The sequence below is a fragment of the Xiphophorus maculatus genome, chromosome 23, assembly GCF_002775205.1.
Source record: "Xiphophorus maculatus strain JP 163 A chromosome 23, X_maculatus-5.0-male, whole genome shotgun sequence".
Lineage (NCBI taxonomy): Eukaryota > Metazoa > Chordata > Actinopteri > Cyprinodontiformes > Poeciliidae > Xiphophorus > Xiphophorus maculatus.
The window spans coordinates 25,577,336-25,697,146 of NC_036465.1; the positions used below are offsets into that span (position 1 = coordinate 25,577,336).

Here is a 119,811-nt window from a genome sequence, read left to right on the forward strand (position 1 = left end):
TAATGGTATAATAATGCAAGAAGACGTTATCAAAGATCAATAAACGTTAAATTTTAATGGACATTTAACGCTGGAAGTGGAAGACATTTTAAATATCCAACGTAAATAAACAAAACAACAGAAACAACAAATAAAGTGAACAATGAAGTCTGTGTTAACACAATTGTCCTTAAAAAACATCTGGGTGAGACCAAAGCACCGGACTGAAGACTTTTGTCGTCCAGTTTTTGGTAGAAAGAGGGAGAAAAAAAAAGAAAAACAATAAATCATGCAAATGGAAATGATTCCGTTTGTTTTCATTTATCATGTGATTAATTGATTTATTTCTTGTTGCGGCAGGCCTAGAGACAAATGCATCTCACATTTTAGATTTTATGAAGAACAAAAACCTGAAACTGTGTAATTTCTCCTCCATTTCTGTTACATTCATGCGACTCCTCATTTGTAATGCAAATTTATTTATCTCTATTTTCACCCGTTTTCATGGTTATGCTGTACGTTTGATAGATATTTATGTGATGTAGTGCTTTCCAGTTGCACATATTGAGATTTTTTTTTTCTTTCTTTCTTTCTCCGCTTTTCATTTTGTCAGCTTTGTCCGACAATGAGCGGAGCCCGTGGCTCCACCCTCAGCTCCAGTCCTGGTTTTCAGCACCGGTGATCCTCCTTCTTGTCTAGACAGACAGCAGGGTGACCGAGGCCAGGCCGGGGAGAGTCCCACTCCGCACTCCAGCCCTGGTGTTCCCGCTCTCCGGCTCTTTGTCCCCGGAACTCGCTCTCACTCCTGGCTGTCCACCGGGGCTTTTTTTTTTTTTTTTTTTTTTTTACTCGCATCTGGATCCCAGTACGAGTCGCAAACAGCCCAGCGTCCTGTGCCGCAGAAACCACGGCGTCTTTAAATTTGGGAAAGGAAGCAAGAACAGAAGAAGAAGAAGAAGAAGAAAAAGGGAAGACAGAAGAAACCCAGCTCTCCTCCGGCAACTTTCTGCGGTCCGCTGTCCTCCCGTGGTTTATCCGTTCGTCGACGCCGTGAAGCAGTTTTTGTGTGAGGCTGTGATTGTTGCCTCAGGTTGGAGAGAAAGTTTTTTTGTTTTTTTTTTTCAGCTCGCTGTTTTCGCACACAAGTTTCCCCCCCCCTTGTCGAGTCTGGGACTTGATACTTAACTAATACCTGTTGCTTTTAGACTCCTTTTTTTTTTTTGTGGTGTTTTTCTCTTTTCTTTTCTGGCTCCCAGATTGTTTGCCGGAGAGCTGGCCTCGGAGCTGCTGTGAATGAAGTTTCTGTCGAGCTGAAGAAAATCTCCATGAGGAAACTCGGCCTGAGAGACGCACCAACTTCGCCTTAACTAAAAGACACCTGGGAGGCCGTCTACCTATTCTGACTTTTAATTTTAAAAAAATTTTTTTTACGGCTTTTATAATTTTTGAAAACATCTTTTTTTTTTTTTTTTTTTTTTTTTTAAACAAAACAACCTTAAAATGAAGTCGCTGTCGGTGCTGTGTGCGGTCTGCACGCTGGCCGTGTTGTCCGCCTCGGCGACCGCGGAGCCAAAGTTGAAGAACTGTAACGAGGTTCGGGAGGCGTTCACCTCCAAAGGCTTCAACATGAACGATGCCCCCAACAAAGTGGTCAACGGTGAGTTTTACCCTTCAGCTCTGCTTTTTAAGCCCCACAGGCTCCTCGAGCGAGGCGGGCAGGGGGAAGCTGCCCCGGGGGGGCTTCATTGTAAAGATTTCCCTTTGCTCTTGTTTTACGTTTTTAACTTGGTAAAGTTGGCTGTAATAACTCCGGTAAACTGGCTTGAAACATTCGGTCACCGTTTTAGCTGTTTCCTATTCTTAGCTAAAAAAAAAAAACAAAACAAAAAAAAACAACTTGTTAAATATGTCTCTCTCTTATTTTTTAATTTTTTAACGCGCTTTAAGTTCGTCCAGGTCTTGAAAACCGCAGCAGCTCAGCTGTTGTTGCATTAAAGCTGCTCGCGTGAAGTGAATCAGAATCACGTTAGTCACTTTTTACGACAACGTGTTTTGTTATGTGCCTGTAATTACAGAGTTGATCAATTGTTTTAATTCAGGCTTAAAAAAAAATGTATTTCCCAGAAACAAGCCTCAACAAGCATGTGCCTCTGGTGACGTCACAGAAGGCACAAGGCAATTAATCTTTTTTTTTTTTTTTTTATTGGCATTTTTGAAACTTTGCTTGTTAAACTTAGTAACAACATTTTACTTGGAAATAGTCGAACATTTGAGGACTGTTTTGTACAGAATTTTGAAAAACATGAAATTTGATTTCTATCCTTTAAAAAAAAAATTCAAAATTGATCAAGGGTGAGATAAAGGTTGAGTTTCCAAGTTTCTTTTTTTTTCACAGTCTACATTTATGTGTTTTCAGATGACCATTATCATATACTTAATAATTTAGATTTGTTTGAACGAACAGAAAAAGCACCCTTCAAAAGCTAAACTTGTCATTTGTGATCTCAATGCTATTTCTAGGATTTAATGAGTTATACATGTGGCGTTTACGTTGGATGCCTGGCTTTTAGCTGGAGGTAGCTTATAGGTCAAGCAGAGGATTGAAATTTCTACTTAATAGAATTCAGAATCACAAATGAAAGTTATCTGTGTTCAATCTTGGATAATCGAATCCCAGCATTATAGATTTGAACAGATCCAAGTTATCCTGAAAGTCACAAATGGATCTGTAAATAAAATATGTAAAGTAAAAACCCAACTAGGTGAACGTTTTGTACTCGAATATCCCACAAGAACTGGCAAAAAAAAAAACAGTAATTTTTCTACCATGCATTCATTTTCTTGTCGTATGCAGACATAAAACTCTTTCTAGTAGAAAGTAAATCAGATTTTCAGGTCCAGGACTGGTCAGACACAAAATGGACTGAATTTATCCATCAGCTATATATCTCTAAGATCTCCTGCTGTACTGTAGGTGTTGCAGTGGCGACACCTTACCTCTCCCATGGCTAAACATTGTTTTCCATGTAGGAAATACTTGCAGCTAATTCATAACAATATGAGGGGGTATAATCGACAGAAAAGCCCGACTCCCTGCTGAACGAGGCCAGGCCTGTGTTTATTTCCAGGCTTCCTCGGCGGAGGCTCCTGCAGCTGTGAGGTGCAGGCGGCCTGCGGTGATTTAGTAAACATTCCTCGTGAACAAGGCTTGTGGATTTCTCTCCTCTGACTCCGCTAGTCCTCGCTTTTTGCGGTCGAAGCTGGCGCTGTTTGAGCCGAACGTGGCCCAGACGAGAGCACATGACGGGACGAAGGGCACCGGCGAAGAGGGGCCTGACGTGTTGGGAATTAGACGGGGGCAGGAGGGCAAGTCAATGAAGCCAATCATGGGATGCAGCCAAGTAATGGAAACTTGGGTAGGGGGGCTGTTACAGTGAAGGCTTTGAGGGGAAAGCAGGGGTTAGGAGGGGAGGAGGATTGAAATTCCTCTGTGGCCTGCATACTTAAACCCTCCCCCACCTTTCTCCATCACCTTTTAATTTTAACAGTAGTTAAACAATTAGTGTGTTGTTGGCAGCTGTGAAGTGGCTCCAGCGTTATGCTCTGGTGTGATTTTATTTATTTATTTTTTTTACAAGCATGGCTGCTGATATTTTGGTTGTGGCTGCTCGTATCTCTTATCAAGTTTTGATGTGCACAATATCAAAACTTGGGTTAAATTTCTTTCTCTGTCGTACTCAAAGCTTTTTGTTGTTGTTGTTGTAATTTTAAGCATAAAACAGCCTATTTTGTCATCATATTGCAAATTTCTAGGTCCTTTTTGTTCCTCGGTGGGGTTTTTTTTTTCTGGTTGTTTCTCACAGAAAGCACTTCAGCAAATCTGCAAACGCCAAACACCACTAGTAGAAGAATCGTGTGTGTGATGGCATGGAGACAAAATGAGCTTTTCAGATGTACGCTGCCTTGTAAAAGTATTCATTCCCTTTACGTCAGAGGTGTCCCGATGCAACTTTTCCCATGCCGATACGATACCGATATAGCTGCTTTGAGTATTGGCCGATGCCGATGTTGACCTGATGCAATATCGATGCAAACTTTTATTACTTATTTGTAGCGTGGAAAGTTGGAAAACGCTTGATAAAGTTATAGTCAACAACAGTAAGTTAGAGAACAACTGACTGGGTCGTTTATCATTTATTATTAACCAGTGGGTCTGCATGTGGGATACATGCGCTGCTGGATAGAAATGCTGGAGTGGAATCCTGGGGCGAACTGCGTCTATCTGCGATTTTAGATGCAGTCTAAAAAGTCTTTCTGTTTTTTTTTTGGGGGGGGGGGGTTGATATTGGACCAATATCAAGATCGGATTGGGACACCTATACTTTACGTTTTTTAAAATATTACAACCACACCCCTCTCATGGAGGAATTAGTTTTACCTTTTGCACTCCAAAAATCCAATTTTTGTGAATTATTGGTCAAAGAAAAGGCGCCATGTTCAAAGAAAACAATGTAAGGACACATAGCAAAGATGTGGAAGAAGGTCCTCTGATTAACTATTTCAAGTCTGAGTGGTGGGAAAATAAATACTGTGCATCATGATGAATAAGGCGTGAACGATGTGGACGTAGTATTTTATAGCAATATTTTGTGGCACTATTGAGATGACGATAAAAAAAAAAAAAGGGTGGATAAAACTGCCATTTATTGCTTCATTTGTGGTAACTCTATGGCTTGGACGTCCTGGCACAACATTCACAGCTGCTTAAACACAAAAAACATTTCGTCTCCAGGTGTCATTTATATCGCCAAGCGGCTCACAGCGACTGCGTTTGATTGTGTTTTTGAATTTACTGACATTTACAGATGCTTTCGTGGAGCAAACAGTGAAGAATATAGTAAAAATAACATTTCCTTCAGTCTTTTGTGACACCAATAATTGAAATTTATCGAGACGACAATAAGTAAAAATTCTTGTAATAGCATTTTCTTTAATGATAAACAAGGTGTAGACCTTTACCATATCGTTTGTCATTTATCGTGATAAATTTCTCATCAAAATAAGAAATTGTTTCTATCATTGTCATGATAAATTCCAAATAATTGTGTTTAAACACCCTGAAGCTGTCTGTATTGTCGGGATTGGTAGTTTTACTATTTTCTCCACTGTTTGTTGCGTGAGAGCATCAATATTATTAAATGCAGCTACAGATTTCACTTCTTACTGTGACTGGTGGCCTATAGTTACCTAAAAATGACAAATCATTCTTAACGTTATCACAATACTACCGCAAAATATGGTGATAAAACTTTGTCGCTGTATAGTCGCCATCCTTACAGTGAAACATGGTGGTGGCTGCAGCATGAGGGGGATGGAGGCTTTTCTCACCAGTCTGACTGAGCTTTGGCTTTACATTTTGTGGGGCGGGAGAAGAAGAAGAAGAAGAATGTTTGGGACAGATAGATGGAGGAAGAGTTCAGGTTAGCTGCTGCTGCGTGAAAATGTTCATGAAGAAAAAGTTTCATGCAGGCAGGAAGGCAGATGTGTGTGAGGGGGAAGCTGAGCTCCAGGTAGTCAGAAAAACTCTGGAGTAACACAAGAATGATGATGATGATGGCAAGTGGAATTAATAATGAACATGTTCTGAGATATTTTAGTGATAATTGTAAAAAGTAAGGGAGAACAATTAAAACAGTTAAAAACGGCTATTGATACAATTTAAAAATATTTTTAAAATGAATAGACACATTTAATAAATCCTGTCAGGGAGAGTTGTTGCCAAAATGTGGAAATGTTCAACAGATGATTGTAAGAATGTTAGGATTGTGTAGTTAAAGTTTGACGTTAGTAATTACTTCAAATTAATTTATTGCACTGCAACCCTGTGAAGGTGTCCATGCTTTATGTTTTATTATTCTGTACATCTGTATGGTGAACTTATTGTCAGTAAATTGGTTTTCATAGAGTTAAGAATAAAACATACATTTTCTATAATTTGATTGTACTTGTGGGGTTTGTAACCGAAAGAAGAAATAAAAACTGTGGCTGGTGAAATGTCTGAGATCCCGGTAAAAAAAAACTTTCGGAGAAAGTTTTAATTTCCACCCCTGGACGTACCTAAAAAAATTTCAACTTCAGAGCTGTGTTCACAAAAAGTGTGGGAAACCATGGATTATTTTTCTTTCTCTTCACAACTTCTTGTGGTCTTTCTTGCTGAATCCCAATAAAATTCACTGAAGGTTGCGGTTCTAACAAAACAAAATGTGTTGAAGGGTTATGAATGCTTGAATAATGGAAGACACTGTTCATCCAGGCTTGGATGTTTCTCTTTGATAGACACTGTAGTAAATGATTCAATGGGGGGGGAAAGACTGTTAAGAGTCTCCAGATACACCCTCAAAATGTCTGGTTGAACTTCATAATTAAGCAATAATTTTAACTCGGTGAAGTTGTCAAAATGCTCATCCTGAATTAATTTCCCTTTCCATTCGGCTCGATAGACGTGCGTGACAACAACACATCGAGAAAGGATTCACTCGCCATTCTTGGTTTTAATGCACGTAGATTTGGACTTGCCCTCGCTTTGGCGCAAACATCATAAATCCAGCGTGTGGAACATGAGTTCTCGGGTGGAGACAGACATTCAGAGATCGCATTTTGAACCGCAAGCATCTCAAGTTGTTGTTGGCAGCCAACAGATAAGAATTAATGTGCGTTACCGTCGAAATTACCCACCGCTTTATCTGAAACCAGACACGAGTCGGTGAAATGTTTTTTAGGCGGTGAAACTGCAGTGGAAACCCAGACTGCTCGAGTTTAGACGGAATGAAGTGATACGGAGGAACAGCAGGCTTGCTTGGTAAATTCCTCCGTTATCCCATGGTATCAGCTGAACCGCTTCTCATGGAACCGGTTCAAGACTTGGCTTCCAAGTTTTCTTTTTGTCTGTCAGAGGATGACTTATTTGTGGCTTGTGGTGGAATATTTTGCATAAATTGGGAAGTAAATTTCCCCAACACAGTGAGTAAATAATGTTGGCAATCATGGAAAATGTAAATGGTGGTTTTTGCTGCCTGACTTTCAACTAATACTGTGTGCAACTGTTGTATTTGATTCTTTAAACTACAACAGGCTTTCACTGGCTGAGTGGTGAAGATCCTGAGAATTAATTTATTTGCTTGTAGATTAGAAGTAAGAGCCTCACCGTGTGAAAACCTTGACTAAAACGCAGCATCGTCATGGCATCACAGTGTAAACTTGGGCCAAATGATCAAATCGGTTTTAAATCATAACAGCAATGATTATCTCCTCATCTGCTATGAGTTTGATTACTACAGTTGGTTTTATCATCAGTGCCATTTGTTCTTTTTCACTTGTACTTTGACAAAAGTTTTCAGGCAGTGTTCCTGCACTTTGTTTTCTACATCAAACGAACTAAAACTTTTGAAAAACCACTTCGCCTGTGGTGACGCTGGACCAAGAACGACTGAGATAAATGACATGAAAACGTCTAAGGACGACGCTGAGCGCAACTTTCTTTTTCACAAAATGTAAATAAAAACGGAGTGGTGTGAGATTTTAGCCTTTGAGGATTTCTGTTTTGTGTTTGGTAAAAGTTTGAGCCATTTCTCCCGCTGGTGCTAGATTCACACGTTTGTTTTGGTTGTATTTACCCTTGATACGCTACGCTGTGGTTAGCTTCCTGCTTTTGGAGCGCTCTCCAGTTCGCTTGGCATTTAAACGGCACCAGAGTTTACTTCAACCAAACCCAGACCTATGTTTGTGCTCCACAGTTTGCTTTTCTGGTCCTGATCAGGGTTTAATTTCCCATTCACGCTTTTGCAAATGAACCAGACCTTCTAGACCAGGGATGCCCAAACTCGGTCCTGGAGGGCCGGCATCCTGCACGTTTTAGTTCTCTTCCTGGTTTACTGCACCTGGATCCAATGATGGCTTGTTAGAAGGCCTAGGAAGAAGACTGACATGCTGAAAAGGTTGTTGGTACCACCAGGAGGACCGTGCAGGATGCCGGCCCTCCAGGACCGAGTTTGGGTACCCCTGTTCTAGACAAACAAACTAGATTTTGATAAAAGCGGACTAAACAGGCCTGGTGTGAATGCACCTTTTGTTGGCTACAACTTATTTAAGTCACATAGAATTATATTTACCTCTCTCTACTTTATAGGACCATAGGCAGTGTATGCAGACAGTTTAACTGGCTATTAAATATGAAATATTTAGGTTGAGGCTGTGCCTTTATCCTTTCACTCTCCAACAGAGCCTTTTAGAGAAATGAAAACCTTCAGACTTTTTCTTCCCTTCGCCTCTCACTCAGTTTCATACCATATCTTTTTACATCCATATTTCCTCTTAATAGAGAGAGAAATCTGTACAATCACATCAACGTGGAAAGTCTTGTTGTTAGAATTGGTTCCAGTCAGTAATAGCTAAACAACAACATTAGCACACTAATAAATTTAAAAAATGCCCCATTGCTACTTTGATAGCTGACTCTTTCAACACGGTGAAAGAGTGTCTGGTTTGCCTTTGTTCTTCAAAATAAGAGTCTCAAACATGGATACAACAACGTGTCAAGTCAAAAATACTTTAACTCCAAAGTCATAACAATAGCTTGAAGTGACGTCACCACATGTAGCCACATGGTCCCAGCCACTGGACAGTTTCTTCCTGGAAAGACTTGACGAGCAACATCATGGAGTTTAAATACGATCTCGTTGTACCTTTACCTATTATTCTGACTCTTTCTCTTCCTTCTCATTTGAAGGATTTAAACCACAGGAACAGTATGATGGTGTCAGTTTTGAAACCATAACTTTTTGAGTTCTTGAGGGAACTAGCGAGTGCACTCACTGCTTAGCTGGATTCTTCAATGCACTGTTGTTGTTGTTTGGGTTTTTTTTCTTTATGAAGTAAAATCTCTTGATCATACCTGTGCCTAAACTTGAAGTGTTCATGACCACAGCTCGTCGGCCGGATCGAGAGGCTGTCGTCTTCAGTCCCGCATTGCGAGGAATCTTTCCCGCTAAGCTAACGGAGAGGAGGCAGCTTTCTCAGAAGTGTAACCGTTTGGAGAAATAACAGGCTGGCCATTGCTGGGACATTCAGCAGATTAGATAAAGGCGGTGGGGACGAGGGTGCAAGGTCTGCAGGCATTTTTTGTTTTAGTCCAAAGATCAGGATGAGTGGCTCTGCTCAAAACAGGTGCCTAGGTTTCTCACTCCTGTAATAATTAACAAATTACCCATTGGCCAAGTGTTCAACTTCCTCTGTTGAGGTCAAATCTAAGGCCTAAAGATGTTTTCTCATTCTTCATTAGAAAAATGTCAAGTCTTTTTGGATTCACCACAGCAGCAGTAGAAAGTTATGCTGTAGTCAAAAAGTCATTTTGCATTTTTATTGTGTTGTCTTGTATTGTCTTGAGCTTATTTACCGATAGCTCTCATTAAAAGGAAAGTGAGTTAGGTATTTTTCACACACTCTACAACAAAGCTGTTTAGATAAATGCATTATAGTTTTTTTTGTTGTTGTTTTGCTATGAAGTCCCATTCCAGTGGTCAATAATCCATCTGTGTTCTACAAAATTGTACATTTATTAATCTTGCCTCTAAAACAGCTGCTATGGCTTGAAACTGGCTTGGCTTTATCTCTGCTCCTCTTCTGGCCCTACAAACGTCTCCACAACCGGCAGGGGGCCTGGCTTCTCGGGTCGCTTGTGTATCTACAACGCTACGCTATCGGTGTGTGGAGTTGGGGACATTTTTGGACCCCCACCAACACCACACATCACGCACTGTAATATTAGCAAGTTAGTGACCGTTCTTTCCTTAATTTTGAGTCATTAAATTGTCTAAAAAAAGTATTTAATTCATTTCCTGCTCCAACACACTTGCAAAGGCCTGGTCATTAACTATTCATTTGATTCAAGTGTGTTGGAGCAGGCGTACTTATAATTAAACATGCACAAACTTTTGATTGGGGGCCTGTCCGGTGTTCACTCAACCCACTCGTCCGTTGACCTGCTGGAGATCAGGACCAGCTTTACCACAACCAGGCAAGAATTAAACAGAAAAATTGACAAGGTGATAATTGTGCACATAAATATATCTTGGCTGCTTTTTATTTTTATTTTCTCCAAACAGCGGCTTTTGTTTTGAAGGCAAGTGCCGATAGCCTCTGCTGAGGGGAATTCACCAGAGCTAAAGGTTTTCTAGCGAATCTACAGTTTTTAGCAGCACACAGAGATCCAAGGAATGGCTGCACAATGCATCACTGCAATATCAATGGACACATTTCAAAGGACAATTTGAAACACAATATTTGTTGTTTTCATTTACAGTCACCATGAATAACCACAATGGATCCTAATAAGATATCAATCCTGCTGTATGGAGTCTGACTGTAGTAAATGTCTCCACCCAGCAAGCTTTGATGGCTCTAAAGATGCCAAAGGTCATAGTGTTGGAAATTATAGCATTCCAGTTCAATTTCCTAGTATCTAACAGCCTTACTTCAAGTGTTTATTTACTGAAGTGAAGGTAGGTTGGCTCTGGTTCAGGAGAGCCGACTGCTGGTAAACACTCTGAATTTTCCAATTTTCAAACTTTTCTCTGTTGCGTTTCTAAAAGGTCCTCATTTGTATTGAAATAAGTTGTATGTGTAACTTTGTTTTTAGTTGCAATTACTACTGTTGGCAACATTTTCATATTCAAAGACATTTTGCAAATAGTTTTTAGAGAAGCAAATTTAAGATGCGACAATAAGCGCTGGATTTGAAACTTGAATGTTTCAAGTTTATTACCTTATGTATGTTTAACGTCATTATTTTAAAGAAAGGAGTGTAGTACTTGAATTTACCTTTCACAATAAAGGTACTGTAAGTGATGAAGGCTGCTGGCTGACAAAGCTCCACATTGCATCACTTTGGATCCTGTAAGTGATGCTACTGGTTGAATCAAATTCACATTAAACAGATTCTTTAAAAAAAATGGTAATAAAACCTTTATTCCATTTGTGAAAACACAAAGAAACATTTGTCAGTGTTTCTTGGCATTGGAATCACCTTGGATTAGGACAGTCACAAAAACCACATTAAACCAAGACATGATTATTTTTGCTTGATTCTTGAAACTTTTGCTTTGTTTGTAGAAATAGAAATTAGGATTCTAAGTTTTCCAAAACGATGCCTAAAAGCTTGTGGGATGCACATATCGTTCAGCAAGCCAACTTCTTGCTTCAGCATGACCTTAGTTTTACCATTTGAAGCTCCATCCTTCAAGAAATCATAACTGGAACACAGAAGCTGTCTAACCTTTGCTAAGTTTGTAAGAAGTTGTTTTACATTTAGTCGAAGGACTTCAGAATCACTATTTCACACCTACAAATCTGACTCGCTGAAGTCAGGAAATTACTCACTGCATGTTAAATGTGGCTTATGTGTGCATCAAGTCTTTAAGCCTCTGACAGCAGGGCTATGGTTCAGTCTTTGTTCATGCATGTGTTATAAAAAGTTCTCACTATCAAAACAGAGCCTTTTCCACGGTGGAATAAGCTGCACAAACATTAATATCAATGATTTGTTTACAGAAAAAATGTTTTGCAGGGCTGGATAATAAAACAGCAGCAAAAGCCAAAGCATGAGCAATGAGCTCTGATAACATTCCTGAGTGATGAGCTGAGTCCTTGCAACGCTGTGCCAGGAACCAATTCAGCTCTTCTGCACATTTTCTGAGGCGGCTTTAGATTATGTTATTGAGTTTGTGTTTGTTAGCATAGCTTAAGTTTAAACAGATCACATCTGCTTTCAGTTCACACTTATGCTTTTGCGCATTTGGTTTAATGAGAATGAAACAAAACATTTTTACCGCACTTCATCTTCTAGTCGGCTAAAAGCATTGATAGTTTGATTGTTCCTGGTGTTGACATCTCACCTGTCAAGAGTTTAATGATCTATAATTGAGTTTAAGCTTCATTATGTTGGGGCCCCTGAAGATGGGGGAGCCTAGCCAACTACCTTCACCTGCTGGGGCTGGGTCACGTTCTCAGACCCAGCAGGTGAATGTGACCCAAATTGAGATGTTAAAAATTTAAAATGTACTCGTATGTAGCCAACATCTGACTTTTTCACAGCAGTTTGAATGTCCCAATTCCAATCGTTTCAACCCCTCCAAAAATCTGATTTGAAACGCGTCCAGAAGAAGCCAGATCTGTCATAAACATTTCTGCTTCAGTGCTTTTCTGTTCCAGTGAAGTGCATCACACCACAATCCCACAACTCTTAGCTCCTCCCACAAATTCAAACAGACTTTTCTACATACGTTGATGTCAGTGCACCGCAAAATGCAGTTTCTATTAGTTGTACTTTCTTTTCACTAGTTTCATACATGTTATGATTTTGTGACAATCCCGTTGGCTCTCATTGCTAAATAAACTTTAAAACTGATCCAAAGATGGGAGCATCCATTATTACTTCTGTAAACGGTGCGTTGCTGTGTCAACGTTCTTCTTCTGCGTAGGCCTGTCACGATAAACGATAAATCAATTAATCGTACGATAAATTAAAACTATCGACGTCATTTCAATCATCGGCATTATCGTCTCTTCCGGCCTTTTTCTCTTTCTGTTGATGACACCGAATGAAAAAAGGCTCAACTCCGGTGCTCTCCACTGACCCTTCCTTCCTCATTTTACTTAGTGATTGTCGGCCCATTTTCAAAACCTGACAGACCACACATTACCCGACAGAAATCCTAGGTATAACGGTTCGATCGGGTTCGTTCCTGCCGTGTGGTGTCCAACAATGGGCACAAAATAATGGCTACAAGTCCAGTGAGCTAATTTTAAAACCAGGCATTAATCAATGCGTTACTACAATCTACCTGCAATGCATGTGGCTAGTGTCAGCGTAAAGTCCTGACTGAATGAAAATCATTAGAACCTACAGTATTTACGTCACGTTAACGAAGAACAGCTGAAAAGTTACCAGGTTTATCAACTGTGGTAGCAATTTCGCTTCAACTCCTCCTCTTGTCATTTCTATTCTTTGCATGTTGAATAAACATTAATGTTGTTTCCACATATCATCTCCAATGTCCGCTGGACTTCGGGTTGCGCCGTGTCAGCTGTTTGGGATTCCCCCTCAGAAAACACGAGGAGAATCCTCGCTTTCTGATTGGCTACCTGTCACATTCAACAGGCTGCGTTAAGATCCCAGTCGGGGGAAAAAAACCCTGATTTAGATCGGAGCGGCAACGACGATCTACCGTAACACACCACACAATCTTAGAAAGACCAACGTTTTAAGATTGTCGTAAGGGGAAAAATAGGAGCAAAAATCATGTAGTGTGAATTATTGCATCAGGTAGTCGATGTGCCCATCTTCTCTATTTAAATCTAATTATTACTGAAGGGCAACATAATATACAGACTTCATAATCTGCACTCTTTTGGTTGAATGCAGTATTTATTTCCACTTTGGCTTTATGTTTAGTTTTTTTCAAGTGAGACTGAGAATCCATTTTATTTTTGTTTTTGGTTGTTTTGTTTATTTTGTTTATCAGCTCAAGTGTTTAGTGTTCTTTTGAAAATAAAGCGTATCTATCTTTGGCAGGAAATCGCATGCATTATTACGTCATTTACATTAAATCAGTGTAAAAAAGTCTTCAAACAATATTATCGTTTATCGCAATAATTTTTGAGACAATTAATCGTTGAGCAAAATTTGCTATTGTGACAGGCCTACTTCTGCGCATGCTGGTTGCTGCCTTGGGGCAGTGAACCGTTCACACAAAAGTCCAATTACAGTCGCATCATTCATCAGTATGAAGAAGCACGCAAATAAAATCAGATTTCATTAAAATCTGCAGCGTAAACATAGCCACTGTGTGTGTGTGTGTGGGCTCTTGTTCTAGAACAGGTTTTGGTTCATTTGCCTCTGAATGTTGGTGTTTTGTTGAGCGCCAACGCTTGTTTCCGTTGGTTTTTGGAAACCAAGCAACGGGTTTTTGGGACGGGTTTTTGGAATCCCATCAACGTGTCATTGATGGAATGCGTTACACAACATGGAAGAAAACCCTTCACCCGTTGTCCAACATGTTTGTTGCTCCTTTGAAATGGCAAATGGCCTGTACGCTACACTCAGTCCTTGGGTTACAGCCACATCTGCATCCATGTAGCAGCGCCACCAGCCCCTCTGACCACCATCAGGCAATGTGGATGAAGTGCCTTGCCCAAAGACACAACAACAGAGGTGGACAGTTGTTGTGGGAATCGAACCAGCAACCCACAGACAAACTCTTACTCGAACTCCTACTCATATGATGAGGCCACGGGCAGTGTCGTGGTTCGTGCGGATGAACCTGGTATTCCACAGTGCCCGACTGGATTTGGCGTTAGGAAATCTCATTCTTCCGGCAGAAACACACAACTGTGGTTCACATTCACAGATCTGTCTCCGGAAAAGCCCTGTGCGTGTCCAGATGGGGTCAGAGAAGGGAAACGGGGTGGAAACATGTGGCAGTTCTTATCTGAGTTGTGCTATCACAGCATGGCCACCTTGAGATCTCCGGGGCTGCTGTGGCATCCTCTGCTACATGGCTGGCAACAGCTGCTTTATCACCGTCCCAAAACAAACCAGCATATCCCAGCCTTCCCAACACAAGACCGAGCACGGCCAAAGCTACAGGAATGTTGGCGAAATTAGCTGTGTGGAAATAGTTTTGACATCCAAGAACTTGTTTAGTCTTTAGCAAGAGTCCTCAGTAACGGGTGAATGTTAAGTTCCTCTGGTACGCTCATTTAGTATGCTCTGAGTGTAGCATCAGCTCAATAGCTGTGTGTGTGTGTGTGTTGGCTGAGTGTCCGTTATTCCATCACTTCACATCCTTTGCTTCGGTCCGTGCCTTCAGTCCCCTCAATGAAAAAGGACAAGTGAGCGACAGATCAGTAGGGGGTGGATGCTCTGTGTGGGAACAATTGAGCACCCCCCCCCCCCTCTCTCTCTCTTTTTTTTTTTTTTAAGGCTCGCCTTCCCTCCCCTCCTCTCAACACATTCCACACCGGACCACCAAGACCTGCACACAGGAGTCCTGGAACTGGGAACACAGGGCAACAAAGAGAGCGCTGGAAGAGCCGAGAGAGGATTTGACTGACAGGAAGGCTTTTTTTTCCTCTGGGTCAAAGTGATTTTTCCAGGGAAAAAGTTGGTCCACAAGGAATATTTAAATCTGACTGGATACATACATGCATTTTTACAAACACATGGCTGCCTCACCTTGATTCAATAAAGGTTTCCTCCCCCGAAAGGACCCAGGTCAGAGTATTTTTAGCATTCGTGACCGCAGTTAAACTCGACTCCATCCTTTTGGTGGCCACAGCAAACTGCGAGAAATCCTGATCTGGCTTTGTGGTTTTCCGTATTTTGAGCTGAGCGATCCCCTCCCCCCTGCCACATCCACCAATGAAGTTCCCCGTTAACACATCCTGTTTGCAGGCTGTTAAAAGTTGGCCATTTCTCTTCCTCTCCATCTGTCCTGACTAACATGTCAGTTCATGTTCTTGTCCCGCTGTTCCCTCTCTAGCTGCTTCTGCGGGAGGTTTTGTTCTCTTCCCTTCTTTTCCTGTCTTCATCCCTGAGTGATGATTTTTTATTTTCTTTTTGCTCTTTTCTGTTGTTCCTTACAGGTTCTTCCTTTCTTGGCTTCTTCTAACACACCTCTCTGTAATCTCCACTGCTTTTGCTGGGCTTTCTTTTGGCTTTCCTGGTTCAGAATATGTGCTGATGTGAATATGTAGAGGATGTTCTTCCAAGATAAACATCGCCTGAGGCACCAAACTCCCTATAATTATGATTTGTACCAAGTGTATATTTTTCCCCACTATTTTATTATGAAACTTTAAAAAATACTTGACTTACAATTGGCATGGGTCAGAATAAGATTCCTGAATGGAAATACAACATTTTCAAAATTTCCAATCCATTATCTAGTTGCTTTGATTGAACAGAAATTCACACTGCTTCTAAAGCTAATATATTCTTGCAGTTAGAATATACATTTGCAGCTTAAATAAATAGACTTGAATAACCTTTGTTCAAGGTTTTTTTTTCTTTCCAATGTTCCATTTCTGACAATCTGATTATTGAAATGACCATTAAGATGATCTTGAGTTGTTCGTGTTGTGTGTGGTGTGTTAAGAGTGATGTGGTCTGTCATGAAGGACGTCAGGATCACTCTGCCGATTATCCCTGATTTTAGATCGACGTTGGATCGTCTCGACCCAATGTTGCAATGTGTGCGGTGGCGCTCGCGGACAAAGGAGAACGCAGCCTGTTGAACGTGACGTGTAGCCAATCAGAAAGGGAGGTGACGGAAACACTGACGAACAAGCAACTTCTATGGCGCATCAGAAACTTCGGTGGACACTGTAGACGTCTCTTTCTATTGTTTTTCTCTGTTGGACAAAGTCCACAAACTATCACTGTCGCTTCTTCTCGGTCGGCCATGTTTGTTTCCTCTGAACTCACGTTTGGTCTCAAGAGGTTTTTTGAGATTTCCCGACTGAAATCTGGCCTACAAGTTGAAAATCTTGCCAGTCAGTTGCTAGGCAATGTGAAGCAACACGTGTGAGAGTGGCAGCACTGATCATACTTTGTTTCTAAAACTGAGAATAGCCTTATCCTTCAACTTCTGTGGGATTCAGAACTACAAACTTACTGGAAAACATGCTGCTGCACTTTGTTGGTTTGAGTAGCTGGAGGGGAAGAAAGTGCATTATTTTTAAGTCAGCAGATCGGACCTCAAGGAAAAACTGACACCCGTATCAGTCAGGAAAAACTTCATCCAGAATAACCTCGGATCAGTTCACCCCTGCGGCTGCTTGTGGACAACTCCTCTGAGGCTCTATGTCGCGCTACGTGATCTCCTCTTAAACAATCGACTCTGCTGATGCTCTCTCAAGTCCGTTGTCATCTCTTCTTTTTTTTTCTACCATCCTCTCTGATATTTGAGCAGTGGTTTGTTTCTTTTGTGATGCTCGTCTCGCTCGTGGTGTCACTCAGCCAGCTGTGAGGAGTGTGGCAAACAGCCACCGGCTCTGATCTCAGCCTGCCAGAGTGGAGTGTGAAGTCATGTCACCACATAGTTCCCCGGTGGCGCGTGTGGGCGTGTAGGTGTAACCCTACCGAGGTTAATGGAGGTTTTTAATTTCTTGGGAGCAGCCACGGCCCGCTGCGTGTCGGCGTTGATAGTCGTGGTCATGGTTTGGGTTTGTGGGGCTTGTCCGAGGCCTGCGCAGTTCGGAGGGGAGCAAAGCCAGGGACTCTCTCGGGGCGTTTGGGCCGAAGCCTCGCTGCTGGGCACAGGCCAGAGGAGCCGTAACTCCCGCTAATCACACCCAAGGCCTGCATCAAGACTCCCACTGACGACGAGCCTCTCGCTCGGCTCGCATATCCAAAACTCAGTTAGCCTAATAGGTTTCCTAATATTTATGCAGTCCCGCTCTGCAGTGCTCGCTCTTGGACTCATTTTCTCATAAATTACAGGGCTGGAGATCAAAACCTCAGCCTTTTTTTTTTTTTTTTGTCCAAGAGAAAAGAACGAGCCGCGTCTTCAGCCGCTTCGCATAGCTGACTGCGTTTGATGCCATGTGTTAAAGCAGCTCGTCAGAACTCTGATTTTCAAACGGCAGACAGCCTTCTGGCCTAGCGCCGACCGGAGAACGGGGCTGTAAAAAGAGGAAAAAAACCCACACATGAAAGGATCAAATATTTTCTACAATGATGGGTCCAAATCTGCAAATCATTAGATGAGTTTTTTTTTTTTCTTCTTTTTTTATATGCAATTAAACAAATAGTGTGGGAATGCAGGAATCTGCGCAGGGTTTTGGAATAATGGGAGTCTTCTGGGCAGCAAGTAGCTTTGATTTATTGACACATTGAGAGCATGTCATCGGGAACAGACTGAGCCATCCATGACTGAGGCCCCATTAAACCTTTGTAGCTTAAGGTTTAGGCTTTCGAGGTCCCTTTGACAGGCAGCGATGAGTGGTTCTCTTCCCACCGCCCCCGCCGGTGTCCAGTATCCTAAAGCCCAACAGGTATATCAGAATCTTTGTTGCTCTTTTGTGGCTTTGAGCTTCCAGAAATCGGATCCTGTACCTGACCTCATTCTGCCTGGGGGGGCTTCGCCAGGCCTCTGTCCTGCCTCAACATCTGGTCAGATGCAGGCAATCATTTCAAAACTCTTTACCTGTCGCAATCAGCAGCTCTTCAATTAATCTCTTGGTGAATTTAAAATGACTCCAGTAATTTCGATTCTAATATATAATTTTTTTTTTTTAAAAACAGATTTTGCTTAGGCATCATTACCCATTTTATTTATGGTTCTGATTGTGTGTGGTTTTTACTTATTGTATTTGGTTGCTGTGTTTTCAGTTCCAGGATCTAATGTTCATTTAAAATTGATCAGTCTTTGAGCTGGCAAACTTCCATTATTAGTAAAATATCAATATATTACTTTAAAATGATTAAAATAATTGTCGTTTATTGGAATAATTTCTGGGGCAATTTATTGTCCAGTAAAATTTGCTATCATGACAGACCTACTCTCTATTTGTCTGTTGTTTGGGTATTTTGGAGAGATTAATCAGTTCAGAATTGACAAATTTAAGAAGTTTTTGACCATTCAGATTTCCTACCTTTTCTTTCTTTCCTACTGTTGGTTAAGTATTTGTATTGGCAGTTGTGATTTTATGACGGCAGTGGATGTAAAAGCAAATTTTAGGATTTCAAAATAAAGCAAAGTGATTGAAAGGCGACATTTTAAATTGGTGTTCACATTTTATAGCTGTGATTACTCAGGTAAGCTGGGCTGAGAGAGGTTTTCCAGTTCCTACAGGAAGTTGGGGTATTGCAACTATTTATGCAAATTCAGTCGTCATATGCAAATCTTGAGCAGACTTGTAATTTTCACCAGTCACCACAACATATTTTGCAATTCTGACCAAATCACTGCAACTCCGCTGAATTTTCACCAATCCCCTTAGCCTTCTTCTAATTTAACTTCCTGTTTCACGACGTCTCTTGAAGCCGAAACTACGCGATGAAAGCACGAGACACTAAATGACATTTGCCTTTGTTTTTTTTTTTTTCTTTTTCTTTTTACAAAAACCATTGAGATATTCTGATTCTATGTAAACAGTTCATGTTAACTTGAATGACTAGTTTGGAATTCATCTTTTGTACTTTGACAACTTTTCAAGACACGACTTTATTCATATAAAATCCAATTTGAAGAAGGTCCTTGAAAATACCAACTGTTAAAATCATGTCTTTTTTTCACTTTGTTTTTCGGAAGATCATTTGCGACAATTCCAACTTTTTGTCAGACCACATTATGGCAAAAATAAAGCTTAAAAGAATTTGACTACAGTCATTTCAAGTTGTAACAAAAACATTGCAACATCCTGGAGGGACTCCTAGTCATTACTAGAATAAGAGGCTTTGTGTGGATTTCCTAGAAAATGTTTGTCATTCCCTCAACTGAGTTTCCCAAAAGTCTGTCAACATTTTCATCTTGCTCCTTGACAAATGCAGGTCAAACACCTAATAAGATGAAACAACTTTGCTTTACTCTTAGCCCTCCTGTTTTCACCTGAAAGTCTTGCTCTCTCTCCCTTTCTCACAGCCCCATAGAGCTGCTGACATGTTTTCACACATAACAAAATAGTGTTTTGTACTTTCTCTATCTTAAACACTGATACGATTGCTAACTTTGAGTTTTCTTTTGTTGGCAATGTCATTTGCTCCACAGTGCTTTCGTCGATGCTAACTGGTAGCACTTGACATTTGAAACTGTTAGCATCTTAGGACAGCAGTTGCAGATACCGTTGCTGACTGTAAACATCAGTCTCTGTGTCTACATCATAGAAAATGAATTCACTTTACCTTAAGTCATTGTTCCTATAGGTGTGTGTAGGCCTGTCACGATAAACAATAAATCAATTAATCGCACTAAATTAAAACTATCGACGTCATTTCAATTATTGGCTTTATCGTCTCTTCTGGCTTTTTTCTCTTTCTATTGATGACACTGAATGAAAAAAAGGTCAACTCCGGTGCTCTCCACTGACTCCTCCCTTCCTAATTTCCTTAGTTTAAAGCCCAGAGCACAGTACAGGATCTTAGAGCTGGCGGCCGATTGTCGGCCCATTTTCAAAACCTGACAGACCCACACATTATCCGACAGAAATCCTAGGTATAACGGTTCGATCGGTTCGTTCCTGCCTTGTGGTGTCCAACAATGGGCACAAAATAATGGCTACAAGTCCAGTGAACTAATTTTAAAACCAGGCATTAATCAATGCTTTACTACAATCTACCTGCAATGCATGTGGCTCTAGTGTCAGCGTAAAGTCCTAATTGCGTTTTTTTTTGTTTGTTGTTTTTTGCCAGAATTCCCATAAAACTCTAAATTTTAACAAATTAATTTATTTTGAGTGGGGATTGTATCTTTGTGGTACAACGGGCCATCCAGCAGTTCCAGCCCCCCTCAGATGTCCTCGTCCATTTGGTCTCACGCAGCGCGCAAAGCACGTTTTAAAGAGAGCCTATTTGTAAGCTCAACAGTAGGCCGTTTCTCTGACAGCAAAGCCGTGTTTGTGCAGGGTCCCTTGGTAAAGCACTTGGCCTTAAGTAAAGAGTGTTTTTCATCTTCTCCTTTAAAGTCTGTTTTCATTAGTGTGCCATGAGTCAGTGGAAAGATGGAGGCCCGATGTAGAGGAACAAGCCAGGAAGGTCTTTTGTGCCCCGTTTTTCTTTTTTTTCCCCCTCCTCTCCCTCTGCTTCCGTCGTCTCTGGTGATAATCACGCTGTGCTGCAACTTGTTCTTCCACTTTGTAAAATCGCCGCCGTCCTTTGCGAATCTTAAAAATAACAGTCCACGTCTCTCGCTCTTCAGTGCAGAAACAAAGGTGCGCGGGTGGAGTGAAGTATCAAAGTCGAACTCGACGTTTAAACAAGCTGCAGGACAAACACTGCAGATATGAAGCTCAGACACCAAGAAAGGAAGAGAGAGAGACACAGGGAAAGGTTCTAGATCACCTTTTATAGAAGATAACTAGAGGTGATTGGAAAAAAATCATTAGAAGTGATGTGCATTTTGTAGTGTTTATCCCTTTAAAGTAAACCAGGTCTTATGTTTGATACTTGTTCCCTGTGCGACCCAAGCTTCTCCTCAGTTTTCTTTTTAACTAGGAAAAAGTGAAACAAGTTACTAATGCTTTGTGTGTCGTTTACGACGTCCAACCATCATCCGCTGTACGGCTGGACAGAAAACTCTGTTCAATATATTGCTGCTTTGTCGTGTTAAATGTTTGTTTTTTAGTTCATCTAAACCAGGTGGGTATCTAGTTATGGGTTGGACTTAAGTGATTTAAAGTTGTTTTAATTAAAATAAAAGTAAGGATCATTCCCACTCCTGCTCCAACTGATTATTGCACTTCAATTCATATTTATGCAGTTTTATTTTGATGACTGAGATGGTGATTTAGATTAATCACGATTGTAGCAGTATTCTTTCAGGCAGCTTACTGGCAGTGTACAGCAACAGGTGGGGAAGGGGCTCTGCTGCATTAGTCTGAGCGCTATGATCACTTTGTTGCTTTTTTTGGCATCGCTTTTGCAGCAGGAAAGTTACACAGTCACGAGAGGTCTGGGATTTTCAGTGGTAGAAAATATTTTTTAAAAGTTGCTTTTATTTCATTCGTTCCTTCTGAGAGTTCTATGAAGAACGTATTAGGGCCGTCTGGTAAAAGTTGCTATTTTACCAGAAAAATGTCTTAAAATGACAAGAAAAATGTTGTAATGAGGAAAAAAAAACCTTGGAACTATTTGTTCTCTGTGTTGGAATCCTCACAAAAATCCTACTTTATTCTTGTATTATTTCGACTTTGTTCTCATGAAATACCCAAAAATATAGCCTGACCCTTATATTTTGTCGTTGAGTTGAAATGAATTCAAACTAGTCCAATCAAATAGAAACCATAGCACACGGCAGACAAGATGGCGGCCCTGGATGCGCTGACATCACCTTGCGCTGCGGAAACCCAAGGACTGCATTAGTGGGAAAGAAAATCAAAATTTTTCTTCCCAAAAATTTAAACTTCATAAACCAAAATTCAAATAAATCACCCAACCCTAGCAGAATATCATTCATGATTGAGAAAAAATCTAGAATTTTGGGAATTTTGTTGAAAACCCATTTTAAGAACAATAAGAAAAATACAATTTGAAACCCTAATTGTTTTTTAAAAACTCCCTGCAACACCTTGAAACTGGTCAATACCAAGTGTGTGTGTTCAACGATTAGCTCCAGAGCAGAGTTTTGGATTGAGGTTTGTGACTTGTTGGACTACTTGGAAACGAGCTGAAGCTGCGACAAAGCGGTGACCTGGGAAGTGGTGTAGGCAGGGAGCTTTTGTGTGTGGAGACAAAGCCAGAGATGCTGGGCCAGGACGGAGAGAGAGAGGGAGAGAGGGGGCAGGGGGGCAACAGACAGACAGACAGAGCGAGAGGCCAGGGCAATGTTGTGGAATCTCCCCAGGGGCTTCTGGGTAAATGTTCATGGATGACGGCGTTGTGGAATTTCACAAATGGAGAGTTTTAATTGGCCTGAGGCCCCAACTGGTTTAGCAATCAGAAATGGACTCCGGTGGCAGCAGGCTCAGATTTATGGATCCCAGCGTGGGCATTGTTTGCTAAATTGACTGGCTTTTAGAAAGGAATTCATACAGAGGAGGAAAAGGGGGGAAGATTTGGCAGAGATTAACATTTAATGCGATAATTCTTCACTCTGAAGTGCTCAGTTGAAAATGTTTTTTTAAAAGCTGTATATAATGCTGCGGAGTTAATGAGTCCTGCTTTGTGACTTATGGGTGACCTTCTTTCTTTTCCTTCTCGTGCCGTGTAACTTAGAGATTTAATATTTTAACATCTGTATTTTGGAGCGGTTTTGATTTATTTAAGGAAACAGATATTACCCAGAATATAGTGTTGGGCTAGTAAGCTGAAAACATTCACTGCTCTAAAGCAGAGCTTCCTGACTCATAAAGGGATTGTGGGCATTGTTCTGAGTGGCATAAATCTCTCATGTCATAAGCAGAACTCGTGCTTTCAGAGCTCTCAGTACTACTGAGGGGTTTCCTCCCTGGCTTAGATCTTTTTATTTATGGGACTTGCTGATGCTCTGTGCAGTTGTTCGTTGGCGTTAACCTCTGGTGAATCATGACTCGTATCGGCACCAGGGCTCTGACTCATCGTGTAAGCGATGTTCAGCTGACTGCGTGCAGAATATTATGGCAAAACTAAGAGGCATAGTTCAAGTTTAAGGGGATTTTCAAGATTCATAGTAGCGTCAGCCCCTCCTGCATGTCGGGTCAAACCACTTTGGTAGAGCTTTAAGACGGAGTCGGGTCCGTTTCTGGTGCACAGGGCACTGCAGCTCTTCTAGTTGTGTGGTTTGCTGTCTTTTTAGATGATTTAATCAGCTCAAACCTTTGTGTCATCATGTACAAGCACGTCTCCTCGTCTTTTGGCGAGAGCAGGAAGCAGTCACTCTGCACAGAGTGCTGTAAGCAGCTGTTTAAGAGCTTTAGCTGTTCGTTACAGCCACATACCACAAACAACTGGTTTAGAAAGGGTCATCTTTTAAAGTAGGGAAATCTCTGATTGTTTCATACCAAACCCAAGGTTTCTCATTGTTTTTGTCTTCCATTCTTCAAATGACAGAAAACTTTTTAAAAGCGTATTTTTATTTCAGTCATACCTTCTGGGAGTTTACACAAATTCAACCTCCAGCTAAATGCATGCTGTAAAACAAAATGGCTACTCTCTGGGCATGTTGACATCACTCTGACCTATGGAAGCCCAAGATGTGCGTTGGTAAAACAAAAATCCACATTTCCCACAAATCAAAAAAATTAATTCCCACAAATTAATAAACGGTTAATGGATAAAAAACAATTGTCCCAGACCTGAGGGCAGAGGCGCCAATAAGAGTTTTGTGGCCAAAATCCACTTTAAGTAAAGCTGATGGCAAATTTAGCAGATTCTGACCTCTCTTTGAAGATATAACATAGGAAGACGAATATAAAAACTGCATTTAAAATGTTTTCCTAAGGATCCTTATACAATCCATACCCATGTATCTCAAGCAGAAACAACGTTATCCCACATGTGAAAGGTAGTCGCTGTACAGCAGAAATTTTGTGTTAAGATGATATTTTAAGATTTTGTTTGGAGCTTAACTTTGCGATTTGCCTGCTTTTGTACGCCCATTACAGCAGACCCTGATAATAGTTAAAACACCAAATGTACCTTAGAGTGCATGAATGCCTACAGTGGAAACTGTATTAGCATAACCACAAACTCCTTGATTGGCTGCTTTACAAACAGCAGCAGCTTTACAATAGCAGGTCAAATAGCATTGGTTTTTCAGCTTCCCAAGCTTCCTTTTCTTTTAAATATTTTTGATATGCTATATGAAGAAATTTGTAAATGAGCAAAAATTTTGCAGATAATTTTAAGTTTCATACCACAAAGACTATACTGAACTGTGGACCCACTGTACTAACTGGTAAACATCTGTGTGGTCTCTAATTGCAACTTAAAGACCTGAGTGGTGCTTAAAATGGCTACGTTTGAGTCCTTTCTCTCTGTACTTGTGTCCAGAGTGTGTTTTTGTCAGTGTGACTTGACGGCTGCCAGCTGCTGTTAGGTATTTTATGGTACTTTCTGTTTCCAAACAGCTGGTGACAAAATGGCGATAAAGCTAAAACTCATCCGATTTCTGTTACTTTAACTTACCTTGTTTCATGGAGGTCCTAATCAAAGAATTTGTGATTCCAGTTTCTTGAACTGTTTTGGGATCTGGTTTTGACCTACTGTCCAGCAGTAACCTAGGGTGTGTGTTTGTAAGCAGGGCACTGGTGCTGTAGCTGCATACATAATCAAGGTGTGAAACCGCAACAATGAGTCTGCTCAGGACGGTCAGTCTATTTTCAGCCTGCTAGCTTGTTTTCAACAGCTGTAGGTCAGTGAGGAATGGGTTCTGATTGGGAGCTGCTGCTGTTCTGCCAATCTTATCTATACCAGGGATGTCCGTCGTTTGAAAGTTGTGTGAGAGGTACGGCAGCTCACCTGAAATCTCTCCACAACCAGATCTATAGAAGCTACTTGTCCATCAGTGATTTTGGTTTCTCCCCAAATAAATTCCTAAAATTCTGATTGATTTCAGGTAGAAACAAGTTAACCAATTTAGTGGGTAAAGAATTTTTTTGTGCTATAAGAGGGATGGGCAACATGGCTGAAGAACATGTCCCGATACAAGCATTTCATATCAGTCTATCAATGATTATTGATTCGTTTTTTGTTTCAACTATCTGAAATACTGCCAAACTAGTGATGGACCTTTCCTCTATTATCCACAATTTTCTCTTGAGCTGTTCTCATTTTTAAGTCCACCCTGAACGATTGAGATTTTCTAGTCAAGCCTACCAATTGCCTTCATTTCTTATGACAAATTCAATAATTGCCCACAATCCGAATGGATGCTAGCAAGTTTGATGATTTCAGTTCTTGCGACTTCAGTGTGAACACTTGTTGAGCAGTTTCCTGTGCGAGTCAGTGCGTCAATGAGTGCGCGGCCATAAACACGTACCTTTGTGCAAACGTCCGCTGAGAAGAGTGAAGTACACCCAAGTCTGTTGGATCAGCATTACACTGCTATGCAACATACTCAACAGGTTGTTACTAGCTAACCGGATGGAGCGTGAGTAAGTTTTTTGATGCCACCAACCTTGCTTAGCTGACCATGAGAGGTTGACTGGCTAAAGCCGTACCTTTGACCGCCAAAGTACGGTTAGGTTCTTGATCCTAGTTCAGTGAAGCTACCAAACCTCTACCGGACGTAGACGTGTCTTGAGAGCACTTTTGTTCACAACTCTTGATTTTGCTGGTGCCTTGCTCCAAACACCGTTCCCTCCACTCTGTGCATAAACACACTAGGTTTTCCAGAAGCTAAACATTACTCATGACCTAAACGGGCTAAGGAGAAACCTTCGTCAGCCTGGCTTGTCTGTGCAGGTTCTCATCGCTTGACTCTTCCTTATGTCACCAGTAAATAAACCCACGCAAAACTCCAAACAATCACTTAAAGAGCAAAGTGAGTCATTTAGTCAGGGTTTTGGAGAACTAAGTGGGAGCAAAGTGAACCTCTTAAAAGGACAAATGCGAAAACGGCAGTGGGCGTTTTATTTTCCTTTTTATACATACCACTTTATTGAAGCACATCATTCAGATTGAGGAGTTTCCCTCCCAGCATATCTTGTGTCTTTTGGACTTTTTTTATGCACTGAAGCCTAAAAAACTTTTGTTCTGGCTGGAACAGCCAGACACTTACCATATATAAAGCGCACAAAGAGTAGGTGGATGTGATGTCCTGCCCTGATTGCTACCATACGAACATCGGGTTTAATAATTGTCTGTTTCCATCCTTGCATGATTCCAAAGAGGACAGGAACATAGGAGATTTAAACATCTGTGTTTTTTTTTTGTTCTTCTGTGTATTTCCAGCAGTGAAGCTGATGTCCTGGTGCTCGGTGGAGATGAGCATCAACGGTATTTAGAAGGGTGCACTTAGTGAGACTGAAACTGCTGCTGGTGGCTTTAGGCGGGAGTCTGCGGTCGCACCGAGCTGCAGAGCGTGAATGTTTGAACTCCCCCGTGTGCGCTTTCGTCCTCTAAATAAAAACCGAGCTCTTACCCAACTACAGGAATTCTTTTAATGGGGTTAGGGTGCAATGGAATTGGATTTTTCTCAACTTTCTGCTAAAAAAAAAAAATATAGCACTACGGAGTGGGTAGCTGTCACTTAATTATTTTTTTTTTTTGGACCAATTTCTGTCTGAATTTGAAGGCCATTTCTCTAGTTTTCTAATTAAATGGAACGAGGCTGCAAGCTTGTTGGATTTAATTGCCAACGCCGACAACATAATTGGTTTTCCAAGAAATTAACAGTTGATAAAAGCCAAATTAGTTTAATTTTGGTTTCTGTCAAAAAGACGAACCTAAATTTCTTTTAAAGGCCTTTTTCTTCAGCAGAACGGTTTGTAGCAGCTATTTACCGAGAAACCTCATCAGAGACTTTTTCCAGAAATGCTTTTAACAGAGCAGCGTGTGGAAAAAAACATCTTTTTTTAAATATCAGATGAAAGAAACTGGGTTTCTTTTTGTTTTTAACACCTTGGGTTTGTAACCGAAAAATGACAGGAAGGAGTCATTTTTCATAACAACATTATCATCATTTATCTCATCATGGTTACACCTTCCAGCCCCTGCTTTCGGCCCACAGACAAAAAGCTGATCATTGTTCTCACAAAGGATGTCATGCAGATCAAAACTTCACACCTCAGAGTTTGGCAGCGGCAGCAGCAGCATTCGCTTCTCTATTCAGCGCTTCTGAGTCTATGCGACAGGATGTGGGGCAGAGGAGAAAGTCGGGGCCGTCTGTTAGCCCGTCTGATGATTGCGCCCCCTTTAGACGGAGGAGAGCAACAGGAGCTGCAGACTTACAACTCTGCAGACCGGCAGCAGTCCTCCTGCACATGCTGCAGCAGGGAGCTTCATTATAATTGCCAATTATGTAATTACGTCCACCTCTTCATTCCTGAGCTGTTTTGGATACTGTAAGCTGCTGAACACGTTTTCTGCTTTCACAGATGACTCAGAGAAACGAGAATTATTATTGTTATTTTTAATCAAATTGAACCATCTTCTTCTATGTTAGATGGCATCTAGAGTTGATGTGTTAGCAATGAATTTCCTAATATTTATAGAAACTGAGAAGGAAGGCTTCAGTGATGGCCCGTCTCCAAACAGCAGCTGCATTTCCATTACAAACGTGTGCAAATCTTTGTCAATATTCTGCTAATGTCAGGGGGGGGAAAAAACATTCTCCAACACAGCCGCATTAGATATATTTGTAATTTGGCCATCTATCAGACATCAGAGGAGACATTCAGGCATTGGAGCGACGAACCCCGCCTACGTGGGAGCGACTACTTGCGCAGTGTTTTGGGAATATTGTATTTTCCAGTTTTACAGAAGACCTACAGTATGTTTTCAACACGTTTTAATGACACACTGTGCCATGCTGTGAGAGCTCTGGTGGAACCAGTGGCAAACTTCATCCTGCTACCACTTCCTGTCGTCTTCTTTGTCACTTTCACCTGTAGTAACGTCCGGCTGTTGATCAGGTGACTTGTGTGATGTGAAAAAAGTATTTCCATTGCAGTTCTGCTGAATGAATCTGTTTAGATACAGCTGAAGAACCACCTCTCTGCTGAATAAAAGTGACGCCATCGCTATGTTTCACAGAGACGACGATGCGTTTAGGGTGCTGTCGAGTGTTTCCAACCGCCCGTGATGTTTTGCATGTCTGCCCGTAACTTCATTTCCTCATCAGACCGAGGCACCGTCTTTCACATGTCAGCCGTACAGGCAAACAGAACTTCTTATGGCTTCCATTTTGCAATAAAAGCTAGATTTGTGTAAATTCTGCCACCTGAGCAGTTCACCTCTGCAGCCCTTCTAGCTGCTTTTGTCAGTTCAGATAAAGTTCATGTTTTTTTAGGTGTGTGTTACTGATTATCAAACTTCTGATGACTGCAGGTTGTATCTGATTTTATTTGGTGGTATAAGAGCAGTGGGGGGGATGAGTACAAGAGCAGGTCCCATTTTTAGGAATTTGTTTTGTTAGGGAATAATGTTGAAAACAAAAGTGTCAATTAATCTTTAGAAACTCCTTAATTTCATGTATATAAAATCGAGGCCTTAAAATGTCTTAAAGTTATGAACAAAAATGTAAGTTGACCTAATATAGGTCGGCTATTTAATCTCATATTCAGAGTTTCAGATTCACTTTATTTTGGTACGTTAACATTATTATAAAAAAATACTACTTTACAAACCAATAATTTACTAAAAGCAGGATAAGAAGCCAAGGTTTATGCTTGGTCACCATTTATATCCTTTATGTATTTTTTTTTTCTCTCTCAGGACTTTTTTGTCAGGCAAAAGTTCGAGCCACACTCTGTGTGCGTGTTGGCGGGGTTATTGTTATGATTGAAGCACAATTTACCTTGCGCAGTGGATATTCTGGCTGGCCGAGTAGAGGGGGAAGGGGTCAGAGGACACAACCTCTCTCGGAGGAGTTGCCATTGACCCCTGACCTCTCTGGTTGAGCCTGCAGGGCGGTGGGCGCTACGAGGTCCGTCCGGTTCGGGGGACACAGGATGGCAGCTGAGGGACGCGAGGTGGTGAGGTGTCTAATCTGTTTTTTGTCCGCGAGGCGTTTTCACCTCTACTGCCCCCCCCTTCATCCTCTTCCTCCTCCTCCGCTCTTCCTCTGAGAACGGAGTGTGAGCGACAGGACAATGTCAAAGGGAAGTGACTTATTTTATGAGCCGTTTAAACCCCCAACAAAACAAAGGAGATGCGGCGGAGCAAATGAACGCCACGATACGCAGTTACAGGTTTGTTTACAGCATGCCGCCGTCTTGTTCGCCGCGCCATAAACGGCACTTTTCTCTCTCCTAAGTGACACCGGAACAATGGCGCGGCACTTTGTCTCGTTAGTTCCTAAATTACTTGGGAAACCAGAGAGAGAGAGAGAGAGACAGAGACCCTCAGCCCCCGAAGGGATTCCTGTAGTAAACCAGAGAGCCGGTTCAGACATTAGACAGGACTATTCATGTCAGAGGCGGTTCAGAACAACTGATGCATTAACCCAAAAAAAAAGAAGAAAAAGGCTTTGAAGCTGAAATGTCGGCATGATTTTTTTTTCTTTCTCAGAAGACCTGTTATTATTTCATTCTGAGGGGGAAAAACCAGTTCGTCTTCCAGTCTTACCTCGTCAAGAAGCGAATCCTTTGAGGTAACAGTGTCACATGTGTGCAGACATTCCTGTGAAATACTGACCATCTCAACTTTTATTTGTGTACTTTGGTAACTAGGGCTATTTTCCACATGGATATAGCCTTCGGATTGTGCGCCTTTGCTGTGGGCAAGCAGGGGGCCCCACTAGAGGAGAGACTGGCTGGCTGTTTCACCTAAAACTTTTAAGTGTGTGTGTGTGTGTGTGTCCCTGCACCTCCAATCAGGAGCGCACAAAGAGCCGTGTGTCGAGTAGTGATGTGATGTGTGAATGTGTTTTGGTAGGCGCTGCCAACTGTGCCGGGGTATGTATGTAGGGGTGTGTGTGTGTGCGTGTGTGTGTGTGTGTGTGTGTGTGTTGGAAGCAGAGGGGTGGGTCTGAGGAGAGGTTTGAGAGGGATGGAGTGCCTGGAGGGTTTTTTGGATTTGGTCCCAGACTGAGGGGTCCAGTTTATGGCGCCATGGTGCATCCCTCCCTCGGCTGTTTGGATACTTGTATTGCTGGAAGTTGTTTAAAATCCTACAAAGTTACAAAGAAAGAGGAAAGCAGAGAAATTATATATATATGTGTATAAACCTTCTCTGTCCAGGTAGAGACAACATTAGTTTAATCTGCAGGATCTTGCAAGAATATCCACACCCCGTTGACCTATTCACGTTTTGTTGAGCTTCCAACGACAGACTTCAATGTGGATTATTGGGATTGTGTGACATAGAAACACAGCATGTATTAATAGTGAAATGTAAGAAAGGGAATCTGAAAAGTGTCTTGGATTTGTTTTTAAGCCTGTATCTATGCTGACACAGCTAAATGAAATCTAGTGCAACCAGTTGCCTTCAGATAAGGGCTGCAAGTAATTTTAGTCGATTATCTTTTTTTTCCTATTGACTATTCTGACGAGTAATTGTTTAATCATATTCAAAAATGTGCACATCTTGCAGATATATATCCATTCCCTTTTATGTTTCATTGTTTTTGATCTTAAAACTAGAAGTAAAACGCTGTTCCTACAAAAATGACAAGAAATGTCCTAAAGTAGATATTTCTTTTTTCCCCCAAAAAGTCTTGTGACATTCGCAGTCTTAAACCCGTTTTATTTGTCTGTCCTGAGAGCAAAATGTCTGTTTTGGTTGTAGAGGCTACAGACCTCTCCTCTAAAACATAATTATTTCTACTTTACAAAAAAAAAGATGAACTACGGTACTTTGTTTTGCTCCGTCATAAAATCCCAGTAAAATCCTGTGACGTTTTTGCACGTAATGCGACAAATGGCGAAACGGTTTAAGACGTAGAGGATTGTATAAGCTTCAGACAGCGTGTAGCTAATTGGGGAAGCTGACCTAGAGCCCGATCAAATGAGGACAGCGTTGCTTTAATGAGGCCGAAACGCGGCACAGCATCAAGCTATAGAAACGTGTTCTTGCAGACGGCGAGCGAGAACAAGCCGGCGGGGGAAACCAAACAGACGGCTGGTGCTGAGATGCAGTGAAAGGATCCCTGTGTTCTCTAAAATTCCAACAGCTACGTTTAAAACCAAACATTATTCCAGCTGCGGCGCTGCGTTCGTCCTCCCGTGAACCTCTGGTCGACGTCCAACTCGACAAAGCGGACTGCCTGCTCCTGGTCAAACGCATTATTTACGTCGGGACGTAGCAAAGTCGTTGCGCAAAACGTTCTCTGGCTCCAGTTTGCTCCCGTGTCGATACAGATGTTGACCATTGATCAGTGGGGGGAAAAAATATTTCTGCATCTCTGTCTGCCAGCAGAGAGAGTTTAGTTTTTTTTTTGTTTTTGTTTACAGAAACAGATTAGAAAAGCTAACAGTCCATGACCCGGGTGCTGTTAGGAAATCGGACACGTTGGCCTGTGGAGGATATTTTTAAGATCTTTATTTAATGGATGGCAGTCGAAAGCCAGAGATGGGGGGGAAAACTAAGCATTTAAGGTAATAAGCATCTCAATATGCCTGAGACTGAAATTGGACATCTAACCTGCAAAGTGGGTGAGGAGTTAATCCAGAGAGATCTCTTTAAACCTGTTTCAGAAGGACCCAACACTCAGAAAAGAGCTCCAGCACTAAACTATCAATCAGACTGAGGAGGGCCAGGATAAGAGGCGCGCTCTGTGAAGTGGGCCAGCTTAAGGCTGCTGTGCTGAGTGTTACAATTAGGAGCGGTGAAGGGGGCTAAACAGCCAAGGTGTGTTTGATTTGGTGAAGGGTGAAGCCCCTCACCTAGCTCCTTAAAGTCTAGATCCCAAAAAGGAAGCATGCTCAACTATTGGTTCCCAATTGTGTTGTCTGTCTTTTTGTCTTTCTTTCTGTCTTACTGTCTTTGTCTCCTGTCTTTTTGTCTTCCTGTCTGTCTTTAATCAGTCGTTTTGGATTGTGCTCGGATATAATCCCTGGATTGCATTTTTTTAGGCCTGATCTAAACTCTCTTGTAATGTGACAAAAAGTTAACAGGTCCAAGACGTACAAAGGTTTTTGTTCTAGACGATGATTGGTTGAACAGAGTGTGTGTTGGTGGCTGAGTCTCACTGTAGCGTCTGGTGTGTTGCAGGAGCGCCGCTGAAGGTGTGTCCGCAGGGTTTCACCTGCTGCACGGCCGAGATGGAGGACAAGCTGAGCCAGCAGAGCCACACGGAGATCAAAGCTCCCGTGTCCCGGCTTAGCACCAGTCTACAATCCACCTTCAAACAGAGACACGACCACTTTGACAGTAAGCAAACACTCTTACACAAACACACACACACACACACACACACCGCGTTTACACCAGCAGCTCGTCGGCCCACGGCGCGCCACCGTCCCTGTGTTGCGGTAGCTGTGCTAAGCGAATTTTGAAGGACGCCTCCACCTGCCAGCCCACTTCTCAATGACAGTAGGGTCTGTGTCCGCCAGTCCGTCCACCTGTCTACCAGCGTCTTACCTCCCAACCCCCCGGCCCCAAACGTTGTGCTGAATTCCCTTCTCTCCAGAGAGACTCCAGACGGACCACACACATCTTCAGATTTTGTCTTGCCTGTACTTCCTGTTCCTCCGCCTGTAAATATCGGGATCGGGTTTCGCCTGCCGAGGGCCGGAGCGCATGGGAACACGCCGCAGCGCTGACTCACAGAGGAAGCGGCTCGGCTCCGAACCCCCCTTCGCCCTCCTCCCCTGGCCTTTACCCCCCGCTGCATCGCCACGGAGTCACTCCACAACGACGACGACGCCGAGGGTCCCAGTAGGACTGACCGGAGAACAGGGGAACACATTTGATCTCCAGCGCTGGAATTTGGCTTGTTAAGGGGAACGTAGTTTGGCAGAGTGTTGTGTGCACATATGTTCCTGCGCGTTTGCAGGTCAGGGACCTCGGGATCTTATGTGTCTGTGAAAGGCAGCGAGGGATGGTCGGTAACAGGGAGCTTGTGTATTGCAGCCAGATGTTAGGAGGAATGTGACGTGTAGGAATGCGGCGGCTCGGCCTGTCCCAACCCTCCTCTCCTCCTCTCCTGCTGCCCTTTGGGCCCATCTCATGCCTCTCTCCTAAACACCCACCCCCCCCTCTTCATTTTTTTTTTTTTTTACCCTTTCCATCCAACTTGTTCAAATTAAACTTTACACTTCGTGTGTTAATGTATGCTCTCCTGTCTGCCTCCTCCACCCATCTCCCTTTGTCTTCTGGCAGTTTGAAGGAATATTTTAGGCCTGACTTCACTGGCTGATCCATCCATCATTTACTGTCTTAATAATTTGTCCAATGAGAAAATAGCCTGATTTATTGGGAAACCCCCTACGATAGGATTCAAAAGCAGATGTCACCAGATTTCCTTTCGACTTTCCCTTGAAGCTGCAGTGTGTAACTTCTGTAAGGAATGGGGCTTTCACATATTTGTTCTTCTCAGTGCTTCTATTGCTGTCTGAAAAAATGCACCACTTCTGGTCAAAAACAACCAATTAGAGCCAGCAGGAGGGTCTCAGCGCTGTCAATCATCCTTGTGTATGCGGTGATAAATGTGCTATTGGCAGATAAACTGTCTGCCATCACTGGTGACCATGCTAAGTAGCGTTAGCATTCATAGAAAGCTTTGTTGTGGTGGACTCGCCATAGAGTAGCAGAGAGAAAGCGCTGGTGTGTGAGTGGTGATTGGCAGCACTAAGGCCCGCCTCCTGGCTTTGATTGGTTTTTTTCTAGTTACCACTGGGACAAAGCAGTGGAGCTTGTTTTTAGTTTTGTTTTTTTCCCCACAGATCATCTCTTATATCGTACTGTCACGACATGGTGACTGTTTTTTTTAATAAAAGTTACTTACTAATGTATTGTAACATTTTTTTTATGTCATTTAACTTTTATTTAACCAGGTAAGTTGATTGAAAACGCCGACCTGTTGAGAAAACATTAAGACGTCATACAACAGAACATCATACTGCAGAAAATCTAAACATATCGTAAAACTGAGAAAAAAATAAAAGTACAATGTTCAGACCCATTAAACATACTATGATGCACATACAGTAAGTCAACAGTTTTTAAAAGCAGGTACATTGACCACGTACTCTTGTGAGTTGATAGAGCTCCATATTGAAGTGAGCGTACTGAGCTTTTGTAGGGGTTTTTCCTGCAAGTTGTTGAATTCATTGAGAGCATCAAAATGAGACAACCTGGCTTCCCGGTGACTGGTTTTCATGAAGTGAAAACATGATCACAATAGATCGTTTCCGTTAAAAAAAAATAAAACTGTGGTGTGCTGTGGTGGCGCAGGGGGTTAGCACGCCCCATATTTGGAGGCCTTAGACCCGCGGACGTCGCAGGTTCGACTCCGGGTCCCGACGACCTTTGCCACATGTCCTCCTTCAAAAATGGCGCTGGCTGCCTGCAGACGCAGCTCCCGTCGTGTGTGTGTTAATCTGTGTATTAAAAAAATAATTCTTGCTGTAACTGCGAAATAATTTCCCTGCTGGGATGAATAAAGTAATTCTTCTTCTTCTTCTTAAGTAACCAAAGGAGCGTCTGCTTTTTTCTTTCTTTTTTTTTTTTTTAAAGCGGGCCACATTGCCACACTTTTCTGAATGCGTCCACTCAGCTGTGAACTCGGCAAACTTAAGCAAATGATCACATCAGTTCTGTTGATTTGTGAGCTCTCTTCACATAAATCCTGCAGTGACTTGTATAAACTAAAACTGACATTTGATCCAGAATCAGAGGCAACTTTCGGCACTAAAACCCAAATGGACATCCAGTCTCAACTTATTGTCCAACAACTAAGCAGAGAGTAAAGCTCGACTGCACAGAAAAGAGACTATTAAAAGAATAAAGCAATGTTCTCATGACACTGTCGTCTGTATTATTATTAGTAGTATTAGTAAATTGTGTGTTCAAGTGTTTAGTTGACTTTGTTTAGATTTAATACAGTCACTTAAGCATCTGTGTTTCATTTACAGCCAAGTAGGCGTGGGACCATAGAGACTCTCATGGGGTGATAACCTCGTGAAAACATGGCCGAGTTTCAGAGTGGGGGTACTTACAAAAATATTAACCATAGTTTAAAAAACAAACCAGAAAAACAAAAGTTGTTCCCACTAAAATAACATTTTATTGTAGTAAATTGGAAGTGTCTGTAACCAGCTGATTTTTAAGAGTAGGAAAATGGTTACTAATGCTTGTTGGGAAAAACGACGCCGTTTTGGCTCTTCTGCTCTTTATTGAGTCGATATTTATCAGAAGTTGCCCGATTGACGTAGAGAAGCCTTTTGTAGTTTTCAACCAGTTTTAACTAGTAGAAAGTAACAGCCATGATTGACCAGAAATGTTTCCAAACAGCTGAGTTTGTCTGTGATGAGTCAGGGGGGGGATGTTGCGGCGCTCCTTTAGCCAGATGCCCAGCGGTCTGCAGCCAGACGTTGCTGCGCATGCAGGAATGGAGTGATAAAGTTGTTCAAACGTGGCACAGCTTGGAAAGCTTACCAGTCTGGGGATGGGCGATCTGGACTTAGAATTTGATCTGAATATTTTGTAATGCTACTGTGATAAAGATTATAAGGGAAAAGAAATTATTTGGTAGTTATTATATTATAGTTTCACTGCATGGCACTTCATTCATAATGCCACACATACAAACGTCCTTAAAAGAAATTCTCATACGGACTCTTCTCCAGGACGCCACTTACTTAAAAGAGTGTGATTTATACCACTAAACTGCACACAGTAACTCCTTTGAATAATTTTTTTTTCTTTTTTTTTTATTACCCCTCCAGGGGTTCTTTTGTGGGCTCTAGTGTCCTTTATATGACAGTAGACTGACAGGAAACGGGGAAGGAGAGAGGGGAAGACATGCGGCAAATGTCGCCGGGTCCGGGAGTCGAACCCGCGACGGCCTCGTCGAGGACTCAAGGCCTCCAAATACGGGTCGCGCTAACCGCTACGCCACCACGGCATGCCCTGGATCATATTTTTTAATTCACTGATATTTATTGATACTTTTGAGGAAGCTACAGCTTAGCAACTTATCAAATTTAGTGACTTTTCTGACAGAAAAATCTGTTTTGGCCAAAATTGGAACTGGCTGGTCGGGCTTTTTAAACATCTGTGATCGGACAGAAAATTACAGTCGTGTCACCTTTTGCAGAGTCGATGATAAAATGCACCAATCCATAGGATAAAGACTGGAAATTCAAATACTGGAAATTGATCTATATAATGGATCAAAACCAAAAACTAACAGAATTATAGTGCTGTAAACACAGTATGTTTTTTAACCACTTTAAATAAGTTTTAGAAAAATTTGAGGAAGGTTTGAGACATAATTTGAGTACCGGAGAACCTACAGCTTAGTCTGCCACAATAAATCAATTAATCGCATGATAAAATAAAACAAGCTCAATAATTTCCGTTTGCCCGATTGTTTATTTTTCTCGTCTCTAGACTGGATGACTAAAGTCTTCAATCTGGTCTGAATTAGCCCCTTTTTTGAAGGGGAATTTCATTTACAGAGACTTCAGTATCCATTTTATTTGTTGTTTCAAGTAAATAGTTTTTGTTTATTTACATTTGACATATTCTGGTGTTAAGTTTGCTAGAAATTAAAATCTATTGCTCTTTCAGAGGGTGTCCTTACATTATTATGCCTTTATTGTTATACAACTCCAAAATGGTCTCAAAACAACAACGTCATTTATCGCAATAACTTTGGAAGCGTTTGTCGTCCAGCAACATTTATCGTGACAGGCGAAACAACAGGATTTTTTCCCTTCCTTTTTCTGTTTCACTCCTTCAGTAAAACATCTGACCTCGGATAAGCTGGAACGCCTGATAGTGTGTTGTAGCCAAGGATCTGACAGTTGATAGCAAATACATGTGAGGCCTGATATTCCACAGTGACCCTTCACTGATGGACAAGTCTAACTAAATAAAACCTCAGAGTTTGACAGCGCTGGATTAGGCGCTAAATAAGCCGGAGGGTTCGTGCCTTCCAGATGTTTCACCCAGACAAATGTCAGCTTTTGGTGTACAAGGGCCAAAACACTGAAGCTAAATAGTTTCGTTGAGTCCCTGCGGATCGTTTCGCTCCTTCGGCTGCCGTCTCTTCTACCCGATCCGTTGGACTTGACTCCTAACGTCTCCCGTCGGGACGGGGAAAGTCTTCACCTCCAGAGTAACCCCGGTGGCGACGATGCCGGCCAGAGCAGGAAGGGGAAGCGTGTTCACATGAACATGGCTACGTGAAGGCGGACAAACTCAGGAAACGGTGATTAGGTCAGCTCTCGTCGTGCGCCCCGAAGCGAAGAGTCACAGCCAATTACTACCCGAAGCCAGAAATAGTTCTGCCCCGCTCCACGGTGTTTGTCCTGGCCTTGGACCCTCTGTCCCTGCTGCATTGACCCCCGTCCGGCAGAGCGAGTCCATGTCTGGGAATTAAAACACTTGGATTAAGACACACACACACACAGAGTGGGGTGATCCAACAGCAGGAGGGACGGAATCCCATACCGTCCGAAAAAGATGGGGGGAAGGAGCTCAACGACTAATTGGCACAAATAGGATGCAATTACTGCCTGGACTGGGACTGGGAGGAGCAGGGTTTATAAGGCCACCAGTGGGTGGTGTGGTGGTGGGGGCCAGGCAGACGGGGGGGGGGATCTCCACGCTGGAGGAAGTGGGAGGAGATGGGTCAGCTTCTCTATTCCTGTGACGGATCGTTGCTCATCTCCGCTACATGCTGAAACGCTGACGGTTGAGGTTATATGAAAGAGGGGGGAAGTGGAGGGGGTTGATACTCAGACGACATCTCTCCCCCCCACCATGTCCCCTCTCCCTCTCTGCTGTTTGACCCTTCACCCATATTCTCTCACACTGCTGGCTGAGCCACAAGCAGTGTTTTAATGGAAAAGCTCCTGAGCGCCGCGGCCTGTTGGCAGACAGCTCCGTGTCGTAAACTGAGTTTTAATGGCAGCACAAGAAACCTGGTTAGTGCTGCTCATAGCTCTGACTAGAAGACCTTAGAGCTGACACACCCACACACCCACACACACACAGTCATGTGCCTCTATCTTTGTAGGGACTTTCCATTGACTTCCATTCATTTCTACAGCCCAACACCTAACCAAAACTCAATTCACACCTTACTCCTAAACCTAACCCAAAAACAGCGTTTCCCCTCATGGGGACCCACATTGGTCCCCACAACCTTACAAGGTAGATGGGAAAAGGTCCCCACTAGGATATGGAAACATGGTGCACTCTGCTGGAGTTCATTCATTTTTGTCTTTGTGCTCCACCAGGTCCGTTTACCAGTTTCAGGACCCGACCAGAACCCCTGAGTGTAAATTACCTTGAGAAATAATGCGATTTGATTATATAAAAACAGGCTTTAATCCTGAAAAATTATCAAATGTTACAAGCCATACATGTCATAAAAATAGAACAGATACATATTCACCGTCCAGCGCTGGGCCACACTTTGCAAACCTTCTGGATGGAACCAAGTGAGGCAAAGATTGTAGCGTGAGTTTAGCTTTTATTCTTCTCTGCAATCTGTACCCTCCCTAAACGGTAGTCTAATCAGTTTCAGTCTGTTTATGTATGACTGCCGGCAGTCACACATAGACATGGTTATGTAAGTTGCAGCATGTGCGTGTAAGCAGTTAAGAGGCTAAAAGAGATAGAGGAAAAGATAGACTCTACAACAACTCACACACTAGTTTGTATTTCTACCCCATTAGGACTTTGCATCGACTTTCATTCATTTCAGTAAAGCCTAACCCAGACATTTTCCCCAACCATTACTAACAAATACCTAACCCTAAAAGCAGAGCGCAGATCTACTAAGTCTAATTCTATGTTTTGTACTCTGAGTGACGTCAGGCTTTATTTTTTTATGTTTAATTACTAATTTCACTTCCTGGGCCATTTGAAAGAACGTTTTTCAGTTTATTTTTACATGTTTGGCTACGTCAGTCAGCCTATTGTGTTTGTCAGTTTCAGTTTCTTTATTATTCATTATACAGTGAACACATGAAAGTTGTGTTTACATAGCTGACCAAGCTTGTGAAGCCAACGGTGTATTTAAGTATGCTGTCCTGGTACAGAGGTATCAAGTACATTTGAAATTCAGTACATTTGTCTGTATTAAAAAAGTCAAAGGCTTGTAGTCAATCCAGCACAGTTTTTCAGCCAATGCGAAACCTCAGATATCTGTATCACAAGTGGAAAAAGTGAATTTTGGTCCCCATAAGGCCCATTGGTTGGTTAATAAGGTCGGTTAATTTGACCGAAATGGTCCTAAGAAGAATAACTAAACAAGTATACACTCACACACAGAGATTCACCAGTAATGCAGTCAGAGACTCAAATATCAGTTCCCTCTTGATCGGTCAGTGACCAACAACTCAAACACTAAATTTGCTTCCTCGTGTATTTATTAAATGCTTTAAAACTGATCAGTCTTTCTGGGTTTAGTGACTATCAGATGCTGTGATGTATAAATTGAGATGATCTAATCCCATTTCCTGCAGTAAATGGGATTAGATGTTTTGGTCCTTGGGGGGTGAAATGCTGTTTTTTCTAGTCTTTTTTCATTCAATGCCATTTCTTGTGTCCTGAAATCTTTCCTTTTTTTTCTTGTCGTTTGTTGCATTTTTCCTTGTCCATCTTCAGCTGTCCATCTTTCTTTCCAAGCTTCTGTCGCTCTGTAGTTTTTCACCTCATTTCCAGTGTTTTTTGTCATTTCTTTGTTTGTCTTCTGTTCTTTCATCTTTTCCAATATCTTTCCTCTTTCACTTTACTAAAAATCGTTTCTTCCTACTCGTTCCTTCTTGGTAATTCCAGTTCATTCTTTCATTCATTCCTCCCTTGCTATTTCTTTCTTCCTTGGTCACTTTTCCTTTCTTCCTTCCTTCCTTCCTTCCTCATTGTCCCTCTCTCCCTTCCTTCCTTCTTTCACTTCCTTCCTTCAGACCTTTTTGTGGGCTTCTTGCATTCTCAAACGAGTTCTGACTCGTGCAAATGAGTAAACTCCCCAATAAACTTATTGGAGAGTTTTAGTGTTTATGCATTTCAAAATGGATGAAATGAGCTTTGTGGAAACGCCTGGGACCCTGGACATAAAACGCCGCACTGCATCATCTTCCAGCTCAGTGTTTTCCACTGACATTCAACTTGTGCCTACTGTGACATTCCAGTGATGGGGGTGGACCGTTTACTTTTAATCTTTGTCAGTGGAGCGTGGAACTTGGTGCCCTCTCCCCTGGCTCTCCGTGTGTGTGTGTGTGTGTAGGGGGGTGTGGGTGTGTGTGTGTGTGCGGGCGTGCGCATGCGTGTGTGTGTTGAAGGAGGGCAGGGGAGGCGGTGGTGGTGTGGAGGTAAATGGAGGGGCTGCAGTGTTTCCGGTAACCTTGGCGACACAGTGGGGATTTGGAGTTAAAAAAAGCCCTCAACTTAACCCGCTCCAAGATGCCCTCACTCCCTCGTCTATCTAATTTTTTTCTTCTTAATGTGTCAGTCTGAAGTGGAAGTGACAGTACTACTTGGAGTGTGTGTGTGTGTTTTGTGTCTCCCCCTGTGAGAGCATGGGAACTTTACATTTCAAAGCCACGCTGTGGGCACCCAGAGATACTGCAACGGGACACGAGTTTTATCCACAAGGGTCAGCAAGTGGGTGGGAGGGGGAGGAGAGTGGATTTTAGAAAAAAACTGTCAAAGTGTATGTGTGTGGAAGGGTGAGGGGGCAGTGTTTGGTTGCATGCGTGTGAAACATAAGGTGAAACATTTTCAGGGACTCTGAGGAATTCTCATTTTGTTCAGATTAAGAAAGTTAAGGGGTGAGGAGGAGGGGTGACCATGGGAGAAGAGGCTTGGATTATGGGTGGCGGTGGTGTGGGGGGTGATGGACATTCCTCAAGATGAAGTAGGTCATTGTTCGCTGTCTCTAGTGAAGAGAGCTCTCTGAAGGAACTGATGAAGTGAAAGCAGCAAAGGGAGGGAGGGAGATGCAGGACTGGATGGAGGTGGACGGGGTGTGGAGGCTACAGGTCCATCTATGCAAAGGCGAACTGGGAGGAGGGGGTCGCATTATTCAGTAATCCTATTGAAAAGGCTTCTGAAGGACAGTCCAAGAGAGGTTGGCAGAAAGGGAAAGCGAATGGAATGTGACAACAGAGAAATGCCATTGATGGTGGTCAGTTTAACGCACGTTGATGCGGAGAGATAACTCTGCTGAATGGAGAGGCGGCGCAGTGGCCAACATGATGCAGCTCCACCATTTACCGTCCCGTCCCCCTCCTTCGGCCCAGAGGCCTTTTAACTATCAGGTTGTGTTGCCGTTTCGCTGTCGGGCACAGTCAGCAATGGTGAAGTGCATAAAACGTCAGTCAGGCTTCAAACGGTATGAACTCCAGCCAGGTTGTAACGGATTCGGTGACGGAGTTCTGTTTACTTCACAATGATGCCGTTCTTTTTGTTGATTTGTCATATAAAACCCCTATAAAATCCTTTGAAGTTTGTAGTGAGAGACATTTGAAAGGTATGGGTATCTTTTTCAACATCTTTGAAGAGTGTTGTAAAGAATGCTTTCTGTAGACAATGTTCAAGAAGGAATCTGTAATTTTAAACCATTGATTTCCTCATGGGGATTATAAGGGTGCATTCACACCTGCTCTTTTTAGTCCGCTTTAATCTAAGCCTAATCTCATTTGCCTAGAAAGTCTGGTTGGTTTGAAGAAGTGTGAACTCTGATGCACGCCAAAAACGTGAACTCTGGGCCGCCGACAAATCTAGGTCTTGTTTGGGTTTAACCGAACGCCGAGCAGTCCGAAGACCGCTCCAAAAGCAGGAAACAAACTAAAGTGCAGGGCATTCTGGGTAAATACAATCCAAACATTCTGAGAGTCCAGCTCTAGTGGCAGAAATATATTGTGGTCTTTCGCCAAAGACAAAACAGCCGCTAAAAATCCAACGCTACTCCAATTTTGTTTACAGTGCAGTGTGAGAGTGAATCCCAGCAGCTGAAAATGTAACAGATGTTGCAGTTTTGGTCCCCAATCGAACTGAGCTTACCAGAGCGATGGTGGCAACGGTGGTAGAAGTTTGTCCCGCAATCGATGGGTTGCTGGTTTGATGCGTCTTTGGGGAAAACACTAAACCTGCCTCTGGACTTAAATAGCACTATACAAGCACCGGCCATTTACCATTTTTCTGGACTGTCGGATGTGAAAACAAGTCGTCAAGTTGAAACAATGCTCAGATTGTTTCCGTCATGTCCTCTAAGGTGCATTCTTCTTCTCTCCACAGAGTTCTTCAAGGAGCTCCTGAAAAACTCCCAGACGTCACTGCACAACATGTTCGTGCGGACCTACGGCAAGATGTACATAGAGAACTCCCAGCTGTTCACGGAGTTCTTCGCCTCGCTGACCCGCTACTACGTCTCCGGCAGCTCCGCCGTCAACCTGGAATCCATGCTGTCGGACTTCTGGGCCGACCTCCTGGAGAGGATGTTCCGGCTGGTCAACGTCCAGTACGAGTTCAGCGACGCCTACATGGAGTGCGTGAGCCAGCACACGGAGCAGCTGCAGCCCTTCGGCGACGTTCCGCGCAAGATGCGGATCCAGATGACGCGAGCCTTCGTGGCCGCGCGCACCTTCGTGAGAGGCCTTGCCCTCATGCCAGACGTGGTGAATAAGGTGTCCACGGTAAGCGAACGCAGCTTTTTTTGTCTTCACTAAAAAAGGCAGTAGAAGTCGGCCGACCCCTCCCTTCAGAGCCTCTGACTTTATATCTTTTGTGTTTGCGCCAGCTGCGGTTGCAATAGACAGCCAGTCTCAACACAAACCTCTTTGACTGTACTGGTTTGACATGTTTTTCCATGTGATTCATTGATGATTAGATTATTCTGCTTGGTGGACCTAGCCCTATAAAATGAAATGTTTAAGCCGTTTCTTAGTCCAAGTATGCGTCTTGGATGAGTTTGTCTTGCTGAGGTTTGGTGGAAAACCGCCTTCCTAACAGCCTCCCACCTCCTCCAGGTCAGCGCATCTCCCAGCTGTGTTCAAGCAGCCATGAAGATGTTGTACTGTCCCTACTGCTCCGGCCAAGTGGCCCTGAAGCCCTGCCAGAATTACTGTCTGAACGTGATGCGGGGGTGTTTGGCTAACCAGGCTGACCTGGACACGGAGTGGAACAACTTCCTCGGTAAGAAGACTTCTAACGCGACCATAATACCAATTCTTGTGACCGTAATAGTTTCTGTTTTTATTCCCATTTTCCACCAGAGATTGATAGAAATTGAATCTTCTGTCACAATCCAGTTCAGACTTTAACCTAAACAGGAATGTTTTGTTTGAAGGTCCTCTTTGTTAGACATCTTGTACAAACATGTGGCTTATTTACTGTGATGTAAAGGGAGAGGGAGGGGTGTACATGTGACTGGCTGCAGGATGAAAGCTGTTATTGTTTAGTGTAAACACACTCAGATCTGGTCCATTACATTCAGGGTGGTGCACATCTCCTCTATTCTCCACTCTGTTTATTATGCTCCGCTTTCTGTTTGCTCCTCTTCTGCTGCAGCGTCTGTTCTCTAATTTCACTTATGAGCTGCTGCCACCTAGTGGTAGATTTTAGTAACGGCATGCAAGAGCATACAAAGTATACGGGTGAACATAATTCGTTTTCCACATTTTTGGCCTATTGCAACTGAAAAAATTAAATCGATTTTATGTTGTAGACCAACACAAAGTAGGGCATGACTAAAATGCTCAAGGAAATTATGTAAAGAATAAATCTGGAGTGTGGTGCACATTTAATATTCAACTAAATAGAATGTAGTGAATAATATTAGAGAACAAACGGCATCATGTAGACCAAAGAAATGGCAGGAAGATCAGGAAGAAGGATGAGTAAACGTTTAATTTGAATTGTTGCATAACAAACGTGTGAAACAAAAGGCTGTGGCATAGTTTTTACCGTCTAACAAGACTGCGTAAAAGAAAACTAACAGTACAAATAACCATGACCAATTTTAAATAAACAACGTTTTTGATAAATATCTTCCTTCAGAAATTTGTCATGTCAAGAACCACCATTTAATTTTGATTTTAGCTAAGATTGATTAGATTTTACATTTTTAAATAAAGTAAAACATAAAATTGTCACAGGAAGAGGATGAATGCATTTTCTTCTTCAGGATTTTGATATTTGAATGATGTAAAAAGAAAAAGCACATCATTTACAACCTAATGACAAGAAAAACAGTTCTAAAGGAATTCTGCTGTTTTAGTGTCATTCAGTCGTGGCAGATAGTAACCATTCCTTGAGAAAATAATTACAAACTACTTAGATCTGCATTTGTTGTTATGTCTACATGTAAAAGCATGAACAGGCGCATCCTTAAATCTTAAATTCATGAATCAAAAAATAAGGCATTAAAATGTCTGAAATTCATTTAAAAATATATAAATTTAAATATGTTTTAAATTTTGTCTTGAGAAGACCGTTTAATCTGATACTTTATAAAGTTTATATTTCTCGTGGGACTTTTTTGTTAGGCAAACATTTGAGTCACACACAGACCTCTTCATTTAGTTCTGTGACTTGAGGCTACTGCTAATTAGCTGCTAATGTACACGTGCTAGCTAGCAAGCGCTTTTGCGTCCATCATTGGTAAGGCCAGTTGCCAGGTTTGTTTTTGTCACCGGTTCACTTCTGTTGTTACAATGTTACAAAGTAACATGTTTGTTTTTGGTCAAAAAAAACTTTGGCAGTATATATGAAATACACCTTCTTTTTAAAAAAAAACTTTTTTCTACATTTCTGTTGATTAAAAGTCTTACATTTCATTCCTATCGGTCTAAAAAGTTTTAACTTTGAGTTGGTGAAACCCTGATTAATTCGTTTACCATGTTTTTTTTGCCAAAGTAATTAATGTAGAGGTTGATTGATCAAAGCATATTTCTCTTTAGAATGGTATAGTCAAAGTCTACACTTAATCCAATTGAAAATCCTTGGCTTGATTTGAAATCAGATGTTCTGACTCTCATCCGATCTGAGGCTGTTTTGAAGGGGAAAAATTGGCAGAGCGTTCATTCTCTGTACAAATACACCCCACGTTTTTCTAATTAGCTGCTAATTGATATATAATGTTACACATTTTAAATATATAGAAACTCTGTCAGCCATTTTCCTTTCATGTTGATGTATTTTTTATGAAAGAGCAGGATATGTTGTGGAATTTGTGGATTTCTAGTGAAAAATGAGCTCTGGATTGAGAGTCCTTGCGTTGTGCTTTCCAGATGCCATGGTGGGCCTGGCCGACAGGCTCGAAGGGCCCTTCAACTTCGAGTCCGTCATGGACCCCCTCGACGTCAAGATCTCCGAGGCCATCATGAACATGCAGGAGAACAGCGTGCAAGTCTCGCAGAGGGTCCGCCTGCGCGCCGCCGTTTTGACCAGAACCTCCAACTCGGCAGATTCCATTTTACCGAGCCTCTCTCCTCCCTGAACAGGTCTTCCAGGGATGCGGGACGCCCAAACCCAACAAGGCCTTCCGCTCCAAGCGGTCAGGGAAGGAAACGGGCTTCACCGGCCGCTTCCGGCCCTTCAGTCCAGAAGCGAGGCCGACGACCGCCGCTGGGACCAGTTTAGATCGGCTGGTGAGGAACCGGACAATGAGCCGCAGCTCTGTGTTTGTCCTGTTGCCTAAAATGTGCTTCGTTTGCGCCGCACAGACGACGGAGGTGAAGAAGAAGCTCAAACACGCAAAGAAGTTCTGGTCGACGTTGCCGGAGACGGTGTGCGCAGCGGAAAGGACCGCACCTGGCGACGAGTGCTGGAACGGTACAGCCAAAAGCAGGTCAGAGAAAAAAAAGAATTACTTTTACTGGGTTTGTACGGTGCTGGAAATCCTTGAATTTCACTGAGGGAGTTTTCAAGGTTTGGGAAGTGTTTATTAATAAATTATTAATATTAATTTATTATTAATAACAGTAATAAATTATATATCTTCGTGAATTGAAACTTAATTTTCTATTGTTTTTATCTCCAAAGTGTGGTGCAAGAAAAGTTTGAAAACTTACCTTGAAAAGTGCTTGACTTCTATTATGAGAAAAGTGTACAAGCCCTGTTCTTATTTACGTTAAATAGAAAACTGCTGAGTATGTCTGACAATCACACCTCTGTCCTCCTTAGATACCAGTCGGATGTGATTGGCAACGGGCTGGCCAATCAGGTTTCAAACCCTGACGTTGAGGTGGACATTACCAAACCAGATGTCGTGATCCGCACCCAGATTGCGGTTTTAAAGGACATGACGAACCGGTTGAAAGCGGCGCACAGTGGAAACGACATGACCTTTGAAACGGGTGAGGGCGCCAAACCACCTTCACTATCTGTGCCATAACCGATCATCTCCTCTGGAGCTTTATCTATTCTTCCTGCGCAGTCTGGGAGGGTGGGGAGTCTAATTATGTTCAAGGGAGGAAAAAGTATGTGAATGAGAAACTTTTCTTATTTTCAGATGTATTTTTCCATTCCTGTTTGTTCACAAGCTATATAGTCAGATTGAGATATTAGTCCTTTAATCTGAGAAATGTTCTTCAGGTGATAGAAGGCTGATTTTGTAATCGTCTTTATGTGGCTCTGAAGGCTCACATTCATCCATCCTCCCTTTTCTTGTCAGTCTGTTTTCTGTTTTTGTTTGCTTCCATATTTAAACCTTAAACTCATATGTCCACTTTAAAGCTGAGCTGAAAACTCCAAAACATTTTGACCAACAGGAACCCTCTTTGACCCGACCATTTTGTTTTTGGTTTTTGTTTTTTCTTCAACAGATGATGACGCTAGTGGAGACGGCGAGAGCGGCAGCGGCTGCGACTCCCCGTCGTGCGGCGATAGCGACATCTACATCTCCACCTCGCAGAACCCGGAGAATCCCAGGGTCAAACCGGTGCAAAAAGGCTCGTCATCGCCGTCCTCGCGGGGAAGCCTGGCGCCGGCGCTGGCGCTCTGCGGGCCGGCCCTGGCCCTGCTCGCCCCCCACTGGAGATAAAGACCATCAGGACGGGAGAGGAAGAGAAGATCAACCAGGATTATAAGAATGAAGGGGAGCCCTGTCAGAGAGACTTTAAAAAGACTTGCCTTCAGGACCTCAGACTGGGGCGGATGAGGGAGGGGGGGAGAGAATCTTCTTGATATTACAATAACTTCACTATTAACTATTTGTATGTTTGTAAGGACATCAGTGTATGGCAGGTGGATTTTTCAGATGAAAAATCCACCTGTTTTACCCCCCCACCTCGCAGTTTCATAAACTTCCTTTAGGTTCTGCTTGCAGCGTTACAAACATATAGCAAATTGTGCCTTTTTTTTTTTCTTCTCCCCAGCGATATCAATGATTGGTTGAACAGGAAGTGCCTGTATTGAGGCATCTTCATATTTCTGATGATGTTCTTGCTGTCCATCACTCATGGATCATTCATACAACATGCAAACTGTGAATTACTCTGGATAATCAGCCTATCAAATCATGATTTTTTTTATTTGTTTTTTTCACTCATCACTCAGAATGACAGGAAGATGTTGCAAAACAGGTGTTCAACTTCCTCCCGGTTATTGTATGTCAGCGTATCGTAACACCCTAAACCTTCCCTCTTTTTTTGTTTGTTTTTTTTTTTTTTCATATATTTTTTTAGTTCCACACCTTGCACAGCTCATCTCATACCTCATGAATACTCTCAATGCAAGCCGGCGACACGGAGTCGGTCCGGAAGAGCCGGTCCCCCGTTACCCCCGGCGACAGCCCAGAAGAAGGTGGCGAGTCACGAGTCGAGTTAGCTCAGTTCATCACAAGGCGGTCCGGCTCTGCAACGGTCCGAGTCGGGCGAAGTCGGAGCATTTCGGAGGATCAACCGGAGAGCGTTTTGATTTAAAAAAAAAAAAAAAAAAAAACCTGCAAAGTTTATTACAGGGTTGTTGTTGTTTTTTTTATTATTTGATATGAAAGAATACATTTGGTACTACGGTAGATTTTACGAAATTCTTCCCGCGTCATTCACTCACCCGTTTAATCTACCTACTTTAAAAATCATTAGTGCATAAAAAATGTTCATGTCTTCATACTTTTTTGGTACTTTTTTTTTTTTGTCATTTCTTGTTTTGTTTTTTTTTGTTGTTTTTTTTATTTGTTAAAGCAAAGAATGTAGATGTTTTGTAATTTGCGGCCTATCCTCGACATTTCAACCGTAAAATCCAGCGTTTTGTACAGTAACTTATGTCTGTATTTTAACGGGATTGGAAAAGAATGATGTAGTATTAAATTAATCAAAACCAGATGAGCAAAAACATAGGTTGAAAAAATAATTTTTAAATCAAGTTACTACATGGACTAAATGGGTTTGAATAACAATTTAGCAAAAATTGTTTTTTTGTTTTTTTTCTGCTCTGAAAAAGCTACTTAGGAAAAACGTAAACATTAGACCATTTTCCAATTTAACAATCTTGTTTTTGAAGGATTTGATGAAATCTCTATGCAACGTATTGTAAAGTACCGCAGCCTTTATAAGGAAGAACAGCAAGGCTGCGCTTCAGCTTCATTTGCCATTACGTTTCCCATGTTTTCATGTTCCACAAACATTTCTGCGAGGGTTTTGTGCACGCGCCGGAAGAGCAAAGTTGTCAAAGAAGCATTCGGAGGAAATGTTTCAGGTGACAATGGTGAATGTCTTTTGTTTGCAGGCCAGGGCAGCAGTGGCGTTTTTTCTTTTCTTCTTTTTTTTTTTTGTTTGTTTGTTTTTTGTTTTTCAGCTGGCAGGAAACGGTCCGGCTGCTGGATATTCAATCCACAGAGAAATGTCAGTCCCATGACTGAAATAATTAGAAAAGGAAAAGAAAAGTCTAACTTGGACAGGTGTTAGAAATCCTTCCGCCTGCCTCTGGCCCACAAGAAGAGAATGGACTCGCTCTCTGATGAGAGGGTGACTGACTGACTGACTGACTGAAAAAGTATGAATGATGTGTAAATAGAGAGCAGCCGTTTCTAGATGTCTCTAAAAGAGGCCTTAACAGTACACCAGATTTTTACTTGTCAGAGTAAAAATAAATGTTATGGAAGAAAACGAGATGAGATAGATGTTAAATTGTAAGAGAAAATGTATATTAAACATTTCTTAGTCTTGTGGAAATAAAGACTTCCAATATTTAAATGAGTGTGAATTGTTTTTCTTTTTGAGTTTCCTCTGCTGCTCTGAATCACATTACGTGTTTACTGTGGCAGGGCTGGACTGGCGGCCATGATTATTTATACGATATGCGAAGGTACAGGAAAACGCTAGGATATACGAGTACGTGTTTGTTAAAAATAAAAAAACGCAACAGCCTACACGGAAGAGAGTAGTCATACCGTAATGGAGTAATGGTTAAAAAAAAATGGCGGCACAGTGGTGGCGCAAGGAGTAGCGCACGCGGGGGGATGCTGCACTTTATCCAGTCGGAGTGTTTCTTGCAAATACTGGATTTGGTTGTGTAAAAAACAAAACAAACAAAAAAAAACAGCAAATCAAAGTACTGGATTTTCTTGTTTTCCAAGAAATGCAACACGACGAGATCCTCTGGTATGTCGGGCACCTTCGCATATCGTATAAATAATTGTGCTGGGTCTCCACGGGCTAAAAACACCAGAACCAAAAGCGTTTTTAAAAATATCAATCAAATTTCAATCAAATTTTATTTGTATAGCACATTTCAGCAGCAAGGCATTTCAAAGTGCTTTACATCATATCAAACACAGAAACACAATGCAACATAGAATCAACAATCAAGACACGGCATTAAGTCAAGTTCCATCAATGAATTTGTAATTGATTACGTTTCAGATACAATTCTAAACAGGTGGGGTTTTAGTCGAGTTTGCATCCATAAAGGTTTACCTGTTACACTCCTGCTGTGTTATATGGAACAAAATACCTGTTGCTAGTTTTGTTCCCACTCACGCTCACAATCACGCAGTTTAAAACGATGTAAGCGCATTTTAATGGGCTTCTGGCACAAGTCTCGCAGAGACAGAGCCAGAGTTTTCTGGCTCTGTACACCTCTTTCACGGATTACAGGGTTTCCGTTATAAATAGTATAAATAATGCACGTCACTACTACAGCAATGATCAGCATAATACTAAATTTGTAGCCAAATTATTCTAGAATTCACTGCAATAGCTGAAGTTTAAATACAAACTTTAATAGCAGCAGGGATTATCTGCAGACATTTCAACATTCATTAAACATAACAGCAATTGTTGGAAGAGAAGTCAACTTTGAGATGGAATGCTATGAATTCACATACAACAGACAGAACAAAAATGGAGGTGATGTCAAAAATGTTTTATCAGAATTTTAATTTTAAGGTGGTAGAGGCTATGACGCGGGCTTTTGATAGCCTTCTGGGATGTCTTACAGATTTGCATAGAAAAAGAAGAAAGATATCACTTATGTACACATCTCCAGGTTCAAGTATTGAAATATTCAGATATTGCATAGAAAGCTTAGAGATAAATGGATAATAAAAACATTTTTATTTGTGTGGATATTTATAGTATTGATATGTTAAACCGAAACATAGAAAAATATAGATTTCTTAAATTTAATGTGCAGTCTGCAGTCTTTCCTGCAATCACTATGCCCAGTAAAATGACATCTCATAGTGCTGCTTTAATAGGTATTAACTAATGTAATTGAAATTAAAAACTACTTGTACTTGTCTAGATGACATGTGGATTATTAGTTAACAATATCACTGACCACCTTCCAGTACTTATTGTACAAACACATTCAATAAATCAGAATATCACTGAAAAGCCCATTTATTTCAGGAACTTTATTACAAAACAAAACAAAATAGAAACAAATGATATAGATTACACGCAGATGGATGTTTGAAAGCCCCTTTTCTGTTACTTGTGATTTGAAACAGCATAAACAGCTTTTTGACACTCCCCGTGCTAGTTTTTTGCTTCAGGGCTTTTTTTAGTGTGTTATTTCTCTGACTGGCGGCGGCGTGTTGTGTGCATCACCCAAATCTGTCCGGCGGATGTTGTGCCAGGAGTCTCGTCGTAAAAACAATGGCGAGCGGCATCGGCAGTAAGTAATATTATAATATAGCTTTTAATGTTATTCGAGACTTTTAGGGATCAGTGAAGGAAAAATAACATAGGGGACGTATTTCGCCCAGCTTGTAAAGACACAGCAGCCTCGCTGCCCCAAATATCGCCCCTATGTGTGTGTGCCCCATGAATGTGTCCCCCCAAACATTGCTAAGCTAACGCTAGAATTTAGACGTTACTGTGCCGTTTTATCTTGGTTGTAAAATAATATGAGATATTGCCAGCTATGTGTTGATAAGCCTTGTTTGCGTTTCAGCTAAGTTAGGAGTTTTAATCGTCCTGCAGACAATATCAGGCTAATTAGAGTATTGTGGCTAGCTGTAGCAAGCTAGTTCTGCTTGTTTACGTCAAACATGCTGCGGTTATCCTCGCGTTTCTAATTACGTTGGCAGCTTCCGTTGCTATTGGTAGCCGTTTCATACCCTTACTAAGTTTCATTTTTGTAAAATAGGATCTAAATTCAAGTTTTATGTCTGGTTTAGTTCGTTCTCCATTTACAAATGAACAAACATATTAGATGTTTGTAATCTTTTAAATTCTTTTTTTTAATTTTTTTTTTTTTAAATTTTGCTACAGAACACAAGATTGTGAATGTGGGACCCACGGAGCCGTGGTCAATCAGGGAGAAACTGTGCCTGGCGTCATCTGTGATGAGGAGCGGAGACCAAAACTGGTAAATCGATGAAAGTATTTGTCATTTGTAGTAAATTTGTTCCCTATCAACCATATATGATCAGAGATGTAAGAGACAAACAAGGTCCATCAAGACGATGCTTAGTTAAGTTGTCTGGCTATTAAAACAGGTGATATAGTGGGGAAACTGAGGTGTCACAGATATGATCTCTAACCAAGGTTTCCCTGCTTATATTAATTTGAAAATAAACACTCCTAAATATCAGCATAGAGATGCAACAAGCTATTTTATAGTAATAAAAGTCAAAGAGGACTTAAATTATCTGATTTGATATTACTGTCTTTGTTGTTCTCATTGCTAAAAAAAAACGTGTTTTATTGTTCTCATTGTAGGGTAATATTGTGGAAAAAGACAAAATAATCATTTAAGTCTTGTTTTATTCTGAATGTCTTCCACTCAAAACCAAAAATAGAATGTAGGACAACCGTTGGTGTCTTCTCGCCTCACCTTCTCCCCTTCACAATAAGAGTATACATTCGGGTGTGAATTATACACATTGTATCCGCCACACAGGCCCCCCCTGAACGCACAGAGTGTCATAAACACAAAAACACATAACATTCGAAACAACATCACAAGTACATAAAAGAAAACACACACAAAGGAAAAACTAAACAGCAGCAACAGACAAAACAATTGAAATACCTAACGGTAACGACCAGGGCAGGGGTGGGCAATCCTGGTCCTGGAGGGCCGGTGTCCTGCAACTCTTAGACGTCTCCCTGGTCCAACACACTTGAATCCAACAGCTGAATCACCTCCTAAGTGCAGTCAGGTTCTCCAGAGTCCTGCTAATGACCTCATTATTTGATTCGGGTGTGTTGAAGTAGAGACACATCTAAAAGTTGCAGGAGACCGGCCCTCGAGGCCTGGAGTTGCCCACCCCTGGACTAGGGGGTTTAATAAGTCGGTCACCACGGCTTCTTTTCAGATGGACTCAGCTAAAGAAAACCGCCGGTCCTCTTTTGGAGCCGAACGCAGGCCCAACAAAACCCAAGGCAGGCGATTTATCCAGCTATTATTCACCAACGATGCCCACAATGCAGCCGTTCTCCCCTTCACAATAAAAGTATACATTTTGGTGTGAAATATATACATTGTATACGCCACAATACAGTCATTATTTTTTCTTGTTTATTTCTAAGATGTTATTTATTTGCTTATTTTTTGTTTCTACTGTGTGCTGTTGTGGGACAAAGTGAATCCTCCCCCCCTCCTATTCCCTCTACGGTGGTCAATAAAGTGTTATCTTATATTTTTGTTTTATTTGTCTTTCAGGGTGTCTGTGAGCAGAGCCATCAAGCCTTTCTCTGAGCCTGGTCGTCCTCCCGACTGGTTCTCTCAGAAGGTGAGAGAGAGACGATAACTCGCTACTTTCTCCCTCTCTCTCCATCTCCCAGCCACAGGAGTCACTCGTGTTGAATTGTAGTCTTTCTAGCTAACTTGGCTAATTTCCTGTTTTGCTTCTCAGCACTGTGCCTCACAATATTCCGAGCTGCTGGAAGCCACGGAAGCTCCAAAGTGAGTGCTTCGGCGCAGCGTCGTTGCAGAATTTGATTCCTGACTTTTCCGACTTAAAGCGACAGGCGCTCTAAACATTCTTGTCTTGTTCTAAGGCGTAAGCGTGGGGAGAAGGGCGAGGTGGTGGAGACCATCGAAGATGTCATCGTCCGCAGGCTGACCACTGAAAGGATCGAGGAGCTAAAAAGACTACAGAGAGACACGCAGGAGCAGTACAGGTAGGTGGACATACTGATACACAGTGTGCTGATTAGTGCATTAATTCAAAGTTACTGCTTTTATTGCTACGAATGAAACTAAGCGTAATAGAAACTCATGATGGCGCAATAAAAATGATTTCCTTTGTATTTGCTGTCCTTGTCCTGACAGGAAGCTGAAGAAGGAGGTGGAACTGATCCAGACGGGTCACATGGACTCCCAGCTCAAGGACTTGTGGGCAGAAATCACACAGTGAGGCTCTTCCCTTTTTAGCCCCTCCAGAATGTCGCCATGTTTTCTTGTGATAGTTGTGGCCTAAAATTCCTGATTTTGCGGCACCTTTTGCAAAGAGTTGCAGTCAAATTTCCGATGCTTTTTATGTTTGTTTGAGACTTCTTTCCGTCTCTTTCTGTTGCGACGATAAAAAATTTCTTTAAAGATCTGAAAAGCAACAGTGAGCACAACCTCTGTACGGTAATTAAAGGGGATCGGATTTCACTGCAAGAACACAAACTCTTACCAAGTATCTTCGTTCTAGTTTCTAGTGCAAATATCTTAAATACTTGAAATAAGACAAAACTAACTTGCAAATAACTTTTCAGCAGTATATAGGAGTTTGTTTTAAGTTAATAATTCCTTAATATTGATGAAAAAGTACTGGTTCCACTAGCAGATTACATCACTTAAAACATGGGAAAAATATCTTGTTGTAAGCTGCCCAGGGTTAGCTTTTATTTACTGACCTCCACCGCTTCTGCTCTTAAAATCAACTACTCCAGAATTTTTAGTTCGTTTTCCAGCAGAAGTCCTCCCCCTCAGCTCTAAAGCAAGGCCAATGTTGTCACAATCTTTACAACATGCTAGCCGTCCTCATTTCCTTTGCCTCACGCCTCACATTTTAAACTTTGCGTTTGTTTTTCCAACTCCAGAAAGAAGAAGCAGGAGGAGGAGGAGGCAGAGCAGAAGAGGAAAGCCACAGAGATGGCGTACCAAGGTAGGTCCAGAGCGTTCGCTGTAAACACCGACCGATCGGCCTTCCTGCTGCTTCCACTGGATTTAAGACGGGAAGCTGCAGGCGGCGACTGCAGCTTGGTTTATGTCGCAGCAGATTCAGCACTAAAGTCACACAATGAATTCTCAGAGGAAGGATATGAATACTAAAACGGGGCTGACTAGACTTTTTGTCACATAGGCCAAAATTGTCAAGTCAAAAGAAGTCATGGGGCGAGGGGGAAAAAAAAAAAAAATCAACAAATGATTTGATTTATTTATTTGTTATTAAAAACAAGATTTCGGTCGCTTTCTTTCAAAACGCTTGCTAATATTCAGCCAAATTCAATGAATGAATTAAAAGCTGATTTTTGGGTGCAGCGAAGTCGGCTTCTCAGTGAAAATGTCTGGATGGATGTGGTTCTACTCCTTAGAAGTGTTTGGTTGCAAAAAAGACAAAAGCTTTGTCATACTGAACATCTTCCTTTGTAAGAAAACTGTCAGTAATAATTTGACCCTAATTAAAAACAAAATGTTTAATAAACAAATTTGTATCTTTTTTATATGCAGTATTTTAACTAGTGTAGCTAAAATCAGGCCACTTAAGGAGTTTCGGGTTTATCATAGTTGCAGACTTTTTTTTTTTTTATCTTAAATGCAAATTGTGTAAATGTTTTGTAGAGTTTTGGATGAATTACTGCTCCTAGTGTGTTTTTCCGTCAGCAAATGGACTTTTTTTTGAATTTGTAAACTCCTGTTAGCGACTAATCGATTACTAATTCAGTTGATGATTATTTCAATAATCAATCCATCACGATTAATCCAACTAATCGTGTGCAAAATTTGCCACCAGCGAATGTGCCGGGATGTATTGCTTCATGTGTCCTTTGGCCTGTGTGAAAAATATTTATTAATGATTCATGACTGATTATTAGTGTAGCAGCTTTTTGAATTCCTCATTGAGAGATCTAAAGTCGCTCCTTTCTGCTTCCCCCCTGACCCCTCCGTGTGTGTCACACAGCGCGTCTGGCGATGAAGAACACGCCGAAGCGCCTCCCCAGTGTGACGGTCCGCTCGCCCCTCGGGGCCAGCCCCTCGACCCACGACGCTCAGGCAGACTCCGTGGTCCCCACGCCACCCATGGACACCGAAGGCGTCCCCTCGGAGGACACTGCTGTCCACTCAGCGGTAGGAAACCGTTCAGGTGTAAATTTGCGAGAGACTCAACAAGACGAGTGACTCCCTCCACCTGTCTCCGTCAGGCTCAGGGGATGGGCGTGCTCTTGCCGGCAGCGGAGCCTCCGGTGTCGGGGCCAAAAGACGGAGGCCTGGCTTCTCTGGCGGAGGACTCGCCTCAGAAGAGACTCTTGACGCAGAAAGCCACGCCGCCGCCGTCGCCTCTGTTATCGGAGCTGCTAAAGAAAGGAAACCTCATCTCAGCCAGCCCACGCCTGGTGAGTGCTAACCAAATAACAACAATCAAGAAACATACTGGTGATTAATCGGAATTGAATTAGCAAATTTTGGATTTTGAAAGTAGTTGTTGAATTATTCTGAGTTAAATTATTTCAACAACTTTTGGAAGGAAAGTTGTGTAATTGTAAAGATTTTTATTTGTGTCTATATTTGGCCTGGTGTATTTGATGTATTTTTTTGGCGTCAGGTATCAGAAGGAGATACGGCGCCGAGTTTAACCAACGGTGTGCAGACGGCAGCCGCAGCTGCTGCTTTAGTTCCCCGTCATGAAGTCTTCACCGGTAAGCAGACTCAAATGAAAGCTTGTGGATGCAGAGGCATTTTTTTAGCCCTGTGAGGATTCAAGGAACTGTGTTGTCATACCAGCTCATATGGTACAAAGTAGTACAAAATTCAAACTCTGGTCCTACTTTAAGAAGCATAATGAATAGATAAATAGTTAAAAAATCAATTCTAAAATCATCTATTATAAAGCTAACGGCTAGTCCCAGAAGACCAAAGATTATTTAGCAACTCCAATGCCAAAAGCATCATGTTTTATGAGCCCTTAAAACCATAGTCATGTTAGCATTCAGTTGATGTTTTTCTTTTTTAATTATGAGCCGACAATTATTTACACTGGAGATGGAGGTTAGAGTTTTATGCATCACAAGTGATCTTTCTTACTCAAAACGCTTGCATGTAAAATGTTTCATGTAGGGCAGAGAGACAGTTTAAAAATAAAATGTTACATTTTTTAAAACAAAAGTTTTTTTCCAATTTTAGTCACACGAAAAAATGTCCTCACTTTTCTCTGAATTTTTTTATTTTTTATTGTTTTACAAATGACAGAAGATGTCCTTAAAAAAAACGACTTTTATTTCAATAATTACTTCTGGGAGTTGATCTGAATTCAAAGTCAAAATGAATAGAGGCCATAAAACACGCTCGTCAAACAAGATGGTTGTTCTTTGGGGGTAAACATCATTCTATAAACCCAGGAAGTGCATCAGTGAGAGAGAAAAAAAATCCGTATTTTCCAAAAAATTACATTTTCAAAAACAAAAAAAAAATTGTTGAATTGATCAAATTGATTTATCAAATTTGCTGCGTAATACAAAATATTCCAGTGACTTAAGTGAGACACTATTTTATTGGTTTGCTCTGATCAGAAATGAGTCACATGCTTGTCCTCAGGTCGTGTTTTACACAGGAAGATCATTGGTGGCGCACAGCCTCCAGCTTTCATTTCCTGTGTAAATAAGTATAAATTTTTGCATAAATAATAACCTTATGTAAACATGTTGAGAATTTAAAGGTTTATAAAATAGTGTTGACATAAACCACTCTGAAGTTTAGAGTCTGTCGTTGCTTAATGCTGGGAGAGGTGGACATTTTCTACTGGAGTCCAGTAATTTAATTATTTATAACCATTTAACAGAACCTCACTTCAAAACTCTTGAACTAGTCCTTTAAGGTACTTCATAAGTCAAGTGAATACCTCCTGCTTTGCTTATTTCATAACATAATTATTGTTGGCAGACTGTCTACTATGATCTATCAAACCCTTTTTGTAGTTTGCGGTTTTTGGATAAGAATATCTTGAGATGGCTACTCTGTACTCATGTTATAGTGAATAAAGTAAAAAAAAACAAAAAAAAACACAGTAAACGGAGCAGCTTGAGTGGGTCTAGTTTGACCTGTTGGGTAATCAGAATGAACTCTGAATAAAGTGTAAACCTATTTGCATTTGTCGATACTTTAATGTCTGTTTGCAGAGGGCGATGCAGACGCGGTGGTGAAGGCAGAGCTGAGCGAGGAGACGGGGCTAGCAGATGAGGATCTGGTAGCTGTGTCGTACATGGGGGACGAGCTGGACCTGGAGACTGTGGGAGACATCATCGCCATCATAGAAGAGAAGGTACGGGCGTGTCTCTCGCCAAATAAATGCTTTCAAGACCAAGAATGTAAATATGACGGTTTTACAACGGCAGTTTATCACAACAGAATGGGTTTGAGGGATTTAGGGCTGCCATCATTTCATGTTTACACGATGTGGCTGTTTGACCCTGTCTCAGTAGAACGGTAAAAAAATAACAAAATAAAAGGAACAAACAGTCCATACGCTAATGTATAACGTGTTAGCTCTGGTCATGAGGTTTGAAAAAATAAAAAGAAGCAAAAGATAAAGTCATGCCACAAAAAAAACTTTACGAAAGTTATATGTTCTCAAAATTTTCTCATAAGGGAAGAAGACGATATGATCATAGAGTCCCTTTTCTAAACTATTTGTATTAGGGATGCAAAAAAAATCGAGTTACAATTCATTGTCGATTAATGGTTTATTAGATAGAAATTGGTTCTAATCAATTAACAAATGAAGTCCACTTGATCTTTTAGGGTTGTAGTTTGACCTCCATGCAGTAGAGGGCGATGCGGGTCACTAGCGGGGCTAGTTGTAAGAAAAACAGATGATGGCCATATCAGAATGGAAAAGAGGAATTGACTTTTTGGACGCAGCAGGTCCAAACAGAATCCAGTGTGGGATGCAAAATGAAAAAACAAAAATTTTGAAATTAATCTTAGAAATATTCTAGAGAAGTCTTGTAACCTTATGAGGTCTAAAAGTCAGAAATTTGCAAGAAAAAAACAGAAAAAAGTTGAAGATTTGTGAGAAAAAAAATCAGAAACTTTTAGATTAATCTCAGAAATTTTCTAGGAAAAGCATGTACATTTCTGAGCTCCAAAAGTTGAAAACTTCCAATAAAAAAACCCAAAGAAAATCCTTGGCAGTTTTTTTTCTAGAAAATTTCTGAGTTTCAGAAGTCAAAAATGTCAACCGCACATCTTCCCCCTCGCTCACAGCCTTCTTTCTTGAAGATTCACTATCAAATTAAAGGCCACTGAAGCCAAAAAAATCCTTAAAAGAAATAATAATTTGTCTTTTTCTCTGTTCGTTATCGTAGGTGGATGACTCGGTGGAGGCTTTAGACGCCGCCGCCGTGGAAGCAGCTCTGTCTCTGTGCGAGGAAGCCGTCTCAGAAGGCCACACCCTCCCTGGGCCGTGGGAGACCCAGGACCTGAAGCCGTCGGAGCCTCCGGTCCGGCACGCCGCCTCTGTTCAGGAGAACCAGGACGCCTCCGCCGCACCAGCTCCGTCTTCCGGCGGCCCTGAGACGCAGAGCCAGCCCGACATCAAAAGGGAAGAACAGTTCAAGGGAAGCGGCGAGGGAACCGAGGCGGCAGGAAGCGACGTCAACTCTTCGCTGGCTTCTGACGACGGCGCGGCAGGAAGCGAAGTCACAGAGGAGGCGGTGGCCGGTGTGAAAGAGGCCGCTGAAGCTACAGTGAAGACTGAAGGAGAGGATTGGAGCCAGCCGGAGCCCAACCCTCCCTGCCTCGGTGGGGAACACGCCTGGATGTTTATACTCGGAAACAAAGCTCATGTTTGTTTTTCCTTAAACTGTTTTTTCAAAACTTTTTTTCCTTCTGCAGACTCAGAAGACAGCTCCGTGTCTGGGAAAGAGTCCAAGGTAACCCACATCAACACGCCAGCATCCACCGACGGCTCTTATTTACATGGAAAACTCGACTCCGTTTGTTTTTCTCTGGAGGTGAAGGAAGAGGAGGGAGGGAGCGAAGGCGACCCGGACGACGGGATGGAGCTGAAGGAGGACTGCGGGGAGGGCGAGGGTCCGTACCTGTCCGAGGTGGAGCGGGCTGCCAGCGAGAGCGAAGATGGCTACGGCCCGCCGTCCCAGCGCTACACCGTGGATTCCCTGGCCAGCAGCCCAGCCTCCTCCTCCCAGCTGTAGGTGCACAGTTGGCCGACATGCCGACCAAAAACAAAACTTTAAAAACTCTAATCCAGGGGTGGGCAATCCTGGTCCTGGAGGGCCGGTGTCCTGCAACTCTTAGACGTCTCCCTGATCCAACACACTTGAATCCCAACAGCTGAATCACCTCCTAAGTGCAGTCAGCTTCTCCAGAGTCCTGCTAATGACCTCATTATTTGACTCAGGTGTGTTGAAGTAGAGACACATCTAAAAGTTGCAGGAGACCGGCCCTCAAGGCCTGGAGTTGCCCACCCCTGCTCTAATCGGACAGATTACACAAGAAAAGTTGCACTAAAAATCAAATTTATACAATCTAAATCACAACAAGCTCGTTTAAATACTTTTAGCACTTTTCTATAACTTCATTTTCACTACAAATGTTCGCAAAACCTTCTCGATATTCGGCTAATGTTGAAAAAACACAATTTCGCCATGGCAGTGTTCCCATTAAATTTTAAACTGTTAAAATCGCAGGTGAATAATTTGTTCATGTAATAATTTATTACAAAAAACACGCCACGCATTTTCTAAATACTTCCTGTCGTCTTCTTCATGGTTTGTGAAAATGGCAACATCCGGTTGTTGATCACATGACTGGTGTTTCTAATGCAGTTTTGCATAATAAACCAATTTCAGTACGGTCAAAAACATTTTATTGGAAAAAACGACGAAATTGGCTAGTTTCTATTAAGCAAATGTACTTTTGAAATGTCAAGTAAATTGCACAAATATAGGACCAATGGTAACGCAGCTGGTGTTCCACTTCATATTTCCAATTATTGTTGTGTAGACCTGGGCGACTTTGGCTTAAAAATAAAATCTTCAGATAAGTATTTCTACCAACTATTATCCGTCAAACTTATACCAAAGTATAACTTCACAAGATGCTCAACATTCTTAATTTTATGAATTGGAGTAAAACATGCTTGTCACACAAAATTGTTGTGTGACAAGCGTTGGTTGTCTCTGGTTGTGCTGACATCACTCTGAACTATGAAAATCCAAGCAGTTGATTGGTGGGGGGAAAAAATTCTGATTTTCCAGAAATTAAACCTTAACACAGTCTCTCTCTCTCTGTCTCTCTTTCTCTCTCTCTCTCTTTCATGTGCATCAGCTCCACGTGTGGTGAAGACCAAGAGGCCGTCCAGGCGCAGAAAATCTGGAAGAAAGCCATCATGTTGGTGTGGAGAGCTGCAGCCAATCACAGGTGATGCTTGTTGGCAAGCATAGACACTAAATAACGTCACACACGGGGCGTGCCGTGGTGGCGTAGGGGTTAGCGCGACCCATATTTGGAGGCCTTGAGTCCTCGACACGGCCGTTGCGGGTTCGACTCCCGGACCCGACGATATTTGACGCATGTCTTCCCCTCTCTCCTTCCCCGTTTCCTGTCAGCCTACTATCATATAAGGCAGTGGTTCTCAAATGGGGGTACGTGGAGGTACTGCAGGGGTACATGAAGCTTTTCAAAATATCTTTAAAAAATCAGTAGGCTCCTCATAATAAGTCTTGGGAAAAATTATTTTGTGAAAAGTTCGATAAAATATAAATGTGTGTTCATGCACTGAATTTTATATTCAGTATTTAGTTTCAATATCCTTTAAAATAAAACGGTTTGACTGGTTTTATACCTTCCTGGTGGTCACCGTCTTCTGTTTTCTTTTTTGTTTAACCATGCAATGTTTGCAATATGGATGTATTTGTCAGGTTCACTGATATAAGTTGTTTGGCTTTAATAAATCAGACAGTGATTTTACAGCACTGTACCTCTTTTTAATTCCAAAAATGTTTTGCCCGTGTCAGGGGGTACTTGACTAAAAATATATTTTTAAGGGGGTACATCACTGAAAAAAGTTTGAGAACCACTGATATAAGGGATACTAGAGCCCACAAAAGACCCCCTGGAGGGGTAAAAAAAAAAAAAAAACGTCACACACTGCCAGCACTTCCCTGTTAGCCACATTTAGCACGAGTGTTTTCTTTGTTTTTGTCTTAATTGTCAATCGTGGAATTGATTTTAGTTTTAGTTTAGTATTAAAACACATGTGATGCTGGTTGCAGGTACGCCAGTGTCTTCTTGCAGCCCGTGTCAGACGACATCGCCCCGGGTTACCACAGCATAGTGCACAGGTCAGAAATCACAATACCCATTAAAGATCTACTTTTCAGCGAACATACGATAAACAAATGCACCCGTTTTTTTTTTTTTTTTAATCTAAATAAATCTCACGCAGACCCATGGACCTGTCGGCCATAAAGAAGAACATCGAGTCCGGCGTGATCCGCACCACCGCCGAGTTCCAGCGAGACATCATGCTGATGTTCCAGAACGCCATTATGTACAACTCGTCGGACCACGACGTGTACCACATGGCGCTGGAGATGCAGCGCGACGTCCTGGAGCACGTCCAGCAGTTCCTGGCCACCCAGCTCATCATGCAAACCTCGGAGAGCGCCATCTCCGCCAAGAGCCTCCGCGGCAGGGAGGGAAACCGCAAACCAGGGGAGCCGGCCGAGAAGGTGGGTTGAGCAGCAGGAGAAGGAGGAGAAGGAGCTTACTTTAGAAAGCATTTGAAGTTATAAACCGTGTTTGTAGGTGAAAAACTCTCCAGAAACGTAATTACTCTGCGCCCAAAGAGGGTAAAACTGGAGGACGCATCAAAAAGTTTACCGTGGTTTGATGAACCATAGGGTGGTAGCTAATGATTATTTTATTTATCGATTAATCGATTGTTCTGACAATTTATCGGATAAAAAAATGGCACATCTTACACATGTTTTTTATGTAACCACCTTTTTATACATTAGAAATACAATGAAGGATGAAAACTAGCTAATAGTTCAGCTCCTTTTTTGAATAAGAAAATAAACATTGTCTAACCTAAACTGCAATCTTTTAGTAAATCTGAATGACATGAAGCTAAAACCGCCACCCAAGAAGTTTTGGCAAAAAAAAAAAAAAATTTAGACAAAGATTTCTTTTTATCTTAAATGCAAAATGTATATAGTTTTTGTACAGTTTTGGATTAATTACTGCTCTGAATATGTTAGAGTTTTGGGGTTTTTTTTTTTTCATCAAATGGCCGTTTTTGGATCTGTATATTCCAGTTAACGATTAATCGATTACTGAATTAGTTGATAATAATTTCAGAAATCTGCTAATCGAGATTAATCAAGATTAATATGATTAATCGACACATTTTGAGAAATATCCCTTATGGATGAGATCTAGTCATTTTTTGCATTAAGATCACGTCAAATTATCTGTTTGAAAGATCAAATGTTGCATCAAGCGCCGATGAACAAGTCTCATATTTTGGACAGACGATGGAAGCCTGCACATCTCACTCTGCCTATTTGTTTTGTAATTTAAAGTGCTTTTACTTTGGCTGGCAGGTGGAAAGTTCTGGGTTTATGCTTCTTTTAAAATGTAATAATATGACCAATAAACGCAACATTTTAATAATGTTTTTTCCACTTAATAATAGGAAAAAAATCCATCAGTTATAGAAAATTTAACAACTAGTAGCCCAATTATTTCTTGTTACTTTTGTGGACCAACAGCAGTTTTGTTTTTATTTTCTTTCGTGAGACAGATTCAGTTTAAATAAATGTCATCGGTTTCTGGGTAAGTCCTTGTGATGCAGCCTGGACGTACGAGAGAAATCCTGACCGAGAGGGGGGGCAGCGAGCTCAGTGTCAGTGACAACAGATTTTTATGTTGATTTATGTTTGTGCAATAATAATGTAAAGCTGTTTTTATTGAACATAGTTTAACTTTGATGACAGATCTTTGTTCCTCCCATCACCATCACGATGTGTATTTTAGTAGTGTACCCAGGGGCGGTTCTTTCCATGTGGACAAGCCTCCTAAAGATGACCATTAAATTTAGACCATGAGCTGCGCATGAAAGAACAACTTAAATCCTTAACTAATATCAAACTCCTTCATTTTTGGTGGTTGTTTCTATTTATTGGGTTGTGCCGCCCTGGGCAGAAAGCCATGTCACCATAAACCACCACTGGGTCCTTTTTTTCTTTTTTCTGTTCGCCTCACATTCAGACCTAGAAGTCAGTAAAAGTTTGGCAGGAATCCATTGTTTTTGCTTCCACATGCACGTTAAAGTTGGACATGCCTTTGTTACATATCTGTGATAGTTTGTTTGCCCTGCTCGTTGCCCGCGGCGCTGCCTCGTTGGAACGATTGTTGTCGACATCCCCGTTGATACGTGTCCTGTATGTTTGGCTGCAGCTGTTTGTCTCCACCTGCATGCTTGTGTGTCCGCAGATCATTTAAAGTAGGACTTTCTTCGCGTAGTCGTGCACGTTGCCCTCCGTCATTGGAGCTAGACGTGGGAGTCTGGACGGTCTCCTCAGCGAGGATCTTTGAATAAAAAAATCTGTATAGTTTGATGGGAGTTGTGACGGAAATTTCCGTATTCACCTGCTTGTCTTGTAATGTCAAATCTGAACTTGCTAAAGTGTTGACATGTCATCCTGATGTTTTGTGGATATGTGTGTTTCTGCGCTTCCCACCTGATGAGGTCCAACCCCCTCACCCCCCTCTCGGCGTCTCGTCTGACTGGAACTCCAATGAAACTTGCTTTCTCACGCCTGCGTGTCTTTGCTTTCTCTTTTTCACTCCGATGTTTGTCCTCCTACAGGACAGTGTCCCAATGGCCTCTCCTGCTTTCCTTCTCTCTCTCTTTGTAAGTATTCAGGTTCTTCCCTCAGATCTCACCAGAACCAGGTCTCAGCGCAAACATCACTCACTCCGTCCATATGTGTCACTTTTCTTCTTCACTGGCATCAAACACTAAACAGATGCAGAAATCAACCAGTTTTACACATACAGTGTAGGGGCGCAAACAATTATTCGATTTACGATTACGATTAATGGTTTGCTAGATTAAAATTAGTTCCAGTCGATAAACAAATTACGTCCACCTAGATCTTCTCTTAGTGCTGTCGTTTGCCCGCCAACCAGCAGAGGGCGTGGCTGGTCATCCTTAAGCAGAGCCAGTGCTAAAGATGGTGGAATCATCATAACAGAACAATAAAGAGAAACGTTCCAAACAGAGTCCAGTGTGGGAGGTAAAAATGGACTTTATGTGGTTCTGTTGTGAAATATAACCACAGTTTGTGCTCCCTAAGCGCTCATTTAGCCGTGCTGCATGGTGAAGCAGCGTTATCTTAAAAAATTACTCATGTGTGTTACGAAGGCGGAGGGTATAACGCAGAAAAAATATAACAAGATGGATAATTTAAAAAAACACCATAATTTCAATCAACAACATTTGTTTTTGAGGGCTGTTGTGAGTTAATTAAATTTATCGAGCGACGTTTTAACATAAATTCAAAAGCAAGCACACACAGTGCTTCTGTGTGAACATCTCTGTTCATAGGGAATTAAGTGTTTCGCATATTTTCATCTTTTATGTTTCTATTGAGCAAACTAAGTGGTTCTGTTTGGTTATATTTTAGTAATATGTCCAACTTTAATGAGAGAGAAAACCACAAATTTGATTTGAGATCAGTAATAACTTCGGCTGACACAAAGTGTATTTGTCATATATTCAGCATAATATGACAAATTAGCCCTTTATGTTATGGAAAGACGGGCAACCCTTGATGCAAGAGAAAACGGACGCGTATCAATTATTCGTTAAATTAAATCGTTAGTCGATAACTTTTAATCCTAAATACGATGCCTGAAACATTTCACATTTTCTCTGCTTTTGATTAAAAAAAAAAACAACGTTTATTGCGATTTAATGTGACAGGACCGACCGTAAGGGTAGCTGTAAGGTTTTGCAGTTTTTTGGTTTTTGTTCAGCATGACTTTGCCTTTTGTTTTGGTTGATGGGGAAACAGTCACGCAATGTGTCAGGCTGTTGCTGCTCCAAACACTGAGGCTCATAAACCAGCCATCATCTCCAGACGCCCTCATACACTCTAGCTTCTGTTTCCACATAGTTTAATCACATCACACACGCAAACTTCCCTGTACCCTCTCATCGTACAAACTCTCAGTCCACGCCGCTTTCCTGTTTTTCCATTTTTTTCACATGCGTTTCTCAGTGTCTCTCTTTCTCTGCATGCTCTATTTTCTTTTCTTCTTTGTATCTTTTTTTTTTAATTTTCCCCTTTTTTCAGCCATCCTTATTTTTCTTCCGTTTTGTTCGTCGTGTGGGGAGGAAGCCCTCCGAGGTTGGACCATGCCGTGTTTTTGTGCGGATCTCGATCACGTAACGAGGTCTCCGATCTTTTGACCTTTGCGCCTTGACGCAATGATTCCCTTTCTGTCTCTCTCACTGCAGGATGGAGGCACCAGGGGTCGCCGCAGCGCCATGGAAGCTGACCTGAAAATGAAGAAGTAGCTTCTGGGATGCTTTTCTGGAAATGGCTGATGTCCCTGTGGCCTGGTTGTGTCTGATGGGGCTAGTGCGCAGCTCCTTCAAATTGCACCCCAGTGTGTAGCGTATCTGGCGAGGGTCCCGAGTAGTCATTTCCGTTTGATGAAACTGAATGAAAACTTTCTAACGAGAACATTTTCACCAGCAGCTGCTTGTTTGGGGTCAACAATCAACGGCAGGTTGAGTCCTACCTGCTAGATTGGATCCCACTCAACATTTTGTATGTTAGTACAGTCTGTCTGAGTCTGTCCTGCACCTAACTGTGTCCTCTGAAAGGTGGATGTAAAGACACTGGATGGCAGCAGTGGCAGCAGTGTTGAACGTGACGTGAGGATTTAATACCCGTTTTATTAGCTCTGCATGTTGGACCAATGCCACACAGGACCAATTAATCAGTTTGGGCCATGTTGAAGTATAATTCACTGGGCATTTCTTCTTTTCCTCTTTATTAATGCTTCCGATCTTTAGGCCACGGCATACATTAGCATGTTTTAGGGTACCGAAGATGGATATACCTTTAAATATCTGCAGATCTTTTTCCAAAGCATGATTTAAGTCAAGAGAACACTTCAGTCATAAAGTTCCACTTCAGATTAAAACTCATTAACTGTATTACATTAAACTGTTGTTAAGTTTGGATCTGCAGTTAGTCCTTGCCAACAGGATTTGATTTCATCTTTAGAAGTCGGCTCTGAACACACAAAGTCTCTAAAGGATTCTCCTTCCTCCTGTTGACGTCAAGCAAATTTAAACCTGATGACCTCTGAGGACTTTGCTAAAACAAGCATATGCTCATTTTATGAAACAAGGGGGCAAAGTTTATTATTGCTGAGACTACTCATCCCTGATCATCACTTAGGAAGTAGCCTGTGTGTGTGAGTGAGTGTGAACGCTCTGTAAATGGCATAAGAACATGCTGGTGTTGTGGTAGAGTACAAAGTTGAGTTTTGTACCTGAGAAGGATCATATAGTGAGGGTATGTATGTTTTTTGGTGTACATTTGTTAAATAAAAGATTTGATTTAAATGTACAACAGGGCAGAGTGGTTTGCTTGTTTTTTTTTATTGTAGGTTTCGTTTTAGAGTTGTGACTGAGCTAGCATACTGTACTGTGTGTAACAGTTAAAGTATTTTAAACAGGGTTGAGGTTTCTCATCACATGATAGTTGCCTCATGTGGTTTCATATTCGACGGCCTGTTCTTGTTCTGTGGGAGGAGCAGGTCCAACCCTGATTTGGTTATTCTGCTGTATCCCACTGTAAAGCTTTAACAGTTTCACTTTGCAGCTAAGGCGAGCAGAACCGAAGCCTAGCCTATGACTAAAACAGCAATGACTGCATTGGTCATGCCATTTTTCCAAAGTTGACGAGTCCATCTTCAAGCTTGTCACCTATCCAGAGTTTATACAGGTTTCAAATAAGTTTAAGACCCCTCAACAGATGGACAAATTTATAACAAAGCTAAAGTTTCTGGGGACTAACATGACACAGCTCTCTAGCATTAGCTTGTTACTGTAACCTCAGGCTCGAGTCACAGAACAATATACATGTCGGCACACGGGTCTTAAATAGAGAACAGTACTGCCATGATAAGTTAATACTTGCAATTATTTTAAGGCCAACTTAAGGATGTGGACAACCTGCTATCATCCTACAACATGTTATCCATTGTTTCCTAATGATAGTTAAGGGGGCCAGTCCTCTGCCTCAGCCTTTAGAAATCCAGTTAATGGCTTAAGGCCAAGGAGTGAAGTTGACATTTATTTAGCAAAAGAAACAAAATGCCCACATAAAACGTCATATAAATACTTTATTGCACAGTTTAAGTCTCAAATAAAATACAAAAACAGTACACTTCAGTAGTGAGACCAGCCCAGTACTGGATTGAAATTTAAGCAGTCAGACAACTCGCAGTGCAAAATACTGACAATTAGTGAAAAAGCAACAAAAACAAAGTCAGTTTGAGGGCCTGCTCAAAAAGGTTCAGCTTTCTTAATATATAAAATGAACTAGAGTTAATCAAAACAGAAACCTCACAGCGTACACAGCCTTACATTCACTATGGACTGAAATGACTGCAGTTCCTGTCCACCACTAGCTGAACTCGTGGATCACGGGACTTTCAGAGGAGTAGAGCTTCCTCTTCATCAGCCGGTACTCCGGCCTCAGCTTCAGCACTTTTCCAGAATCAAAGATGTGCCAGCCATCCTCCTTGTCCACCTTGAACACCACAGAGAGTTCAAAGGTCGGGGTCACATCTGGGTCCGGAACGATGGTCCCCACAGACTTGAGGCCGTCTTTGCCCTCAACGTACAGCCTGATGGAGGCGCCCCGGAGCCCGCAGGGCTCATCAGCGGAGGAGAGCAGGATGTGGTGCCCGACCCTGGTGATCATGTTGCGGGGCAGCAGCAGCACCTGGCAGCGCAGGACGGACGGCTTGGCTTCCGTCAGACAGCACTCCATCTGCCGGGTCAGGTCCTGATGGAGGAGCTGCTGTTCGTCCTCAACACCACCATCCAAATCTGCGGCTGTGATGAGACAGAGGTCAAAGGTTAGAACCACTTCATTGCATCATCCGGGTCCAGTCCTTTTAACGCTCATTTTACAGGTCAGAACATCACTGACTTTAGTGAAGGGTTGCTAGTTTTCAGCTAGATCAATTTGTCATCCGCCATATTATATAGGTAATTTTATTTAAAAGAAATATCTATAAGCCAACTATTAACGTATGTTTTTATTCATTCAAAAGTGTAGAGAAACGTATTAAAACTCTTAAACTACATATTGCTGCAGATTAACAGCATAACCATATATATAAATGCTACTTACAAGGCCAGCTGCCGTCCCTCTCATCGCAGCTCTCAACGCTTCCCCGCCGGGCCGAACTCGACCCGCGGCCCGGGGAGTTGTGGTGGAAGAAGTACTTTCCTATCATCTCCACCACGCTTTCCTCCTCCGTCAAGACAGACACTCCGTGTCCAAAGGGCATAGCGGCGATATAGACCATCCTGACTGCAGTCCGTCGAGCTCCGGCGTCTCCTCCAGTTGTGTTCTCGGTGTTTCTTCCATGTAGTCAGACGGTTGAAGCGGCTCGCTGCGCCGAGCGCGAGGCTTATATACCGGAGAGGGAGGGGCCTCTTGCATCAGCCCGGGGGGGCGGGGCTTAGCTGGTTGAATCCAGAAGCTTCCTGGTCAAAGGCTCACGCAACCTATCTGCGGATTGCAGCTGAGAGCTGTCACGTAAACCAGGGAAAAGCAACCGCTGCGGAGGATTACGTCAGTCTGAATGCTACAATAGCGTAAAATTTACTTCGTTTACAGGCAGCAAGATATTCTGAACTATATTTAAATAATTTGTGTAATACAGAACTTCCTATCGAGGAATATATAATTCAGGAAATGATACAGAGCGTCTAATAGTTTGTATTTATTTGTGAAGGAAATTCGTCTGGAAACTGAGCCTCGATTTTAATTCAACTCTTCATGGTATTCGGCAAATTTTATACAGATAAGACAAAAAATTTGAAAGCAATATTTCTTATACTGTTTCAGTATTTTAAACAGTTATATTGTCAACTTAAAACATAGCATAGAAAAATAATCTTAATTATTATTATTTTTCTTTTACATCTAAAGTTATACAGGTCAACTCCTACTATAGGTTTTAAATCAAAAGTTTTTAATGAATGACAAAAAAAAAAAACATAATAGAATTTCAAGAGTTTTATTGTATTGCCATCTCATCTGCTTTGCTCTTTTGTGACACCGAAAAACATGTTCAAAAAGTAACATTTAAGATTCTGTTCTTAAAATATAGACTTAAGATTAGGTTTATTTTCAACTGGATGGAAAATCTCTCAATCATGGACTGATTATGATAGTTCAGCTCAGCGGAAATCAGGATTAAAGATATATTCTTCGGGTAAAGTGTGTAATTTCCGTTTTAGCGGCACTATATAGTAGTTCTATATTTTGAGTCAACAAAACTAAGCTCTAACTCTCCTTTGTCATTCATTTAATATTTATTGTTCATTTTTTATGCTTGATGAATGCAGCTGTACTTTTCCCAAATGTGAAACCTTTCGACACGTTAGCCGTGTTGGAAAGATACTAGATGTGACTCACAGATATTGAGCTTTGGAGTGAAATTCATCTCTGTGCGCAGCGTGTTAAGTGTCGAATGAGGAGCTGATCACCACGGTGATTCAGAATCAAACTTCCCCTTCTGCTGTTGACTACTTACTACAATTGCAATGAGTAAGGTAGCTTCTGTAATTCACTAAGGAAGTGTTCATTATGTCAGAATTCAGATGCATCTGAACCAAACTATTATTTTTATGGGAGCGCTAGTTTAGAAAGTTGGACTGCTGAAGAAATTAAATGGAAACTTTGCCTACCAATTCCTTTTGGAGTATGTTGTCAACCCCATTTGCACAGCTTAAGGTTAATAGTTTTGGCTGGGATGGTGATATGGACATACATTTTTTATAGCGATACTTAGCGGCATTAATGTGATAACAATAAAAGTGACTAAGAAGTATTTATTATGTCTTTTTGTAGGAAACTGTATGGCTGTGAGTTCATGACACAGCAATCAAACATAAACACTGCTCTTGAAAAACATTCCCATATTAAACACGATTCTTTAGGAAACCAATCTCATAATTAAGTCTGATTTGTATCACTAAACTGCACACACTACATATTTTCAACGTTATTGATGCTCTCATTGGACAAACAGTGGAGGAAGTAGTAAATAATAACAATCCAAAGAACACGGAGCATTTTTTCCTTTAAAACATCATTATTTGGAATTCATTGTGACAACAATAAATCAAATTCTCTATCACAATAAGAAATATATCGCGATAAATGATAAATGATACAATACCCATTGTACTGTATCGAGAGTGTCTGCAAACAGCAGCTTTAAAGTCTCGTCACCACAGTTTTTTTTATGTCTGAACTTTGACTAGGTCATTCTAACACGTGAATATGCTTTGATCATTTTATTGTAGCACTTGCTGAACGTTCAGGGTCATTGTCCTGCTGGAAACTGAACCGTCGCCCCAGTTTTTCTTGCTAGGTTACGTTGCACCTGCATCCACTTTTCATTAACTAGAAAGAAAAGAAGAAGAATCGTCTCCACTGCGAGATGGTGCCACCACCATGTTTCCCCAGGATGATATTTTCATCAAAATGTGAAGTGTTAGGCCGCACTATCGGGCTCCCCCTTGATTAAATCACACACAGGCGAATATGCTTTGTAAATATGGGAATTTAAAAAGGTAATTGGTTGAACTGAATCGAATGAAATCGGAGTTCTGTTCTCGGCTTAACAGAGCGATGAAACGTAGAATAAAATAAATGCTATGAATACTTTTGAACTACACGTTGTACCTTTAAACTGTCCGTTTTTTTAACTCCAGAAATCTTGAATGATTTGTGAATGTGTGTCCTCGGTAAGCCCAGCTGCTTCGTGTGAATCCAGGTGATTTAAAGCTTTAAACCTTCGAGCGTTATCTCGTGTTTGTGTGTAGACTACAGGTGAAGCGAACCCTGCAGTTACTCACAGCCAGGTGACTAAGACTCAGTCTGACTCACGACGGCGTAGACCGTCACTCACACACCTGGTGAAAGACCAGCGGCAGCGTGAACAAGAACTGTTGGGTTTTTTTAAACTTTCTATTTTTCCCGATCCATGAAGTCATCACCAGAGTCACGTAGAATGACCAGGTGAGCGAGGAGTCGTCTGCAGACTCCAAGTCGGGTTTTTAAACAGAAAACATTCCACTTTTTAACTTTATTTATGCTAACAGACCCTCTGTAGCACTGAAAACTGACCTATTGGGAATATAGTGTGTTTTTGAGGGTGAAACTGACATCTGAGAACAAGTTTGCTCTTGTCTGAAATAGAAATATGTGAAACTAGTTCAACATAAGTCAAACAAATGGAAACAAGGTCCTTCCTTTAAGGTCCAAAGTTCGCTGTGCTGGCGTGACTTGAAGGGGGAGGACGTCTTTCTCAGGTTATTCTCGTTCACCTGAGTCACCCTCCCCAGAAATGCCCTGGCTGTGACGCCACGGCAGGCGGCCAATCACAGCCAGAGCTGCTGCAGTCTGACAGAGAGAGAGAGAGAGAGAGAGAGAGAGAGAGAGAGAGAGAGAGAGAGAGAGAGAGAGAGAGAGAGAGAGAGAGAGAGAGAGACGGAGCACCAAGGAGGAAGTGTCTTTCTGAGGAAGTGTAGGGGAATTACAGAGTGTGGTCACGCCACCAGTACACAGCAGAATTTGGGAGTATTTCCTGGATATTAAAATCATCCAAAGTTTTAGCAGCCAAGAGTTAGAGAACGAACATAGAACGAAATAGAGCCGAGTAACATCCTTGTTAAATTGTTACTTCATGATGATCGGATGTTTTCAGTGTTGACACATCCGGTCTGTGGACAGGTCAGTCTAGCGCATGGATGCCCTTACAACACAGTCACACTGTTTGATACGCTGACAACTAAACTAGAAAACTAATGTTGTGAGATGTTTTTTTTTTGTAGATTCAATATCTACTATACGGAAGAGGATTAGGGCCACCGAAAAAATAAAAATAATAATTCTGACTTTAAAGTCAGAATTCTGAGATTAAAGTCAGAATTCTGACTTTAAAGTCAGAATTATTATTTTTATTTTTTCCAGTGGCCCTAATCCTCTTCCGTACTACTAAGCCAAAAATACAAACAAAATCAGTTTCTTTTTTTTCATTTTGAAACAGCAACAACACAAATATGTTGGGTTTTTTTATACACAGATGGTGTAAAAATCAGTATCTGCATGTTTGCTTTGGTTCTGGTCAAGTCAAGTTTATGTGTGTAGGACATCTTAGCAACAAGAATGCAGTTCGAAATGCTTTACATCGTTAAAACATCAGACAGTCACCAATGGTGAAAGAAGCAATAAACATTACATTTTGTTAAATGCCTTCATCAAAATCGTTATGCTCATTAAATATATTGATAGATGATCCAGTTAATACTAATGAAAGGCAACTAAAGACAGGTGGGTTTATAGCACTGATTTCAATGAAATCTGTTTCCATTGACCATATAATTGCGCAAACTGGAATTCCGAAAATAAATTATGGAAACATGACAATTTAGAAAAAAACCAACTCGTTTTTCGCAAAAACAAAAATTGCATCATGGGATTTGTCGGCTGTGTGTAAATGTGTGTATTTCACTAAACCGCGATGGGAACACTTGTCACACGAGTCACATGGTCAACGACCGGATGTTACTGCAGATGAAAACGACAAAGAAGACGACACCAGGACGCGTGGCATGATTTTAATGAACAAACTTATTCACGTGTGATTTTCATTTTGTTTCGCAGTTAATGGAAATGCCATAATTGTGTTTTTTTTTTTCAACATTTCAGAATATCGACAAGTCTTCACGTACGTTTGTAATGGGAACACTGTTACTGTTTCGGGTGTTTTTTCTGTTTTCCGAAAGTCTGTTCCAGATTTGTGGTGCGTAGAAGCTGAATGCCGCTTCTCCGTGTTTGGTTCTGGTTCTGTGGATGCAGAGCAGAGCCAGAGGACCTCAGTGCCGTGGTCTGGAAGATTGATACAACAGCAGAACCGACACGGAACCTGACACGGAAGCCATGCCGGGGAGAATCAGCTGTGAAGGTAGAGAGATTGTGTTGTTTAGAAGGAACCAGAGGGTGAAAGGCTGTTTGGATCAGGAAGGGAACGATAGGAGGTGCAGTGATTACCTTCCAGATTTTCTTTTCGTTGTGTTGAATATTGACTTGAGTTAAACATAAGTTAAATTTCAGATGTTATTTCAACATTTACAGCCTGTTCTCAGTTGGAAGACTCGTCTTCTGAAGCTCATGTCTGGCGGTGGTGACTTTCAATTTTGATTGTTTGGACTGACGAGTCGATCAAACGACATGGGGACTGAACTTATGCAGCGTCTTTCCGCTCCTACTGGCCACTCAAAGCACTTTACATTAGAGCTCACATTTATACCAATATGCAAATCAGTAGGCAACGTGGGGTTAAATGCCTTGAGACACATGGACATGTGACAGGAGGAAGTAAGCCTGAAACCTTCAGAGTACGACTATATGAGTCACAGTCATCAGGTGAACAGATCGAAATGTTGTCTTACAACTGAATCCACTCCTCCCATTCTAAAATTGTAATTTCATGTGTAAAGACGTTCATATTTATTGGCTGAACTTGGCATCTTCTTCACAGATTCTTTGTCTAAAATCTCAAGCTGAAGGCAAATGAGAATTTAAAAAATACCTTAGGGAGATAAAAGCTGGTGTTTTTGTAGATTTAGATTTTTTTCTTTTCTTCACGGCTTGCAGATGATTGCGTTCTGCCTTTGTTATTAATCTGAGGAGTGTAAACACTGGCCCACTGACCTGGTTGTGACCGTCCGTCATCAGCAGTGCTGGCTGTGTCAGCTGCTGGTGCTGCTGGTGTTGCTGGTGAACAGGTCTGACCTGCCTGCTGTAGTCTCACATGACTGCAGCCACGAGGGCCTTGCTGTTGTTTTTGTTTTTTTAATTATTATTCTTATTTGATTAAAGCACGCTAAGATCATCAGCATGACCAGGTCAAGTTTTATGCTATCATGTTAATTCTCATATATAAAGATGTGTGTGGGTGGGTGTGTGTGTGTGTGTGTGTGTTAAGTTAGAATGTCTGTACTGGGACGTTAACTCAGGCCTATCTGGGAAACCGAATACATTTTTCTGTGTTTTGGCCTTTTATCCAAGCAAATGCTTTTTAACGTCACTAAAAAGGATTCATTATATTTTAAAAAAACTCCGACCGAAGTCGAGATTTGACAAAACCCAGTATGTGTGTTTGCGTGTGAACATGGGAAAACAGATTTAGGTCCCGGGCATTACAGTCTCCGCCAAATAACGAGCCAATACATTTCGTTTAACATGACTCCCAATCGACATTGTCTCGTGTTTTATTAGCTTTACATTTTAGCAAGCTGTTTAAAAGTAGTTCAGTTTGTATATCTGTTCACACATAAATGAATCTCCTGACGCCATGTTCAATGGGCTGTTTGCACGTCAGCTTCCGCGTTCGGGGGAAAAGGGTCTCGGTCGTTTCCGGGGTGCCCAAAGTCGGTCCTGGAGGGCCGGTCTTGGTCCGTTTGGCGAGGCGTGAACGCGCAATCGAACTCTGATGCGGAGCAAAACTCTGGTCGGCCTAAAAATTTTGTGCAGCGTTCAACTGCAATTCAAGAAGCACAGGAGGTGGAAGGAGATGGAGACTTTTTGTATTTTTAGTTGGGGCAAAAATATTACAGGCAAGTTCAAATCTTACAGTTGAAAAATGTTCAGTACAAGAAAGTATTTGTTTTTTAATAACCACACTTTTTACATTTTCTTTAATTTCATTTAGACAGGATCACATTTACCCCATAACTTCTCCTCAAAAGTGAACTTTGGTGCACCAAAATCTGCTCTTTATTCATTTATTAAAACCGACTAAATAAGATTTCTTTGAAAGAACGAGTTTACACAAACAAAAGATATATTTTTTCACTTCTTCAAGTAAAATGTTCCAGTTTTCACAACATGACTGGTTTTCTGAATACAGGTTGCAGAATAATTGTTTTTTTTTTTGCTGTAAGAAATACAGAGATTTGTTTTCTTTTTCTGTTGATCATTTATACATTTATACACCTGTAAACTTTGTCCAAATTCTAACCTACGTTTGAATAAAATAAGTTACAGAAAAAAACCACAACGCCTAAAAGTCTTGCGTTTGGTGATGTATCAAGCTTAAATAATCAAGTATCGGTATCAGTATTGGCAATACTGGCTCAGGTTTGACTTCGTACTGGATCAATACCAAAATATTGCGTGTAGCACGCCTCTAGCACAGAGCATGTTCAACAGGATTAATAATACATTTGAAAATAATAGTTTTAGTGATGAGAGGCCAACACTAAAATGCACCTAAATAAATATGATTCATCTCTGTGGGATGAATCATACGGACAGAGGAAGTTAGTTTTATTCTTTGGACCCAAGTGAAGCGAGTTCTGCAGTAAACGGAGGGTCCATGATGCTGTGGGCTTGCTTTAATTGATTTAACACATTTTGGGGGGGAAATAAAGAAAGACACAGTAAACAGCTTCGCCGATTCAAAGTCTGTTTGTTTTAAGATCCAGATTATGAATTTCGTAAGCAGGAAACTCACGCAACAGCAACACAAGACAGGTTGATAATGACAAGTCAGACTGCTTTAAGCTCTCCAATGAGTGTTGACCGAAATCCAGGAACTAGTCTGTGGGGAAAGGCAGTGCAGTGGTGTGTGTGTGTGTGTGTGTGTGTGTTCCTCAGTCCGTGGGCTTCAGTTTAAGTTGCTCTGAAGCTGTCTGTGTCCTCGACGGGCCCTCTCAGAGGCTGAGGCCTGTCTAGGCTGATCATCAGCGTGGGCTCTCGGCTCATTGGTTCAGAGTTGTGCCAGTCCTCCACCTCCACGGGTTTGTTGGTCTCCTGCTGCGGCGCTCCGTTCAGACAGAACTCCTCTTTGTTCTGCTGCTCCAGATGCCGCAGGATAGTGTTGGACAAGAAGTTAGGGTCGTCCTCGTGCTCATCTACAGGAGGAAGATGCATTTCAACCTTTGTTTTAGGGTTTCAAACTACTCTATTTCACTCAGTAACGTCATGTGATTTCTATTGTCGCTGTTGGTTTCTGAGATTCTGAAGAAGCTTTGAGAAAATGTTTCCCCTCATAATTCCATCTCAGAAAAGAAGTAATATTGATTCTCACATTTTCCAAACATGATTCTGGGGTTGCAGGGATTAGATCAGAGTATTTCTCATGTTTGCATTTCTCAAATCCCCCTTGGCATTTGCAAAACAGGAAACGCATTTCTCAAAACAATTTGTACAAACACCAAAACACCATTTCTCAAAATCCTTAGTTCATCTCTCAAAAGTAAATATCTGTGTCAGTGAACATGTCAGTGTCTCAGAATGGCAAGTCCTGGTTTCATTGCGTTCGGATATGACACATTGATTAGTCATGTTGTCGATATTACAATGTACCCCAGGGGGATGGATGTTCTCTCTTAAACTATGTATGGCTAAAGTTTTGATGACAGGAAATGTAAATTGTTATTATGGGTGATCAATGGCAGGAGACTGGACGAAATTCATGCTTATGCTTATGCATCACAACCTCACTCCTTTTCCTCTTCTTCTTCTCTGGCTGCTGACCGCGTCCAAGTCCTTGTCCTTCCATTGTCAGAAATGTGTTGTACTCTGGCGATATACACTATATACTTGCTAGTGGATGGCTAACGAGATGCACTTTCAACCTATTTCAGAAAATCGGTCGATCTAATGCTTCACACACTGACACATTATGACAACTTGTTCAAGTATTCTGCATGTTAAGACTTATTCGACAAACTTTTGCTTAAATGTGGATGTTGAGACAATTCAACAGAGACCCGTTTAATACTCATCTCAATCAACTTGAGTAAAACCAATTGAAAATGTAGAAAAAAAGCAGATGATTGTACATAACCACTTGCACAGGAATATAAAACTGCTTTTTTTTTTTAATGTTCAATGGCTTGACGATTGAACAAGTAGTTTTGAGACTTTCAGTTCTGTTGTGAGAAATGCCCCAAAGCGACTGAGAAAAACTGTAGAGCCAGTTTGGTACCTTTGATCAGGATGAGTCTGTAGCGGTTGCGGCACTCCAGAGACTGGTCCAGGACGTCCCTCAGGGTCCGGTAGAAGAGAAGGACCTGCTGCCTGCGCTCAGACGCCCCAAAACCTGCGCTTCTCTCCTGGGACATGCGGTACAGAGTCAACAGAGGGGTCGCATACTCCACAGCGCAGTCATGGGCCTGGTTACACACAGACAAAAGGCAGGGTTTTAATTACATCACAGCACAATATTAATAACGTACATTATTTTTCTGAAATGTTACTCCAAGTCCTCAAGTTCAGAAACATGAATAAAGACGGGCACTAAGATGGAAACATGTTTCATAGATTATTTTTGCGGTATAATGAGTGTAATTATTCAATTATTCAGATGACGCTGTTATGGTGCCTCAAGTTCCTTGTGGGTGAATTTTTATGTTTGGCCACAAGGTGGCGGTAATGCAGGGGAGGAAAACAAGCTGCCAGAAGAGTTTCAATGCCACTACTTTTGATTTTGAAGGCATATTTTGTCATTATTGCGGCATTTTGCTAATAGAAATAACTTTGATTGTAACTGGGCTAAAACAGGAGAAGCTTTGTCTGATTCCACTTCATACAATAAGACAAAAAACATGTACGTTTGATTTTATTCCACCTACTCGTTGACGATGAAGTCCTTCTCATATTCTGTGAAACTTTTAAGCTTCAGGAAGAATAACAAAAGAAAAACAAATAGAATGTTTACTTATTTTAGATTATACTAGTAAAAGTCTGAAGTGACTACACTCTCTTATACTTCTGGTGTAATTTAACCTATGATGATAGTCAATTATCAGAGCACAAAAGCTAAAAACAACTATTTTTAATTTTGTTATACTTTCTTATGTCCTAGTTTTTAAAATAAAAATGAAATTATCAGCTGGTCGAAGCTTCACACTAAAACTCCGGAAACATTGGAAACCAGCCACATAATTCTGACTGATAAATCTGTTATGAATTTGATTTAAACCTTTAAATACTAATGTTTTCATTTGCTTTGAAGAAATTGTTGCTTTTCCATCCAGACAAGCCCTCAAATTTGAGTATTTGCCAAATATCCAACAGGTTTTCTAGAACCTGTTGGAGTGAATAAAGTTCACATTACAAATGGCACCGTATTGGAAAAGGTGCCATTTGTGGCTAAAACCCAGTCATGTTAATCGCAGCACAAACACTCAGCAGACTCAGAACACCTGTGAAGGAGCTGTGTTTTCTTTACGTTCACCTACCTTCCCGCGCTTGTCCTTCACCCTGTAGACGCTGTGCTTGTAGACGCGGCCCCGGACCCCGGCCCTGTCCAGCTCGCTGTTCGGGAGGCTGTCGTAGAACTGGATGTTGCCGTCTTCGTCCTCCAGCTTGTGCGATATGTTGGCGTTAAGTGGAATGAGGATGAGGAGCTTCTGGGAGCCGCGACCCCAGAAGCTGTCGCGATGAGAGCCGCGAAAAGAATCGATGGACTTCTCCAAACCTGCACGGATCCATACAGACTCTCTTAGAGCTAACCTTGTACAAGTATTTATAAACCCCCCACTGAACTGTTATGGTACCGCCACAAACATCACTGTGTTTTATTCAGGTTCTAGAAAACCTGTTGGAGTGAACAAAAACGTACAGTTTCAACTGCAGTGAAAGATATTTCTACAATATTGTGCCGTTACCCGTCAGTTTCGTGACATGTCCCGGTAATATGCTGTAGTAATGTTCACTTTGCTGACATCTAGTGGCAGAAGTAGGTACTGCATTCAAGAGTCTGCCATTATTATTGAAAGCATGGTTTTCTCTCAGCAACACTCCAACCTCTTCAAGTTGGAGATGATATTTGAAAGCATTGTTGGTATGTAACCAAAATTTGCAGTTAATATTTCTGTTTATTAAAAGTAATTCAGCTAATTAGGAGACAGCGTTTATTTTACAGGAACTTTTACAAGTTTGAGCTGCAATATTTTCTCCAGAGCAAATTTATTGTAGATTCAAGTGCTGTATTAATGAAAGTTTATATGTTCACTTCTCAGTTTTACCCTAATTCAATTGGCATTAGTTAAGAGAACACAGCTGGTGTGGTCATTTTGGAGAGGAGCTTTTCTGAATGTCGAGTCCAACAAGGCAATGAAAGATGAGGACAGGACAGACATATTGACTCAACAGGTTAAAAACAAATGCATACTACACTTCCCAAATTGTTTTTTTTTTTATAGTATTTGGAAAATCATGAACCCTTCTATTTCTGATTCATAAATATTCACTGCTATGAAGCTAAATAAAAATAGAAGACCCTGAAGTTTGTGGCTGTAACATGAAACGATGTGGAAAAGTATGCTAGCGTGTATTTGTGCTCCGCTACTGACTTGGGAGCACCAACTGCAGGTAACCGAGGTAGAAGGACCAGGCCAGGCCGTGCGCCACGTTCATCTTCCTCTCCTCGCAGATGTCCGACACCTCCACCTCCGACGGACCCTGCACAGCCACACACACGGACCTCAGCTCAGGAGACAGCGGAGTCCTTCCGAAATATTCGGAGCAAACTAAAAAGGCCATTTAAGGACCTTCTTTTCTGAGTAGCAAGAAAGTTGTTTTTACAATCAGCTAGAAGGCAAAGAACAGACACATCTGACCTCACAATGAGTCTAAGGAACAAATAAGCAGAGCCCGTTCTTGGTAAAGTGTAGAGTCAACTGTTAGTTGCCTGGAGCAACCAGTGGTTGGCTCTGAACGTAGGGTTTAGGCACATTTTAGTCTTTTTGAATGACAACAAAGAAGAAGCAGAAAAACTCCTACTGTGTGTGCGTGTGTGTGGAGTCTGTATCTCACCAGGACTCCCAGGCATTTGAAGAGCGCGTAAAGCACAGGGACCAGAACAACAAGCTCCCAGCTTTGGCCTTTGTGCATCAGAGAGTGCCTGGTGAGGTACAGCAGGAGGGCGGCCATTGCTGCCGCCAGCAGAGTCTTGGGCCCCAATCCACAGGCTGGCAGGACGTGGCCGAGCAGCGACCGACCTCGGTACCTGAAAAACGTCAAGAAGGAAAGCACGAAGAACGAAGTCACAGGTCCAAACAGACACATGTACTATGGTAGCACAATTTAAATCCTCCAACAGGACAAGTCGGGGACAGATGGGACCAATATCAACTTTTCTACATGTAAAATGTTACATTACAGCAAACTAACATCACTCTGAAAACGCCATCCTGGAATGGAAGTGGAACATGCTGCGTGGTTATTGTTTTCAGTAGAGACAGGGAAGCTAGTCAGAGTTGATGGCAACATGGATGAGCTTAACACACGACAATAATGGGGACACAACTTGCTAGAGGTTACAAAAGACTTGATAATGAGACTTTTATCTGCTTACTGGACTCAATGCTTAATAGCAATGCAATTAGGCTTGTTAGGTTTCTCTATGATCTGACCTCAAAGTACAAAAGTAATATTGAAATATCTAAAGTGTCTAATAACTGACAGCCATGAGAGGAAGTCTTTGTCACAACGCCAAACCGAGCTGAAAGTTAGTGAAGACATCAAGACATGCTAACCTTGTGTTTGAATGGTGCAGCAGCTCCTCAAGCAGCAGATAGAGTCCATGCAGCAGGGGCCCAAGAGTCACTATGAGTGTTGCTAAAGCTACCAGGTGAATTAGCCTACCAGGAGACAGAAGCAGGAGTCCCCCGGTTGCTATGGCAGCCACCAATGCGCCACAAACTTTTGGTAAACTTCCACGAGGTGACGGGATGAGAGCGTCCTCATCTCTAAGGCAATGCATCTGTCCGAAGATTAAAAAAGAAAGTCTGTGAGCTCAGTGAGGTACGCTAAAAAAACCCAGCAGAACTTACCAAGTATTTTTGTCTAGTTTTTTAGTGCAAATATCTAACCAACTTAATGAACTTGTCTTGAGTATAGATAAGGGACTAGTTTATGTGTATTGATGAAAAATACTCACTTATAGAGGCAGTATTATTTTTTCCAGGCACATAGTTCCATTTTATAGAACCATCAAATAAGTTTAACTTCAGTTGTTATAAAAACACAGAAGCTTGATGACTGCCGGAGCTTTGTCGTTGTAGGCGGAGCTAGGTCCACACAGGTGTTTTGCACAGCTGAATGGTTGTCATGGGAGATGAAAGGAAAAAGGCAACACTCCAGGTATGTTTTTGATGTGGGAATAGCATTATAACATGATGCAAAGCTCCAAAAAGTAAATTTTACATCACACTGCCCCTGTAAAACAACCTTATACATCTTGCTAAAAAGTCACTTGTAAGTTAGTTTTGTCTTATTTCAAGTCTTATAAGATATTTAAAGCAAATTGTTTTGAATTTTGTGTTTTCATAATCTGAAATCTGGTCAGACACCACAGTTTGCGTCTTTCCTCAAAAGGATGGTGGTTTCTCTTTCAGCTAATAATAGAGCTCCGGGTGCAGAGGAGCTTGCAAAACAAATGTGGCGAGGCGTGCAGTGAAATTGAAAGCTTGTTATGTTTGCAAATCAGACATTTGCCATTTGTGCTGCTGATTTAAATATCTAATCCAAGTTTTCAGCCTGCAGCTCTTTGAGAATCAACCTTGGCTGTTGGAAAATGTTCTGAAAAGATTTCAGGCTGTTTTTCAGAGTCCGCTAAAGAAATGGGAACAAATTGTGACTGACTGACATTCTGTGAAAATAAAATACGCAAAGAATTGACTTAACCTGTTTTTCTTGTTCTGTGAACACAATATGATGGTCAGAGCTTAAAGCGGTGGATTAGAAAAGCGGAGCTATCAAAACCGCTGACCTGAGGGGTGGTCAAAATCTCTGTGTTCATAAAATGCAGCAGAGGAAGAACTACAAAGTCAGCACTAAACAAAAATATGTTGTTAAACCAGAGAAAGAGAAATAATTGAATGCAGGGACTCACCTTGGTCTCTCTGGTTGCTCTGACTGAAAGACTGGAGTGACTTCTGTACTGCAATGAGCCTCTTCTGCCTCTGCCCGTCTGAGTCCGCCTCCTTCAGCCACTTTCAGTTTCTTCTAAGCATCTTCATTTGTGTTTCTGTGTAATAAGTGGGTTGGCCCAGGTTGGTTTACACAGAGATCAGGTCAGACCTTGTTGGAACGCTGATCGTAATCAGCCTGAGTCATGGTAAGGGACGGAGATAAAACACTAGATCTTATGGTGGCTTAAAGATCACAAGTGCCCAGCATATGTTTCACACTAGTGTTATACAGTTTTGTGGTTTTCATTATAGTTTAGCATGATTTCATTCAGTTGGCTTTTAAATTAGTTTTTAAAGTGTGTTTGTTAGTTATTAGTTTAACAGTGTTTAGTTTCATTTTCAGTTTTTCTCAGTTACGGTGCTAGTTTCAGTTTTGTCATACTTTTTAATTTTTGGTGCAGAAGTCAAAAAGTTTAAAGTATTGTGATTATGTTTACATCGATTGTGTAATAAATACTCAACAAAAAATAAAATAAAATAAAAATGTTTGAAATTATTGCTGAACAAAGAAGTGACTCTGGCGCACCAACTTTACTGTCGCCATTTTAGCTTAAGTGCCGCATGTGTGGAGTGCCGTAATTTGCCGACAGCTGACGTAAACTTCTCATCAGTTCGGAAGACGGATAAATATCATTCATAAACACGTAAGCTAAGGATATTATATCTGTAATTTCAGTATTTTTAGTTGGTTTTATAAACGCATGATAGCTCCAGGTGGTTATAGTTTAATTACCGTTTTTATTTCAGATAACGGAAATGTTTTCTCAATTTCAGTTTTTATTATGTCGTTAGTTTTAGGTAGATGTGATAACATGGATTCACTCTCCCTGAGCCTACACTTTAGAAGGAAACATTTCAACAAGTTTTATTGCGTTTTAAGTGGTAATTGTGCACAATGATGCTTCGTATAGCCACTTGTTTTGGCGCCACGTCTCTGCAGAGTTAAAGAAGCTGTAGTTTTAGGAGTATTTTTTTTTCTACACTGTACTATTTTACTTCTATTTGAGTAATTTTAATATCTCCCCCCCCCCAATCGGAAGCCTTTTTCGAACAAGTCCAGATGTGCTGTGGAAGGTTTGATTCCTCCTTTCCATGGAGTTTAATTTTGATGCCCGTGTCTTTCTTGGGAAGTGTGTGGGTTTGTGTGGGCGTGGAGCTCTGCGCCGTCTCCTTGCACAACCGTTTAAAAAAAAGAGACGGTTGTGCAAGCTCACCTTGTTGTTCTCTCACCAAGTCCTCCAGGGCTTTTTCCCCAGCTGCTGATTACTCTGACTAACAAAACACACCATACTGGAAGTCTCAATCTGCTCTAGCCGCCTCCAAACTGTCAATTGAATTGGATCCTTCTTTAACACAGGGGTGTCAAAAGTGTGGCTTGAGGGTCATTGGTAGGCCTTCGTTTTGATTTTATGTGGCCCCTGATCACAGGCTGTGTTTCCATTACAGAAATGTTGCTGTTATTCAGTCAATGTCAAAAAAACAGAACTTTATGTTTCCATTGAATAAGAAACGATTAAAATCACACGAGACAAGGTCTATCCAGCACATGCGTGACGAGTACATTGGTGAGTGTGATCAGTGTGGGGGGGCGGCTCAGCGCAGCCGTGTGACCATGACCTCCCTTCGAACTTGCCAGGTGAGGAGTCAGAGATTGTCTCCTACAACTTAAAGACACCGTGTTGTTTTCCTGTCATGGACGAAAATCAAGACTTTTGTCAATCGATCTCTCTAACGTCTCCATGGGTGTGAGCAAAAAAAAAAAGAAAAGAAAAGTGAATATAGCACCAAAATGATGTTTCCTCCGGCTTCTTCCCATAGTCCAAAGTTTATATTATTCTTATATATACACACACACACGTAAGGAACTTTGTATGCGTAATTGAAAACGTGAGTTTATGTTGTTTCATACGATGTTGACATGTTTAGTCATGTTATGCAATTCCTGCAACAGTGCTTGTTGTGATTGTTTTGCATGTTTGCAGTGTAATTCATCAGATAAGAGCTAATTTAGCGAGCTGAACGTCGCATATGACGTAGAAATTATATGTATAATTACTTTATGTTCTTGCTGTTGTTGTGTTGCAGAAACCATACAGCTGGTTTTGTCATTTGGATGGAAACTGCAAACCTTCAGCAAACTCTGCCAAATTAAGAGCCCTAGAGATGAGGAGCCAGGGAAACGGTCTCAATTTATTACAGGCAACGCCATGCCATAGATGATTGATTTTACTTATTTGATTATTTCTGCTACTGAATTAAGCTGCACTGACCCTTGCAAAACTGCCTTACTAATAAAATACTTAGCATAAAGAAAATCTAAAAGATGTTGTGGACATTCAGTTAATGAGTCACCTTAAGGTTCTTTGATGGTTGTAAAATAGCTCTGATGTTTGATTCTGGAGAGGAAAAAGTGGAAAATGTTTTATAGGTTGCTGGTAGCCCATATGTAAAACAACATCCTTGGGACTCGCCGAGTCACTAAAACCAACCTGGTTCTGTACCAAGTGCCAGTTGTCATAAAGAGAAGAGCGACCGTCAACAGGTGAGCTCTGTGAAACTAGTTGGCTGCAGGCTGCTCAGTCTGGCTAATTCACAGGGGGAAGAAGGTTGGGACACCTGGATGTAGTTCGTCAGGAACCAGGCGACTCTTTTCTCGATGCCAGCTTAAACAGAGTTTACTTCAGTTCTGGATAGGATAAAACCCAGCAGATTTAGGAAACTCAATTAACCCGACAGACGGAGAGCTGGTAGCACATCTCACCTCTCAGAAGAGGAAGTAGAGAGAGAGAGACTGAAGAGGGGGGAGGTGTTGCGCAACAACAATATATAAAATTTGATCATTATCAGAGAGTTAACAAAGATTAGAGAAAATTTTGTTTTGCAAATGTTTATAAAATCTGAACAATTTCCTCCCAGAACCAAATTAATAATGGATAAAGACAATTTATATGGCAGCAGGTACAGAAAACCAGGGTAGAAATCTATTGTTAATCAATTCATGTTAAATAAATGGGGAAACAAATTACTTATTAAATATTTGGTCATTATTTCAGTTTGAGTCGGGCAGAACTTATCTGTTTGTTCCCATAGCAACGATCAGAAGCAGGACCCTCCCCAGAACCACAGTGACCTCACTGATGAGGTCACAGACGACATCATGAACATCACAACAGATCAAAGAAGTTCTGAGGCTTTAACTGCTTGAATCTTAACACATCAGTTAGAATCCAAACGCTTCAGTGAGAATCAGGTTTTGTGTCTAGAGAGAATTTTTGTGTTTCCAAAATGCCATACCCTTTAATTTTTCCACTTGGTTTTGGACTAGGATATCTGGTGACGACAGGAATGAGGAAAGTATTCGACCATTTCTTTCCAGGAAATGATTCAGATGAAAGTGCCTCCCAGGAGGTTGAGAAAGATTTGTTTTGGGACGGGATTCCATCGGTTCCCAGAGATCAAGCTGACCCGGCTGGGGAAGTTTGTTCTGCGCCTTCGATTTCAGCAATTTTATGTCCGGAGTGTTCAGCGAAAACATCGACAAATGGCACATCCTCCGGGGTCTCTGACCTTAAATGTTCCCCAGACGGCGCGTCAGCTTCAACACGCAGGAACAGCAGTGGAGCTCCAGGAGGTAAGACTGTCCACAACCAGACAACTGCCCTGAACGAGGACACAAGGTACCCCTCAAACTCTAAAGATGAAGAAAGACTGCTGGAACCACAAGTACCTAGTTCCCAAATAAAAAGATACCCCAGACGGTGCACTTTGACCCCAGAAGAGCATGAAATTTATAACAGGATGTTACTGATTCCCCCAAAGAAAACCTACTACTTTTGGGATAGCTCAACCTCAGAAGAAGAGGAAACCAGTTGGGACCGGGGGCGTGCCGTGGTGGCTTAGGGGTTAGCGCGACCCGTATTTGGAGGCCTCAAGTCCTCGACGCGGTCGTCGCGGGTTCGACTCCCGGACCCGACGACATTTGCCGCATGTCTTCCCCCCTCTCCTTCCTGTCAGCCTACTGTCATATAAGGGACACTAGGAGGAAGAAACATTGAATTTTGCGTATAAACTAACAAAAGTTAACATCCTGTTTGCAGGTTTCTCTCCGGGCGCTCCGGCTTCCTGCCACAATCTAAAGTCATCACTGTTTGCTTAATTAGTTTCTAAATTCTCCTTTGGTGTGAATAAAACATCAGGGCTGCACAGTAGCTCAGTGGGTAACACTGCTGCCTTGCAGTAAGAAAGTCCTGGGTTTGAATCCCAGCCTGGTTCTGTCTGCATGGGGTTTTCTGGTTCTCCATGTCCATATGTGGGTTCTCTCCGGGCGCTCCGGCTTCCTCCCACAGTCCAAAAAGATTTAGTGTGATTTATAATGGATGGATGTTAATAATAATTATTATTAATATTACCATTACTATATATAAATAGATATATCTATCCATCTTTGCTGGGGGATTTTAACCAGGCCAACATGAAGACTGTTCTCCCTCACTGCAACCAGTATGTGGATTTTCCAACCAGGGGAGTGAATACTCTAGACTTGGCCTACATAGAGGGTTAAATAAGTAATATTTTTTATTTATTTAACAAAGAGATTAACGATAGATTTTATTCTCATCTGTACCGCTCAAAAATGCACAATACGTCTATAAACAATTTTGGAGAATTATCCACCTTATTCCTGGAAGGTTTTTTGGGGGGTAACTGTTGTGCTGCTCCTGGTTGTACTCTAATCAGACCAAGTTTAGTTTGTGGCTGCAGCAAGTTTTCATCGCCTACTGACAGATAAGGAAACAAAAAGAATTTGGCTAAAAATTCTAAACTTGAACAGAGAAACCAAAATGCTTCATATGTGATCATTTCACTGTGTGGACAAAAAGCCAACGGAAGAAAACCCGCATCTGCATCCGAAGCAACTGAGTCAGTGAAGTAGCTAAACATGCTAGTGCGGGTTATTTGCGGCCATTTCTTCAAGTCGCCATCCCTCCCCGCATTAGCTGTAGGTAGCGGTAAAACAATATTGCCACATTTAAGCTGTGATAGCTGGAGTTCCCACATGTTTTACAGCCTAAAAGCTCTGACGAAAGCCGGTTAGCGAGTTGCTAACATGTAAACAAACGGCGGTTCCGGTTTGCGGCGGAAGTCGCGCCCACAAATCACGCAAAGCCTCATGGGGGCTCGGAATAAGGTGGATAAAGAAGTACGTAAATATTCCCTTTTCCAACGAAATAACGTCTTTGCCACTTCGGCACAAGCACAGTGACAAAGGTTCAGAGGATGAAAACACTAGACTGCGAGTAAAAATCATATGACCCAGCTTTTCACCAGCATTTAAACGCACCACTTGTGCACAAATCTGAGGCTGTTTGAAGCGTGAAATGAGTCAAAAGTGCTTTTGTCCTCATAACCGGATCAGTGCGTAAATGCAGTTTTATCTGTGTATCAGGCGACTCGTGCGAACTTCTTTAATATTTGTAGGACTAAGAGAGGGTTTGAATTCCTAATGGTCAGATTTGTGAGGTTGTAGTTAAAAAAAATGTGTGCAGAAATTTAACGTTTGTAGAAATTGTAATTGTGTACTTTTATTTTTTATATGTAATTCCTTCATATTTGTGTATGCATTTGACCACATATTTACAAGTACCCAGTGTTATCCACAGGTTTTCTTTTTACGGTTTGCAAATAATGTTTCACAGATAAGTAGAAAAAAGACAAGTAAAAAAAAGGAGGCAATGACAAAAAAAGAAGAGCTTGTATAGATTCTGAAGAACCCTTTGCAGTGGTCAGTGTGTTTGTGTGAGCTTGTATATGCTACATATAGAGGACATTTTTCACCAACAATCAAAGATCATCTGTGGAGTGACAACATTTTCCTGTCTTCACTTTTTAATTTCAATTCTAGAAGTATGGTGTGGATTATTTTTTATTGATTAGTTTTGATTAAGGTTAGGAACACACTCAGTTGTTAGGATTAAGGAAAAATATATGTATTGACTTCCATTTGGCATAAATGGAAGTCAATACACAGAGAGTCCTCTGAGTGGTACAAGAATGTGTGTGTGCTCAATGAAAAATAAAGACTCATAATCCATCCCAAAGGTTCATGCATATTTTATTCAGGACTAAAAAAGTGGATCGTCCCATGGGCCATGCTTACAGTGATGGCAGAACATTTAATGCTACGTGGACAGATCATTTTGCTTTCACCGCTGATGAAACTGGTTCACCAGTCTGCTTAATATGTGGCGAAAGACTGGCAAACAACAAGAAGTCAAATGTTGAAAGACATTTCAAGAGCAAACACTCTGTCTTTGCTAAAAAATATCCCGAGGGAGAGGAGAGAAAAAAGGAGCTGATGCGAAAGGCTGAAGCGTACGGAGCCCCCTAGGGGACATGGGGGATTTTTTTTCTTTTGCGTTCCCTCGCAAAACTTTTGCGTTCCCTCGCAATACGGTACTGGTCAGTTATGCAGCATAATTGAACACTGTAAGCCTTTCTTACGTGGGCGCCGTACTTTCTGCTTTAATATAAGGTTATGTGAGGTTTTTCCATGAATGTTAGAATCTTTTTGTGAAATATCTGAAGTTTTATATCTTTCTTTAGGATAGAAAGGCGCCACAAACCTACGATATAAACAGAAACCTTCTGTAAGTAGGAAAGAAATAAAAATACATCCTAATTTGGACTATTTCTGAGTTATTATCGCAGGTAATAAATCATCTGACAGTTTTGATTGTGTCTCTGTTGTGTTCTAGTCTGAATGGTTTAAAGAGCTGCTTTCAGTGCCGCTCCATCTCAGCCTTAACAGACATAAACATGCAGTAAAAAATAAATCGATTTTCAATCAGTGTTTTGCACCAAACAGTTAATAATAATAAACAAGTTTTCACTGAAGCTCTGTAAGAGCCATATGAATGAAATAAGTAATTATTGATATGACAGGAGCAGGAGGCTTTGACACTTAGGTGTGTGGACGTGGGAGTGACGTCACCAGGTATGAATGTGAAGGATACTGGCTTTGTGTGTTTTAGGAAGCGGTGAGCGGGGCGGTCAGTCCTTGCAAAGTTTGGAGCCTGATCATCAAAATGGAATAAATCGATAATTGTGACAGAACAAAGAAAAGGTTTGGAGTTGATTGATACGCGGACAGATGAGATTCCCCGAGTTAACCCAGAGTTAATCCCTTTACCATCATTAGTTTGTCGTGTTTTTAATAATAAAAACTTGTTAACAGTAAAAACTGTTTGGTGCAAAACACTGATTGAAAATCGATTTATTTTTTACTGCATGTTTATGTCTGTTAAGGCTGAGATGGAGCGGCACTGAAAGCAGCTCTTTAAACCATTCAGACTACGAACACAACAGAGACACAATCAAAACTGTCAGATGATTTATTACCTGCGATAATAACTCAGAAATAGTCCAAATTAGGACGGATTTTTATTTCTTTCCTACTTACAGAAGGTTTCTGTTTATATCGTAGGTTTGTGGCGCCTTTCTATCCTAAAGAAAGATATAAACTTCAGATATTTCACAAAAAGATTCTAACATTCATGGAAAAACCTCACATAACCTTATATTAAAGCAGAAAGTACGGCGCCCACCGTAAGAAAGGCTTACAGTGTTCAATTATGCTGCATAACTGACCAGTACAGTATTGCGAGGGAACGCAAAAGTTTTGCGAGGGAACGCAAAAGAAAAAAATCCCCAATGTCCCCTAGAGGGCTCCGTACTACGGGACACAGAAGCAGACTGCGCATTTTTTGGTTTGCTTGGTTCGTTCAGTGCCGGTGGATAATATTTGGATAAGTTTCGATTTTTATCTCCTGAATAAGAGGAGGACAGGTGACTGCTTTCTGTTTCTATGTTTCCTTCAGTGCGGGTTGGGTAAGTTTCGATTTTTATTTCTTAAATACAAAGACCCAAATAGACAGAGGGTGTTTTGTTTGAAATTGAGCATCAACAAAGTGTAAAATGCGTTTTGTTACATGCAGAAATAAAATTTTGTGTTCTCTGCAGCAGTTCGTTGATTTCATAAACGCAACATCGATTTTTGTACATAGCATATAGGTTTTATATATATGACGTCAAAATGGGTTGTGGCTCCAAATGCTTTCTTTTTATTGGGAGGCGGTCCCAAATGGCTCTTTGAATAGAAAAGGTTGCCGACCCCTGACCTACACCAACATCAAAGAAGCATTCAGACCCCCCCCCCCCCCACCTTGGCTCTTCAGACCACCTATCTGTTATGCTAATTCCTGCTTACAAGCCCCTGCTGATCAGAACAAAACCTACAGTGAAGCAGGTGAGAATGTGGACTGAGGGGGCCATGGAGGCACTTCAGGACTGTTTTGAGTGCTCTGACTGGGAGATGTTCAAGGCAGCAGCCACTTACAACGACCAGATCAACATCGATGAGTACGCCATGACTGTGTCAGCCTACATCAACAAGTGCACAGAGGACGTCATCACCACTAAGAACATTATCACCCGGGCCAACCAAAAACCCTGGATGACTAAGGAGGTACTGGAAATGCTAAAAGCACGGAACTCAGCCTTCAAGTCTGGCGACAAGGAGGCACTGAGGACAGCGAGAGCCAACTTGAACCGTGCTATCAGGTTAGCAAAGCAAACCCACAGTCAGAAAATACAGGAGTTCTTCCACGACACCAGCAACACCAGGAGTATGTGGGAAGGCATAAAGGCGATTTGCTGAAAGTAACCCTCAGAAGAAGAATGCACATATGATCAGAAACAACAACCAAGTTGCTGTGGAGTTTAAATAAAACTGACTTTATCTAAAAGATCCAAAGGATGTCAAGAAAATGCACCTGATTTGGTTTTCTGCTACTGTAGCTCATCTTCTTTTAGGTTCAACATCTTATTCATTCAGAGATGGGATTTCTCAGTTATAAGGTGTTGTGAAAATGGTCATTCCAGCTATTATTGCCTTTGTTACCTCTGGCATTAATCAGAGGTATCTTCATCCACTGAACCTCAGCTCGCCAGATATTTTGTCCTTTAACCAGAGAGATCTCACTAGATCAAAACAATCCATCTGGTAACTAAATGTCTGGTTTTTGTCTGGTCTGATATTCAGTTTGAACTTCAGCAGGTTGTATTCTCCACAGATAGAGACCTAAATGAACTGGGTTGCTGCCATGTGGTTGGCCAATTGAACAGGTGTATCCAATTAGTTGAGTGGGGAAGTTGTGTGGACATATGACTTTGTTTAGTTCATAGCTGCTGTCTGAATGCAGCCAAAATAACGACAGTGACAGTCAGTTTTGGCTAGCTTGTTTAACTTGCTCAAAATGAACAAAGCCAACAACTTTTATCCAGATTCAGACACCAGTAAACATCTTTTCACCTTTTACTGTTCGTCCCTTTACACATTATTTAGACAGAAGGAAATGATTTTGTTTTCATGGAGTATTGGAGATTTGGAAGTCATCAGAAGGTGTTACTAATTTATAGATGATATCAGAGCCATTAAGTGTATAAATTGTTTTAATCAAAAAGATTTGTTTGTTGATCCTGAAACTTGAAAAAAATATTTCCAATTGACTTAGATCAGCAGATTTTTCTGACACACAGCAGCAGAAATATTCATCTTGTCAAAATGTGCAGATATTTACTGATGTGCTAATAAACAAACTCAACAGAGGCATCATGACATGACAAACAACCTCAATGATCTTTAAGAAAACATCCTTTAGAGAACATTTTTTAATTTGTATCATTTTTTAATTTGTATCATATCCATCACTGTAAAACAGTGATGGATATGATATCATCTGTCTGAGCAGACAGACAATGAAACAAGCACAGCAACAGTGCTAGCCAATGCAAACGCACCAAAATGGTGGATAAACCCTATAAAAGGTGGGTGCAAAAGAGGAACCTTTGGTTGGATCCTCCAGGCAGCTTCGAGCCAAGATCGAGACGGACAAAGAACTCTGCAGCTGAAGAAGAGGCGGGGCCACAGAGCCGAAGACTGTCCTGTGCATAGGGACCAACCCGTTAGCCCCGCAACATGTGGCTTCAAATGGCACTTCTCTCATCAGCTGGGTTCAGACCCCAAAGACAAAGATGAAGACAAAGGCAAAGACAAGCACCCAAGTCCTGTGTGACCTCACCATCCATGCGGAGAAGAAGCTCATCAGACCTACAGAGATCCCGGCCTTCATCGATCAACATCTTCCTCCTGCTGCAGCACCTTCTTCATCATCAGGCCAGGTCTGGGGTTTGAAAAGCCATGCTCCGTCCGTCTCTCTCAAAGGTTCCCTTTTTTAGTTCTCAGTGTCAGCATTAGGGAAAGATAAACTAGATGATTGATTTTACTTATTTGATTATTTCTGCTACTGAATTAAGCTGCACTGACCCTTGCAAAACTGCCTTACTAATAAAATACTTAGCATAAAGAAAATCTAAAAGATGTTGTGGACATTCAGTTAATGAGTCACCTTAAGGTTCTTTGATGGTTGTAAAATAGCTCTGATGTTTGATTCTGGAGAGGAAAAAGTGGAAAATGTTTTATAGGTTGCTGGTAGCCCATATGTAAAACAACATCCTTGGGACTCGCCGAGTCACTAAAACCAACCTGGTTCTGTACCAAGTGCAAGTTGTCATAAAGAGAAGAGCGGCCGTTAACAGGTGAGCTCTGTGAAACTAGTTGGCTGCAGGCTGCTCAGTCTGGCTAATTCACAGGGGGAAGAAGGTTGGGACACCTGGATGTAGTTCGTCAGGAACCAGGCGACTCTTTTCTCGATGCCAGCTTAAACAGAGTTTTCTTCAGTTCTGGACAGGATAAAACCCAGCAGATTTAGGAAACTCAATTAACCCGATAGATGGAGAGCTGGTAGCACATCTCACCTCTCAGAAGAGGAAGTAGAGAGAGAGAGACTGAAGAGGGGGGAGGTGTTGCGCAACAACAATATATAAAATTTGATCATTATCAGAGAGTTAAGAAAGATTAGAGAAAATTTTGTTTTGCAAATGTTTATAAAATCTGAACAATTTCCTCCCAGAACCAAATTAATAATGGATAAAGACAATTTATATGGCAGCAGGTACAGAAAACCAGGGTAGAAATCTATTGTTAATCAATTCATGTTAAATAAATGAAAAGAAAAAAATTACTTATTAAATATTTGGTCATTATTTCAGTTTGAGTCGGGCAGAACTTATCTGTTCGTTCCCATAGCAACGATCAGAAGCAGGACCCTCCCCAGAACCACAGTGACCTCACTGATGAGGTCACTGATGACATCATAAACATCACAACAGATCAAAGAAGTTCTGAGGCTTTAACTGCTTGAATCTCAACACATCAGTTAGAATCCAAACGCTTCAGTGAGAATCAGGTTTTGTGTCTAGAGAGAATTTTTGTGTTTCCAAAATGCCATACCCTTTAATTTTTCCACTTGGTTTTGGACTAGGATATCTGGTGACGACAGGAATGAGGAAAGTATTCGACCATTTCTTTCCTGGAAATGATTCAGATGAAAGTGCCTCCCAGGAGGTTGAGAAAGATTTGTTTTGGGACGGGATTCCATCAGTTCCCAGAGATCAAGCTGACCCGGCTGGGGAAGTTTCTACTGTGGCGAATCTCAAAGCTGAGCCTTCGATTTCAACAATTTTATGTCCGGAGTGTTCAGCGAAGATATCGAAAAATGACACATCCTCCGGGGTCTCTGACCTTACATGTTCCCCAGACGGCGCGTCAGGTTCAACACGCAGGAACAGCAGTGGAGCTCCAGGCAGTGAGACTGTCCACAACCAGACAACTGCCCTGAACGAGGACACAAGGTACCCCTCAAACTCAAAAGATGAAGAAAGACTGCTGGAACCACAAGTACCAAGTTCCCAAATGAAAAGATACCCCAGACGGTGCACTTTGACCCCAGAAGAGCATGAAATGTATAACAGGATGTTACTGATTCCCCCAAAGAAAACCTACTACTTTTGGGATAGCTCGACCTCAGAAGAAGAGGAAACAAGTTGGGACCGGGGGCGTGCCGTGGTGGCTTAGGGGTTAGCGCGACCTGTATTTGGAGGCCTCAAGTCCTCGACGCGGTCGTCGCGGGTTCGACTCCCGGACCCGACGACATTTGCCGCATGTCTTCCCTCCCTCTCCTTCCTGTCAGCCTACTGTCATATAAGGGACACTAGGAGGAAGAAACATTGAATTTTGCGAATAAATTATCAAAAGTTAACATCCTGTTTGCAGGTTTCTCTCCGGGCGCTCCGGCTTCCTGCCACAATCTAAAGTCATCACTGTTTGCTTAATTAGTTTCTAAATTCTCCTTTGGTGTGAATAAAACATCAGGGCTGCACAGTAGCTCAGTGGGTAACACTGCTGCCTTGCAGTAAGAAAGTCCTGGGTTTGAATCCCAGCCTGGTTCTGTCTGCATGGGGTTTTCTGGTTCTCCATGTCCATATGTGGGTTCTCTCCGGGCGCTCCGGCTTCCTCCCACAGTCCAAAAAGATTTAGTGTGATTTATAATGGATGGATGTTAATAATAATTATTATTAATATTACCATTACTATATATAAATAGATATATCTATCCATCTTTGCTGGGGGATTTTAACCAGGCCAACATGAAGACTGTTCTCCCTCACTGCAACCAGTATGTGGATTTTCCAACCAGGGGAGTGAATACTCTAGACTTGCCCTACATAGAGGGTTAAATAAGTAATATTTTTTATTTATTTAACAAAGAGATTAACGATAGATTTTATTCTCATCTGTATCGCTCAAAAATGCACAATACGTCTATAAACAATTTTGGAGAATTATCCACCTTATTCCTGGAAGGTTTTTTGGGGGGTAACTGTTGTGCTGCTCCTGGTTGTACTCTAATCTGACCAAGTTTAGTTTGTGGCTGCAGCAAGTTTTCATCGCCTACTGACAGATAAGGAAACAAAAAGAATTTGGCTAAAAATTCTAAACTTGAACAGAGAAACCAAAATGCTTCATATGTGATCATTTCACTGTGTGGACAAAAAGCCAACGGAAGAAAACCCGCATCTGCATCCGAAGCAACTGAGTCAGTGAAGTAGCTAAACATGCTAGTGCGGGTTATTTGCGGCCATTTCTTCAAGTCGCCATCCCTCCCCGCATTAGCTGTAGGTAGCGGTAAAACAATATTGCCACATTTAAGCTGTGATAGCTGGAGTTCCCACATGTTTTATAGCCTAAAAGCTCTGACGAAAGCCGGTTAGCGAGTTGCTAACATGTAAACAAACGGCGGTTCCGGTTTGCGGCGGAAGTCGCGCCCACAAATCACGCAAAGCTTCATGGGGGCTCGGAATAAGGTGGATAAAAAAGTACGTAAATATTCCCTTTTCCAACGAAATAACGTCTTTGCCACTTCGGCACAAGCACAGTGACAAACGTTCAGAGGATGAAAACACTAGACTGCGAGTAAAAATCATATGACCCAGCTTTTCACCAGCATTTAAACGCACCACTTGTGCACAAATCTGAGGCTGTTTGAAGCGTGAAATGAGTCAAAAGTGCTTTTGTCCTCATAACCGGATCAGTGCGTAAATGCAGTTTTATCTGTGTATCAGGCGACTCGTGCGAACTTCTTTAATATTTGTAGGACTAAGAGGGTTTGAATTCCTAATGGTCAGATTTGTGAGGTTGTAGTTAAAAAAAAATGTGTGCAGAAATTTAACGTTTGTAGAAATTGTAATTGTGTACTTTTTATTTTTATATGTAATTCCTTCATATTTGTGTATGCATTTGACCACATATTTACAAGTACCCAGTGTTATCCACAGGTTTTCTTTTGACGGTTTACAAATAATGTTTCACAGATAAGTAGAAAAAAGACAAGTAAAAAAAAAGGAGGCAATGACAAAAGAAGAAGAGCTTGTATAGATTCTGAAGAACCCTTTGCAGTGGTCAGTGTGTTTGTGTGAGCTTGTATATGCTACATATAGAGGACATTTTTCACCAACAATCAAAGATCATCTGTGGAGTGACAACATTTTCCTGTCTTCACTTTTTAATTTCAATTCTAGAAGTATGGTGTGGATTATTTTTTATTGATTAGTTTTGATTAAGGTTAGGAACACACTCAGTTGTTAGGATTAAGGAAAAATATATGTATTGACTTCCATTTGGCATAAATGGAAGTCAATACACAGAGAGTCCTCTGAGTGGTACAAGAATGTGTGTGTGCTCAATGAAAAATAAAGACTCATAATCCATCCCAAAGGTTCATGCATATTTTATTCAAGAGTAAAAAAGTGGATCGTCCCATGGACCATGCTTACAGTGATGGCAGAACATTTAATGCTACGTGGACAGATCATTTTGCTTTCACCGCTGATGAAACTGGTTCACCAGTCTGCTTAATATGTGGCGAAAGACTGGCAAACAACAAGAAGTCAAATGTTGAAAGACATTTCAAGAGCAAACACTCTGTCTTTGCTAAAAAATATCCCGAGGGAGAGGAGAGAAAAAAGGAGCTGATGCGAAAGGCTGAAGCGTACGGAGCCCTCTAGGGGACATGGGGGATTTTTTTTCTTTTGCGTTCCCTCGCAAAACTTTTGCGTTCCCTCGCAACACTATACTGGTCAGTTATGCAGCATAATTGAATACTGTAAGCCTTTCTTACGTGGGCGCCGTACTTTCTGCTTTAATATAAGGTTATGTGAGGTTTTTCCATGAATGTTAGAATCTTTTTGTGAAATATCTGAAGTTTTATATCTTTCTTTAGGATAGAAAGGCGCCACAAACCTTCGATATAAACAGAAACCTTCTGACTTCCGGTTATGGCGCTGAGGTGAGCAGACGCATTGAACCAGAGCTCCCAACTCGGTCGTCTTATTCCCCCCTGCCAGAGCTGAATTAACCCTCTAAAATCGATTATTTTATGATGAAAAGGGGAAAGGCATCAAAAAGTAACGGTAAATCAAAACAAACAGACGAGAGAACTTTTAAAACACTGTTTGACGAAGGCGAATCTGAGCAGCACGTGGCTATGGAAGGGCTTCAGGCTAGCATCGGAGCTATCCACAAAGAGATCGTAGCTATCCGGGCAGACGTGAAGGAAGAGCTGAGCTGCTTTCGTGACGACTTCTCCGCCGACATGAAGAGAGATTTAAGACGTTTTCAAGAAGAGATTAATGGAAGACTAAACGAAATCGTGTCGGACATAAAAGAGAACCAGAAGAGAACGGAGGAGTCGTTAAAACGTGTGGCAGAAATGGAGGAGTGGACCGCGGCGGCGAAAGAGGTGCTGTCTCAAACTATAAGCAACCAAGATAAAATTCAAGCCAAACTGACTGATTTAGAAGCACGCTCACGCAGAAACAACATCCGTGTGTACGGGATTCCGGAGGACACAGAGGGAGACAATTTGTTGGAGTTTATGGACGGTTTCATTAAGGCTGAGCTGTCACTCCAGGATACGGATCTAGCTATACAACGCTGCCACCGGGCTCTGGGTCCCAAACCGCCGCAGAATGCGAGCCCCCGCTCCGTGGTGATCGCCTTTCTGGCATTCAGAACCAGGGATTTGGTGCTTCGCGCCGCGTGGAAGAAAAGAGAGGTACACCTCAACCAGCAGCGGGTTTATTTCGACCAGGACTACCCGACAGAGACCCAAAAGAAGAGGAAAGCTTACGCCCCTATCAGAAAACTTCTGAAAGAAAAAGGTCTCCGTTTCCAAACCCCGCAGCCAGCGAAGCTCCGAGTGTTTTTTGACGGCGGCCCGGTCACGTATAGCAGCGCGGCGGAGGCCATGAAGGACCTGCAGAAGAGAGGTATCGCTCCCGACGGCAATAGCAACGATGGTTATCTCACGGCAGCGCCGATGGAGAAACTGGACAGACTGTCCTGGGTGATGGTGGAGGCCAAACGACGGAGCTCCGATGCACACGGAGAGAGAGCGCGGAAAAAACTCAGCGGATTTCGCCATGAGGCTGGAGACGCCGCCGCTTCTCCAAGTTAAGCGCCGCTCGGTAAAACCATGCGGTAAGATGAGCAATCAGTGATCTGATCCAGCGTGTGGACTAAGAACTGAACATTTCTGTATAGAGACACTGTCAGACATAATATCCCTTCATTCAATCTTCGCTAATGTTAACTAGAAATACGTTACTGATAAAAAAAAAATAAAATAGATAACACATGACCGTAGTTTTGGGAGCCGGTTTGAAGGCTCTGATCGTGCACTGAGTTAAACTCATACCGAGCTATGTCAGTTTGCACCGGAGAGACCCCCCATGGAAAGAGTCTCATGGGGATTTTTCTCTCCACCCAGGACTCCTTAATGAGTCATTTTGTTTTGGAAGTCGTTCCTTTAGTATGTTTTCAAGTTTCAGGTTCCTTGTTTTTGATTTTTACAAATGTTTTATTTTTAAGGTCACCTTGGATGTGTAAGTTAGAGGGATTTATCCATTTAAAGATTTATGCTCCAACAGCAATATAAATTTATAACTATTAATGTGCACGGGTTACAGAATCCAATTAAAAGAGGAAAGCTCATAGCTAAGATGAAGAGAGAACAGCAACAAATTATCTTCTGGCAAGAAACCCATTTAACAAAACAGAATCATGAAAAATTAAAAAAAATGGGGTTTAAAAAGACATTTTATTCCTCCCACTCAAATGGAAACACTAGGGGCGTGGCAATATTAATTGCAAATAATGTGGACTTCCAGGTATCCAAACAAATTACAGACAAAGAAGGCCGTTTCGTTTTGGTGAGGGGAACACTAGACTCAAACGAAGTAACTTTATTTAACATATATAGGCCTCCAGGACATGACAAAACATTTATTGATAAAATATTTGATCTTATATTGACTGAAACATCTGGCGTGTTGGTATGTGGAGGGGACTGGAATGCACAACTGCATCCTTCCCTGGATTCTTCAAACCCTTTAAAAAAAATCAACTCAGAATCCCTGTATATAAACAAAATGATTAAAAGGATTGGCTTATTGGATGTCTGGAGGGAATGCCACCCATTGGCTAAAGAGTTCACCTTTTTCTCCCACCCTCATGGTGTTTACTCAAGAATTGATTACTTTTTCCTATTTAGAGCAGACAGATACAGGGTCCTAGACTGTAGTATTGGTACTAGGGATGTGTCGGATCATTCTGGGGTATACTTGAAACTACATTTAGACTCTCACCCTAAGACAACAATATGGAGACTTAACACAGCTCTGTTGAACGATAACAAATTTGAGGAATTCATTAACAAGGAATTTACAGAATATGTTGAATTTAATAACAGCGAAGAAATGTCTCCAAGTATATTATGGGATGCGGCAAAAGCAGTACTGCGTGGAAAAATTATAATGTGGGCATCAAGGAAGAAAAAAGAAAAATCTGAGCAATTCAATGACATGACTAAACAACTAAACATTTTAGAGCAGAAACATATTGAAACCAAAGACCCTGCTCTACTACAGCAAATAGCTGCAATAAAAGTAGACCTAAATCGGAAGCTCAACGACAAAGTGATACTTAATCTCAAATATATTAAACAAACTTACTATGAAAATGGACCCCGAGCGAAAAAAATATTAGCCTGGCGACTAAAACAACAACAGCTTGACAGATCCATCTTTAAAATTAGAAACCCCATTTCCAACCAGATGTGTTTCTCCCCAGACGAAATACATAAATCATTTGAAATATACTACAGGAATTTATATAGTCAACCCGAATTAACTGAGCTACCCTCAGTAAAACAGTTTCTAGATTCTTTGGATCTTCCCTCAATTGGCAATGAGCAAAATAAGTGGTTATCTGCAGATATAACACCAGCAGAGGTCGATAAAGCCATCTCAAAATTGAAAGCAAGTAAGTCACCAGGAGGAGACGGATTACCAGCTGAATGGTATAAAATCTTTAGGAGATCTATAACACCTATGCTGCTAAAATGTTTTAATCATGTGCTTAAAGGAGGGGAGACTCCACCATCCTGGAAACAAGCGATAATATCCGTTATACCAAAACCAGGAAAGGATAAAAGTGAGTGTAGCTCATACCGGCCCATTTCAGTCTTGAACATTGATTATAAAATATTCACTTCAATAATTGTTAGTAGACTAGAAAATATTATCCCCGAACTGATTGATACAGACCAGACAGGATTTATCAAAAATAGACGTACACAGGATAATGTGAGGCGAGTGTTACATTTATTCGACATCATGAACAGAAATAATTTGAATTCTTTAGCAATCAGTTTTGACGCTGAAAAAGCCTTTGACTCCGTACGATGGGAATACTTATATCTGGTTCTGCAGAGGTTTGGCTTTAATAATACAATCATAAATTGTTTAAAATCAATATACAGTTCGCCAGTAGCCCGGATCAAAATAAATGGAGGCCTTTCAGGCACAATTCCTCTGAAACGAGGATGCCGGCAAGGATGTCCTCTGAGCCCAATTCTCTTCGCTCTTTTTATAGAGCCACTTGCCCAAAAAATTAGGGAAGACCCAGAAATTAAAGGAATCATATTTAAGGGAAAAGAATACAAGTCATGTCTATATGCCGATGATGTCCTGGTGACCCTATCTGACCCAGATGCCAGTCTACCTAACCTCATGTCCTGCCTCTACCAATTTGGACTTTACTCAGGTTATAAATTAAATATTGGAAAAACTCAGACCCTGTGCTTTAACTACTCACCCAAAGAAGATATAAGTAATCGGTTTAAATTTAATTGGAAAACAAAAACCATGAAATATTTAGGTGTTAATATTACTAAAAATTTAATCAAAATATACAAGGCAAATTATGGTACTATAACTAATAAAGTTAAAGATAACCTGAACAAATGGGCTCCCCTGACGCTCGATTTGTACAACCGAATAGAAATCATAAAAATGATAATTTTACCTCAACTGTTGTTCCTTTTTCAATCTTTATCAATAGAAATTCCTATCAAGCAATTTAACGAGTGGAATCGGATCATCTCCAGGTTTATATGGCAGAATAAGAAACCAAGGGTACGCTATAAAACGTTACAATTACCAAGAGATAAAGGAGGAATGTCGCTCCCATGTCTGGAAAATTATTACAGAGCAGCACAACTGCAATTCGCGGTTTACTGGTGTGAAGAGGGTTATGAAGCAAAATGGAAAGAACTAGAATTAAGTCAAATTGACATCCCCCTGCAAGCTCTGCTGGGGGATAAACACCTCAAGACTATGTATGCAGATGAGTTGAGTGTTTCCACAAAAGTCCCTCTCAGCATCTGGTTTAGAGAGTTTCGAAACCCACTTTTAGAGAGGAAAACTAGGTTATTAAGATGGATTGAACATGATAGGGATTTTGTGCCAGCACAACTTGACTCTACATTCAATCAACTAACCAGAAAAGGCATGACATCATACTGCGTGATTTCTTCTGGAACTGATCTGGATAGTTTCCAACAACTGCAGGAAAAATTTGACCTTGATAAACAAGACTTTTTCAGATACCTGCAGCTCAGGCACCACTTTAATAAAAACATTAAAATATTGGGAAAAAATGATCAGGACCTCATTAATATCTTTATTGATGCTTATAAAGGTAAATCTTATAAGAAGAGGCTGTCCAGACTATATGTGTGCTTAGAAAATAATAAAAAAACATCTACATTATATATTAAAAATACATGGGAAAAGGAGGCTAAAATAACGCTGACGGAGGACGAGTGGCTCAACATTTGCCAAACAAACTCCACCACCACCAGCTCAGGACACTGGAGGGAATTTTCATGGAAGAATATTGTTAGGTTTTTTATAACCCCCAAAAGAACATTTTCTCAGACCGGAAGAGCTGAATCTGGGCAATGTTGGAGACGATGTAACAACATAATGGCTGACAACTTTCATATTTTCTGGGACTGCCCATTGATTTATCCCTATTGGCTAAAGGTAGCCAAAGAGATAAAAGTAATTCTTGGTTTTGAAATAGAGCACAATTTTAAAATTATATATTTAAGTTATTTACCAACTGAACTCAACACTCAAGATAAGTACCTTCTGAAAATACTACTGATAGCAGGAAAGAAATCAATAACAAGAAAGTGGCTTAGTGGAAGCCCACCGACATTGTGTGACTGGTCAGCTACTGTAGAAGAAATACGTGAAATGGAAATGCTTACCTTCTCCATAAGACTCCAGGAAAACAAAATTCAAAAATATTGGTCGAAATGGTTAACTTATAGGAATGCTAAAGCAAGTTGAGTATCATTAATTAATTATTCGGGGTGGTAATTGAGGTTTGGCGCTGTAAAGTTTTGCAGGACTTGGTAACTATGCAAAGAAACTCTCTCCTGTTTGACTCTTCATGGATCTCTACATACATTGTAACCTGTTCACCTGAATTCTGTCTGTAATTTAATTTTATTTTGCGTGTGTAGTATTGCTGTCCCCCTCCCTTGGTGACCTTTCAGTTCTGTATGCAGTTCATTGTACTTGTTGTGATTTTTTTTTATTGTTACTATTATTTCCTCCTTTTTTGTGTTGTGGCTGTATTTTGCCATGTATAAAAATCTGATCAAAAATAAAGTTTAAAAAAAAAAAAAAAAAACAGAAACCTTCTGTAAGTAGGAAAAAAATAAAAATACATCCTAATTTGGACTATTTCTGAGTTATTATCGCAGGTAATAAATCATCTGACAGTTTTGATTGTGTCTCTGTTGTGTTCTAGTCTGAATGGTTTAAAGAGCTGCTTTCAGTGCCGCTCCATCTCAGCCTTAACAGACATAAACATGCAGTAAAAAATAAATCGTCTTTCAATCAGTGTTTTGCACCAAACAGTTAATAATAATAAACAAGTTTTCACTGAAGCTCTGTAAGAGCCATATGAATGAAATAAGTAATTATTGATATGACAGGAGCAGGAGGCTTTGACACTTAGGTGTGTGGACGTGGGAGTGACGTCACCAGGTATGTGTTGCAGGTCTCGGGTGGAGGGACAGGCAAACAGATGCAGATAACCTGTTTTAACAGGAAAAGAACAAATGAGCCACAGGAGACGGTGTTGCTGTGCTGGTAGCTCTCATCCGAATGGAAGGGAGCTTCCTCGACACCGCAATGATGCACCGTCAGTCCCGCAAGAGCCCACTTCTGCCATCTAGCGGCGCACCCGTGTTACTGCGTGACATTGCTCCCCAAAACCTCAAAACAACTAAGATCACAATTTAATCCACCAAATGTGACCACACTTTGTGGGGGTCACACACTCCCCAACAAAGAAATTGACTCCTAGCATTAAAGAAAACGTAAAACTTTCAGTCTTGAACTTAAACCCCCCTACAAATATTGCATCTTGAACTTCGGGTTTTTTTTTTTTTTGGTTTTTTTTTTATAGATATATTCATAGGTGTATTAGTATTCGTGTCAATATGTGAAGGAAGGGACAGTGTATGGAATCATGACAGGATAAGATAGTGATGTGTATGGTGTATGACAGGGTATGTAATGTGTTGCTGGGACAGAGGGTATTCCCCATGGTAGAAATGCTGGTGTCCCACAAAGTCCAATAGTGTTCACTGACCCCTGAGGCTGGTAAGATGGCTGGCCAAGGTACTCATATGTCAACGTCGTTGGGGGCCTCCTCTCTCGCGCTGATCGCCTGGCCGATTGACACTGGGGTGAGGTAGGTTGGTCGTCATTGGCGTCCCATATGGCTGGGCCATCTTCCTCTCCAGTGTTCGCTTCATCATCATCTTTTGCTACTTGTACATAGTCATTGCCACCTGCCCATTCCAGCTCCTGCTCACTGGACTGATTTTCCTTCCTCATCACAGGCTCCTCTGCTGTGGGCGTAGGCTGCAGTCTGGCTCCCCCTGGTGGTGTAGTTTCCTGAGTCGATTTGCCCGGGGATGGGGAAATCACTGCTTGTCTCTGGGGCATGTGGGGAATCATGGTGGGAGATCTGTGTGATTCAGCTGATCTGGACACTCTTAGCCAGTATTGTGTTCTGGAAATACCATCATCAGAGTCAGACGAGTCACTTTGTTGGCATGGTTCTCTCCTTCCATGCTTTTCTGTTTGACTCTTTCTCCTGCGTCTCCCTCTGGTTGCTGCTTTGTTTGGTAGCTGTTCATGTATGCCCACAGGCAAATCATTTACAAGGTGGAGGAGATTTCTGTGAAGGGTACGTGTTTTACTGCAACCCGTTTCAGGACATACTTTGTAAACGCGGCTTTCATTCACCTGTTCTTTGATGACATGCACTGTTTGTTCCCAATAGGACCTCAGCTTTCCTGGCCCTCCTCTTTCACCCATGTTACGAACCAAGACCCTGTCACCGGGCTGCAGAATGACTCCCTTCACATGACGGTCATACTGCCTCTTGCCTCGTGCGCTGGACTGCTGGCTGTTCTGAGCTGCTATTCTGTAGGCCTCTCTCATCCTCGCAGCCCATTTGTCTGCATATTCTTGGGGTGTTTCTGGATTCTTTTCTGGGAACAGACCAAAAAGCAGATCTACTGGAAGGCGAGGGTGCCGCCCAAACATGAGGTAATGGGGTGAGAAACCTGTAGCCTCGTGTCTAGTGCAGTTGTATGCATGCACAATCTGTGGTAGGTGTTCCTTCCAATTACTCTTTTCTTCCTCCTGCAGTGTTCTCAACATCTGGAGCAGCGTCCTGTTGAATCTCTCAGCTGGGTTGCCCTGTGGATGGTACGGGGTTGTTCTGGAGTGGTTTACACCTGTCAGCTTCTGCAGAGTTGCAAACAGGGCATTTTCAAATTCCCGCCCCTGGTCATGGTGCAGTTTACCTGGGAACCCAAACCGCGGGATAAAGTCATTAAATATTTTTTCTGCAGCTGTCCGTCCTGATTTATTTCGTGTTGCATACACCTGAGCAAACCTACTAAAGTGGTCTACACATACAAGTATGTAGTCGTACCCTCCTCTACTCTGCTCCAGGTGCATGAAATCTATGGACACCAGTTCAAGTGGTGCACTGGTCACAATGCTCCCCATCGGTGCTCTGTCATGAGTCACAGGTTTCTTTTGCTTTATGCAAGGGCACTTTCTGGTAACATAGGCCTCAATGTCTTTTTTCATGTAGGGCCAATAGAAGCGTTCTCTTGCTAATCCAATGACTCTCTCTGCTCCTAAATGACCCATGTCATTGTGCAGGTGTTTAAGCACAAGAGGTCGATACTCTGCGGGTAAGACTAGCTGTTCCCGCCCCCCAGCTCTCCTGTACAGCAAATCAGACTCTATATGCAACTTTCCCCATTCATGCATCAATCTTCTCACAGGGGTACTGACTTTCTTTCTGTCTTCTTCTGTGAGCATTGCTTTTGACTGTTTCAGCTTTATAATCTCCTTTATGACCTCATCTCGCCTCTGGGCTCTCACCAGTTCATTTTGACTAATGGTAGGTAATGTCGAACCCGTTGAGTCTGGATCTTGGGCCAGGTTGAGAGAAGCAACGTAGGCAACATCATGCTTTTTGGCAGCCTCACTCCCTTCCCACACAGAATGGATGGCATCCCTGTTGAGTTCCTCAGTGCATTCCTCTACGTAGCTGTTGATGTCAAGTGGGAGACGAGAAAGAGTGTCAGCATCTGCGTTGACTTTTCCTGGTCTGTATTTTATACTGAACCTGAAGTCAGCAAGCTCCCCCACCCACCTGTGGCCAGCTGCATTCAGTTTTGCTGTGCCCATCACATAAGTAAGTGGATTATTGTCCGTATACACAGTAAAGTGTGGTGCATAGAACAAATAATCCCTGAATTTTTCGCATACCGCCCATTTTAAACGCCAGGAACTCCAGCTTCCCAGAGTGGAGGTTGTAGTTCCTTTCAGCGGGAGTCAATGTCCTCGAGCCATATGAAATGACTTTTAGTTTTCCACTCTGTCGCTGGTATAAGACTGCACCAAGTCCCTGTTGGCTGGCATCTGTGTGCAGGACAAAGGGCAGCTCAAAATCAGGATAAGACAATACAGGTGGATGTGAAAGGATATCGATCAGCTGCTCGAGGGTGGTCTTGTGAGCATCGCTCCACTGGATGGGGGTTTTTGATGACAGCTGTGCTCCGTTACCCTTTTTCCCTTTCCTCTGTGGAGTATCTGGGAGTCCTTTAACTTGTAGCAGCTCATACAGTGGCTTGGCAATTCTGGAGAAGTCTTGAATATAGGTTCGATAATAACTCAAGAACCCCAGTAATTGCCGTACCTCTCCCACTGTGGTAGGTTTTTTTTCTTTGAGAGATACTACAGCCTGTATGTCTCGCGGGTCCACCCTCACACCCTCAGCTGAGACTAACCTTCCTAGGTATCTGACCTCTTTCTTGAGCAGCTCACATTTTGTAGGCCGCAGTTTAACTCCATGGTGTTGCAGAGCTCTCAGAACACGACGTACTGCATCAACATGTTCACTGAAAGATTGAGAATAACACAGAATGTCATCAAGATAAGGAATACAGCATTCATCACGTAATGCGGTGAGCATCTCCTCCATGCTGCGCTGGAATGCAGCAGGGGCATTGCTGAGGCCAAACGGTATCCGCACCCATTCATATAGTCCCCAAGGAGATATGAAAGCTGTCATGTGGCGGGACCCTTCAGCCATGTAGCCTTGGTGGTATGCCTTCCCCTGATCGAGAATAGTAAACCAACTCTGGCCTCCAAGGGTGTCCAAGAGGTCCTGGATTCGAAGCAGTGGGTGTCGATCAGGTACCGTTTTCTGGTTCAACAACCTGTAATCAATGCACAGTCTGAGTGTCCCATCTCGTTTCCTGACACAGACTACTGGTGCTGCATAGGGCGACCTTGACTTAACGATCCAGCCTTTGGCAAGAAGATCTTGGATGTACTGCTTGACCTCTTGGTAGAGTGGCTTGGGGATGGAGGTGTAGGACTTTTGGACAGGAACCTCATCTTTGAGATTGATGACCATTTGGAGACTAGGTATGTCACCAATGTCATTATCATTTTGAGCAAAAGCCCCTGATTCCTCCCACAGCATCTTTTTCACCTCTTCTTGTTGCTCATCTGTTAGGTGGCTGACATCCACCGGTGGGTGCCACAGTGGTGTGGAAGATGGAGCCTGCTGTTGGTTGTTTACTAGCCGGGGATTAATAGTGTTTACATAGGTGAAGTTCTCACCACTTTTAGGACAATCTGTCTCTACGACTTTAACAATCGCTTCAATGCTGCCTAGGACGGTTCGCCCTGGCAAGGTCACATCATGTTTGGAGTGATTTGCAATAGGTACTTTGATGAAGGGCCTGTCTGTTTTGTGAGTCACCACTAATCCTGCCCCAATACTCAAGCTCTCTAACCTTACACTGTTAAGTGGGGCTCAAAACGCACAAATGGCTCCGGGGGGTTAATGTCTGCTGGCACACGGCATGTAATGTAAGCTACATGGCCTGCTGCAATGGTGACTTTCTTAAAGCCCATTTTCACTGTAGCATTTTCTTCTTTTGGAACCTTCTGAGTCTGAATAAAGTTGACTATAGTCTCTACACTGCCGTTATCAATCTCCATTGCACCAGCAAGGAGGGTAGACAGAGTGGACATAAGCTCATTCTTTTTAATGAGCACCTGGATGACATTAAAGCCAATTATCGGCCTATCTAACACTAGGCGACTAACTAAAAACGGCACCCGAATGGATAAGTCTGGATCATTATTACCTTGCAGGTTCACCACCACTTCCACCCACCCATCATATGGAATGTCATCACCAGTGACTGCAGAAACATGCAGAGGGGTCATCCAGTAGTTCACTGAGAGGTCGAACATCTTCACCCGGTAAGTACTTTTCCTTCCAGGCACGGTCGAGTAGGCTCACATTAGCTCCTGTGTCCAGTAGGACGGTGGCAGCAAAGCCAGCTATACTGCATTTTAACAGAGATTTGTGGCCAATGAGTGGGGCTGTTAACTTGCATGGCTGTGCCATGTTGTTGGTCTTAACTATATGGCTTTCATTAGATTTATCTTGTGCTGTTGTTGTGTTTTGGTTGGGTTGGGACGTTTGTTCGTACCCGGTCAGAGGTTGTCCCTCTGCCTCGACCGGGTCCCGTTTCCCGACTGCTTTGTTCTCTTCAAACAACCAACAGCTCGGTGGCCTTCCTCCCCACAAATGAAGCAGTGACTGCAATCACGATTAGCCAGTGTGACACATTTAGGACAACCATATGACTTTTGTGTTTTCTCAAGGGCCTGGGTTGGTCAGATTGACCGTGATGAGTGGGGGAGGCATGTTGCTCCAGTTTTTGGGTCTGTGTCACTAACAGTTTCAAGGATTCCATTGCCTGGGTTACGGCTTCAACTTGTGTACTCAGTCTCTGTATTTTATCGTCACTATTGTTCACAGTCGTGTTAACTTGGGCTTCAACTTGTGATCTCTGGCTAGGATCAGCCTGGGCGCTGTGAGCTTGAGTTACTTTGCGTGTCGTGGTGCGACCCAACCTGCGCCTTCTCTCACTTTCCTCAGTTGTAGTCTTGATTACTTGTCGCAGCAGAGCCTCATCAGATACGGTAGGTTGGGAAAGGAGTGGCTTGAGCTCCTGCCTAACATGCTCGTATTTCTCCCCAATTCCCTGACATATTGTGTTTAAGAATATGCACTGTATTGTAGATGCGTCATATTTGACAGCTGAGGCTGTATGTTTAACTGTGAACATTATTCTTTGTTTGAGCCCAACCATTCTATATAAAAATTGCTGTGGTGTTTCGTTTTCATGTTGTTTAGCACACATTAGGTCTTGAAAAAGTTCTGTTCCGCTCTTTTCACCAAGATGGGACTGGAGGAAGCTTTTCAGCTCCGTGATGGTGAAGTCATCTTTGTTTGTCAACATATCTCTGAAGTTGCCAGGTTTGATTGCACGGAGAACCCCCCTTATGACCTCGCCCTCAGTATGTTTCTCTTTGAGTCCTTCGTCAATTTGTTTACATATGCAGTTATATGTGATGTCAGAGGTAGTGTCACTTACTTGGCCTCCATGTATCCTGAACTCTTTCCGCTGGAGATAGGCCAGATCTTGTAGAGAGACCAACCTCTCTGGCGTATGGTGTGGTGGGAGATTGACAGGACTCTGATGATGAGGCAGACTACTGGGCTGGGTCCCTGAAGGGTCTCCAACCTGATGGCAACCTAGTAGGCCAGTTTCCACAGATGTCGCCGCCGTGACAGTACATTCTTGCATCTTCTTGCCCAGCTCTTTATACATCAGTTGTAGCTGTTCCATATCTGGTGTGGCCCTGTGAGTGTGTGAGCTGGGATTTTGTGATTTTGTAGTGAAATGTGTTGATGCGATGTGTACTGTCGAGGTGGATGTTTGCAAATCATTATCTAAAATGATAGGCATTTCAGCTGAATCATCCTTTTCCATCACAGTCAAAACAACATCATTCAATGACAACAAATGACCCAAACCCTCATCCTCAGACTTGGCCAAGTCCTCAGACTGCATAAATGTAAGGATATAATCTATGCAGCTTTCGTCATCAGCTGAACTCAGCTTGTCAGCTCCAGGCTGCTCTGTTCCCAACGTCCTGGCAACCTCATAGGCTTGAGAACCAGACAGCTGGAATAGATTCTTTTTGATGCCCCAGATCAGTTCCTTGTGTGTTACTGACATGGTGTGCGTTAACGTGCAGCCCCGGATACCAGTTTGCTTCCCTTGAAGATCAAGACCCTCTTCCTCTGGTCCTCTTCCCTGGACACCAATTGGCCCACCCCTTAGCAGCAGTCGCGTCGCCTTGCTTCTGTGGTCACACACTGGATGGCACCTCACTACAGCCGTAGGTGGTTATCCTGGTCCCGGTGTTCATGTATCACTGGATCAGCACCCGGTACATCTAAAGCAGTGGCGCCGATCCCGGACGAGTCCCCATGAATCTGTTGCAGGTCTCGGGTGGAGGGACAGGCAAACAGATGCAGATAACCTGTTTTAACAGGAAAAGAACAAATGAGCCACAGGAGACGGTGTTGCTGTGCTGGTAGCTCTCATCCGAATTTAATCCAGATTATAACAATAAAGTCATCATACAACCCTGAAAATTGTGACTATACATTCACACTTCCACTAGTTCCTCTGTAACACAACACCAGCTTATTACTATATCAGGAATTGTAAATAAATGCACCTTACAGGCGGTTATATAAAACATACGCATTCTTCGCGTACCATCTGAGGAAATCCTCCGAGCAGCTAACCGAGAGCTTATTAGCAAACCGCATAATGACGACATAAAATAACACAAACCAAATACACAGGGGACCAACGTCGCGACACTTAGTAGAACGACCATGTTTATTACGTAACAGTTTTCAGTTTAGATCCGGACCAACCTGTTTTAACAGGAAAAGAACAAATGAGCCACAGGAGACGGTGTTGCTGTGCTGGTAGCTCTCATCCGAATGGAAGGGAGCTTCCTCGACACCGCAATGATGCACCGTCAGTCCCGCAAGAGCCCACTTCTGCCATCTAGCGGCGCACCCGTGTTACTGCGTGACATTGCTCCCCAAAACCTCAAAACAACTAAGATCACAATTTAATCCACCAAATGTGACCACACTTTGTGGGGGTCACATATGAATGTGAAGGATACTGGCTTTGTGTGTTTTAGGAAGCGGTGAGCGGGGCGGTCAGTCCTTGCAAAGTTTGGAGCCTGATCATCAAAATGGAATAAATCGATAATTGTGACAGAACAAAGAAAAGGTTTGGAGTTGATTGATACGCGGACAGATGAGATTCTCCGAGTTAACCCAGAGTTAATCCCTTTACCATCATTAGTTTGTCGTGTTTTTAATAATAAAAACTTGTTAATAGTAAAAACTGTTTGGTGCAAAACACTGATTGAAAGTCGATTTATTTTTTACTGCATGTTTATGTCTGTTAAGGCTGAGATGGAGCGGCACTGAAAGCAGCTCTTTAAACCATTCAGACTAGAACACAACAGAGACACAATCAAAACTGTCAGATGATTTATTACCCGCGATAATAACTCAGAAATAGTCCAAATTAGGATGTATTTTTATTTCTTTCCTACTTACGGAAAGTTTCTGTTTATATCGTAGGTTTGTGGCGCCTTTCTATCCTAAAGAAAGATATAAACTTCAGATATTTCACAAAAGATTCTAACATTCATGGAAAAACCTCACATAACCTTATATTAAAACAGAAAGTACGGCGCCCACCGTAAGAAAGGCTTACAGTGTTCAATTATGCTGCATAACTGACCAGTACAGTATTGCGAGGGAACGCGAAAGTTTTGCGAGGGAACGCAAAAGAAAAAAATCCCCCATGTCCCCTAGAGGGCTCCGTACTACGGGACACAGAAGCAGACTGCGCATTTTTTGGTTTGCTTGGTTCGTTCAGTGCCGGTGGATAATATTTGGATAAGTTTCGATTTTTATTTCTTAAATACAAAGACCCAAATAGACAGAGGGTGTTTTGTTTGAAATTGAGCATCAACAAAGTGTAAAATGCGTTTTGTTACATGCAGAAATAAAATTTTTTGTTCTCTGCAGCAGTTCGTTGATTTCATAAACGCAACATCGATTTTTGTACATAGCATATAGGTTTTATATATATGACGTCAAAATGGGTTGTGGCTCCAAATGCTTTCTTTTTATTGGGAGGCGGTCCCAAATGGCTCTTTGAATAGATTGTAAAGTTTTAGACCCCTGGAATTTGTTTTACATTATGTTGCATCTCATCCAGAGACGTCAGCGTGTTTAATTTCAGATTGACCATCTTCAGTTCAACTGAGCGAATATTTTGGAAAACCAACTTTCCCTGCATTTACACACTTTGAGGTATATTTCTACTACCTTTACTCAGACTGAAATATTTGTCCATTCCTCTTTGTAAAACTGCTGAGGCTTTTGGATTTAACTCTGGACTTTGACTAGACCTTTTTACCAGATGGATATGATTCCTAGTGAAAGGTGAATCTCTGCAACAGATTCAAGCATTCTGCAGCCTCAAACTGGTTTTGAGTGTTAACCTCCATTAACGTTCGTTCACCAGGTTCACTGACCCCGCTGAAGAAAAGCATTTCCCTACATGTCTTGTCTTACTTCTTATGTCTTTCATTCAGTTGTGGCTTTGACATACAGTATATAGATCTATATACTGTAGATCTCTCTCTATATATATAGGTAGATAGATAGATCTATATATACAGTACAGACCAAAAGTGTGGACACACAGTTGTGTCCACACTTTTGGTCTGTACTGTATATATATATAGATCTATATATCTACATATATATAGATCTATCTATTTATATAGATCTATCTATCTACCTGTATATATAGAGAGAGATCTATATAGATCTATATACATATATGTGATACTTTTCTATTCAATTATTATTTGTTTAAGATCTGAGTTTAATCAATCCCAATATTAGTTGTTCAACAAATTACATCATTATTGATCATTTCAGTACAAGGTAGTATAAAATATTGTGAAGAAAACTTCCCCATGCTGGAGATTTAAGTTTAACAGTAATAATAAATAAAGTTATCTTTAAAATGAGTCACTCAAGTGACCCAACAGTAGACTTAAACATCAATAACATAAATCTGGTGGGTTGTTTTTGTCTCCTGCAAACTTTGCTTTAATTCTATTCATTTTTTCTATCTAATCATAATAAATCATAGTCAGTCAGAGAGAGTCATGAAACAGGAAGAGCAGGTTTCCTGGAAAAAGAGGAAGTAAGTTTCCAGCTTGCAAATTTATAGAAATAGTTGAGACTATTCCTTATTTTAAAGCATGAAAGTTTTAAAGAATGAAAGTCTAAACATTTTGAGTAATTGGATAAGATTCAAAGTAAAATACTTATATTAATACTGGTTTACTTGTAATAATACTTACACTTACATTTGTGGGAATGCTTGCAAGTAAAACAAGTAACTTTGGTATCAAATAATTAGAATAATAGATTATTCTTGGTTTCTGTTCAGAAAAACATCTGTAATAACTCACATTAAGACTATAATAAGAGTAATGAATAAGTTATGGTTATAAAATTATAAATGAAAGCTAAATCAGAGAAGCTAAAGAAGTTATAAATGCGATTTTGACATTGAACCTGAAATGGTGTAAAATGTGTAACTGCAATTAAACATCACTGATGTTGTGTTGGAGGTAGATGGTAGGTGAAAGGTGAAAGGATAAGGGAAAAAGAGGAACTAACAGGAGAGCAGAGATGATCAACGCCTTATTTGGAAACAGGTTGTTGAACAACTTAAATGTTTCAAAGAAAAGGTTGTGCAGGCAACGGACGTAGGAGGACCATTGGGCAACCCTGAGACATTAGCACAGACATCAGGACATAATGTCTGTAAAACAGTGATGGATATGAGATCATCTGTCTGAGCAGACAACCAATGAAACAAGCACAGCAACAGTGCTAGCCAATGCAAACGCACCAAAATGGTGGATAAACCCTATAAAAGGTGGGTGCAAAAGAGGAACCTTTGGTTGGATCCTCCAGGCAGCTTCGAGCCAAGATCGAGACGGACAAAGAACTCTGCAGCTGAAGAAGAGGCGGGGCCACAGAGCCGAAGACTGTCCTGTGCATAGGGACCAACCCGTTAGCCCCGCAACATGTGGCTTCAAATGGCACTTCTCTCATCAGCTGGGTTCAGACCCCAAAGACAAAGATGAAGACAAAGGCAAGACAAGCACCCAAGTCCTGTGTGACCTCACCATCCATGCGGAGAAGAAGCTCATCAGACCTACAGAGATCCCTGGCCTTCATCGATCAACATCTTCCTCCTGCTGCAGCACCTTCTTCATCATCAGGCCAGGTCTGGGGTTTGAAAAGCCATGCTCCGTCCGTCTCTCTCAAAGGTTCCCTTTTTTAGTTCTCAGTGTCAGCATTAGGGAAAGATAGACTAGATGATTGATTTTACTTATTTGATTATTTCTGCTACTGAATTAAGCTATACTGACCCTTGCAAAACTGCCTTACTAATAAAATACTTAGCATAAAGAAAATCTAAAAGATGTTGTGGACATTCAGTTAATGAGTCACCTTAAGGTTCTTTGATGGTTGTAAAATAGCTCTGATGTTTGATTCTGGAGAGGAAAAAGTGGAAAATGTTTTATAGGTTGCTGGTAGCCCATATGTAAAACAACATCCTTGGGACTCGCCGAGTCACTAAAACCAACCTGGTTCTGTACCAAGTGCAAGTTGTCATAAAGAGAAGAGCGACCGTCAACAGGTGAGCTCTGTGAAACTAGTTGGCTGCAGGCTGCTCAGTCTGGCTAATTCACAGGGGGAAGAAGGTTGGGACACCTGGATGTAGTTCGTCAGGAACCAGGCGACTCTTTTCTCGATGCCAGCTTAAACAGAGTTTTCTTCAGTTCTGGACAGGATAAAACCCAGCAGATTTAGGAAACTCAATTAACCCGATAGATGGAGAGCTGGTAGCACATCTCACCTCTCAGAAGAGGAAGTAGAGAGAGAGAGACTGAAGAGGGGGGAGGTGTTGCGCAACAACAATATATAAAATTTGATCATTATCAGAGAGTTAACAAAGATTAGAGAAAATTTTGTTTTGCAAATGTTTTTAAAATCTGAACAATTTCCTCCCAGAACCAAATTAATAATGGATAAAGACAATTTATATGGCAGCAGGTACAGAAAACCAGGGTAGAAATCTATTGTTAATCAATTCATGTTAAATAAATGAAAAGAAAAAAATTACTTATTAAATATTTGGTCATTATTTCAGTTTGAGTCGGGCAGAACTTATCTGTTCGTTCCCATAGCAACGATCAGAAGCAGGACCCTCCCAAGAACCACAGTGACCTCACTGATGAGGTCACTGATGACATCATAAACATCACAACAGATCAAAGAAGTTCTGAGGCTTTAACTGCTTGAATCTCAACACATCAGTTAGAATCCAAACGTTTCAGTGAGAATCAGGTTTTGTGTCTAGAGAGGATTTTTGTGTTTCCAAAATGCCATACCCTTTAATTTTTCCACTTGGCTTTGGACTAGGATATCTGGTGACGACAGGAATGAGGAAAGTATTCGACCATTTCTTTCCAGGAAATGATTCAGATGAAAGTGCCTCCCAGGAGGTTGAGAAAGATTTGTTTTGGGACGGGATTCCATCGGTTCCCAGAGATCAAGCTGACCCGGCTGGGGAAGTTTCTACTGTGGCGAATCTCAAAGCTGAGCCTTCGATTTCAACAATTTTATGTCCGGAGTGTTCAGCGAAGATATCGAAAAATGACACATCCTCCGGGGTCTCTGACCTTACATGTTCCCCAGACGGCGCGTCAGGTTCAACACGCAGGAACAGCAGTGGAGCTCCAGGCAGTGAGACTGTCCACAACCAGACAACTGCCCTGAACGAGGACACAAGGTACCCCTCAAACTCTAAAGATGAAGAAAGACTGCTGGAACCACAAGTACCAAGTTCCCAAATGAAAAGATACCCCTAGACGGTGCACTTTGACCCCAGAAGAGCATGAAATTTATAACAGGATGTTACTGATTCCCCCAAAGAAAACCTACTACTTTTGGGATAGCTCGACCTCAGAAGAAGAGGAAACCAGTTGGGACCGGGGGCGTGCCGTGGTGGCTTAGGGGTTAGCGCGACCCGTATTTGGAGGCCTCAAGTCCTCGACGCGGTCGTCGCGGGTTCGACTCCCGGACCCGACGACATTTGCCGCATGTCTTCCCTCCCTCTCCTTCCTGTCAGCCTACTGTCATATAAGGGACACTAGGAGGAAGAAACATTGAATTTTGCGAATAAATTATCAAAAGTTAACACCTGTTTGCAGGTTTCTCTCCGGGCGCTCCGGCTTCCTGCCACAATCTAAAGTCATCACTGTTTGCTTAATTAGTTTCTAAATTCTCCTTTGGTGTGAATAAAACATCAGGGCTGCACAGTAGCTCAGTGGGTAACACTGCTGCCTTGCAGTAAGAAAGTCCTGGGTTTGAATCCCAGCCTGGTTCTGTCTGCATGGGGTTTTCTGGTTCTCCATGTCCATATGTGGGTTCTCTCCGGGCGCTCCGGCTTCCTCCCACAGTCCAAAAAGATTTAGTGTGATTTATAATGGATGGATGTTAATAATAATTATTATTAATATTACCATTACTATATATAAATAGATATATCTATCCATCTTTGCTGGGGGATTTTAACCAGGCCAACATGAAGACTGTTCTCCCTCACTGCAACCAGTATGTGGATTTTCCAACCAGGGGAGTGAATACTCTAGACTTGGCCTACATAGAGGGTTAAATAAGTAATATTTTTTATTTATTTAACAAAGAGATTAACGATAGATTTTATTCTCATCTGTACCGCTCAAAAATGCACAATACGTCTATAAACAATTTTGGAGAATTATCCACCTTATTCCTGGAAGGTTTTTTGGGGGGTAACTGTTGTGCTGCTCCTGGTTGTACTCTAATCAGACCAAGTTTAGTTTGTGGCTGCAGCAAGTTTTCATCGCCTACTGACAGATAAGGAAACAAAAAGAATTTGGCTAAAAATTCTAAACTTGAACAGAGAAACCAAAATGCTTCATATGTGATCATTTCACTGTGTGGACAAAAAGCCAACGGAAGAAAACCCGCATCTGCATCCGAAGCAACTGAGTCAGTGAAGTAGCTAAACATGCTAGTGCGGGTTATTTGCGGCCATTTCTTCAAGTCGCCATCCCTCCCCGCATTAGCTGTAGGTAGCGGTAAAAACAATATTGCCACATTTAAGCTGTGATAGCTGGAGTTCCCACATGTTTTACAGCCTAAAAGCTCTGACGAAAGCCGGTTAGCGAGTTGCTAACATGTAAACAAACGGCGGTTCCGGTTTGCGGCGGAAGTCGCGCCCACAAATCACGCAAAGCTCATGGGGGCTCGGAATAAGGTGGATAAAGAAGTACGTAAATATTCCCTTTTCCAACGAAATAACGTCTTTGCCACTTCGGCACAAGCACAGTGACAAAGGTTCAGAGGATGAAAACACTAGACTGCGAGTAAAATCATATGACCCAGCTTTTCACCAGCATTTAAACGCACCACTTGTGCACAAATCTGAGGCTGTTTGAAGCGTGAAATGAGTCAAAAGTGCTTTTGTCCTCATAACCGGATCAGTGCGTAAATGCAGTTTTATCTGTGTATCAGGCGACTCGTGCGAACTTCTTTAATATTTGTAGGACTAAGAGAGGGTTTGAATTCCTAATGGTCAGATTTGTGAGGTTGTAGTTAAAAAATTGTGTGCAGAAATTTAACGTTTGTAGAAATTGTAATTGTGTACTTTTATTTTTTATATGTAATTCCTTCATATTTGTGTATGCATTTGACCACATATTTACAAGTACCCAGTGTTATCCACAGGTTTTCTTTTTACGGTTTGCAAATAATGTTTCACAGATAAGTAGAAAAAAGACAAGTAAAAAAAAGGAGGCAATGACAAAAAAGAAGAGCTTGTATAGATTCTGAAGAACCCTTTGCAGTGGTCAGTGTGTTTGTGTGAGCTTGTATATGCTACATATAGAGGACATTTTTCACCAACAATCAAAGATCATCTGTGGAGTGACAACATTTTCCTGTCTTCACTTTTTAATTTCAATTCTAGAAGTATGGTGTGGATTATTTTTTATTGATTAGTTTTGATTAAGGTTAGGAACACACTCAGTTGTTAGGATTAAGGAAAAATATATGTATTGACTTCCATTTGGCATAAATGGAAGTCAATACACAGAGAGTCCTCTGAGTGGTACAAGAATGTGTGTGTGCTCAATGAAAAATAAAGACTCATAATCCATCCCAAAGGTTCATGCATATTTTATTCAAGAGTAAAAAAGTGGATCGTCCCATGGGCCATGCTTACAGTGATGGCAGAACATTTAATGCTACGTGGACAGATCATTTTGCTTTCACCGCTGATGAAACTGGTTCACCAGTCTGCTTAATATGTGGCGAAAGACTGGCAAACAACAAGAAGTCAAATGTTGAAAGACATTTCAAGAGCAAACACTCTGTCTTTGCTAAAAAATATCCCGAGGGAGAGGAGAGGAAAAAAGGAGCTGATGCGAAAGGCTGAAGCGTACGGAGCCCTCTAGGGGACATGGGGGATTTTTTTTCTTTGCGTTCCTCGCAAAACTTTTGCGTTCCCTCGCAACACTATACTGGTCAGTTATGCAGCATAATTGAATACTGTAAGCTTTCTTACGTGGGCGCCGTACTTTCTGCTTTAATATAAGGTTATGTGAGGTTTTTCCATGAATGTTAGAATCTTTTTGTGAAATATCTGAAGTTTTATATCTTTCTTTAGGATAGAAAGGCGCCACAAACCTTCGATATAAACAGAAACCTTCTGTAAGTAGGAAAAAAATAAAAATACATCCTAATTTGGACTATTTCTGAGTTATTATCGCAGGTATAAATCATCTGACATCG

The 119,811-nt window shown here is 41.7% G+C and overlaps 4 protein-coding genes across 5 annotated transcripts; 2 read left to right on the forward strand and 2 right to left on the reverse strand.

Moving 5' to 3' along the window:
- Positions 1–343: 343 nt before the first annotated feature.
- LOC102234901 (glypican-4-like) lies at positions 344–49,650 on the forward strand. The gene is made up of 9 exons (XM_005811120.2): positions 344–1,636; positions 32,546–32,704; positions 42,752–43,149; positions 43,483–43,648; positions 45,745–45,875; positions 45,958–46,104; positions 46,180–46,304; positions 46,640–46,812; positions 47,281–49,650. The coding sequence occupies exons 1-9, from the start codon at positions 1,480–1,482 to the stop codon at positions 47,496–47,498; spliced, it is 1,674 nt and encodes a 557-aa protein (XP_005811177.1). The 5' UTR covers positions 344–1,479; the 3' UTR covers positions 47,499–49,650.
- A 1,843-nt stretch (positions 49,651–51,493) lies between these two features.
- On the forward strand, positions 51,494–67,748 carry LOC102235167 (bromodomain-containing protein 8-like). Of its 2 annotated transcripts, XM_014473343.2 has the most exons (19): positions 51,494–51,577; positions 52,177–52,273; positions 53,573–53,642; positions 53,766–53,815; positions 53,911–54,033; positions 54,185–54,265; positions 54,943–55,007; positions 56,025–56,191; positions 56,266–56,457; positions 56,667–56,760; positions 58,237–58,379; positions 59,425–59,860; positions 59,954–59,991; positions 60,073–60,269; positions 61,409–61,501; positions 62,356–62,424; positions 62,529–62,814; positions 64,959–65,003; positions 66,615–67,748. In XM_014473343.2, the coding sequence occupies exons 1-19, from the start codon at positions 51,559–51,561 to the stop codon at positions 66,672–66,674; spliced, it is 2,325 nt and encodes a 774-aa protein (XP_014328829.2). In that variant the 5' UTR covers positions 51,494–51,558; the 3' UTR covers positions 66,675–67,748. The 2 variants fall into 2 exon arrangements, with proteins under 2 accessions (XP_014328829.2, XP_023184590.1); XM_023328822.1 differs by lacking the exon at positions 64,959–65,003.
- Positions 67,749–68,498: 750 nt separating this feature from the next.
- On the reverse strand, positions 68,499–69,803 carry LOC102235431 (DNA damage-inducible transcript 4-like protein). The gene is made up of 2 exons (XM_005811122.2): positions 69,538–69,803; positions 68,499–69,236 (listed from the first exon to the last, which is right to left on the reverse strand). The coding sequence occupies exons 1-2, from the start codon at positions 69,713–69,715 to the stop codon at positions 68,803–68,805; spliced, it is 612 nt and encodes a 203-aa protein (XP_005811179.1). The 5' UTR covers positions 69,716–69,803; the 3' UTR covers positions 68,499–68,802.
- Positions 69,804–75,978: 6,175 nt separating this feature from the next.
- Positions 75,979–83,430, reverse strand: tmem173 (transmembrane protein 173). Its single transcript, XM_014473344.2, has 7 exons — positions 83,339–83,430; positions 81,981–82,207; positions 81,259–81,451; positions 80,796–80,904; positions 79,680–79,918; positions 78,425–78,611; positions 75,979–77,345 (listed from the first exon to the last, which is right to left on the reverse strand). The coding sequence occupies exons 2-7, from the start codon at positions 82,205–82,207 to the stop codon at positions 77,104–77,106; spliced, it is 1,197 nt and encodes a 398-aa protein (XP_014328830.1). The 5' UTR covers positions 83,339–83,430; the 3' UTR covers positions 75,979–77,103.
- Between the last annotated feature and the right edge of the window lie 36,381 nt (positions 83,431–119,811).

Coding starts and splice junctions, on each gene's coding strand:
- tmem173 (XM_014473344.2), bottom strand. CDS start 82,207: ATGCATTGCCTTAGAGATGAGGACGCTCTCATCCCGTCACCTCGTGGA. Junction 81,452..81,980: donor CTGCACCATTCAAACACAAG/GTTAGCATGTCT, acceptor GACGTTTTTCAG/GTACCGAGGTCGGTCGCTGC. Junction 79,919..80,795: donor CCTGCAGTTGGTGCTCCCAA/GTCAGTAGCGGA, acceptor GGATCCGTGCAG/GTTTGGAGAAGTCCATCGAT.
- LOC102235167 (XM_014473343.2), top strand. Junction 53,643..53,765: donor CCGACTGGTTCTCTCAGAAG/GTGAGAGAGAGA, acceptor TTTGCTTCTCAG/CACTGTGCCTCACAATATTC. Junction 62,815..64,958: donor CAGGGGAGCCGGCCGAGAAG/GTGGGTTGAGCA, acceptor GTCCTCCTACAG/GACAGTGTCCCAATGGCCTC.
- LOC102235431 (XM_005811122.2), bottom strand. CDS start 69,715: ATGGTCTATATCGCCGCTATGCCCTTTGGACACGGAGTGTCTGTCTTG. Junction 69,237..69,537: donor GAGGGACGGCAGCTGGCCTT/GTAAGTAGCATT, acceptor GTCTCATCACAG/CCGCAGATTTGGATGGTGGT.
- LOC102234901 (XM_005811120.2), top strand. CDS start 1,480: ATGAAGTCGCTGTCGGTGCTGTGTGCGGTCTGCACGCTGGCCGTGTTG. Junction 45,876..45,957: donor GCGTGCAAGTCTCGCAGAGG/GTCCGCCTGCGC, acceptor CTCCCTGAACAG/GTCTTCCAGGGATGCGGGAC. Junction 46,305..46,639: donor AACGGTACAGCCAAAAGCAG/GTCAGAGAAAAA, acceptor TGTCCTCCTTAG/ATACCAGTCGGATGTGATTG.